This window comes from Nyctereutes procyonoides, unplaced genomic scaffold, assembly GCF_905146905.1.
Source record: "Nyctereutes procyonoides isolate TBG_1078 unplaced genomic scaffold, NYPRO_anot_genome, whole genome shotgun sequence".
NCBI classification, from domain to species: Eukaryota; Metazoa; Chordata; class Mammalia; order Carnivora; family Canidae; genus Nyctereutes; species Nyctereutes procyonoides.
In genome coordinates, this window is record NW_026575141.1 from 13365544 (window position 1) to 13509722 (window position 144179).

At 35.4% G+C, this 144179-nt stretch overlaps 1 long non-coding RNA gene across 3 annotated transcripts; it reads right to left on the bottom strand.

The window, feature by feature from the left end:
* Positions 1-34849: 34849 nt before the first annotated feature.
* Positions 34850-112899, bottom strand: LOC129498194 (uncharacterized). 3 transcript variants are annotated; one of them, XR_008662082.1, is made up of 5 exons: positions 112743-112899; positions 69892-69962; positions 47586-47790; positions 37762-37986; positions 34850-36794 (listed from the first exon to the last, which is right to left on the bottom strand). It is a non-coding gene; the product is annotated as an uncharacterized LOC129498194 (long non-coding RNA). The 3 variants fall into 3 exon arrangements; XR_008662084.1 differs by lacking the exon at positions 47586-47790 and having other exon boundaries at positions 37762-37921; XR_008662083.1 differs by lacking the exon at positions 47586-47790.
* Positions 112900-144179: the final 31280 nt, after the last annotated feature.

The following is a 144179-nucleotide window of genomic DNA, read 5'->3' on the forward strand; positions in this document are numbered from 1 at the left end:
TGTCTTACTTACCATAGCTTTGCAATGTAGTTTGAAATCAGGAAGCATGATGCCTCCAGCTTGCTCTTGGTTCTCAAGATTACATTGGCTGTTAAGGGTCTTTTGTGGTTCCAGAGAAGATTTAGGATTATTTATGTTATTTCTGTGAAAAATGCTTTTGGAATTTTGAACGGGATTGCACTAATTTTGTGAATTGCTTTGGGCAGCATGGACATTTTAACATTAATTTTTCTAATCCCTGAGCATAAGTACCTTTCCATTCATTTGTGTCTCTTTTGATCTCTTTCATAAATGCCTTAGAATTTTCAGTGTACAAGTCTTTTACCTCCTTGATTAAATTTATTTCTAGCTATTTTGTTCTTTTTTATGGTTACAAATGGGATTGTTTTCCTAATTTCTCTGATAGTTTCCTTGTTAGTGTATAGAAATAAAGCAAATTTGGAGGGGTCTCTGGGTGGTTCAGCGGTTTAGTGCCTGCCTTAGGCCCAGGCTGTGATCCTGGAGTCCTGGGATCAAGTCCCACATCGGGCTCCCTGCAGGGAGCCTGCTTCTCCCTCTGCCTGTATCTCTCTGCCTCTCTCTCACTCTCTGTGTCTCTCATGAATAAATAAATGAAATCTTTTTTAAAAAAATTTTTTGCATATTAAGTTTGTATCCTGTAACTTTACTGAATTTATTATTTCCAACAGTTTTTTGGTGGAGTCTTTAGGGTTTTTTATATATAAACTCATGTCATCTACAGATATTAACAGTTTACTACTTCTTTTCTAGTTTGAATGCCTTTTATTTCTTTTTCTTGACTAAATGCTCTGGCTAAGACTTCCAATACTGTGTTGAATAAAAATGTTAGAGTGGGCATCCTTGTCTTGTTTCTAATCTTAGAGGAAAGCTTTTAGCTTTTTACCACTGAGCATGATGTTAGCTATTAAACCTTTGATAGACTACTTATCAAACTGTTATGTGCTTTTTCATTCTACCTGACATTCCATATCTCATTGCTGCTTAAAATTTGGATACATCTATAAATATGATTTATATCATATAAATGATATAAACTGGTTATCTGGATGCTCTTTTTATGATTTCAAATCAAAAATCTACATTTTGTTTAATTATAGAAATTCCTAGATATTCATGCTGTGTGCCAACCCTGTGATGAACACTTTTTTACATGTTGATTTTAATCCTTACAAAAACTTTTAAGGAAATATTATTTTTACAAGAGAACTGACAATCACAGAAAGTTACTGTACAAGATAAATGTTGTCAGCACAAATACCTGGATTGAGAAAATGTAAAAATAACAGAAGCTGAAAAAAACTCAAACCAGACTATTATGTTCTGGTGGGCAAAAGAAAATTAAGTAAATGAGTAGCAAACAAAGGACAGACTCATTTCAGATTTTGATAGTTTGAGGAAAGAATCATCTAAAGAGGAAAGTGTTTATCCACAATGTCTACGTTTAGTTGAGCTGGATTCACCCTTGAGAAAAAGCTGAACAAATGTGTATTTTCAGCACTACTCTAAATAAAGTAGCTAAAGAGCTTTCCAAGTTTGACAGCAAATAGTCCCAGATAAGGGTGTTAGTTAAGAAATAGAATAAGTAAATAAGGAAAGATTTAGTGCTGGAAGGAAAAAAGAGGAACATTGAATGGTTCAGCTTTCACACCTTCTGGATGGCCAGACAAGACAGTTTTTTTGTTGCAAAAACACCAAGCCTAGAAATGCAGACCCTTCCAAGCCTCTATAGGCTAAAGCAGTTTGATGCCCTCTATGCCAAGCTGCTTGCAGATTACAGTTAAGGAAATGCCAAGACTCAACGTTGTTTCAGAACTACCAGAAAAATTTCACTGGAATTTTAAATAACATGCAGCACAAAATATAAGATCAGTAGTTAAATAAGGTTAAAATTTATAGAACACCTCCAGTGTGTTCAAATGTTTCTGTTCATCTAATTCTTACTCAAAGGAGGATTTATGCATGTTTTCCTAGAGAAATAAGTGTGTACTTTCATAGTGATTTTAATAAGTATAATATATAGTATTTTATATATAAATACACATTAATATATTTATCAGAGAACTAGCAATCATAATTATTGCACTTTTCTTAATAGTTGTATAAAAAGATACTTTGTCTATAATCACTCCATTTTAGAACAGGATTTTACTTTTGTGACATTTAATAGTTTAATGTTCATATCTATTTAACAAATATATTGTAACATTTTGTCATAGTCCGCATTTATCTCCTGCCTCCCACCATAATCCAGACATTCATCCCAAAATAACTAACTCAACATAAGCATATGGCTCTATGACTTAACAAAAGAGCAATGTATGTCATCTATGGCTTTCTCACTAATTTTTGAAGCTTTGGCTTATAAATGTACAATCTTCTTAACACTGTATTAAGTATAGTTATTAATATTATCTATGTAAAACTAAGCATCATTTAGACCATCAATCAAATTCATAGGAAAATTTCAACAAGCATCATGCCTAAAATGATAAAGCATTTAAGCACGTAACCATGCATGAAGCTCTCAGTGCTGAAAAAATTAATTATATAGCTCTGGGCCCCTGACCTGTAGTAGTTTTACAACCTGAAACAGACAATAAATTACAGTCGTGTCTATGTAGGTCATATGGTTGACAGAAAAGTAACCATAATCTTCAAAGAGTTAAGACATTCACATCTGATGATTTTAGGGGGAAAAAAACTTATAAGTATCCCCAATGAGACTTTCTCAGTCTCCTGTTCAGGAATGAAACAACTACATCCAGTTCATAAGAAATTTCTCTTTTCAACATTATCATGTGATAGATATCACAGAGAAAGGCAACCTGGCTTTGTTCAGTATGGAGATTTCCCTGTAACAGATGTAGCATCATAAGCAATGATGTCCAGTCTTTCACAGATTTACCACCACCACAGTCTTCCACCCACTAACCCCAGCATCTCATTCAGGGAGCTTATCACCATTGCAATTAAATCATGGAGTACTTGCTTTACTGCATGTTTAATGTCTGTTTCCCTTGCTAGACTACACACTCTATGACCCTAACTACCTACTTGCAAAGCTAGCATGTGGTAGTTGTTCTGTTAATGTTTCTGAAAACAAGAAAGTGAGAGAGGGTTGAAAGGAAAAAAGAACTCTGACCATAAAACATTAAGTATAATTCACATGAGACTTCTTAACACATTTAGCAAATGCTGACTAATAGCCAGACATAGATAAGCACTTTGAGACCCTCTGCTGGCAAATTTCTTCACCTCAAACCATAACCATTGACATTTTTACATTTACTGAGAAAGTATTTCAGACTTACTAATCCTCAGCCTGCACTTAAATCTTCAAAAGACCCAGAAATTCCTTTTCTAATCTATCATATCAAATCTGCATCCCTTCATTGGTGTGACTCTTCTCCCTGGTTATTGGGCTGTGACCTCCTCATGCCACACTTTCTGAGAAGCACTTGCTAAATTAAAATGATTGACCGTATAAAATAACCTCCACTGCAAAAACAAAAGCCACCTTGTCATCAATTGTCATTCTGGCTCCTTAGTCACTGGAGAATTTTTTTTTTAAGATTTTATTTATTTATTCATGAGAGACACAGAAAGAGAGGCAGAGACACAGGCAGAGGGAGGAGAAGCAAGCTCCATGCAAGGAGCCTGATGTGGGACTCAATCCTGGGACTCCGGGATCACACCCTGAGCCAAAGGTAAATAAATACTCAACCACTGAGCCACCAAGCGTCCCATCACTGGAGAATTTTTAATGTCTTAACCAGAGTTTCATCACATTCCATTGACTCTTCAGGGACCAGGTGTCCCTTACACCAGAGCTGCTGAAAATGGGATCCCTGAGCCAGAATCAACATCATCTCAAACTTAGAAATATAATTATTTTTTGCCCAGTGTCTTAAAACAGGATATCTGGAAATGACCAAAACTCTCTGTTTTAGCATGCTCTTCTTATGAGTCTTGTGTATGCTGAACTTTAAAAAGTATGCCCTGTAATACCTCTGTTTTACTGGCCTATGACATAGACATTGGTCCCTTATTCTTTCTTAGGTACAGTTTATTTCTGGAAAATATGAAGCAGCTAGGCCAGACATTCCAGTACCCTCCCCTCTCTCCCTGTGCTCCATGCTCATCAGTTTCCCAGTGGGAGAAGTAATTAAGAGCTTACTTTCTAGACTTGACTTGCCAGTATTTGATTCCCAACTCTACCATTTGATAGCCCTGTGACCTCAGGTAACTTATTTAACCTCTCTGTGACTTGGTTTCCTCAACTCTAAAAAAGGAGTAGTAATATCACCAGTTAGACCCTGAGATGTTACCTTTACTGCCCATCTGCTTTTCCTCACCAACTTTCATCCCACATTTTCCCTTAAACTCTTTTTTCTAGCTTCTCTCTTAACTCAGGCAAATGCAAACCAAAACTACCATCAAACAATAGTGCCTGCTCTGTCAGGAACTTCAGCACCCCCAGACCACCCAGATCAGTTTGAGCTTAAACCTTGATACATGCCTGCACACCTGGACCACGGTGTGACCTCCAGAATGACCTCCAGTGGAGAAGAAACACAATCCTGATTTTCAGAACATACAATGTACATATAGGCATGATTTTTAAGGTGCATGAGTGACCTTATGCCCACCTCTACAGAGAATGACAAGGCTTCCCTATTTAAATATTCATCTTACCCTAAATAAAAGGAATTCAACCACTCTTGGTCAGAGACTTATGGCTTTGTAAGTTATTCCCCAGTATCTCCCTGTTTGCTGCAAATAAAGTTGACTTTGTACGACTACTCCACCAGGTGTATCTGTGACTCAACAAGGAGCAAACTCATGCTGATTCAGTTACAATAATAGTATCTCTCTCATGTGGTTGTGGAAAAGACTGAGTTAATATATATTCAAGAGCTTAGAAAAATACATGGCTATAACAAGGGCTGTTTTTATTATCATTTAAGGCCAATTGAACTCAGGCTTCTTTCACTATCTAGAGAATGTGATTTTTTTTGCCTGTCATTTTTCGTCTGGGAGAAAAAAATCCATGCTGAATGTTTCATGCAAGCTAAATTCTAGTTTCCATGATGGTGACAACGGTTTAGCCTCTTTGAAAGTATTTTCCTAATTTGAAGTGTGGGAAGGCAATATAATGGCAGAATTACACCAACGTATTTACTTTTATTTGTGGGCCCCTCTCTTAGCAAATGAGTTACAAACATTCCACATCTGTCATGAAATGTTGATGCACACAGACAGGACTGACTCCCCTAGGTTCCCTCTCATGAGAGCACAATATATTAATTAAATTAGAAAGTAAATTCCAAAGAGAAAAGGTAAAGGAAACCTCTACCAGGTTCATTTATAGTCTCGACAAGATACAAATATGGGTAAGATCCCATTATAATGAACTCCACTGGACCTATAATTTACTTTTGCTTTAATTACATTTCATTGTTGTGAATATATTGCTAGAAATCCTATCCCTAGTCAGAGAAGCTAGAACGGAAACCTTAAGATGGGTAGTACTCTGGCATGAATTAACAAATGAAAAGAAGTTTTGAACCCAAGTAGGAAGGAAACAAGTATAATGAGCTCACTACCCTCTACTTTTTTCTTTTCCAATTACTAGTGCTCAAATCTTTGGTTTGGCCTTAGATGGTGTTTTACTTCCTCTGTGGATGGCTGTATAGATGTGGTTGTGTTTGTATTTGTGAGTAATCAGGACATCTACGGTGTTGAGAGGAAGGAAATTGAATACTGTTCATTTTATCAACCAAAAGAATTAGAAACCTTTAAACTCTTTTGTTTCACCTTTAAATGCAAATAATTTATTTGGAGATAGCAGGCAGACATAAAATTATCAAATAGATTCACTTTTTGTCAAGATGTATTTTAACAATAACAAGACCCTGTTAGTTTGGGCCACATGCCACCACATGAAAATCTCTCTGTTTTCTGGAATGCTAATCTATCGTGAAATATTTGTAAGACTGACTGATTCTATGATATCTAAATCTGTCTTTAATCCTCTATTTAGGCCTCTATTTCATGTATTCAAGATTTAGTATTAAACTATAAAGTCCATATTGGATATTTGTACAAATAATTGTACAAATTTTATATGTACACACATACATATATGTACACATGTATATTTAAGGTAGTTTAATTCTTAACATTGCAGTTTTTTGAATTTTAAATTTCATTGACATTATACTGTTAAAATAGATAACTAAAATGTGCTAGTTCATTCTATTAAATCCACACATTCAGCTTAAAGGAACATGTCCTAATAACTTGGAATGGATTAAACAATATACATATGCATATTTTCTCCTCAACATTATTTGTGAGTGAATAATTAATACAAAATGGATGGCAAACAAGAAATTACTTAGTGAGGGATAAACATGTGATAGAATATTTGTAATAGTTAGAAATTATGCTTATGAATACCATGAACCAACATGAAAGGCAAATTACACAATCAAGATAAAGGAAAAACTGAGATCCAAAATTGTTCATACAGTGAGACTGAAAAAAAAAGTGTATAAAAGAGATAATACAACAAGATTAATAATGGTAGAATAATGACTTTTTGTATTTGAAACTTTAACTGCGCTTTTTTTTCAAGAGTTTATTTATTACATTTATATATATATATATATATATATATATATATATATATATATATATATATGAGAGAGAGAGAGAGAGAGAGAGTGTGTGTGTGTAGGCGGTAGGGGAAGGGCAGAGAGAGAAGGGAAGCAGACTCTCTGCTGAGTGCTGGAACCCTTGGGGCTTGATCTCAGGACCCTTAGATTATTACTGAGCTGAAACTCAACTAAATCCAACACTTAACCAAGTGAGCCACCCAGGCACCCTTGAAACTTTAGCGTTTATCATCAAAAAACAATCTTTCTTAGTTCAATACAGCTCAAAAGTGAAAGCATTTTTTGTTTCAGCTAGAAACTTACATACATACCACTTGAAATGATTGAATTAAAATGGCTTAAATATTTTAGTAGAGATTTTCATTATACTAAATGAAATGTAAGAGAATTTGGCTTCTAAGATTTTTTGAATGACAAGTATACATTCCTGTAGTGTTTTTACAATGGTGTTATACTATGTGAAGTCATATAGAATATAAGAGGTTACAAATTATGAGCTATGTTATAAACTATCATGTATATTGTATCTACTTTAAGTAAATATGTAACAGGCAGATTTATTGAGTGTCACAGGGGGAAAAAAAGCAGTTGATTCATTAGTTCTGCCTGACTAGACACTTATAGTATATAAGTTAACAAAAAATATTTTCATCTGAATATTATATACTTTGATTTTTCTAAAAGAATGTGTACCATTAAAAATTACTATATTTCTTAAGATACAAATCTTTTTCAGTGAAATTCTCTTTTTAAAAGCAATTGTTTAATGAGTATAGTTAAGAGGCTTTTCTCTGGAGTTTGATTTTCCTGTGTGTTGAACTCATCAATTTCCATCTCAATGACATTAACAAATATAGGAATGCTAACAGGATTGTACAGTCTTTCTGTTTACTCTTCCCTTATGACTAGCTTTCATTTTAATATAAGCATGGTAAATATAATTAACAAAATTGGGTGATTTACTTTCATATAACTCAATTCTTGAAATATCAGCCTCTTTGATATGAGAGAACCATCATTGGACAGATCCCCATTGTAAATGCAAATCAATCCTATTTTTTTCTCCATGAGACACTGGCATAACTCTATGAAAGAAAAAGGAAGGGAGTAAGCCTGTCATCATAATGAATAAATATTAGATAAATATTAATTTCCTACAATAGAATATTTGGTATTTTTAAATAATATTTGGTATTTTTTTATTTTTAAGTAATCTCTACACCCAACACGGGGCTCAACTTTACATCCCTTAGATGAAGAGTCACATGCTCTACCAACTGAGCCAGCCAGGTGCCTCAAATACTTGGTATTTTTAATCAATTATATTTCAATTTTTTAGTATGGATTTTCATTGTAGCATTATTTTGTGACATCAATAAATTGTACATAGTTTAAATGGTCAAAATGAAATGACAATTTCAATTATGGCTGAGTATAACTATGGAATATTAAGCATGCAGTAAAAAAGAATGAATAAATATAGTCTACTAACCAAGAAAGATGTCCATAATATATTATTTTTAATAAAAGTAACCTCTATATAGTTCATTATGTTTGGTAAGATTCCATTTTAATTTTTAAAATGTATTGTAGGATATCATTAATGGTGTTTATACATTTGTTTGAGATGTAGAGAAATGTTCAATTCTTAGTTTTTAGAACTTTCAACATAATGAAATTATAGGCAATTTCTACTTTTTTGCTTTATCTTTATTTTCTTTATTTTTACCTTTATTTTCTAAAATTATAGTTTTCTAATAATGAAATTTGTATTAGTTGGAGAAAACCTTGATTATTACGAAATATTCTGAAATTACCTTTAGTTACAGAACCAAGAAATTATCAAAGTGAATACTTTGGTTCATGATCTTCTAGTATTTAATAATTTTTTCATAATTTTTATCAACAGTCTCAAACTTCCACATGCATCAAAACTATCTGGATGGATTGTTAACACACAGGTTGCTTGTCTGCATCCCCAGAGCTTCTGATACATTAAGTCAGGTAGGCCCCAAGAATTTGTATTTCTAGAAAAATCCTAGATAATGCTGATGTTGCTGGTCTAGACATTACATTTTGACAGCTACTATTTGATATTTTAGGAACATTCTGCATTGAACATCATGTATTTTGAGTATTCTATTAACCTCACATTATAAATATTCCCCATGACATTAAAATTTCTTGAAAATATTTGCATTGCTTAGTTATATTATTTCATACAAATAAACCACAATTTAACTCATAATTTTTATGTGAATATGTGTATTTTATCTATTTTTATCACCACAAATAATTCTGAAATAAGACTTCTCATAACAAATACTCTGTATTTCCTCTAGGAAATTTTGTAGAAGCAAAATACTGTAGCCTAGATTATGAACAGTTTAGGGTTCTATTTCCAGTAAGTTTGTACCAATTTGTAACAGCAGTCTATGAGACTATCCACTACCCCATACCTCCATTCGTAAATTCACAGTTTTGGCTAAAGTTTTTCCAAGTTGACCTTGTTAAATTTAACAAGGGAGATCAAAGAGAGTAATGCTAATCAATTTACAAATAATTTCTATGATACTTATCCAATCTATAAAACAATGTCAGTATTAATTGTGTCCCAGATTAAATTTATGAAAAGTTCTTTTAGGCCACTATCAGAGGGCAAAATTCATCTTCTGTCATGTTTGAATATACATCAAAAGGAAACCAAAGATGTACATTCCACAACTAAAAAACAAATCTTTTTGGCATTCTTTTAGACTTTATTCCTTCCCTACAGTTCTCTACATTTTAAAGTAAAGTTGATATATAGAAATGATCAAACATAGAAACTTTTGAAATACGAAGGAGTGGCACCATCGCATAGTAGTTTTTTCTGGAACTTTCTTCCCATCTGACTTTTGCACTGTATTTGACAGGTTTACCCTATATTCTGATTAACATTGACTTCTTCCCCTCTCTGGAGATTCCTACAACAATAAAGAAACTTTCCTATGAATTTCATGGATGGAGGAAGAAAAAATAAGATATTCATAGATCATGTGTATTTAGCCAATTTTAAAAATATCCAAGGATTCAGATCCATGACAAATCCCTTTTACTTACTATCTGGTGATTTGGGGCAAATTTACTTCTTTTTGTGCTTCAACCTCCTTATAGAAAAATGACTAATTCTTGTACATTTGGGGTCTTGCCAATATTAAACAAAATATCCTATTTAAAGCATTCTGCACATGGTAGGCACTCAATAAATGGTAATTACTATTCTCTTTCATCCATCAGCTCTTGGAATGCTGTAAGCATTCACTGAATGAAGGAGGGAATGAGAAGATGAATATAGGTATGGATGCATAACTCTACCTCTAAAGCAAAATCCAGCAAAAGCTTCCAGGCCCTTAGACCAGGAAGACATAATGTAATATATTATTATTTCCTCTGAATTTCTTACTCTACTCTCACCTGAAACATCTCTGCTCATGTCTCTTTCACAAGGCACAGCAAAATCCTCCCTCAAAAAAAGGCTGGGCAAGATGAAAAATGGGCATGAGTTTCTGGAAAGAGAAGACCTTCATCAGAAATACAACCATATTTAACCAGTCTTCTTTTTGGACTGGCAGGGTACTTTGTATTGATGCCTTTTAATGTGAATTCTTGTATTTTCCCAGTAAGTGGCATTTCAAAGCCGACAGCTCCAGCTGTCCACAGTTCCTCCCTCCACTAACTCATGCCCAACAGATGGTGCAAATAGCCTGGCATAGATTCACTGGATCAGTGTTAGGAGAAAAACCTTGCCAGACGGCTGATGGGTTCTTTGAAGTTGTTCATTCTGGCAACAATGGATGGCTAATAGCATAGCCTTGGCCAAACAAAAAGATATGAACTGAAGTTTGAGAGCAAATTTGGAAGATGGGCTTTTCTATCTTTTATGGAGCCTGCAATTATTTTCTATTAGCAATATTTTTTTTTTTTTACTAACATTGTGTTAGAGCCATGTCATTCTCTCGCTTCAGATCCCCATTGCCTGAAGTTAAACTCATTAATAGTGCTCAGATGACAGTGGAAAAAACATTGTGATGAAGATCCCTGCACCTAAATCCTACCCACATTTGCCCTTTAAATCTGCTGGGTAATCTTAGCCAAGACATTGATGTACTTTGGCCATCAGATTTTTCATATTTTAAAAAATGAAAATATTTTTCTTTATGTCAAATAGTGATTTTGAGAAACATATAGAATAAAAATGTATAGGAGTTTTGGAGAGTAACTATTATAAAATGTTATGAAGTTTTCAGTGTTAAGAACAATATAAGGACCTACCATGAGCAGGTATGAACTCTTAAATGCACAGAGGTTTACACAGATATATGTACTCTCATCCCTTTGGATGGCTACTGTGAGACAGGACAGGATCGGAGGACAGTGGGCATTATGGAATGAGAGATTCACCAGCTCGCACTTACCAGCTCAGCAGTTTACATTAGAACCATATTAATTCCACAGTCGGTTAAAATCTGTTCAAATCTTGGATTGATCTAAAAATTCTCGCATAATGTGAATAATTTTAGAATTTTGGATGGTATTATTTTTTAAAAAATAAAATATTTTTTAGTTTGTGGAACCATCAAACCAGTCATTACCATCCTAAATAATAGGACCTAAACGCAGTCTCATAAATATGTACTAGAATTCATAATTAAATTTAGATTTTTTTTTCCTCCCAGCAAACTGTAGTTTCCAGAATCAGAGATTTTGACTAATGCATTCCTGTATCCTTAACTCTGAAAGTCAGCCTAAGATGGCCTCGCTATTTAATATGGATATCCAATTCTGAAGTACAATCCTTATAGATTTTCCTACCTGAACCAATTTCTAATTGTATCTGAGTCTGAGAAACAGAATTATTGAAATCACCTTCTCTCTTCTTTTTAAATCCTGTGTCTACATTTCCCAGAAAACATCCTATAATGCTTTATGTATGTATTCACAAGCTACAACATCCAAAAATGCATTGAAATATCTCCTAATTTTTAAAAATATATATTACTCAGCCATCAAAAAGAATGAAACCTTGCCATTTGCAATGACATGGATGGAGCTGAGAGTGTGTTATGCTAAGTGAAATAAGTCAGAGAAAGACAAATACATTATCTCACTCATATGTGGAATTTAAGAAAGAAAAAAGATGAACAAAAGAAAAGGAGGAAAGAAAAAAAAGGAGAGAAGAAAAGCCACAAGAGACCCGTAATTATAGAGAACAAATAGGGTTGATGGAGAAAGGTGGGTGAGGTGGGTATTAAGGAGGGCACTTGTTATCATGAGCACTGGTTAATGTATGTAAGTGATGAATCACTGAATTCTACTCCAGAAACCAATATTGCACTATATATTAACTACCTAAAATTTAGGTTAAAAAAAAAAACTTAATAAAAAAAAATAAAAAAGAGAGAAGACTGAATCTTTTTCAGTTCAAAATTAGTTTTGCAAATTAATTGTTAGATTTGTTTTCTCTTTCTCCTTTTCACTAAGAATTAGTTTATGGGAGGGCTAAGGATATTGAAGTCAAATGCCTTATTACCCTGAAACTGATTATTTTCAATAATTCATTCAAAAGTTCACTTAGTTCTTACTATTATCAAAATAATCTATTCAAAATTGAAAGTAAGGAGTTATTGTTTTTTTTTTCTTTCAAATGAATTTGAACATAGACATCATGCTAAGGGTTAGAATGTTGGCTAATAAAAATGAATGAAAATTTTCCGGAGGCCGCTGTTACCTGAAAGACCATTGTAATAGTCGTCGATTAAAGTTTGATCCAAAAATGGAAGCCACTTTAGACATTTTGAACTCTCCCAGGAAATCCAGAGCCTGAGGGTTACAAGGAAGCTACCATCAATGATACCATCTGCCTGCCTCTTCAAAGGAGGGATTTTAAGGAAGACACTCCCAAACTGCAGGCAAAACCCACCTCAGCCATCTGCAGATATCCTTGTGCCTGACCTGGTAACAGTTTCTCCTCTTCCCCATTTTGAATCTTCACAAAAGCGTCTAACTGGCAGAAAACTGGAATCCTGCAGGCAGTGGAGTCCTAGAAGTGTGGTCTCCAGGCTGCACAGGGTGCCCACAAAACAGGAAACATCACTGGCACTTCAACTTATCTCTCCTCTCCATCTTGAGCCAAAGGAGCCAAATCAAAGAACACAAAGCAGTTCTAGTGTAAAGTTTCCTACATACTGTCTTTTCAGACACTCACAACCCTTGTAAGAGCTCTGCCTTTGCCAGGAAAGAAATCTTCACGAAGAGAATGTAAGAGCACAAAGAGTTACTCCTGCACTAAAAAAACCAGCACAATGCCTTCCCTCAAGCACATAATGCCTTGGTTAGAAATATAAGACTTTTATTTTTTAACGTGTTGAGCAACTACTTCGTGCCAGGGACTTGGCTTAGGACCTCATAAAATGTATTAAATCCTTGCAACTTGCCTGTAATGATGCTATTGTTCTATTTGTTCTATTTTACAGCTAAGAAAATTGAGATTCAGAGCAGTTAAAAGCAAATAGTTCAAGGCCCATAGCTCAATAGTGCTAGACATGCCCCAGGTGTATCTGGTTCAAATGCTTTCATTCTTTCTGCTACAAAAGGAAGGTGGTAAGATAGTCTATTTTGAGGGTAAATTAATTATTGTAAGAAAACAGATGCTAAAAACATTCAGAGGGATGAACAAAAGGAAGTTCCTATTGCCTGATCATAATCACTAATTTCATTCAGCCAGGAGCCATATTATTATTCTGTGAAAATCTGACATTTGTAACAATCACAATCATATATTTATCTCACAAAACATATGTTTGAGAGCCTAAAAACTCAGGAAAAATAAATTCTTCATCCAAAATCACAGAGTAAGTTATATTTAGATTCAGTTTAACTCTTATTTTTATCCCCAAAGACAATTTAGAATGTAGCTCTTTAAAATATTAGGTCTTTCTTGCTAGTTAACAGGGACCTGGTAACTTGGGGTGTAAAGATTCAAAATTGAGTTAAAATACTTCTCAAAGATTTTCCTTAACCAGCATCAATTTGTTACTACTAAACCTAAGCTTCAGGAAAAAAATAAATAAATAAAAATAAATAAATAAATAAAACCTAAGCTTCAGGAAAAAAATAAAAGTCTTTAGCAAAGACTGTCCATTCATTGCCTGATGCCATCTGGGAACATAATAGCTCAATCTTTTTTGCCCTCAGATTAATGAAGCAAGCTTACATGTATAAAGAGCGCTTTAATTCCCTCTGATATTTTCATTATGGATTTCTTTGTAGAAGAACTCAATTGCAATAATGCATATGTAATTTGGTAAACAGAACTGGAAATATGGCATCTTAGGGACCCCCCTTTACTAAGAGAAAGGCTGAATACATAACAAATTGAAAGATAAGACAGTCCTGTTCCTCAACTTCCTCAATTCTTTAACAGAAGCAAATGTTTCAATTTGTTACCAGACTGTAAAGAACAGATAACTCAAATAAAATTCAAGAAGAAATTTAATAAGAGGAGGAACACTAGTAAAGTTATCTTATGCTCTCTAAGTATTGTATGATGCAAAACAAGCATTGTAAAATATCCTCTCAAGAGTTTCAATCCTTTGTGACCTAAAATTAAATCAGTGTAAAAACTTGTGAAATCACTAGCACAAATATTTCTCTATTTGGAATTTTTCATATGTAAATATCATGCTCTAAGTCTTAGATTAACTGGGTATTACAGAAAGGCAACAAGGCTGAACCAGTGGGAAAGGTCTTTCTCATAGGATATATTTTTTTAAACGATCAAAGTATATAATGATATATACACAACACAGGCAAAGTCTATATCACTGTCTTTGAAGTAATAAGTCATGGTGTTTATACATTGAAATTGAATGATTTTTCTCTGTCTGATGTGGATTAAGAAAGTAAAAATGAACTTATTGTAGGTCTTGATTTTTATGTTCAATTAGTTCATGTTTTAGAAATTTTAAAAGGATTTTTGGTTTTCATTTGGATGTAATTCAACTATATTTTCATTTGAATTTATGACAGGCTAGCCTTGTTTTCCACATTTCATAGAAACATACGCTCCAAGGATTTCAGCATCCTCTTCAGGAGCTTATGGGGTCAATAAATAATACCCCTTTCTTTTCATCTTAGGTTCAGGACCAATTAAAAATAAAGCACAGAAGATAGACAGATGGAGATTTAAAAGAGGTTTATTGCTGATAAAGCAGATTAGAGAATGTGGCTTTAAACTTGCACCTAAAGAACTTCCCAACACTCCACCCCTTATGTATACAGTCACTTAGCCAGTGACAAGCAGGAATGCAGGCTTTTGCCATTCCTGGGAGTTCACTTGAGTACAGGAGAAAGAACAAAAATGTATGAAGCTACTCCTAAAAATAGAAAATGAATGGCTGAGTGAGCCTTTCCCATTCTTTCTCCTCAACCTGTAATCCGTGAGGAGGAGTGAGTGATGTGTCAGCAAAAAAATCAGTAGCACTATGCTAGCACAGACCCTCTGCATGGTAAAGTAACATGCTCTCCCTTCAAAGTTACAATGGAATACAGAATCAGTGAGGGCACGTGGCTTATAGATTAATAGTTTGCCTTAATCCTTCTTCACTTATTAAATGTATTTGTCTCTTTTCCTGCAAATAGCACATACAAATAATTTGTATTCCTTTTCTAGAAAATGTTTCCTGCTTATTTTATTTAGTCATGTATTTTGATGGTGCCATCATTTTAGGGGGGTTTATGTGAGACTGACAGCATAGACATTTGAATTTTGCATTTGTAAAGATCTAAAATAGTCATGATTAAGTATTTTGGAGACATTAAAACTAGTTTTAAGGAGCTATTATTATGATAAGAGGAGGGGCTCTATCAAACCAGTTATGGGAAATGCAAAATGAGTTATATAATCTCCTTAATTATGTAGAATATTGTAAAATATTCAAAATTAAATTTTAAATGATTATTCAGCGACATCAAATATTCATTATATAATCACTATTTAATCATTGTTCATAGTTGCTAATCCATTGTAATTCAAGTTGAAGTTAAAAGAATATGCTAGACTTGCAGGTTAGCCTATTACATTTTTCTGATCTTGTAGTCCAAAAAATGATCAAAAAAATTGGTATTATGATTTTCCTGTCTAATTCCCTTAATATTTCTAAAAAAGGTAATGTGTCATGAAGAACTGTTATCCAAATATACAAAGAAGGCTTAAAATTCATTAATGAGAAATAAACTGATTAAAAATGGGTCAAAGGTCTTAACACATCACCCAAGAAGATACACAGATGGAAAATAAGTATGTTAAAAGATGCCCCTCCCTGTCATATGTGATCAGGGAACTACAAATTACAATAGCAATGGGTTATCAGTACACACTTGACAAGGAATTAGAAAAATAGGAACTCATATTCTTTGCTGATGGGAATGCAAAATGGTGCAACTACTTCGGAAGACAGTTTGTCAATTTGTTACAACATTAAACACACTCTTAATATAAGATCAAACAATCATGCTCCTTGGTATTTACACAAAGGAGTTGAAAACTTATGTCCACACAGAAACCTGCACATGGATGTTTATAACAGCTTTATTCCTGATTGCCAAAATGTGGGAGCAACCAGGATGTCCTATAGTGGGCAAGTGAATAAACTGTTGTATGTCCAGACAATGAATTATTCAGCTCTTAAAAGGAATGAGCTATCAAGCTGTGAAAAGCCATGGAGTAAGCTTAAATGCATAATACTGAGTTAAAGAAGCCCAATCTGAGAAGACTACATACTGTGTAATGTCAGTCATATGACATTCTGGAAAAAACAAAACTATGGATCTAATAAAAAGATCAGGGGTCTTCGAGGATTGGGTTCAGGAAACAGATGAGTAACTAGAGCACAGAGGATTTTTAGCGCAGTGAAAATATTCTGTTATATACTATAATGATCAATACAGGTCATTATACATTTGTCCAATCCCATAGAATGCACAATACCAAGGGCAAACCTTAAGATAAGCTATATATATTAGTTTATAGATTACTTATTTCTATTTACATATTACTTATTTACATATTTATATATGTTATATATAATAAATGCACCACTCTTTTGGTGGATGTTAATAATGAGAGAGGCTACAAATGTATGGGGGCAGGAGGTATATGGGAAGATATCTGAACCTTCCCCTCAATTTCCTTGTAAACCTAAAACTGCTCTAAAAAAATAAAGTCTTTTAAAAAAGTGATGACTATCTTTCTCTATCTTCCTTGATGCTGATTCTCTATCAGCATCATCTATCAAGTGGAATCATAATGGGTTGTGTATTAGGTAGTTTGGGCTGCCCTAACAGAATGTCATAGGTTGGAACATCTCCCATCAGGATGTGAGCATGGATGATTTCTGATGAGAGCCCTGTTTTTCATTTGCAGATGGCCATCTTTTTTCTGCATCTTCACATGGCAGATCACAGAGCTCTCATATATCCTCTCATGAGAGCACTAATACCATCATGAGGGCTCCAGCCTCATGACCCAATGACTTCCTTACACCTTACTTCAAATACCATAACATGGGGTATCCAGCTTTCAACATAAGAATTTTGAGAGGACATAAATATGTAGTCCCTAACAAGGGATACTGGAATTCAGCATTAAGGCACTTCTTGTGACTAAAGTAACACCAGACCTGTCACAATTAACAGAGAAAACTCATTTATAATCTACCCATAGACCCATATTCATCACTGTCTTCCCCTACAAATAGGCAGGTTAGAAAGTGATGCACTACATATTTATTCCCCAAACTTCCACATCTGCCGCACAGAATCTGTCAAGAAAGCCACACTTGATGCACAAATTATAAAGACTTGCAAAGGAGTCAAGAAAAGGTAAAAGTACTATGAAAGCCCTCATTAGAGGGTGGAATAATGAAAAGAGAATAAGGAGCTAGAAGAGAAAAAACATATCATTACCAAAACCTCTTTAAAAATTATTTTCCAAAGACAATCAAGTGAGTTAGTAGGAATCAATATATTTTTAATGGAAAACAATGTAGAATTTACAGTCAGATAGACCTGGAGATTAATTTCAGTTACTACATCATTGCCTAGGACATTTCTTAATGTGCTGGTCAAATTTCTTAAGTTCTCAAACTCTGAAGTAAAAAATATAGTTACATTGTTTCATGACTGTAATGAAGATAAATTCAATTATTTATGCATAGTGCCTGTGATGTCAAAACTGTTCAATAAATATTCCCTGTTTTTTGTTGTTTTTGTCATTTAGTTTTTATCATTAAAACAAAGACAAAAAAATAAAAATAAAAAAATAAAATAAAACACAAAGACGTTAGCTCCCATTTCTTTAAATGTAGCAGTGAAATTATGACTATTCACCACTAATTCCACTACTAAGACCAATGTCAGTAGATATTGAGAATGGACTGGCATTCCAAGATGAGGGTCAGTAGAAGTAATTTTCCCCAGTGGTACGGGTATTTGATCACTAACATAATGTTAGAACTGCCTGTGCATGAAAATTTTTAAAAAGAAGAAGAAGAAGAAAGAAAAAAACTGAATTTAAGTTTCCTACAGAGCAGAAAACCTTGTCCCCCCTATAACCTATGTCCAGTAAAACCTTACAATCACCCTTTCCCCATGGATCACCGCTGCTCTTTATACAAATGAAGAGGTTGGGGACCCAGAGAATACAAGCCAAATTCACCTAGCATCATTTTTATGTCTCTTTATTTTTGTTAATTTATGTTTTCCTATTTCTTTTCAGAACACTGGCTCCCTCCTAACTTCTTTTGACTCGTGTCTAATTATGATCTTTGACTTTCTTTTAAACCTAAACTACCACTAACACACTCCATTCACCTTCAGAAGCCCTGATGAAAAAAAATAGTAACAAATTTAATACATTCACTCTGGAGGATTTTTCCTATTTCTGTTGCTGCTTCTTGTCAATATTCCTGGTCTCTGTCTTATCTTTACAGGCACTATGGACAATTCTTGTGATGTGGTAAGATGTTTGCCTAAAATACTGTGATAAGATAGAGCAGAACCATATTTATGTCATGTTATATCTCAAAACCATTCTGTTCCTAATTCTTCCAAAGAGAAAAAATATCAGGGATGGCTTTTTTTTTCCTGCTAGCTGTAGAAGGGGAATAAAAAACTCAACAATGTTGGAATTTCTGAGAGACTATTTCCTCTTCAATGTAACCTGTAATTATGCTTGTAGGAAAATCGGTTGTACAATTTTAAAAAAGTCAAGTTATATAGTTTACTGGTTGCAAGTTGCAATTTTTACTGTCAAAGATCAATATTGTCTTTTGTGCCCCATTGTTCTAAATTAATAAAATACTATTCTCATTTTGAGTTAAGGATAAAAGGAACAATCTGTCAAGGAAAGTATTTCTCTTTCATTAAAAGAATATTATGGGCTTCTGCTTCAAGATGGCTATGCAGGAAGACTGAACTCTCTTACTCCACTAAACATATCAAATTACACTTATTAATAGGATAATTCCTCCTGAAAAAGGACTGAGGGCTGACTGAACAGCTACTGAACTATTGAAGATAGAATGGCTAGGGAACAGCAAAAGAGGGGCATGTGGGTGGCTCAGTGATTGAGCGCCTGCCTTTGGCTCAGGGCCTGATCCCAGGGTCCTGGGATCAAGTCTTGCATCAGGCTCCCCACAAGGAACCTGCTTCTCCCTCTGCCTATGTATCTGCCTCTCACTGTGTCTCTCCTGAATAAATAAATAAAATCATAAAAAAAAAAGAACAGCAAGAAAGACAAAGACATGGTAACAAAGGGAATCTCCAGCCCCAACACTGCAAACAGTGAGGAGAGTTAATACTCAGAGACCAGGATCAGATTCTGCTGTCCTTGGGCACAGAAAGAAAGCCACAATTTGAAAAAACAACTAGCATAATAGAGATAACATGAGAACTCTGCCAAATGGTGGAAGAGCTGTGGGAAAGCTCACCATGGCTCATGGTCTTACCCCAACACAAAAGCCTGGATCAGAGCAGAGTCCCTGCACCATAATGGGCAAATCTGGTCCTCTCAGTGAGCTTGCAACTTCCAAAGCCCAGAATCCAGGGCCCCACAGCAGGGGGCACAGAAAAAAGAAATGGTTTAAAAGGGCTGAAGAACTGCAGAAGCATTCTCTTCCTCTCAACCTTAAAAGTCCAGATCTGGATGCTATAAGGGCTGGGTTCAGACACCATTAACTGGAGAGTCCCTACAACACACCAGGCAGGTCCAGATGCCATAACTAGTGGGTCTGGTCATTACAGGGAGCTTGTGACCTCAGCAAACCCAGGGTTCTCAAGTCCATACCAACCCCAGTTGTGCTGGGACACAGAAAACAAGTCATGGTTTGAAAGGGCTGAGGAACTGTAGGAAGGAACATTCTCTTCTCTTCCACATTAAAAGGCCAGAGTGCAGCCCAATCCAGGCTCATGGTGAGCTTGCAACCTCAGCAAACTCAGAAATGTCTCAGCACCATGTGGTGTGAGAGAAAGGGAAACAAACTCCAGTTTTGTGTTTTGTTTCTGTTTTAATTTTTATGATTTATTTATTTATTTACTTTTAAAATTTTGTCTTGTGTTATTTTTATTTGTTTCTCTTTATGGCTTTGTTCCCTTCTTGTGCTTTTTTTCCCCCTTTTTTTATCATATTCTTTTTCTTTTTTATTACTAATAAATTATTAAAATAAATTAGATTAAAATTATTAAACAATTATTCTTTCTGTAAAAAGCCATGACTTAAGAGTAACTAGCATATACAGCTACAACTCCAGCCAGTCAGCAAAAGTTACCAAGCACACACAGTGTGCATAGGGGATATCATACACACCACCACTCCAACTTTAGGAGCAGTAGCCATTTGCCTAATGCATAGAAAAAGCACCAAAGAAATGCACCAAAGAAAGAAGAAGAAATGCACCAAAGAAAAGAAAGAGAAAATCTCAGAAAAATAACTAAGTGATACAGAGATAAGTAATATGGCCTGGTAAAGCATTTAAGGCAATGGCTGTAAACATACTCACTGGGCTGGAGAAAAAGAACAAAAGAACTCAATGAGACCTTCAAGAAAGAGGTGGAAAATATTAAAAGAACAAATCAGAATTGAATAATACAGTAACTGAAATAAACATAATAGAAGGAATCAACAGTAGATTAGAGGATGAAGGAGAATATGTCAATGATCTGAAGACAGGGTAATGGAAAGCACACAAGCTGAAACTAGAAATAAATCAAAAGAAAAAACTGGAAAGAAAAACAAACAAACACATGGACACTAAGCAACTTGACACCAAACAATCAATGGGTCAATGATGTAGTCAAAGGATGAATCAGAAAAAAGAAAATACATGGAGACAAATGAAAATGAAAACACAATGGTCTAAATTCTCTGGGATACAGTAAAAGTGGTTCTAAGAGGAAAGTATATAGTACAGGCCTTCCTCAAGAAACAAAAAAACAAAAAACAAAAAACCCACAACAATCCAAATTTATACTAAAGGTACCATAAAAAGAACAAATAAAGCCTAAGGTGAGTAGAAGAAATGAAATAATGAAGATTAGAGCAGAAATAAAGGACCTAGAGACAAATATTTAAAAAAAAGAAAGAAAAAGAAAAGAAATAGAAACCAAGAGCTAATTCTTTGAAAAGATAAACAATACTGACAAACCCTTAGCCAGACTTATCAAGAAAAAATAGAAAGAATCCAAATAAATAAAATCAGATTTAAGAGGGAAGTAATCAGAGAAAATACAATGGATTATAATACTATGAAAAATTATATCAACAAATTGACATAATTGAATAACCTACAAAAAATGGATAAATTCTTAAAAACATAATCTTCAACACTAAACCAGGAAGAAACAGAAAATGTGAACAGACCAACTATAAGTAGCAAAATTGAATCAGCAAGCAAACAACTACTGAAAAATAAAAGTTTAGGACCAGAAGGATTCACAAGTGAATTCTACCAGACATTTAAAGAGTTACCTTTTCTCCACAAATTATTCCAAAAAATTGAAGATGAAGGAAGGCTTCCAAATACATTCTATGAGGACAGCATTACCCTGATGTCAAAACCAGAGTAAGACACCACAAACAAACAAACAAAAAAAGATATTACAAAATCTAAAATGCTGTTTTTGTTTTCCCTTTCTTGGCTATACTCAGATAAAAATCCTGACAACTAGTTTGAAGCCACCCAATTAAGGTTGGCCCCACGGATATTCTACAATGGATCTTAGCCCTTTCCAGAACTCCATTTCTCTTCATAATTATGCCTTAGAACAGATCCCACACCATAACTACAACACATAAAATATATGCTAAATTTTAGGATCCAAGTTTAAAAAGTCTAAAACATTTCTTCTTCAACATTATCCATTTTTTCCAAACATTTTTCTGTAAATAACTATACCCATGTGAATCTACTTGTTTCTCCTCAAAACAGTATGACAGTACGAATGATTATTTACTTCAAAGCCAAAGGCCATATATTTAATAAAATTGGGTGGGAAAATTTCTTCATGAATAAATATTTGAAAGCATGCTAAGGACCTTTAAAATGCCCATTTCCCATCCAATTCCAGAGTGTGCTAATGATTTGACTGATAAGTGGCCCTACGAGAAAAAACCAACATAATAATGCACCTTCTAAATGGAAGCTTCACCAGTGAAAGGTTTCTTTGTAATTATTAAAAGCTAAAGCTTGAAGGGATAGAAACTAAAATATTTTAGAAGCATCAGTAAAGGACAATTTAAGGTGAACATAATTATTTATTTAAGAGATTCCTAGAGATAGACACGGCAGCCACTGGCACAGAAACCACAGGATTAAGGGGAAATGGAGCAGCAGAGAGAGAGTATGTAATGCACAGCAGTGTCCCTGCCACGGCAGCAGTTTGGACTCAAACCAGGCCAACAGTGATGGAAAATCATTATCACTGGATGGCTGATTCGTGAGCTGTGTGTGGGTATGGGTATGAGAAAGGTATGTGTGTCCTGGACTTGTTAACTCATGTTTTTATCCCAAGCATCACATGGTGACTGGTTAACCCAGAACTGCCAGGACCAGCATTGCTTCTTTTTACTTCAAGTATCTTCTCACGGACAGTTAGAAGACAAACCAGAATACAATCATTTGTTTAATTTTAAACAAAAAGTTGGTGTCTATAGTAGAAAAAGATAGCATGATATGCACTAGAATTAAAAATCAGTTTAGATAATAAAAATTCTTACTATATAAGGATTTTTTTTAAGCAAGAGGAAAAGCTCTAATTCAAACTTTGAATAATCTGTTGGTTAATTCTCTTAAGAAGGAGTTCATCAAGTAAAAAGATTAATCATTCATATCCTCTATGCAATATGAGGTTATTGATTATTAGCCTTTTCCAGCTTTATTTGGGATAACCAATTGAGAAACTTTGTATGTTTATGACATTATTACCCATTAAAATTCTTCATAATATGTACTTTAAGGCATATAAATCTCCCATCAGTCAGGACATTTTCTTCCTAAAGTTAACATCTTTTCATATTCTGTAAAGACAGTAATCTAACATAAAAAAATTTTCACTTAAAGGAATTAATAAAGAATGAAATTGCTATGCATTATTCTAAAACAATTGCTTTAGAATACGAAACTTCCCTTAAATAAATATTATGAAAATACATACTGAACTTATTTTCTATTCAATCAGCAGCACTCTACAACCAGAGGCTTTCAATGTCAGATTCCAAGCACCTTATTTCTGAATTCCCTCCCCCCACACTGTGTGACCTCTGAAATAAATCATGTATAAACACCTTTATGAATATTATGTTGAGTGAAATAAGTTAATTGGAGAAAGACAATTATCATATGGTTTCACTCATACATAGAATATAGGAAATAGGGCAAGGGACCATAAGGGAAGGAGGGGGAACTAAATGGGGAAAAATCAGTGAGGAAGACAAATCATGAGACTCTTAATTCTGGAAAACAAACTGAGGACTGCTGAACAGGAGGTCAGTGGGGGGGATGCGGTAATTGGGTGACAGGCATTAAGGAGAGCATGTGATATGATGAGCACTGGGTGTTATACTATATGTTGGCAAATTGAATTTAAATTAAAAAAAAGAAACATCAACTTTTAAAAATAGTGTTTAAAAATATATAAATATTTAAAAATATGTAAAATATATTTGTTTTGGCAAATATGCATTTAGGAATACATGTATTCCAACCATAGAGTTTGTAGATTTAATCTGTTAGCTTTTCTAAGATACTTGGTTTGAAATATTTTCCAAATCAATGTACAACACTTCCATTTTACCATAGCAATACTACACAAGTGGTAGAGTTGATATATCATAGAGGTTATAACTATTGGCTTTAAAGTCATACATAGGTCAGAATTACAGGTCCATCACATAAGGCTATGTGATCTTGAGTCTCAATATTAATAGTGCTAATGAGATAAAAATACTACCTTGTATGCTTGCTGTAAAGATTACATTAAATAATGCTTTGTGTCTGCACAGAGTCAAAACAGCTATTATAATTGTAATTAATATTAAACAAGGCAGTAATATCAGCAAGATGGCAGAATAGGGAGTCCTAGCACTCTTTTCCCACAGAAACACAAATTAACTAGCATTTACAGATGAAAATACCTTTATAAGAGCTCTAGAATTCAGGTAACAGGTTACACAGCCTCAGCAGTGCATAGGAAAAAAATGCATTGCAAAGGTGAGGAAAAGTTTAACTTTATCCTCATCAAGCCTCCCCCAACCTGGCAAAGCACAGTTATAAGAGAGATCCTCTGGAAATATGAAGGATCCTCTCAGGAACAGAGAGCAACTCATCCACAGATACCATGTACAGGTGATAGTTAATACTGAAATATATACAGGAGAGCAGATCCTAAATGTGCTCACCACAAAAAGAGAAATGGCAATTATATGACCTGTTGGAACTGTTAGCTAAAGCTCTGGTGGTAATCATTTTGCTATATATAAGTGTATCAAATCAACACTTTGAACACCTTAAACTCAAACGTGTTACATGGCAATAATATTTCAAAAAAGCCAAAAGAAAAATAAATACAAATACACTTCAAAAATGGATTAAAGACTTAAAGTCAATATCTGAAACTAAATAAGGAAAAAACTTCTTGGCATTGGTCTTGGCAATGATCTTTTGGATATGCAACCAAAAGCAGACAAAAGAAGCAAAATTAAACAAGTGAGACTGCATCAAACTAAAAAGCTCTGCAAGGCAAACAAAATCAAAAGATAACCTATGGAATGTAAGAAAATATTTGTGAACCATACATTTGATAAGTGTTTAAAATCCAAAATATTTAAGGTACTAAAGGCAAAGATAAGGAAATGGGGAGAATGGGTACACAGTTTTAACTATACAAGATAAATAAGCTCAAAAGATCTAATGAACCAACATGATGACTATAATTAACAATACTATATTGTATACTTGAAATTTGCTAAAAGGGTCAATCTTAAGCATCTGCACCATATATATATATATATATATATATATATATATATATATGAGCTGATGTATATATTTATTGATATAATTGTGTTGATCATCTAAAATATACATATTTTGTAATATATTTATAATATATATTTGATATACATCAAAATATACATCAAAATTATATATATTTTAACATACATCAAAATACACATCTAAATTGTACGCATTCAATATACATAATTTTGTTAATTATACCTTAATAGAGCTGAAAAAAATTCTATGGAACCACAAAATAAAACTAAAATAGCCAAAGAAATTTGTACAAGAACAAAACTGGAAGCCTATTTCCTGATTTCAAAACAATTTACAAAACTATAGTATTCAAAATAGTAAGGTATCGGCATAAAAACAGACATATAAACCAAGAGAACAAAATACCTCAAAAACCAACCTACACCCATACAGTCAACTGATCTTCCACAAAGATTCCAAGTATACACAATGAGGAAGTGATAATCTCTTTAATAATGGTGCCAAGAAAAACATTATCTACATGCAAAACAGTAAAATTTGACCCTTATCTCACATTATACAAAACTTATACAAAATGAATTAAGATGTAAATGTAAGACCAGAGAGGTGCCTAGGTGGGTCAATCAGTGAAGCATCTGACTCATGATTTTGGCTCAGGTCATGGTCTCATGGGTCATGAGATCAAGCCCTGGGTCTGCCAAGTTTTCTGTTCAGTAGGGAGCCTGCTTGATATTCTTTTCCTAAGCACTTTCCCCCAGTTGCACTCACTCAGTCTCTCAAATAAATAGATAAATCTTTTTTAAAAAATAAAAAATAGGGGCACCTGGGTGGCTCAGTGGTTGAGCATCTGCCTTTGGCTCACATCATGATCCCAGAGTCCTGGGATTGAGTCCTGCAACAGGCTCCCTACCAGGACCCTGCTTCTCCCTCTGCCTATGTTTCTGCCTCTCTCTGTCTCTAGTGAATAAATAAATAAAATTTTTAAAAATAAAAATTAATTAATTAATTAATTTAAGATCAGAAAGAATAAAACCCCTAGAAGAAAACATGAGAAAAAGTTTCTGAACATCGATGTTGCAATGATTTCTTTGTTATGACATCAAAAGTAAAGCCAACAAAAGAAAAATAAACATGTGGGATCATATTAAACTAAAAAGCTTCTGCAAAGCAATCAACCAAATGAAAACGAAAAATACAGAGTGGGAAAACTGTGGGCGACCACAAACAAGCTGGAGTAACTGAACCAAACCAGGCCTGGACTTGCGTCCCTCATTCACTCAAAAGCCTCGAGAGCCTAAGGGTGAATAGTTGGTAGACGCTTGAGAAAGGGCTTGAGCAATGGTTCTCAGGGCTCGCTTGTACGTGATCGCCCACATAACACAATAGATACAACTTATTCTGACCTGGTCATAAATGTAAATAAGGGTCTGTGCTGTCCTTGCTGGTCTGTTTACCATACCTAATATTCCTCTGAAGTATGCACATCTGGAGCAACAAGCTTATCTATTTACCAAGGTCTTCTGGCACCCGTGAGTCTGTCTTGCATCCTGAGAAAGGGGAATTTTGGAGGGTTTCACAAACCTGCTAAAAATAAACACCTTCTTGGCTTTGTTTTGCTCATGCTATAAAATGTTGTAAAACCTTGAATAAAGCTGGCACTGCTTGGACATCATCCACTGTGTCCCTCCTGTCCCCATCTCTTTACTTTTCTTTTATTTTCCTCATCCCCTTATCCTCAGGACCCTGATCGTGTTGCCGCAGTGCGTGCAACAGAAAACATATTGAAAAACCACATATCTTATAAGTGGTTAATATCCAAACTATATAGGGACCTCCAAAAACTCAATAGCAAAAAACCAAATAACCTTTTTTAAAGACTGGCATAGGAACTGTATAGAAATGTCTCCAAGGATGGCATACAAATTGCCGACAGGTATACGAAAGGTGCTGAATATAACTAATCATCAAAGAAATGCAAACCAGAACCACAATGAACCATTATCACATACCAATTAAGATGACTATTATCAAAAAACAAAAGGTAACTAGTATTGGTAAGAATACAGAGGAGAGAGCACTTTTACACTGAAGATGGGAATGTAAATTGGTACAGTCACTTTGGAAAACAGTATAGAAGTTCCTCAAAAAATTAGAACTACAATATGACCAGGAAATCCACTTCTGGGTTGGAAGGAAATGAAATCATGACCTCAAAGATCTATCTGCACTCCCAAGTTTATTGCAGCGTTATTCACAATGGCCAAGAAATGGAAGCAACATAAGTATCAATATGTTAATTGATATTTTTTTAAAGTGGTATATTTTTACAATAGAATACTTTTCAGTTGTAAGAAGGAAATCCAATAGTTTGTGACAACATAGATAAATCCAGAGGACATTATGCTAAGTGAAATAAATGAGTCACAGGACAAATACTATGAGACATCACTCATATGTTGAATCTAACATAGTCAAAATCATGGAAGTAAAGATTAGAAAGACAGTAATCATGGACTTAGGGAAGAAGAAAACAGGGACGTATTAGTCAAGTGGTCCAAAGTTTCAGTTATACAAGAAAGGTAACTGTACTGCCTATAGTTCATAACACCATGTTGTATATTTTAAAATTTTACTGAAAGTAGGTATCACGTTAATTATTATCAAAAAATTCATAATAAACCAGGGCACTTGGATAGCTCAATTGTTTAAGTGTCTCTCTCAATCTCTCTCTCTCTCTCTCTTTTTTTTTTTTTTAGATTATATTTATTTGAAAGAGAAAGAGATCATGCGCATGCAATGGGGGAAAGAACAGAGGGAGAGAGAATATGAAGCAGACTTCACACACTGAGCAGGGAACCTGATGCAGGGTTCAATCCCATGACAAGAATATCATAACCTGAGCCAAAACCAAGAGTTAGATGCTCAACTGACTGAGCCACTCAAGCAGCCCTAAGTGTCTTACTCTTGATTTCAGTTAAGGCTGTGATCTCAGTGTTGTGGGATACAGTCTCATGTTGGGCTCTGTGTGAGGCATAGAACCTTCCTGAGAGTCTCTCTCTGCCACTCTCTGCCCCCTTCTCTCTCTAAAAAAAATTAAATAATGTAATAGTAACAATAATAATACATCAACAAAAAGAGCAGGAGGAAACTTTAGAATATTATGCATATGTTTATGGGTTAGATTGTTCCAATGATTTCACAGATGAATTCTTATCTCTAAACTCACCAAGCTGTGTATATTAAATATTTATAGCTCTTTGTATGTCAACTGTACCTCAATAAGTGGTTTTTACTTATTTATTTTTAAAGATTTTATTTATTTATTCATGAGAGACACAGAGAGAGAAAGAGAGGCACAGACAGGCAGAGGGAGAAGCAGGCCCCAGGCAGGGAGCCCGATGTGGGATTCTAGGATCACGACCTGAGCCAAAGGCAGACACTTAACCACTGAGCCACCCAGGCATCCCAATAAATGGTTTTTAAAAAGAAACAAACTAGGGATGCCTGGGTGGCTCAGTTGTTGAGAATCTGCCTTCAGGTCGGGGCATGATCCCAAAGCCCCAAATAAATAAATAAAATCTTAAAAAAAAGAAATAAACTAAAAAATAACTGTATTTTACATGTTTAAAAAACAAAAATGAAATTTGATAATTTGACCAGCATCAAGAAACTATAGGTATTGAACATGCAGATTTGAAAGGAAACCAAAAAACCCCTCCAATAAATAAATGCTATAATAACTAAAATTAAGAAGTCAATATATCAATATAGCTGCAGAGATACACTGTGAACTGAAATAGACTGCAGAAAAAAGAACAGGTAATAGAAAAATAGTTGAGCAGTTAAAAAAAGAAGAAAAAAGTCGAAAAAAAAAGGCAATCATTCACAAAGGGAAGGCAATTAGGCAGTTCCTAACTTCTCAATAGGAACAAGAAAGAAAAAAAAAAAACAGATGTCAAGATAATTATCTGTGTCAAGATGAAACAACTATCAATCTAAATGTTATACCTAGCAAAAATATCATCCAAGAATGAGGGTAGATAAAGGATATTTTCAGACCAAGAGACTTACCACAAATGACTAAAGGAAATTTTTTAAGCTACGCTTTAGAGAGACAATGATCCTAGGTAGAGAACAGAGATCAAATAATGAATGTTGGAAACCAATACTGGCTAATATGTGAGTAAATCTTAAGAAACACTGAACATAAAATAAGAATGTCCACTGTGCAGATGAGTGGGAATGGACTCAAAATAAATTAGAGCTCTACATAGTTAGGAGGAAAGTGATGAGTTTAAAGAATTTTTACATTCATGAATTTAGACTTGCCAGAATTAGCAACTAAAAATCTATTTTTATATGTTGCTTATGTAAGACTCAAATTTAACCCTACATGAACTATTCTGGAGGAAAGAATGTATAAACATTAAGAATATGCATTTTGTAATATTATAAAATCAATTAATGTAATTTACCACATTTATAGACTGAAGAAAAATGATGAAAATCTCAGTAAATAAGCAAAAATCAGTCAACAAAATTCAATAGCTACTAATGATAAACTTCAAAATGAAAACAAAATAGACATTGTTTTAATCTGACTAAAGGTATTAAAATCCTTAGTAAATGTCAGATTTAGTAGTAACATTATGAAATAATTTTCTTTATAATCAGAAATGACATATGAGTGGTTGTTACACTACTTCTATTGAACATTGTATTGTTCTGACCATTAGAATAATAGAAAAAAGAAAATTAAAAGTGATCACAATTAGAAAGTCATTCTCAGATAATATAATTATCCACTTAAAAAACAACAATCTACAGGCAATTGTTAGAGTGTAACAAATGCTGCTGAAATCAAGACAAATATTTTTGAATAAAAATACAAACACAATTGTATCTATGTGTATCAATGGAAAATAGTTTAATGATACCATTTTTATATAGCAGCAAAAATATATTAAGTACCTAGAAATAAACCTAACAAAAAAAGGATAAGTCTTACAAAGAAAATTATTAATTTTAATAAAGAAAATATAAAAGGAAAGAGAGCCCATGAATCCAGAAATATACATCCTATATATGCACACAATCACATAAACACATGCGATTCTTAGTAACAGAACACAAGCCTCTGTTTAGTGAGAAAGATGGACTCTTCATTTTTCAAGTTTTATTTAAATTCCAATTAGTTATCATACAATCATCCCTTACATACAATATCCAGTGCTCATCACAAGTGCTCTCTTTAATCCCCATCACTTATTTAACTCATTCTTTCTACCCACTCACCTCACCTTTGGTAACCATCAGTTTTTGTTCTCTATGGTTAACAGTCTGTTTCTCCACTTTCCTCTCTTATCCCCCCCATGTTCGTTTTTTCTGCTCCTTAAATTCCACAAATTAGGGAAATCATATGGTATTTGGCTTTCTCTGGCTAACGTATTTTGCTTAGCATTATCCTCTCTAGCTCCATCCATATCATTATTTTAAGCAAGATTTCATTATTTTTTATGGAAACAGGAAGAAAATGAAAACTTAGACTGATAACCATCTGAGAACTTAAATCAGTAATCAAAAATCTTCCAACACACTAAAGTCCAGGGCCAGAAGTTTTCACAGACAAATTCTATCAAACATTTAAAGAAGAGTTAGTACCTATTCTTCTCAAACTTTTCAAAAAAATAGAAATGGAAGGAAAACTTCCAAATTCATCCTTATGAGGCCAGCATTACCCTGATACCAAACCCAAATAAAGACTCTCCTAAAAAAGGCAACTATAGGCCAAAATCCCTGATGAACATGGATGCAAAAAATCTTCATTATGATGCTAGCAAATCAATTCCAACAGTACATTAAAGAATCATTCACCATAATCAAGTGGGATTTATTCCCAGGCTGCAAGGGTGGTTCAACATTCATAAATCAATCAATGTAATATACCACATTAATAAAAGAAAGGATAAGAACCAGATGATCCTTTCAATAGATGCAGAAAAAGTACTTGACAAGGTAAAACATCCAATAATTATAAAAACCATCAATAAGGCAGGTTTAGAGGGAATATATCTCAACATAATTAAGGCCATATACAAAAAAAATCCAAGCTAATATCATCCTCAAAGGGGAAAAATTGAGAGCTTTTCTTTTATGCTCAGGAACAAGACAGGGATGCCCACTCTCACCATTGTAATTTAACACAGTACTGGAAGTCCTAGTCACAGGAACCAGATAACAAAAACATCTAAAAGGCATCCAAATCAATAAGGAAGATGTCAAATTGTTACTATTTACAGATGACATGATATTCTATATAGAAAACCTGAAAGATTTCACAAAAAAAAAAAAACTTGCTAGAACTGACACATTAATTAAATTGCAGGATACAAAATCAATGTACAGAAATATTTTGCATTTCTGTACACCAATAATGAAGCAGCAGAAAGAGAAATCAAGTAATCTATCCCAATTACAATTGCACCAAAAACTATAAAGGTACCTAAGAATAAACCCAACCAGTGGTAAAAGTTCTATATTCTGAAAACTCTAAAATGCTAATGAAAAAAACTGAAGATGACTAAAAGAAATGAAAAAACATTCCATGCTCATGGATCAAAAGAACAAATATTGTTAAAATGTCTATACTACCCAAGCAATTTACACGTTTAATGCTATCCCTATTCAAATACTGTCATTTTTCACAAAGCTAAGACAAGCAATCCAAAAATTTGTAATGGAGCCATAAAAGAGCCTGAATAGCCAAAGCAGTCATGATGAAGAGGGGCAAAGCTGGAGGCAAAACAATTCTGGACTTTAAGTTATATTGCAAAGCTGTCATGATCAAGACAGTATGGTACTGGCACAAAAACAAACACATAGATCAATAGAACAGAATAGAGAACCCAGAAATGAACCCATAACTATATAGTTAATTAATCTTTGACAAAGCAAGGAAGAATATCCAGTGAGACAAAGACAATCTTTTCAACAAATGGTATTGGGAAAATTTGACAGTCATAAGCAAAAGAATGAAACTGGACCACTTCCCTACACCACAAACAAAAAATAAATTCAAAATGGATGAAAGACCTAAATGTGCAACAGGAAACCATGAAAATCCTAGAGGAGAACACAGGTAGCAACTTCTTTGACTTTGGCAATACAGCTTCTTGCTAGATATGTCTCCTGAGACAGGGAAAACAAAAGTAAAAGTGAACTACAGGAGCTTCTTCAAGAAAAAGTTTCTACATAGCAAATGAAACAATCCGCAAAACTAAAAGGCAACCTATGGACTGGGAGAAGATATTTGCAAATGCCATTATCTGCTAAAGGGTTAGTTAGTATCCAAGATCTATAAAGACCTTATCAAACTGAACACCCAAAAGACAAATATCCAGTTTAAAAATGAGCAGAAGACATGAATAAACATTTTTCCCAAGAAGACATCCAGATGGCCAACAGACACATGGAAAGATGCCCAACATCACTCATCATCAGGGAAATACAAATCTTTTTTTTTTTTTTAATTTTTTTTTTTATTTATTTACAATAGTCATACAGAGAGAGAGAGAGGCAGAGACAGAAGCAGGCTCCATGCACCGGGAGCCTGACGTGGGATTCGATCCCGGGTCTCCAGGATCGCGCCCTGGGCCAAAGGCAGGCGCTAAACCGCTGCGCCACCCAGGGATCCCGGAAATACAAATCTAAACTACAATGAGATACCACCTGACACCAGTGAGACTCACTAAAATTAACAATTCAGGAAACAAAAGGTATTGACAAGGATATGAAGAAAGGGGAACCCTCTTACACAATTGGTGATAATGAAAACTGATGCAGCTATTCTGGAAAATAGTATGGAGACTCCTCAAAAAATGAATATAGAAACTACCCTACTATCCAGCAATTGCACTACTAGGTATTTACCCAAAGGAATTAATAATACTAATTCAAAGAGATACACATACCCCATGTTTATAGAAGCATTATCAACAATAGTCAAATTATGGGAAGAGCCCAAATGTCCATCAACTGATGAATGGATAAAGAAGTGGTGTGGTGTGTGTGTGTGTGTGTGTGTGTGTGTAATCAAGTATTACTCAGCCATAAAAAAGATGGATTCTTCAATACATGGTACTAGTGCAATTGGTTTTCATATAGAAAAAAATAACAGTGGATTATCATGAACAAAAAATACAGTTTAAAGACATAACTGAGAAGAAAATTTAAAAATTAGAATGTGAAGAAAAGCATTCATGACTTTAAGGTATAAAAAGTGTGTATCTTAAAGGCGATTATAAATTTGACTACAATAAAATTAAGAACTCTAGTTCATCAAAATTAAATAAACAAGTCATAAACTAGGTAAAGATATTATCAACATAACTAAAGCACAAAAAATATAAATGCCCTATCAATCGATAAGGAAAAAAACATATTCAAATAGGGAAAAATTCACAAAAAAAAAGGACTTTTCACAGGGAACACAAAATCCCTATATAAATGTATGAAAAAATTCAGCTTCCTTAATAATCAAGAGATGAAAATGAAAATCACCATCTAATACTCATTCATACCCTCAAGATTTGTAAAACTTAAGAAGTCAAAAAATACGGGCAGCCCAGGTGGCTCAATGATTTAGCATTGCCTTCAGCCCAGGGCCTGATCCTGGAGACTCAGGATCAAGTCCCATGTCAGGCTCCCTGCATGGAGCCTGCTTCTCCCTCCACCTGTGTCTCTGCCTCTCTGTCTTTCTGTTTCTCATGAGTAAATAAATAAAATCTTAAAAAAAAAAAAAAAGAAGAAGAAGAAGAAGAAGTCAAATGATAACAAGTATTGGCAAGGCTGGCATTAATGAAAATTTTCATTCACTGCTAGAAGGAGGGAAATTGGAAGAGTTTGGGAAAGTCTGGCATTCCATAATAAAGTGGAGCATGGGCAAACCCTACTTATCCAGCAATTCCAAGTCTGTGTCAAGTATAGAAACATTCTTGAAAATGTGTTTCAAAAGCACTGCAAAAATCAAGTGACAAAGCACAGTGTCTCCAAGCACCAACTATGTAGTTCAGCTCTTGGTACTGTAATTCCATCTTTGCTGTATCTTAGTATATTAGCACTTTAATTCTCCAGTCTCCTCATCTGTAAATTTATGATAATGGTGCAGAGCTCATAGGTTTGTGCTGCTATTTAAAGGAGTTGATATACATAAAGTTCCTGCAATAGTGCATAGCACATATTACTATAACTTAAGATATTATTATTATTATTCATAAGAGTATCATCATTTATAACAAAAAAAGCCCAAAAATGCTGCAGATATTTACTACTAGTGGAATGGATAAATAACCCATTCATCATATATACATATATGAAAATCTATTTACATACAGTCACATGTATACACAGATTAACACAATCAAATACTATAGGATAGTAAAAATAGACTACCTCATTAACATAAAAATAAGAAACTTACAGAATACATACAATATGACTCCATTTATGTGTTTTTTATTTTTATTTTTTGTGATGTTTTTCAAAAAGGCAAAATGATATATTTTTCAGAGAGAAACGTTTTAAAAAGTTAGAAAAGTGAGAATTCACAATTTCAGAAACACAGAAATCATAATTTCAGAATGGTAGTGACCTCTTGGAACCTAAGAGAGGCACAGAAGCTAGGATAATTATGGGGCACGGAGTAGTCTTCTATGGTGGTAATAATTTCTTATTTCTTAGCTTCAGTGATGGGGAAATGAGAATTTATTTTACCTCCAAAATGAACATATGCCGCTCAACATTTTATCTTCTCTACTTTACAAGAGCCTTTTTTTAAATAAGAAATACTCCACAAACTTGGGGTATAAACATGACTTTCTTGCTTTCACTTTTCATTGTTTTATTATCATTTGCCTTATAAATAGGAAAATTATATCCTCTCTCAAATGCCACGTCCTTTTGAAATGTCCCAAACATAGGATTTTCTTCCATGCCTACAAAAAGAAGATATGGGAGTCTTGGATATTATCTGTCTCCCATTTCCACTGTTTTTCAGAATTACAAAGCAATGTTTTAAGCTGATTCTAAACAATATTACTGACAATACTGATGCAATCTAACTCCTACAGGTAATTCGTGTTGTACACATTTCTTCTTGCCAACAGCAATTTCTGAAATGAGGCTGGAGCAGCAGTAGAAATAAAAAAAGGACAGAGAAGAAAATGATGAATGAAATTATGAGCAATAGGAAAACATTTACCCCTTAAGGGTCAAATTGAGAATAGCAAAACCAAACCAGCCTCAAATAGCTCATATCTGTCCTTAGTAATAATAACCACTATAATAACACTTTCTGTAACAGAAAACAAACTCTGGTAACATTAAGGCTGAAGTATTTATTTTGAATTTCCTATTTTCTCCATGCAAAGTAATGTGTCTCATCGGAGGGTCAGCCACCTGCATAAGGCTGCTTAGGATCTGTTCATGATATAAATGATGAGTTACTAGACTGTGAGCTTCTAATGCAGGAAGAATAAAAGTGAGGGGAAAATGGCATTTTAAAAATGCTTATTAGATGTGACATAAAAAATGTATTCTAAGGCCTGTATTACAAAGGTTTTACTTGTAATTCCAGGGTAAAAAATGTTAGGCATGACTGCACAGAAATGATAAGGCACTGATTTATGTATATAGACCAGAGGAGACAACAATTTTTTGGTTAGACCATTCTATCACACATTATAAAATGGCTTTTCCTTTTTATTGTTTAGTTCAATAAATCTTCTTGTCTAATAATCTGTAAATTGCTGGCTCAAGCTATTTGCCATGATTTCCTCATTGCAATTAAGTCTATGGAAGAGGCCCCTGGCACAAAGCAAAACGCTCTATTGAGCACACAATTTTTCTGTCCTATGCATACCCACTACACTATTTTACTGTGTTTACTTACTAAAACACACTAGAGAAATTTCCACTACTGTTTAAAGTGGGAATAACCACCATGAGGATCCCAAAGTATTTCAAAACTTTTTATGTGTCTTGTAGACTCCAAGTTAGTCATTCTTCCAGTCAGGACAGACATAAGAAAAAAAAGTGAGTAAAAAAAACTATGTTAAAGAGAAAATGTCTAGGTAAAATAGTAATTATGATTATAGTGTCAAATTTGTAGAATTAGAAAAAATAGTCAATATTGACTAACAACAATATGTAAGGGATGAAGCAGAGATCAAAACTCAAGTGTTCTAATGCCTTAAAATTCTAAAGCCAAGGCTTCCATAGCTGGAACTCCTATAGATACACGACAGAGGACAATGAAAGAAAAATGGGGTCAGTACTTCAGAGTCAGAGAGGCAGGGATTAAGGAAGAATGGGCTGGCCTAGATGGATGGCAGCAGGAAGCAGCACAGAACCTCAGAGGCCAAGTCTTCTAGCAACACAGTTTTGCAGATATTAACTTTTAGAAGGGAAGCAGAGTCTTGACTATCTGCTCTGAAACCAAAACCTGTAAGGAGCAAAAACATTATATGTGGTAGTCTTGCAAAATTTCCAGAAGTAGAAAACATGCATAACTTTACAAAGATTGTCACACACATGTAAGAAGGTAAACCACTTTGTTTTTTAAGATTTTATTTATTTATTCATGAAAGACACAGAGAGAGAGAAAGAGAGAGAAGCAGAGACACAGGCAGAGGGAGAAGTGGGCTCTATGCAGGGAGCCTGACATGGGACTCGATCCCAGGTCTCCAGAATCATGCTGGCGGAAGGTGGCACTAAACCGCTGAGCCACCCGGGCTTCCAACAATTTTGAATTAAATCCAGCAAAAAACAAAAAATAAAAGATCAAGTAAAAATTAATACCAACAAGGCTTAAAGATTTTGAAATTGTCAATCCCGACATTTAGAGGAATCATGAATGAAATGTTTACATGAACCACCTAGACAATGGCAAAGATCAGCACAAATCAAGAAACTAACAAATGAATACACAAAATTTAAAAAATGAATTACGGGGATCCCTGGGTGGCGCAGCGATTTGGCGCCTGCCTTTGGCCCAGGGTGCGATCCTGGAGACCCGGGATCGAATCCCATATCGGGCTCCCGGTGTATGGAGCCTGCTTCTCCCTCTGCCTGTGTCTCTGCCTCTCTCTCTCTCTCACTGTGTGCCTATCATAAATAAATAAAACAAAAAAATTAAAAAAAAAAATAAAAAATAAAAAATAAAAAATGAATTACAAAAAATAAATTTGAAATAAATAATTCAATGAATGTTTAAAATAGCAGGAAAGAGAGTAGAAAGGATACTTAGTGAGCTAGAAGACACATATGAAATATTTATCTACAATGAAACCAGAGAGAGATCAAGAGATTAAAAAAATGTAAAAAGAATTTAGAAGATATGGAGGACAGAATGAGGAAACCAAATATTTGTCTGCTGTCAGAGCACCTGGATAGCTCAGTCGGTTAAGTACCTGCCTTTGGCTCAGGTCATGATCCCAGGATCCTCTGGATTCAGCTCCACATTGGGCTCCATGCTCAGTGGGAAGCCTGCTTCTCCTTCTCCCTGTGCCTGCCACTCCTCCTGCTTATGTTCTTTAGGTCCAATAAGTAAATAAAATCTTCAACTGTTTGCTGGAATTATAGAAGATAAGAATGGAGAAGGGGAAATCTTCAAAGAGCTAAAGCCAGAGTATTTTCTGAAATGGAAGAAAGATATAAATCAATATGACTGAAAAATAGTACATTCTAAGGAGAATAAAACAGAAATATACGTATTTCATTTTATTTTTTTATTCTATTTTATTTATTCATGAGAGACACAGAGAGAGAGGCAATGACATACACAGAAGGAGAAGCGGGCTCCCTCTGGGGAGCCTGGTACAAGACTTGATCCCAGGACCCTGAGATCATGCCTTGGCCCCCAGGATCACAACCACTGAGTTATCCAGGCATCTTGAAATACAAGTCTTTGTTAGCTTTTCTTCTCTAAACTCAAGTTTCTCATTTCTCCAAGATATTTTGGTTTCTAAAAACAAGGAATGGTATTTAGAGATGCTATTCTAAGTACTATGGGTGCTTATTGCTAGAGAGTCCATTACAGTTTCTAGGGCTTTCAGCAGACAAAGTAAGATAATATGCATTTCTTAAAAGAGAAAATGCAGTAAGAAGTATGAATTCATACCAGTAATTCCTATTCAAATTTAGATTATCATTTTATTTTTACCTCAGTCTGAAAATTTTGGCTTCTTTGTAGTATTAACATATCCCTTAGTCATTTTATTCTACTAAGAGAATAACAATTTCAGTATTATAACAAATAGCACAATTGGTTAAAAAAAATTCTTATCTAATTTTTTCCATAAAATATAATCCTGTGTTTGAAGTAAATTTACCAGAATTTTAAATCACTTATATTTCTTCTATATGTGATTTATATACTTATACTGGGTCAAAATTAGGTTCATTAGTTCATCTTGTTTTTATTTTATATAATGCTTTTGTGTTTGTATTATTTGTATTAATTTTCTAAGCTTATGTAAAACTAAACACATTTAAATGGATTCAAAGTCAACCCATAAAATATGTTATATTCAGGCAGTTCAGGTTCTATTTATATGCCCTCCACATATTGTTTCTTTGAAAAATGTTCTGATTTATTCATTCATCCTTTTAATATAAGGAAAAACAAATATGTACAGATGTATATTTTTATACATATTTTTCTATAATGTACACGTTTACACATTATATATTCATTTATACATGTGTATGTGCATAGATGTACATATCATATGTTGGCTTGTATGTGTACATGTATTTGCAAATCTAAATATATATATATATAAGCAATAATACATGTTTTTTTCTAACATATTGCTTTATTCTATAGCACTATTTAGATAAGTTCCTCATTCTTTTATAACTTTTATTCAAAACTTCATTGTGTGGATGTAATAGTTTTTTACACAAATATCTGAAACCCAAATATCCCATCAAAGGGGACTAGAAAGATAGACAATCCTATGCAAATATCCTTTCTGCATATTTGCCTAGGTATTTTTGAGACAGATTTCAGAGGCATTGCTGAGCCAAAAATTAACATCATCCATAATTTTACTAGATAACACAAAGTTTCTCCTCATAATAGTTTTATCATTTTGTATTCCCTCCAGCAACATATGAGAACACCCGTCTCCCCACAGGTTTGATCCAAAGGTATGTTGCCAAATTGGAATTTTTGCCAATCTAATAGAAATGGAATTTCATTGTAGTTTCAATTTGCCTTTTACTTATTGGGAGCAAAATTAAGACTCCTCCATGTTTAAGACATTTTCCTCTCCTTTTCTATAAACTGCTCATTTTTCATTTTCCTCTAAAGATATAATTTTCTGTCTCTATTTTTAGAAACTCTGGCCTATCAACTTTATTTTTGAAATAAATTTAAATTTTTTCTAATTGATTACTTATCTTTGATTTTGCTTATAATTCTTTAGTCATTCCATTTTTTAAAATGATCAAATTTACAAGCTTTTCCTTGAACTCTGATTAAATGAAGAAGCAATAAAGTCCTCTCTACTCCCAGTTTACAGAGCAATATACTCAGATTTCCTTCCAGTAGGTTTGTAGATTTTGTTCTTTAAATTTGCACTTCTGGTCCATTTGAAATTTATCTTGATATATAGTGTGAGAATGAATTGAATTTTATCTTTTCTTTATGTCTGGTTAGTTATCCCAGGATCCCTTATTAAAAAACATATTTTTTCCCCACTGATTTGATATACTGAACTTTACCAAAAAAAAAATCTCACAAGGATTAGGATCTATTCATAGATTTTCTTGTTCTCTTCTCTTTAGCTATCAATAATACATTATTTTAATCTTTATATGTTTTAGTATCTGATAGAGCTAGTTCACCCCACATATTACTCCTCTTCTTATCAGGACATTTGTGGCTGTATTTGCTTATTTGCTTTTCCAAATGCAACTACCAGTTAGCATATTTACACCCAGAGAGAGTAAACTATATGGTAATTCTGGTAACTCTATCAAAACTGCATTAAATTTATTAATTTATAGAATATTAGTATCTTTATGATGGTAAATCTTTCTTTGAAGAAATGTAGTATGTAAACACACAACACAAAACCAATTAGAGGATTTAATGAAAGAGAGAACCTCATTATAATAGAGTATGTCTGCAAGCTTAGAAATGTTCGAAGCTTTCATGAGGAAAGTCGTAATATACTCCTGAAAGGCACAAAAGCAGCTAGAACAAGAAGATACCCATATATATGCATATACAATTCAATATCACAAAGATATTAATCATTGCTTGCACAGCATGACCTCAGTTTTCAGTCCTAGTAGCATGACTAGACAATTATACTCCCTTAACTATTCAGTCACAAACAACTTTGGAAGTATTTGAGCAAGTAATATCCATCCTGCTTTTTGTTTGCAATCCTTCTGTTGACACTTTCTGAAAATAATCTGAAAAGTTCAACATCAAAACATACTGAGTGGATATCAAACTTGGAAGGAAATTGCAGAGTATACAGTAGAGCATCCTTTTAAAGAAATGCTCTATCATTGATGCTATTGATGATACAGAGTATAATTCTGTAAGAAAAAGACTGCAGGTATCACAAACCTTAACTCTAAAAGAGCTGGACTGTAAATACAAAGGAGTTTGAGAAGACCTCAACATAGAAATTCTCGAGAGTTCCCTAGACCTTTTAGGGGTATGCTAGGTAGAAAGTATTTTAATTATTTTTGTATGTTATTTGTCTTCTTTCACTACATTGATATTTGCACTGATGGTTCAAGAGCAATCATGGGTAAAATTGCTGACATTTCCACATGAATCAAGTGGCACCAAGCTTTACTAGTATTCATATTTTCCACTCCCACACACTCACAGTACCAAAAAAATAAGGGGAAAAAACCAATTCCACTTAAAAATATCCTTGAAGCAGTAGAAATTATTAATATTATTAAATCTCAACTCTTTGGTATACATCTTTTAAACACTGTTTGACAAGGGAGAATTATATATAAAGTTCTTTTCTGCATACTGAAGTATGATGGTTGCCTTTAAGAAAAGCAGTCATGCTATGGTTTGACTTGTGAGCTAAACTAGCTACTATTTACAGAACACTATTTTTACTTGAAAGAATGACAGAAAACAAATGATAGTTATTCAGATTGGGGATATTTGGTAGAACATTCTTAACAATGAACAAAGTGAGCCTGTCAACTTCAAAAAAAGAGAACTGACTAGATTTGCTGCCAATGATAAAATTGGAACTTTCAAGTGAAAGTGATAATTTTAGAAAAAATTTATCTGCCACCATGCATGTTCCCAATCTTCAAAGACATTATTGATGAGTTTTATGGTGATATTGGTAAGTGGGTTTTTTTTTACACTATATAATAAAATCTATCAATATTTGGAAGATCCTTCTAACTTGGTAAATGAGTATATTCCAAATGACTATTGTATGATGTTATAATATCATGTGTGGTAAAAGACAATACAGATAGCAAGATAAAGCTATGAATTTTAATGAAATAGAGTAGGACCAGGTTACTGGTATGTCATTAGCTGAATGGTGGCCCCCATGAAAGGTAAGTCCTATTCTTTATCCCCAGAAACTCTACCTTAGTGAAAAAAGAATGAATTACATGTCAAAGATATAATTATATTAAGGATTTTGAGGGAAGTTTATTTTGAATTATGTGAATGGGACCTAAATTCAATGAAAATAGTTATAAGAATTAGGCAAAGGCAGATGTGACCCAGAGGCAGAGGTTGATTAGGTCACCAATCAAGAAATGCCAATGCCATCAGAATATGAAAGAGGCACAGATCAGATTCTCTCCTTGAGCCTCTTAAGGAAATGCAACCTACCTAACACCTGAATTTCAGATTTCTGGCCTCCAGGGAATAGATTTCTGTTATCAATTACTCAGTTTACAGTAATTTGCTGCAGTGCAATAGGAAACTAATAGGATATAGTTTTAGATTCCATATTGAAACCAACCTTTAAGAATCTACCTTTTATAAAGTAACTTTCAGTATAGCATTAAGAAAGGAATATTCACAATTATCTAGAAGGCTATTAAAATATCCCTCTCTTAGCAGATTTTCTTTACATATTTCTACCTAAATGATATATGGCAGCAGACTGATGCAAAAGCAGGTATGAGAATACAGGTGTCTTCTATTAAGCTGGACATTAAAGCAATTTATACAATTGTAAAACAATGCTATTCTAATAACTTTTTATTCGAGAAGAACAGTTAACTTTTAAAACAGTATCCACGTTGGGGATCCCTGGGTAGCTCAGCAGTTTAGTGCCTGCCTTTGGCCCAGGGCGCGATCCTGGAGTCCCAGGATCGAGTCCCACATCGGGCTCCCGGCATGGAGCCTGCTTCTCCCTCCTCCTGTGTCTCTGCCTCTCTCTCTCTCTATGTCTATCATAAATAAATAAATAAATAAATAAATAAATAAATAAATAAATAAACCTTTAAAAAAACAGTATTCATGTTAATCAATAATAGTTTCAGTATAGCCATTTTTATTTTTTTTTTAAAGATTTTATCTATTTATTCATGGAAGACACAGAGATAAAGGCAGGGACATAGACAGAGGAAGAAGCCGACTCTCTGTGGGGAGCCTATTGTGGTACTTGATCCCAGGACCCCAGAATCATGACCTGAATCAAAAGCAGCTTCTCAACCACTGAGCCACCCAGCCATTTTTAAATATATAAATATTTTTTAATTTTATGATTTATAAGTTCTTTGGGATCCCTAATAATTTTAAGGAGTATAAAGAATCCTGAGACCACAGATAATTGTATAGTCCCCAATATATTACACCACAATTGCCTGTTTTATGTTTTCGTAATAGTAATATCTGAGAAAAAATCTTTCTATGAATTTTAAAAACTTCCTTAGAATAAAATAGAAGAAAAGGAATTCAGAGTTCTCTGTGAGGAGGGTCTCTATAAAGAAGCTAAATTTCAGGATATAAATTGTGTTTATTAAAGGTCTGGAACTTCAAAATAAGAGATAAAAATTATTTGACCTTTCCATCAATAAAAGATACAGAAAGACAGACAGACTTTAAAAAGAAAAGCAAAAAGCCACAGTCAGAACCTATCTTTGCATTTCTTCCACCATTAAAGGATTACACAGATAAGAATACTTTAAAATTTTTTTTTTTTTTATGATAGTCACAGAGAGAGAGAGAGAGAGAGAGAGGCAGAGACACATGCACCGGGAGCCCGACGTGGGATTCGATCCCGGGTCTCCAGGATCGCGCCCTGGGCCAAAGGCAGGCGCCAAACCGCTGCGCCACCCAGGGATCCCAAGAATACTTTAAATTCCTATGAACTCTCCCATCTAATTCCCTTACACATGAAATTATTTCTATTCCTTTCTATTCACCCCAAAACCCATTCCCCAGCCTTAGCACACCCTTTGATTTTAGGACTTTTCTCTACTTTCCTCTAGTATCTGCATCATAAAGTCCTCAAACCTAGTCCTGCAGCCTTTGAATGTCCTCAGAAAGCAGAAGAAGAAATGAGGCTCAATGGGCAAAGCTAGAATCTGTATTTGAAGACAAAAGTGGGAGTGAGAAAGGTTCTAATGATTTTGATCCTGTTACATGGGCATATGTTTTCTTCTCTGCAGATCATCCATCACTTTATTAGTTTTCAAATTTTTGAATCAACTGTTGCAAAGGACAGAGCATACTTATAATAACCAGAAATAATGCAATTTTGTAAATATTTTTTTTAATTTATTTTAATTGGAGTTCAATTTGCCAACATATAGCATAACACCCAGTGCTCATCCCATCAAGTGCCCCCCTCAGTGGCCGTCACCCAGTCACCCCAACCCCCTGCCCACCTCCCTTTCCACCACCCCTTGTTCGTTTCCCAGAGTTAGGAGTCTCTCATGTTCTGTCACGCTCTCTGATATTTCTCACTCATTTTCTCTGTAAATATTAGCAACATAAAAGTAATGGTACAGTTAACAAAAGTTAAAGTGAACGCAATGAAGAATAAAGAGAAGGGTAGAGTCACAAATTTCTTCATCTTATATGTCACTCAATAAATACCATCTAAAGGCATAGTTCTCAAAGTGTGGACCATGGGACAAGCAAATCAGCATCACCTGGGAACTTAATAGAAAAGCAAATTCTCAGGTTTCAGCTTAGAGCTACTGTTAAGAGTTTAGCTAAGTGGATCTATGATAGTGCTGCCTTGGCATTCATCCTGTGTGGCCAAATGGCCTGCAGGGACCTTGAACTCAAACTAGTCACTGCCTGAGTGCATGCCTTAGGTAACAGTGCCCAGAGTCATGAATAAATATGCTCCTAATAGGACTCTCTTAGCTATCATTGTGTTAAGCACTCTCCTCCACATTCCCAGGGCCTTCCCCTTGGGCACCTCTCAGGTAAATGCCCCATGAAGCTTACCAAAACATTGTTCTTTTGGTTTGAATTGACCAATTTTGCTTTAATCCAGGAATTTCAAATCACTCCACCCTCAGACCCTAATAAAGGCATGTGCCCCACATCCCACCAATCTCTCTGCCTGTACCCTGCCTTGACCCCTTCTCATGGTCCCTACACATATGCCATGAATTTCCTCCAGGAGTTATGAATATTAAGTCAATTCCTTTGTAGTATTTTGTTGACAAGTGACTCACCATTCGACAGCCTGACATCCCAGCTCAGCCCCGGGCTGTAAATAGCAATGCTAATTTAACACAATCACAACACCTGCTGAATCATTTTCTAGGGATAGGGCCCAGGAATCTGCGTTTTAACAAGCCCTTCAAGTGATTTTGATGCATGCTTAAGTCGGAGAACCATTAATCTTATTGGAAGGAGAAAAAGATGTCTAAGTACTTTAAATATAATAACTATAAGAAGAGCTTCTTTGTATTACAACACATGTAAGAAAACCAAAAGGGGAGTTTGTTGGGGAGAAAAAAGGCAGGCATTCATTTGTATTAATTGCCCTAGTTTTTACAGGAAATAGTTAACAAAAGTTACCAGGAGTTGATAAATTAACAACACTGAAGGCAGAGGGAGAAGCAGGCTCCCTGCAAGGAGTCCAGTGCAGGACTTAGGACTTAATCAGACCCCAGGATCATATCCATATCCATACTCAACTGCTGAGCCACCCAGGCGTGCCTGTGTTTTCTTTTTTTGACCAAATTATTGCTCTATCATTTTTTTTAAAAGATTTTATTTAGGGGATCCCTAGGTGGCTCAGAGGTTTGGCGCCCGCCTTCGGCCCAGGGCCCTATCCTGGAGCCCCAGGATCAGGATCGAGTGCCGCGTCAGGCTCCCAGCATGGACCCTGCTTCTCCCTCTGCCTGTGTCTCTGCCTCTCTCTCTCTCTCTCATAAATAAATAAAAATAAAATCTTTAAAACAAAAAAGATTTTATTTATTTATTCATCAGGGAGCCCGACATGGGACTTGATCCTGGGTCTCCAGGATCAGGCCCTGGGCTGAAGGTGGCGCTAAACCACTGAGCCACCCAGGCTGCCCTCACTCTATTGTTTTGAAATAATGTCCACATTCAATTTCCAGATCCCTGTAAATTTTGCCCCAATTTACAACTAAATATTTATTTGAGCATTTTATTTGGTTTTCTCTTAACATTAAAGATATAGACTTTAAAAATTCCATCTCAATTCTGTCTTCACTGATATTGGCATGCAAGGCCAGATGACAACAGGATTTCCAGGGCCAAAGCAAAACCTGTGCCAAAGTTAAGCAAAGACCACGCTACTCAGGCTATTACAAAACATGCATTCTCTCTAATGTCCCCTGTGCCTTTCTCTAGTTCACCCCATCACTTAAAAATCCTCTTGCCTTTTGTTTCAGCAGAGCTGAGTTCAGTCTTTCTCTCCTATGGTAATAGCCTGAGTGGTGTATACAATTTCAAACTTTCTAAAATGAATGCTCTAAGAAAAAGAAGTACCCTACAAATGGATTATGTTCAAACAATGTTGATAAATGTAATAAAGTGAACATATCCTCCCTGAAGATACATTTCAAAGAGCTTACTACAGAATCTGAGAATCTATACAGGATCATAAACCCAATCTATGTAATCTTATCTCTACTGCATTTTCACTCCTTTTGTTAGACTAACTGCCAAGTACACCCTTCAGAGCACTGCCATAAGTCCATTTGACCTTTGTACAGCAAAGAGGATCTACAGAGTTCATGCACATGGCTCCCTGATGCCATGGTGAATGTAGATGTGTTAAAGGCAATAATAAGCAATCCCTATGGGAAAAATATGGAGATAACCAAAAGTAAAAGTATTTGTTTCATTATGAAATATTACGTGTGTATTTAATGAATCACTTAGCAGATTCCTGTCCTTTGTGAGGAATGAAGTTAACTTCTTCACTATTTATCTTACAAAGTATACGTATCATAGAAAATATCTTCTTATGGATAAGGAAAGTACCTATTGGACTATCTAGGTAAAAATATAAACATATAGGGTAATGCACACATAGAGGATTTAGTAAAAAGAACTGATCTGAAGTGAGCAATCTCAGGCACTCCTATCTTCATCTCAGGATGGAATAGAGTTCATCTATGCTGAACCTCTCATTACTTTCATAAAATAGGTGACTTCTTTTTGAAAATCAACTTTCCCATCTTTATTTCAGTTCCCTGAATTTTCCAGTCACTCAGAGCATACTCCTACCAATTCTTTTATTCGTATTATCATCTTGAATCATTCTGATATTCATAAGCACCTTAAAACATATTCAGAGTTCTACCAGTCAAAAAGAAAAACAAAAGAGATAAATACATGCAAAATAAAATACCTAAAGAAATCTGTATTAGTTATCTAATATACATGAGAAATTATAGTTGACCCTTAAACAACATGGGTTTGAACTGCACGGGTCCACTTACACATGGATTTTTTTTCTAAATACAGTTGGGTACTACAAATGTATTCTCATGATTTTCTTCTCTATAGCTTAGTTTATTGTAAGAGTACAAAATGTAACATGTATCACATACAAAATATGTGTCACTTCACCTTTTGTGTTATTAGGAGTCTTCTGGTCAAAAGTAGACTATTAGTAGTTAAGTTTTGGAGGAGTCAAAAATTATTTGATTTTTTTACTTCCTAGGGGGTTAGTTTGGCACACCTAACTCTCATGTTGCTCAAGAGTCAACTGTACTCTAAAACAAAGTGGCTTAAAACAAACTCAGAAACTCAGGTGTGGCTTACCTGGGTGGTTTTGACTGACCGTCTCTTACGAGATTGTAGTCAGGATGTCAGTAGATATGTGAAGGCTTACTGGGACCTGGATGATTGGTTTCCAAGGCAGTTCACTAACATGGTGCTGACTGTTGGAAGGAAGCCTCAGCTCCTCTTCAAGAGCTGCTTGAGTGTCATAATGACATGAGGGCTCGCTTCATCAAGCATGAGTAATCTATGAGAAAACATGGCAGAGGCACAGTATCTTGTATGACCTTGCCTCAGAAATCATGCACCATTATTTCTATACTGTTGGTTATACAGGTCAACCCCATGCCATGGAAAGGGGAACTACACAAGTGAATAGCAGGAGGTGAAGTTCACTTGGATGTCAACTATCATAACATCCTCCTTTTATTCCTAGCTCTTCTACTTACTAATCAATATCACTCTCTGGTTTTGCTCCTAACTATTCCAATATTTGATCTACATCTTTCCTCTCTTCTTTTTCACTATTCTAATTCCTTCTTATTCCCCTTACCACCTATTTCAGTGCATACTATTCCACAGAAACTATTTCCTGAGGATTACCAATGATCTCCTCCTGCTAAATTGATGACCTTGACCTTTCCTCAGACATTTTCTTCAATATCTTATAATGTTTGGTGTTACAAACTACCCACTCATGAAATTCTTTCTTCTGTGGCATATTTAAGAGCTTCTCCCATCTTTTTAAAACAACTTTTTCTCTCCCTTCCTTACTAGGTTCCTAAATGTGGAATGTTCTTTAAGCTCATCCTTCTGGTTTTCTAAGTATAATTGAGCTGATATTAATTCACTATTTCAGCTATGTCATGTATTATCTGGCCACTAATGAATCTATACTTCCTTCCCTACTCCATCATACTATGTCCTTTCTAGCTGCCTACAGACATTTCCATTGTCTAATCTCTAAACATCATTGTTTCTCCCTTTAACACCTCTTGGAAGAACCTACCTTATTCTATCCACTCCAACTACCACTACCCTTAGTCTATGCACTCCCTATAATACAAACTTAAAAAGCAATATTTTAGCTGCTATACTTACTTGACTTGAACATTGACCTTGCTCCTCTTCTAAGCCAACCCTTGTATGTTTTGATGCTAGATCTCTTTGAGAAATGCCTTTTATCTTTTCATTTTCCAGCACAAGAGGATTCATTACCATCAATTGCTTTTAAATCTAAACTCCTTAGACTGGCTTTTAGAGCATTTAATGTTTTCCCATTTGGCTACCATATCTAATTTCGTATTCCCTTTATTTCTCTTCAGTGAGTTGATTCATCCACTGTCCCCCAAATACACCAATTCTGCATTTGCCTTTTTAATTCTATTCTCCCCCCAAGACACACACACAAAACCTTACTCATTTCTTCCACCTTCCCAATTTTTGTAGGTCCACTTCAAATTCCACAATCTTAATGAAATATTTTCTAAATACTTTAGTTCATACTACGCTATTCAATTTTTGAGTTCCTAATGCTTTATAAGGCATTCCTGTCTCTTATTCTTTGTTAGTCTTGTTTCTAGAACTCAGTTGCAAGCTTCTGAAGACTGAAGTCATATTTTGTATTTCTTATTTCTTTTAAAATTTTTTTTAATTTCTTTATGATAGTCACAGAGAGAGAGAGAGAGAGAGAGAGAGAGAGGCAGAGACACAGGCAGAGGGAGAAGCAGGCTCCATGCACTGGGAGCCCGACGTGGGATTTGATGCCGGTCTCCAGGATCGCGCCCTGGGCCAAAGGCAGGTGCCAAACTGCTGCGCCACCCAGGGATCCCTCTTATTTCTTTTAAAACACCTAAAATAGCCCATATGTAACATGCTGAACATAAAACAGGCCATGAATAAATATTTATTGGTTAACTAAATACAGAAAATAACCAGAAAACTCCCATGTCATTTGGTAGAATGACTACAGGCAAGACTCCTTCCCAAAATTTATTTTCTAAAAGTGCATTTTCTCCATGCATCAATGAAAAAAATTGTCTTCTAGCATAGCCCAACTTAGTTCTTAAAGCATGTATAAAATCCAAAGACAGAATTGTTAAAGGTACAACTAGCTAAAGAAAGCCAGATATACAGAATTATTGCTTCATTTAGCAAGTACAGAGGAAATCAGATCATGTTTCAAAAGTAATTTGACAATTTTGGCAGTTACAGAATAATTAGGAGAAAAAAAAAGGAGTAAGGCTGTTGCCTTGGATTTATTAAGGGAAAGGAAATTCTTATAAAACCAAAAAGATAACAGGAAAACCTACAGGATATGTAACAGGAAAAAAAAATAGTGAAGGTGATTGTATCACTGAAGAAGCACTATTTTTTTTTCCAATTCAAGCATATTAAAAATTAGCAGTAGTATTAAAAATTACCATGACCTGTCTTTGGAAAGAATGTATTCATATTTTCCCCAAGTCTCATGGCTTGTTGAGCCCCTCTTCAGAAGCGGTATTATATCTTGGAACAGCATGAGTTTTGCAGCTAGAGAGACCTGCATTACTAATTGAGTGACCTTAGGCAAGTTACCCAACCTTGAGGAAACCTACCAACCTCACGGGGCCGTTGTGCAAATTACATGATTACACATCTGAAAAAACCTGGCATGGTGCCCAACACATGCTGGTCAATACATCTTAGTTTTTTCCATACTGTTTAGCAGAGATAAAGAGCAAATCAGAGGCAGAACAACACTCGATCAGAAGGGATGAACCAGGAATTATGATCCTAGCTCAGGAGCTGATTAGGTATTGTGGCAGGAACAACCAACAGTCTTTCAGATTCCATTTTCTCTTCATTTTGGTAGTAGATAGCCCTGGCACACAGGCAGCCAAATGAAGCTATATGTCTCATATCTTCGCAGGGTTATTTTTTTTTTTAAGATTTATTTATTCATGATAGACATAGAGAGAGAGAGGCAGAGACAGGAGGAGGGGTAAGCAGGCCCCTGCCAGGAGCCTGACATGGGACTCAATCCCGGGACTCCAGGATCGCGCCCTGGGCCAAAGGCAGATGCAAAACCGCTGAGCCACCCAGGGATCCCCTTCGCAGGGTTTTTAATTGTTTGATTTGCAGTGCCTTTGTTTGTGTAGATCAGATACTTCACTTTACTACCTTTTACCATGCACTTCTGCCCTAACCTAGCCCAACTCCAACATTCATGACTTATTCCTGACACTATGGGCTCTTCTGTGTATGGCCACTGGACCAGATGATCCCTATATTGATTCCTACATTCAGTGGTTCTGGGGAATCAGAATAATGTTCATTCCTTTGGTAGTCAATATTCTAAGGACTTAAATTTTGGAATGAAGAAAAAAGCAGCACACTAAGAAAATCTGAAATAATCTAAGCTTTAAAATTCTCTGATCTCTTCTGCATGTTAAACCTATCATATTTTTTTATTTAGATGTAAGGTATATTAGTTTCCTGTGCTTCTATGACAAATTAATTGCCACAAACCTGGTAGGTCAAAAAACAAATTTATTTTTTCACAGCTCTGGACACCAAAAATCTAAAATCAACTCATCTGTGGGACCCTGTTCCTTGAAGGCTCCAGGGGAGCAGCATTCCTTGACTCTGTGAGCTCTGGTGATTTTAGGTCTTAACAGTTTATGGCTGCATCACTGCAATCACTGCTTCTATCTTCACATATCCTTCTCCTCTGTGTTTGTGTCTTCTTCTGTCTAAAATCTTCTTCTGCCTAACTCTGTTAAGGACACTTGTCACTTGATTTAGAGGCCACTTAGATACTCCAGGATGATCTCATCTCAAGATCCTTAACGTAGTTACATCTACAAAGACTATTTCCAAATAAGATCACATTCACAGGTTCCAGGGATGAAGGCTATGTCTTGGGAAGCCACTCCTGAACGCACTATTGACAGCTACTTAAACACTCACTCACTTATAGAATACACGTGGTCTAGACACCTCACACTGAAAAGGAAATAGTCAAATAGCAAATTTTTCAACCATTAACAAAGGTAGCATTTCAGTGCTTTAATCTATCTTGTGAACTACCAATTTAAATAGCAATCTTTTCAATCTTATCAATATTGTCTACGTCATGTAATTTTCACATTATTGTTAATGATGTTCTAATTGGAACATGTACTATTTCATTAATAGATCACAATTATTGAAAAAAACTTGCAAATTACTTTTTTCCTACTGCTTGAACAAGTAATACCTATATACAATCTTAAAATTCAAAAGCATAAAGAAAAGAATTATTCCCCTTGAATATTCCTTGTCCAGTTCCTCTCTTCTCAACTAACAGTTAACAATTCCTTTCAGAGTACTTTGTGCACACATAAAGGGTACTTACTTGCTTGCTTTATCATAAATAAAATCATGCCATACATATTACTCAGTGAGCTGCATATTTCTTTTGTCAGTGTTTTAAGGATATCTTCCTACATTAAGACCTATACCTTTACTTTCCCAATCACATAATATTTAATAGAAGGAAGGTATAATTTACTGATGAACATTTATGTTGCTTTCAAATTTTTGGTATTATATAAATGTTGCAATGGTGACATGCCTTTAAGAATGTGCAAAGAGAAAAAAAAAAGAAAAAAAAGAATGTGCAAAGATTTCTGTAGGATAGATATTAGAGGTGAAATTTGTTTGGTCAAAAGTTATACACATTTCCAATTAAGTTGAGCCTGCTAATTTGTGCTCCAAAAGGTGCTCTATGAACTGGCCAATTAATGCTAAAGAATAATTCTTACCTAGTCAAACAGCTGTGTGTGTGCACGCCCATTAAATATGTACATGTTTATGTATCCACACATCTTAAAATGCATGAGAAGTATACACACACACACACTTTTTATGCTATCCTGAGTGTATGGAAGACCACTTAGCATCAAATATATGAATTAGGAAAAATGCCACTGATGCCCCTATCCTAACCCACCAAGGGCCCTCAAAGAAGGGAAAAGAGAGCCCCTTTAGGGGATATAGTACAGCAAAAAGTTAAAAAAAAAAAAAAAAAAGGCTGCCATGCTTTCTGATCCAGTGCCATAATCATCCCAGAGTAGAATACTCTCCCAGATTAGGAATTCTCCCTCGAATAATAGCCACGAGGCTACAAATATCGCTCTTTCTTTTTTTAGTTTAAATTCAATTACCCAACATATAATAACACATCATTAGTTTCAGATGTAGTATTCAACAAATATCTAATTGATGCATCCTAAGTCAATGTAGGAGCTCAATCTAACAAAAGCTTCAGATATCATTATACTTTTTTTTCCTCAAAAGTTATAGCAAGAAAAACCTTGCTGAAAGCTATATGTAACTTGAATTCCAAGGTGATCTGATTAAAATGAGCACAGTACCACGAATTATGTACTTAGATGCTTTCCAGCAATACCAGGAGAGGGAGAATATCTTTTTATCAAGGCTCCAAGTTCAAGTGGATTGACAGTGGCATTAAAAAAAAGTACTGAGCACTCAAAAGTGGTCACTCCTGCTCAGCTCTCAGCATAATTATAGCAAGATAGTAATAAAAACTTCCCAAAGTATTTGAACAATTATGGGCTCTTAAAACAAGCTGACTACTAAGAATGCACATATTTTGAAAGCAGAACTTAAAGCTCTTTAAAATGCAGCAGGTAACTGTGTTTCTAAGTTAGAGGTGTACATAAATTTATTTATCAACCCACAATAGGACATTTACAGACTCAAAATTTATCATGTTCCATTAGATAAAGAATTTCATTCTATTGAGCTTTTCCTTATTCAGGGACTAAAATGTCTTTCATCCAAGCCCACTGAAGTTCAGTACACCCTAACTTTCTACTCCCTAAACACCTCCACATATATCCTCATCACCTCTTTGGCAAAATAGGGTGCCAAATAATGAAAACATGATGGGTTGTCTTCCAAGGAATTGCTTATTGATTAAAATCTAAGATGCGTAAAATGTTGTGTTGTTGCAGTATTTGTTTTATTTACGACAAAAAGAGCAAGAATGTTAGTCAATTTAGATATAGGAAATCAGCTTGCACTAGAGATTAGAATACAGTGAAGATTAGAGACACAGTTCAGGATGGCTGCACTTAGGCAGTGTGACATATTTCAGGACAAAAGGATTTGGTACAGAGGGAGGATTCTATTCTGCCAACAAACAAATAGAGCAAATGATTATTTGTGTTCCTTACAAAAATATGTTGTGTTCTTTACAATAATTCTGCTCATTAAGAGATTCCATTAAAAAATAAATAAATAAACTGCAAATTGGGAAACAAAATGTAGAGTATTTGACAAAGGACATATAAAGACTATATAAAGAATTTGTACCAATCAACACAAGTAACTCTACCGAAATATGTGCCATAGAGCAGATACTTCACCAAAAAGAAAGTACATTTTGAAAGTGCTCAATTTTTTTTTCTGTCCTGTATAGGACATCTTTGCCTAACCTGAGGTAATGACAAGGCTTATCTGTTTTCTTGTAGAACTTTTTGAATCTGGTTTTCCATTTGGATCTATGAACCACCTGGAATTACTTTCTGTTTATGGCATGAGATCAGAGTCAAATATATTTTCTTCCATACAGATAGATACAGAAGTTGTTCCAGCAAGATTTGTGGAAAGGTCATTCCCCAAAGAATAGCTTTGGCACTTTTGTTAAAAACCAGTTAACCAAATACGTATGAGTCTGCTTCTATATTCTATTTCATTATTCTATTTGTCTATGCTTAGGCCAGTACCACACCGACTTGATTGCTGTACATCTATAGTCAATTCTGAAATCAGGTTGTTTCAGACTCACAACTTCGTTCCTTTTCAACATAATTTTAGCTATCCTATTTTCTCTGCGTTTCTCTATGTAATTTAAAACCATCTTGTCTATTTCTTCACAACAGCCTTTGACATTTGGACAAAGATTATATTGAATGTATATATCAATTTAGGAAGTATAGACAATTCAACATTAAATTTTCTAAATGAGGACCATGTTAGATCTATGTTTTTGGTCCTATTTAATTTCTCTCGGTAATATTTTATAGTTTTCAGTATGGAGATCATTGGCAGCTTTCATTAGATTTATGTTTTCTTATCTGATTTTTTAATGCTACTGTAGATTTTTTAAGATTTTATTTATTTATTCATGAGAGATACAGATAGACAGAGGTAGAGACATAGGCAGAGGGAGAAGCAGGTTCCATGCAGGGAGCCCGATATGGGACTCAGTCCCGGGACTGCAGGATCACTCCCTGAGCCAAAGGCAGAAGCTCAACCACTGAGCCACCCAGGTGTCCAGCTACTGTACATTTTTTAAATGTTTTTTTCCAATTGGTGGTGAGTGGGGACTTGCTGTATAGCTGGGGTCCCTTGTAGTTCTAATCTATTACAAGAACTCATATAAGCTATTACACATGTGTTTACAGTTCAGGTAAACATTTCCTCAGTGATGAGAGCAGTGGTAAGTCTCTTCTATCCAATAAAAGATCTTCTAGCACTCTGATGTTTTGTTTGAGTTTCTTTATGAGCTTGGCTTTATGATTTTTTTAACTACGACTTTTATAGTTTCTCCGGCTTGTTTAATTGTAAATTTGAGACTGATAGTCTCTTGTGATGTTTTATATCCAAACTAGAAATCAATAGTCTTTGCAACTATTAAAAAAATATATCACCAATCTTCCCTTTCACTGTCTGAAACAACAAAAATAAAAGGTATCAAATAGTGCCCAGAAGTCCAAACAATCTTAATGAAAATAAATGTTTACTCTGTGCTTGCTATGTGCTAGGAGTTAGATTTACAAATATCAATTCATTCAATCCCTAGAACAACTGTATTGGGCAAGTATGATTATCATTATTTCCATTTTACAGATGAGTAACCTGAAATCCAAAGTGCTTAAGTCATTTGTCTAATAAAACACAACTGTTAAATGGTGGAACTAAGATTTGAACACAAGTAGTTTATCCTTACCTACTTCCTTACAATACCTCTATCCCAAATCTTCACATTTCTATCTCTACCCTGACTTCCCAAATGTAATAGCTATCCTGGTGTTTTGGTGGTTTTTTTTGTTTTTTTTGTGGTTTTTTGTTTTGTTTTGTTTTGTTTTTGCAAATGCTTACCTCTTCTCTGAGTTGTACCTTACCTGCACTTTTTTCACCTGAGGATACATTTTATTAAATGCTTACACTAAAAACAGTAGTTTTGCATATGTTATTTGCAAACCTCACAAATGTTATGATAGATAACATTAGCCTCATTCTACTTTGAGGGGAACTGAGATTCAAAAAAGGAGACTTTCTCAATTTACATAAAAACTAGTGAATGAAGGAGTTTAGATTCTGATCTGTCTTGAATTCAAAGCCCATGCATGATGCAACCTCTCATGATTAGTCATCTTCTCAATCTGTCTTTACAAACCCTCTTTCCTCATCATTACTTAGATATTCTAACTAGTTATTTAGCTAAACACTATTCTCTGTATAACATCATTACTTCATTTCTTCTTACTGATAATCTTAAATCATTTGCTTGAAGCTAGAGGCTCTGCTAATATCTACTACGGTCTCTTTTAGAGGCAGTTATTATAATTGAAGTTTAGAGAAGAACATCCTAAGGAAATAGTCATTAGTAGAAAAGAGGGTAAGTAGTGAAACAAGTGGGCTTCTAGATGGGCGTAGTAGATTGAGACTTGGGGCTCAGCTTGATTCTCAGCTCCTGGAATTGGGAGAAATAATATATAATCTTTCTACTAATGCTCAAAAGGTCAGAAGCAATTTATGACCCCATATCACCACTATTACCAAACCTTTCCAAACAGCCCCTCCAACTGACTGATCCACTTCAAAATATCACCTGTGTCCATTTTACTTGGATTCAACAGAAGGAAAGGAGTTTAAGAAGACCTCAAATTCCTCAAAGCTGACTTTGGGACTCCTATACCACCACCTTTATTCCCCAGAAAATTTATCCAATTCTGGCCTCATACATCAGAAATCTGATTCAAAAAAAAAATCTGATGCATAATTTCCAGTTATTTCTTGAATCTTTTAGATGGAAAAAGAAACATAGCTTCATAAGAGCTTGCAATCAGAAGGCTTGTCACTTGATCTGCTAATACGCAAATTATGATAGGCCCTATGCAAAAAAAAAAAAAAAAGAAAGAAAGAAAAAAACAAGCCTATAATCCATGATTTTTTTTTTTTGGCCTATTTCTGAAATGTAATGGCACTTAAGATTCAAAAAAGACTGAACACTTATCTTCATTCTCAGTATGGGAACTCTTCAGAGAAAAAAAATGTGCTATTCCCTTAGGACTGAATCTCATTTCAGGTACATGTTCCTTACTATAGCCCATGTATAATTATTTAAATGTCATGAAATCCTGGAAATGTGTTTGATAAAGTAATTGAAATTACTCCATGTAATTTATTTTATTTTCAATGATGGAAATGTGTGCACATAAATGTCACTGCACTGTCAATGCAGTTAATGACAGGTGAGTTTACTTTTTGAGGGAGGATTTTGCCTTACAAATACAAAATTTCTTGTGCAGCATATGTGTGAACTGAGACATTGATTAGTGTGTATTATTAATAAGAAATTCCCCCATTAGATCCTTTGATAGAGAGGAGACCAGGACTTTATTGAGACCCAAACTCCTGATCTAACATGATCTCTGTGAATCTTCCACAAATTTGGCTATTTTTTTGTAAATTATATGTATCTTTGTTTTTATTAATTTCAGAGGTAGAATTTAGTGATTCATCAGTTGCATATAACACTCAGTGCTCTTTACATCAAATGCCTTCCGTAATGCTCATCACTCAATTAGCCCTTTTCCCTAGCAGCCTCTCCTCCAGTCACCCTCAGTTTTGCATTCTAGAGTTCAGCATCTCTTATGATTTGCCTCCTTCTCAATTTTCATCCTATTTTCCTTCCCTTCCTCTATGTTCATCTGTTTTATTAAATTCCACATATGAATAAAATCTTACAGCATTTATCTTTCTCTGACTTATTTCATTTAGCATAATACCCTCCGGTGCCATTCACATCATTGCAAATGGCCAAATTTCATTCTTTTGATGGCTGAGTAATATTCCTCCGTGTGTATGTGTATATATATATATATGTGTGTGTGTGTGTGTGTATACACACACATATATATATACACATTCATACATATATACATACATATATACATGCATACACACATTGCATCTTCTTTATCCATTCATCTGTAGATGGACATCCAGGCTCTTTGCATATTTTGGCTATTGTGGACATTGCTGCTATAAATATTGGGGTCTGTGTGTCCTTTAGTGGCTCTCTAAAATCCAGGCTGCAGCACCACATGATACACTTTTTGCAACAGATTTTTGCACTGGGAACAGGACTTGCAGTCAGTTTTCACAAATGTACAGCAAAACCAGGCAGGAAAAATAATAATACTTCATCCAAAATAGCTTTTACAAGGGGTTCTATGCCTTTGGATCTCATTTCATAGAGTTTTGCTTCAGTATCTCCCTACATACAAGTACAGGTGAAACTACTACTTGCTTTTGCTTGAGAAACTTGCTCTGCCTTCTTAGCACAGCAGCAAAAAAGAGCCTTTGGCTGACCTTATACAAAGTTGATTTTGTCTTTGTCATTTGTAAAGCATAAAACAACTTGTTATTTGACAAGGGATAGGCTTTCAAATGAATGTATTAAATGTGGTTTGATAAAGCATGAGGAGTGAAGGGAGACTAAATCCTTGACTGTGTACTTGTAATAAAACTTTCAGTTTGATGTGGAATACAATAATCGACAGTTGATCTGGGTAAATATTCCTTCAGACTGATTAGGTAACAGTGGTGATAGTATATTCCATCAAAGTTTAGAGGAAAAAATGATATGGCTCCTTCCTACATTGTAATCCCATAAGGAATATTATTTCTACATCAGAATTACTGGCAATTGAAAAATCCTTTTTAGTTACTCTATTGTGTTTAGGTGTGAAGATAAATGAATCACAAATCTAATTTAATGTACAGTTATAGAATTCTTCTGGTTAATTATTCTTCTGGTTACTACAAATGTCAAATGACTTACAGATAACAGGAAATTGCTGAATTTTGTTATTTCAAGCTTTAAGTAAAGCCTATATTATACAAAACCACAGAAGTATATTTACTTTCATAACAGAAGTTTCCTTGAGTGCCATGATTTGTAATATATGTTAATATCATTCATAATTTCCTTAGTAATCCACTTTTATTTTTAAGATAACTGCATGTAGATAAACAGAGCTTCTCTTGTCTATTTGGAACACAGAAACTGAAGAAATTCAACCCTCAAAACAATGCAATCATCAAGTAAAGTAAATGAAGACTAAATTTCTGGGTTGTACCACCTAGACAAGAAGGCTCCTGTGTATGAGCCAGTGTATGAGCAGTCTGCTCTTACCCTCTTCCAGGTACATTACTCTACACAGATGAGGACCTTGTAAGGCCAAGGCACTGGGCCCTTGGGGCCCTGGAATTAGCTACCTAAATAGCTTTAGCTGGGCTTGGACAGGTGTCTGATGAGCTATATCTTCTGAAGGGTGAGCTAAGCCACCACTGCAAAGCTGAAAAGTGGCCAAAAAGACATTTGTTCAAAAAGGCAGCTATAGATGAAACAAGCTTGCCTGTGGAGACTAGAGGATGCCCACAGCATGTACACAAGGCACTAAGCACCTGTGATGTGGGACAGAGCTTAGTAGGTTGAGTAAGCCACCATAGGCCACATGTCTAGCACTTTCTGGGAAGCTCCAATTTTCCAAAGGATTTCAAATTCTAACTGATCTTGCAATTCATTAGGAATATGACTTCATCAAGATAAGAGGATAGCACATATTATAATTCAGGTAAGAGTATAGCATATATTATAATTTTGTTAGCTTGATTTATAACTTTAAAATCTTATACATATGGTATATAAATCACTATCTATAATTGTACCTCCACCCCAGAAATAGTTAGGACCAGGACCAGGCTTGTCTTTTAATGAAGATCCTAATATCCTTGAACATGACTACAATTTTTTCCACATCACTGTAGTAAGATTTGAGCATAGACTCTGATAAACAGAACTGCCTATACATACATAATACATCTCAAGAGCTATAACATGCTTAAAAAGGGTATATATGCTACATATGTATATTATCAGCTTAAGTCCAGCAAAGAACATAAATGTATTATTCATGACATGAAATGCAATGATTAATATCTCAAAAACTACATTGCTTCCTACCTCTGGACATAAAATGGTTAACTTTTTTTAAATGTTGGGGTGTGATTTCACAGTTTTACTAACTAAATTTTAGCTACTTCAACAGGAGACTTGAAGAAAAACAGCAGGCTAAAAAATTGAGCTCTCAATTGCCAAAAATACATATTTAAAAACCCATTTTTCTTCTTATTATAAATGTTACAAAGTCAAAGGCTCTGTAGAAAATTAAGAATTTATGGCTTTAACTCCACAAAGTATACTGAAAGAGGGGGTTTTTTACCATTTAAAGTCTTTGCCACTATATGCTTCTCTTTAAAATGCTTGAAAGAAATTATTTGTGACAGAAGGGATAAAATAGACAATGGTGTACTAATAAAAGAGGTAGAGTCTATTTATATTAGTGCATGGCATGTGTCAAGGACCTGACTTATAATTTAAGAATTAAATTATTTGTACCAGATTTTAAATCTCTAAGATATTTTCTGTAATTCAAAGGATCGAAAAAGATCTATTGTTGAGAATTAAACCTCCTTTTTAGCTCACACCCAGTCTTACATCCAAAAGGTCCACTAAGTAACATGAAAAGGACATTTGTAAAATAGAATACTCTAAAATGAGAAAATCATTAAAGATTGTACTGAGCCTAAACTTTGTCATGATGCTGAGTAATTTGGCTACCAACAGGGAAAAAAAAAAGCAGCATTCTGTGCATGTTCTCTGTTCCTTTTAAATCAATCATAAAATCAAAGATAATTTAACATCCATTCTTCCTCTTTAATATGAAAAACTTTTTATTCAGTCATTATGCATTTTTAACATTGTCCAGTATATACTATACACTGGTTCTTACAGGCACTTTACAATGACTCAGTCAATCACTATTAACAACCTCTGCGGTGGATACTACAACGATCTCTCTGTTACAGGTGAGAAAACAGAGGAAGAGAGGTTAAGTAACTTGGCCAAGATGACACAGCTCCAAGTGCAGAGCTAGAATTCAGACCAAGGCCAACTGCTCCAGAGTCTGAATTCTTTAACTGCTATGCTGCATTGACTTTTTGCACTACTCAGGACCTTATTAATGTAAGTGAAAGTAATAAATTAACTAATTCAAACAAAATACAGCAACAACTTTAAGAAACAAGAGATATACTGGTATATGTAACCATGAAGTCCATGGATTATTGGGTGGATTTGACACAGGTTTCAAACAATGCCACTAGAACAACTACTTTGCTTTTTTCATTCAATGAGTAGCAACAATGGCTCCAGAAATTCCATAATTAAAACTTTGTTTTTGTTTTTTGTTTTTTTCCAAAGCACCTGGCTAGCTCAGTCAATAGAACATGAGACCCTTGATCGATCTCAGGGTCCTCTGTTCGGGCACCATGTTAAGTATAGAGCTAACTTAAAAAAATTAAGCTTTTTTATACTTTCAATCTCAGATAATGAGTGTTCTTTCATAATTAAAAAAAAATGTTCTAGGAAGACCTCTCTGCTTGGGCCATGTGTCCATCTCTGAATAAATCACTATAATTAGTAAGTAGAATACCATGCTCTGGTTGGCAACCTGGGGCTTATGTCCGAGCTGTGGCTGATGGAAATCAGTGACCTTCACTTGAATCATATGTGATTCCTCCCAGGAAAGAGATTATGTTACCACAAGAATGAGAAAGGATGCTAGGCAAGAAGAAATCATGCAAGATCTAAGAGTGAAGCTTTCTTTTACTAGAAAGATTTCAGCAAATGTACCAACCATAATACAAATTATTTTAAATTATTGTGTTATTTAAAATATATAGTCTGTTACATCATATGGTAACTATAAATTTTCTGAACCCATTTCAATATTGTCAAATGTATTTTACACAAAATCTGTAGACATATTTCAGTATTTGTTGTGATTATGTAAATACAGTGAAGAGAAACTTAAATTTGCTTCTTGCTGCCATCAACAGATCCTGTTAATTCAGTATCCAGTGGTTGAAATTTCTAAAATCAGAAGCAGCAATATTCGTTAATGAACACTACAGTAGTTTTGCTCTAAATTATCTGATCTTATCTTTTTTTTTTAAGACATTTTCTTTTTTTTTTAATTTTTTTTTATTTGTTTATGATAGTTACAGAGAGAGAGAGAGAGGCAGAGACACAGGCAGAGGGAGAAGCAGGCTCCATGTACCGGGAGCCCGACGTGGGATTCGATCCTGGGTCTCCAGGATCGCGCCCTGGGCCAAAGGCAGGCACCAAACCGCTGCGCCACCCAGGGATCCCTGATCTTATCTTTTTTACATACTTTTATAAAATGCTTGGTAATGCAAGGACAGAATATCAGTGTGTAATATTCTGTAATTATGTAATTACCAACATATCCATACAGGTGCTTTTCAGGAAAAAAACAATAAAAACCAAAAAACATAAACCTAAAGGCATACTTCAAAATACATTAAAATTATGATCAATATTCAGTAATGATTTTGCAAAGTCCATATCTCTAAGAAAAGTTATCCTTTAGTTAACTTGAACTTTTCCCTGTGACAAATTTGATTACCTATATTAAGCTATTCAGAAATAAGACTCTAAAACAAAAAAGAGGGAGTATATGAAGAAATAAAATAATATCCGACTGTAACCAGTGTAGAAGAATGAAAATCTTACAGAAAGGCATTTTGTGCAGTATTCTTCTCAGATCCCTTTAAATGCACCCATTTATTGGGAAGACAGCATCTACTTGAGTCAAATGAAGCTTCCAATTCCACAGGAATATAATGGTATGGGAAAAAGTTTAAATTGCAGTAAGAGTACTTTAGTTTATACCACAAAGAAATCATTGAAAAGATAATCCTCTACACTGAAAACTTTTGAAAGGATGAATTTGGAAGGAAAAACATTTTGCTGTACATACATTTCTCACTAGCAAAACAAGATCTCTTTTCTGATTCACTATATAATTTGTTTTAATCTAATGTGAACCTATGAGTTTTTCAATCCTTTAACATTAACTAAAGCACTAAAATTATGTTAAACTAATATGTATTTTTTCCTAACACAGATATTAATTAATCATTTATAAGATAATGAACCCTTTCTCTTTAGCTCTAGATTCCTTTTTTCTTGAAATAAATTTGAAATATAAAACTAATTGCCTTCAGTATAAATACAAAATTTTTAGAAACTCAGTATGCTTTCTAAAGAAAAAATAAATGTGCCTTTTCTTTCTATATAACTCAAATATGGCAGAAAATATTTTATTCAGATTTAAACAAAACAAAACCCTCCACTGAAACAAAACAAATGCCAAGAAATATTACTTTCCATGGGATTTTCTTCCAAAAAAAATAGTTTCAATGTGGCTTACGAACTCTCAACCCCCATTGAGATATGAGGAAAAGTGGAAGGAAAACAAATGCCAATGAGTGCAAGTAATCCAAAAGTAATGATAAGGAACTTTTTAAAAGGAAAAAAAGCAAAGAATATTCTCATTGTATTAGTGAATTTTTTCCTGAGTATCTATTCTGTTCTTGTAACTAGTCTAGTTATATATCATCTAGGAATGTAAAAGAATCCAAGCAAATGCTTATGAAACATAAAATAGTTGCTGACTACCAAGTTTGTTAGCGGTTTTGTAACCAATATGAGATTCAAGTACCAAGAGAGCTATGTTTTAAAGACAATTATTCAGCAATTTTCAGGATGTAGAGAACAGAAGAGGAAATACACAATAAAAGCACCTGGGAATGCAAGGGGACTGGAACTCATATTTATGGAGTCCCACATAGCTTCATGCTTTAGTTATAGGACTTAATTTCCCTCAATAGTGACAATTCAATGGATTGTAGGTCATGATATATTAAAAAATAGATAAAGATAGAAATTTACCAGATTGAGATGACTGTACAAAAGATTTAAAGGAATTTAGTATTAAGGAAGAAGGAAGAGAACATTTAGACTAATTACTTTATGAAATGAGTGAAGGAGGAAGAGTTGGATAAAATAATGTATAGATAGGAACAAAAGTCATATTGAGGATGTCCTCTGGAAAAGATAATGCCCTAGGAATCAATGGGTCTATTCCAACACTCCAACTCAGAAACCAACTGTGATGACCAAAAATATTCCAGAATACTGAAAGCAAGGGACCATACCAAACACAAGAATGGCTGCAAGCTACAATACAGACTGAATAAAAGACAATATTGGCTACTACACAGTTCCTATTAACAAGAAATCAGAGGAGCATTGCATGAAGTAAATGAAGAATATTTTGTCAAAAAATGCTTTAATGTCTAGCACTAAAGGCTAGAGGAATTGTGCTGCCATGGGAAAGACAAGAGATGCACAACTGTGCCCTTCTTAACCCCATTCTAAGGTCATAAAGGAGGATTTGCAATGAACACTTTCAGCCAAGTTCCCCAAAGCATGAGAGATATAGCATTTCCTCACTGAGCAAGCTGAAAATTAGAAGATTGTATAGAGCTAAACTTTCTAGAACTCAAAGTGGACTGAAAAGAAAAATAAACAGAAAAATTAAGCTCTTAGTTTTGTAGTTCTGGCATTAAGAATAAACGTTATAGAAACAAAATCACTACAAAGGTGACAATGCCCACACTTCCTCAGACTAGTTAGACTAGACTCATAACATTTACTTATGAAATCTAGCATTTCAGTTAAATTTTGAAGGGCAAAATTATGAGATCTTGGTAAACAAAGAGGAGAGCCAAAGAGAATCCATCTTTACTATCTTGGAACAAATGGCAGAACTAATTAGAGTTGCCCCAGTGCATTCAGTCCTATAAAAACTCATGAAATCAATCTGCCACATAGAAATGAAACTGTAACATGCAAAGTATAGATGCAAAAGTATGCTTTTGAAGATGTATTAAAACAGCAAAAGAAAACTAAACCAAAAGTGCTTTGCTCCCTCAAAAAAAAAAAATTAAATAAATAGACTCCATAAGCGATAAGAAAAAAAAACTTATATCAAGATGAAGATGATGATGTGGATCAAGCTAAAAAATTTTTTAGTTTCTGAAGAGTTTAAAAAGGAATTAGATACTTATGCTTAGAAACTATTGAAAAGCAATGTAGAATCAATAATATCAAATATCAAATCACTGCTTTTAATGAAGGGCTTTAAGAATTACCCAGAATATGGTCTAAGGAAAAAATGAGAGACACCAAGAACAGAGAGCAGAAATCCAACATTTGGGAATAAAATTTCCTGCAGGAGAAAACACAACAGATGGGATGCAATAACCAGAAGTATACTAAAAGAACATATTCATGGTCAAGTCTACAGATAGAAAACATTTGCCCTGCACATAATGCAACTGGTCATTTGTGGGGAAAAAAAGCCTACAAGCATCCAGAGAAGATAGAAAATTCACCTACAAAGAACAGCAATTTGATTACATAGGTTTTTTTTTTTCTCCTTGACTGCATTAAATGCCATTTAGCATCTGCTAACATTTGTTAATATTAAAAGGACAGGATTTCAATTCATGAAGTTTACAAGTCTAATAAATTCCCATTCTGGAAAATAAGAAATCTAAGAGATTTTTTCAGATAAAAATATGGTGTGAAAAGTACATTGTTTATGTGCCATTGCAGGGAGAGAAAGCTATTTGAAGTTATACATGAGTAAGTTAATCAAAATAAGTAGCCAATAAGGGAGTAATTTGTTAGTGGGCATTAAATATATTTGAGTGTGTGCACATGTGCGTGCAAGTGTTCATGCACATGTATGTGTGCATGTATATATAAATATTTGTGAAGAATCGATGATTATGGAAATGTGTTACAAAATATGTTAGATAAGAGAGTGAAGAAATTGCAAGTTTGCCAACACTTCATCTAAAAGAGGAAAGTTGACAGTTATTGAAGCTGATACTTTGAGTAATACAGAATCCAGAAAGTTTTTTTTTATTTCTAAAATTGATCTCTAGCAATTGGAGGCCTTCCAAATTACAAAAAGGAAAAATATCAAAGAAACTCTAGCTATAACAGAAAACAAAGCGAAGAGATAAGGAGCATTAAAGAAAGGTTGCAGTAAGAGAAAAATTCAAATTTAAGGTGAAGGCTTCAAAGGAACAAAGAATGTTACTTTTATGTATGAAAGAGCAATGCTCAAAGGCTATAACTGTCATCAACTTTTATGCATCAAATAAAGCATAGAACAAAGCAAAAAAGGTGTGTTGAAAATAAAAGCTGACATTAACAGAAACACAGTAATGCAGTAAGAGCTCTCTTAACTGACTCTCCATATTAACAGACAATTTCTACTTCTCTGCAAAACATGCTGACATAAACATAGTAGTCCAAACACTAACCACTGATGGGTTGCTCTCACTGCACGCTTGTATCCTTCTATTCACACAAATTGAACTGTATGCTTACCAAGGGTCAGTCATATTTGTTCCCAGATATGCTTACGTCTGTTGTACTTGATATTGAACCTGCTATTGTATATTAAATGGTATGTGCTAAATATATACATAAAAAATAGAGTTTATACTAAATTAAAATATAATGACTTTGTAAAGCCTCAATCAATGTGACTCTCTAAACAGTCTTGTCAAATTAGGTGTGGAGATACAATTGTTAGGAGATCAAATATTAATTGCAAAAACCTAGACCCTCAGATCACTTTCAAAAATGCCTCTGCACGCTCCACATTAAAAATCCAAATAGAGGGGTATCTGGCTGGCTCAGTGGTTGAGTGTCTGCCTTTGGCTCAGGTTGTGATCCCACAAGTCTTGGGAGGCAGTTTGTTTATGTTTTTGTTATAAGAAATTACTCTATGCTCATGGAAAAGTTAAATGGAAAGAGAACTGATGATGCAAGAATGAGGAAGGAGAATCACTAGAAAGTTCTTAAAAGGATAAGGCCATGAGACCCTATGCACAAATAGAAGCATTTCCTTTGCTAGGAATTTAGTTCATTTACAAAAAGGAGTTAAGGGAGAACATGTGAGTTTTGATATACATGAGTAGAAATGTGAGAAGGCATAAATAAAAGCAAATTGTCTTCTGATTGCTTTTATTTTATTAGCAGCAGAGGATGAAAACAAGAGAATAGATGAGAAAGGATCTAGAAGAAAGAAAAGGTCTGAAAAGTTATCTAAGGACTGAGAGAGTATATATACAAAAGAAATGGTTGTTGATCATCATTAGGGCCCACTTGAGGGTGTCATAAATTTAAAATGGGACCAGTCAGCATGATGGCAAGTTTTTCTCTAGCCATGTTCAATTTTTCAAGCAAGCACACAGGTGCTACCAACAGTCTTATTTAATTATAGCCAGGCAGTATAATGAAACAAGAGAGATACAAGGGAGCTGTGGTTTAATAGCAAAGGAATGATTATAATAATGAAATATGGAATTGTCACAGAAGAAAGGGTGTGAAGACATGGACTAAGGACATGGAAAAGATGGTAGACGAGCTAGTTTCAAGTCCCTGAGTATAAAAGGATTGTTGGAGCTGGACCATTAAAGGGAGTCAGCTGAAGAAATAAAAAGTGATAGGCAGAGAAGGAGAAGCTAGAAATTGAAATAATTGAAGGGATAGATTAGTAATGACCAAAAAAATCTAAGCTGTAAACAGGAGTGAGTGCCAAAAATAAGATCAATATCATTGAAGGATATAAGGCCAAAGATACTGAAGGATCTTGGTGACTGTGGCATCACCAAGAATTATAACAGTTGTGGTGTTGGAGGAAGAAATGAATTTTTCACAAAAAGAAAAATGAAATACACATAGTAGATGACTTTTAAAAAAGCAGAATTAATGAGTGGTACAATGTCTAACAAGAGATTCAAAACCCGCATTTCCTTTCTTTAGCTAGGAGGGAAGGAAAATAGTCCATATCCATCAATGAGAAGCTAAGGAAAGTCCTACTTTTCTTCCACTCTCAGTAACTCTGGAGGGCTTCTCCTCACATTTGGAGAAGAGAGCAGCCTAGAGAAGCTGTTTCAGTGTGAAGTCAGAGACATCACAGATTTAGGGAGAAAGGGCCTGAGTGGAGATCTTCAGTTTGGGTATAATGTCAGGGAAGAAATCCAGAAATTCTCACATGTCCTAAGGAGGGTCATGCAAGTTAACTGATGGGATGTCTAGTAATTGATAGGATGACTAGCTGGGGTTAACATCTGTTAACACCTTACTAGTAAAGCGTGTAGGCTAGTAAGCAAAAGAGAATCACAGCCAGACTTCTGTAGCAGCCACTGTCTTGGAAAAACTGAAGTAGGGTCAAAATGGCAGACAGGACCATAGGGCCTGTCCAAGTCAAGAGAGGGAGAGATCCCATGTTCTTCAGCTTCATATTCCAGCAGAGGATGCCAGCAAATTTAGCTATGACAGGCTGATAAGTAGTGATGCAGAATCTAGCAATGATCCAAAGAGTAGCACAAGGACACACACACAACTGCAGCCCTTTCTCTGAAGCCAAGGGAGACTATGAGCTCCTTTTTTCTACACTCAAACTCCATCTTGGGGAGAAATAAGAAAAGCAAGTAGAATTCTGAAAAAAACTGAACATATACCTGAAGAGGACTGTTTTAACCTAGCTAGTAGCTTATGACAAAGATCAGATCACTTGTAAGAAATGAACAAACTGTTTCTTTATATGTCAGAAGGTAGAAACCTTTGTAACACATACATTGGGTGCTTAAACAAAAAGGAAAATATCTTTATAGAGTGTTATAGATTGCTTTATAGACAGGTGAGTCCAGATTAGCCTCACCCCAGCTATGGTATGAGTCTCAAATCCTGCATTAAAAACAGAGTTCTGACATTGTGGTCTGTTTTGAAGATTTAGGTCAGTGATAGGAAATAGATGAAACCACACTGCAGTAATGACAGTCAAAAAGGAGATGCTTACAACATAGCTGAGAAAAAATCAGAAGATCAAATAGTGGAATATCACAATGCCATAATTCTAGGTCAGTGGAAGGAGGTCACCTCTTCGTTTTGGAAATTGGATCCTGTCTGGGCCAGGAGTCCAAGCTTGTGCAGGTTCAGTGGCAAAAAAAAAAAAAAAAGTGCTAGGTCCAGGAGTGAAGAGCAAGTACGCTGTCCTCTATGCCAGTATATCAAGCCCAGGTTCCCTGACAGAGTAGGGTGTCATGTAGAGGTCGATGCAAGAGTGAATAGATAATCCTTTTCTCACCAACTGGTCTCTTACAACTTCAGAATTTAAGATGCTAACGTAGCAAAGGAAACCATGTTTGTACATGAAAAGAACAGACACAGAGCCTGAAGAAAAAAAAAAAAAAAACCCTCAAATCTTTATCAGACTTCTGCAGAAAATAAGTAATGAAGAATAATCTTGATTAAACCTTGAAGTAAATGTTCTTACCAGTTTTTATTATCATTAATATGATCAATGATAGTATTAATAACTAAAATCTATAATTGGTTAGCACTTCTTAGGCACTGGGCTACAATATTTATATATATTATATCCTTCAATTCTTAAAACAATCTTATGAAGAAGGTATTATCTTCATCTTAGAGATAAAACTGAGATTTAGTGAGGTTAGTGTATAAGCTACACAACTAAATAAGTTATGAAACAGCAATTTATAATCAAGAATCTTCATTTTAGAGCCCAAGGGCTTTACCAGTGAATAGTAATACCCACCATATTATTTATATAAAACTTTATATAAGACTAACTATATAGAAGACATTTGCATATCTAACCTTGGTATGCCTTCCAACAACCCTGTGAGGAAGGATTATTATTATTCTTATTGTTTAAGAAATGAAGCTAAGGTTAAACATATACTGAGCCCAAGCCAATCTCTAGCAAAAGGGAAATGGAGAATCAAGTTTGTGGAGAGGATTTAAGCTACCTGTTCATAGGAGACACTCTCTCATGTTTTATTAGGGATATTGTTATGCATAATTTTACAAAAATCTAAATAACTTATGTATAAATACAGTAAAAAAAAAGTCACCTTCCAAACATGACTAATTGAATGACTATGTCACTGAGTCTTTCTCTTCAAATTATTAAATATGAATATGTTGTATTTACATTACAGGTTGGTGGAGGCTTACCTCACTATACATACATCTTGTTCCCCAGCTGGCATTGCTCAACTCAAGTGGTCTTTGTTTGAAGACTATACCTGGAGAGAAAAGCACCCAATATTTTAGTTACCAAGTGACTCTGATCAAATTTAAAAGACAAAGTAAGATGTATCTTTAGATGGGAACCATACACCTTGAATGCTCAGGAGTAGCCCAGTGTATACCTGCTGTCTGCCCTGGCCTGTTTAATATCTCTCCAAGACAAAAGCACCACAATTGGTAGATCATCTATCATATGATCACCTCATTCATAAATGAGAGAAGATCCAGTTTCTCCATTTTAGGAACCCCCAGTTTTAGAAAGCTGTCAGTCCCATTTGTTATCCAAAGCTAAGACCTAGGCACCCTTGCTGCAGAGGTCCAGGTTGAGGTAAGGAAGAAGGTAAAGGAGAAGGACAGGGTAGGAGGAACAGCACTAGAGGATCAAGTTCTTATTACTGAAGTACTGCTGCACAACTCATACTCCAATCCGTCCCTATGTGCTCTCTATATTTTTAAGTTTAGTTTTGAAATTGGTTCTCAAGAGAAAACAGAACTATATAGGTGAATATTCACTTTATTGAAGAAATTTTTAGCATTCGCTGCTTTATGTGAGGAATATGTATATTTATAATTTAATACAGGAAGATTGATACTATAACTACTGAGAAAAATACAAAAACTATGGTAATATGTTCTCCAAATACCTCATTTTCCTCTGTTTAATAGTTAAGGAATAATAAATAACACATTTAGAATGGATTTTCAACTTTTTGAAATTGTTTTTATTTTCGTCATTTTATTTGTTCCCTATAACATCTGGTAGAAAATAGGAAAGATAAAATCTTGTATTACTGATGTATTTTTAAGATTGCATCTGTGCCTTGGTCTCAATAATACATATCTCAGAAACCAGAAATATTCCCTTCAGATAAAAACGTATCACAAGTTTGAACAAAATGGTGGCAGTCCTGTGTCATGTTTTTTGAATTTCCCAACCTCTTAAAAAACCAACAGCAAAAAAAAAAAAAAAAAAAAAAACCAACAGCAATGTGAGTTACCTCTAATTGGTTCTGAGTTTCTTTTTGGGGTGAAGAAAATGTTCTAAAATTGTGCAGAAGTTGCACAACTCTGTTCATACACCAAAAATCATTACACTGTGCATTTTTAATGTATGAATTAGATCTCAAAAAAAGCTGTTACTTTTAAAAGGCTAACTGGGTTATTATGGTAAGTTAAAGGAGGACACAGTTCTTAGGTACCCCTGACATCAAAAGATAGATCTATTTGCCGTGCCCTTGAGTTTATGCTGGCCTGTGACTGCTTTGAGTTAACAGTAGGCAAAAGAGACATTGTGCCATTTCCAGGCCTAGCTTTTAAGAGATCTGGATGCTTTAATCTTGATCTCCTGGAGACTGTAGCTGCTATGCAAGAACTTCAAATGCCTTGAGGCCTCTCTAGTTTGAGGAAGCCTAGTGAGCCATGTGGAGAGAAAAAGACGCTTGGCAAGCCTTCCCCCCACCCACATCACTCCAATTCTCAACCATTCCAGTCATCTCACCTGGAGTTACAGCACTGAATCAAAGATAAAACACCCATACTGTGCCACTCCTCAATCCATGACCCAAAAATATCAATAATAAATTGTTGTTCTAAGCAATATACTTTAAGCATATTTGTTAGGCAGCAATAAACAGAAGAGATTGCAAAACAAGATGATAAATTGTCCCATAAATCCCAGTAAAAGAGCAAGTGTATTTAAAATACAACAGCAAGATCCTAGGGGAAACAGCAGATATGCTGGAATAAGCAAAAAGGAATACAAAGAGAATCCCAGTGGGCTTTAAAAACCAAGAACGCTGGAAATTGCCAACCAGTATTTATTCTCAAAGAGGTCTCCACTCAAAGTGGAGGACTCAAATGGCCAAACATGGGACAGTCATAGCACTGGGAAACTTCACACGTTCCTATCTGTAGATGTGTACAAGAGGACTGAACAACTCTGAAGGTGTTAGGGCCACCTGAACAATCTGGGATTTCAAAAATAGTCAAAACCCTACAACAAATTGCCAGAGCAGGTCACCACTTGTTTAAGGTAAAGAAATATTAGGTGTAAAAGAGAAAAGAGATTTATATTCTAACCAAAGAAGAAAAGCTGCAGATGTGATCTCACAATGATATAGCTATGCAGATAAATATTTTATAAAATTTATTACAGTAAAACCAAAGAGGAAAACTGGTTTTGAAGTTGGAAAAGCAATCCTGACCTTCATTTCTGCTAAATAGGCACTTCCTCCTTAAATACAGGAAACTCCATCTTTCTTAATATAAACAATGAAAAAATGCAGTTAAACCCAATTAAAAATATTGCAAGATATAAGATGAAATCTAAATTATGTTTATGAAAACAAAATCACATCAGAAAAATATGGCTAGAGAACAAGTTGGATACTAATATTACAAAAAAAGTTATAGAAGCTGTCAAATGAAACATAAATCTGAATTTTACCTCATCATAAATATTGAGCCACTTAAGGATGGTTAAGCAACAGATGCAGAAGTATGCAGAGAAATGAAGATTAAACCAGAAGGCATACAAGAAGAAAAAGAGACCACAGAATGAACCTCTGTAAAATAAAGAGGGAAAAAATTATAATGTAAAGAAGGAATGATTTTTTAAAACTGGAAAAAGTAATAACTATACAAGACAGGCAAAAAAAAACATGCAACACAGATACATAAGTTCTTAAAAGAAAGCACAATCAGTGGAACAGAATCTGACAACTATAATGGAAAGAAACTTTCCTGAAATAGAGAATAAATTCACATATTTAAAGAGCATTTAACAGGAATCAAATATAAGTTTTTCAAAATGTGGGTGCCTGATGGCTCAGTCAGTTGAGCATCTGATGCTTGATTTTACCTTAGGTCTTCATCTCAGGGTCATGAGTTCAAGCCCTGCAATGGTCCACAATCCATTGTGGAGTCTACTTATAAAGAAATTTTTCTTTTTTTTTAGAACTGAAAAATACAATCATCAAAACTAAAAAAAAAAAAATGATGGATGGATTCTACAGCAGAATGGAGAGTAAAGAAGAACAACAGGTGAACAGAAATACAAAACAATAGATTGAATAATAAATTGAATAGTCTGAACAGAGAGGAAAAGGCTTTAAAAAGAATTATTTGTGTTGAAGTCTTTATTCCAAATTGATTTGTGTGGGTGGTGTCAAAAAAGGGCCCTATTTCATTATTCTGCATTTAAGTATCCAGTTTTCCTAACACATTTATTTATCCTTTTCCAATTAAATATTCCTGTATCTTTAGTCAAATATTAGTTGGCCATAAATGCAAGAACTTATTTCAGGGCTCTTGATTCTGTTCCATTTGTCTATGTGTCTATTTTAGGCCAGTGTCATACTGATTTGATTACTATACCCTTGTATAGTTTGAGATCAGGAAGCGTGGTACCTCTAGGCTTTGTTTTTCTTTGTTAGGATTGATTTGGTTATTTAGTTTTCATGGTTCTATACAATATTAGGATTTTTTTTGCTCCTTCTCTGAAAAATGCCTTTAGAATTTTTATAAGGATTGCACTGAATCTATAAACAACTTTTGGTAGTATTGACAATTTTACAATATTCATTCTTCAAATCCATGAACAGGAGAGACCTTTCCACTTTTTTGTGTCTTCAATTTCTTGTGGTTTTCAGTGTACAGGTCTTTTACCTCCATGGTCAAGTTTATACCTAAATATTTCATTGGTTTTGATGCTATTTGTGAATGGGATTGTTTTCTTTCTTTCAGATATTTCATTGCTAGCATGTAAGAATATAATGGATTTCTGTATATTGAGGTTGAATCATGCAACTTTACTAATTTATTGATTAGTTAACAGGTTTTTTGTTGGAATCCTTAGGATTTTTATAGAAGATCACCTGCAAAGAGACAATTTTACTTCCTTCTTTCCAATTCACATGCCTTAAAATTGGTCTTAGAAATGATTTTTTTGGATAGGACTCCACAGCAAAGGTAATAAAAGTAAAAATTTAATAAGTTGGACTATATCAAATTTAAAAGTTCTGCACAGAAAAAAATTAACTAAGTGGAAAAACCACTAAAGGAATGAGAGGATATATTTACAAACTATGTATCTGATCAAGAGTTAATATTCAGGGATCCCTGGGTGGCGCAGCGGTTTGGCGCCTGCCTTTGGCCCAGGGCGCGATCCTGGAGACCCGGGATGGAATCCCACATTGGGCTCCCGGTGCATGGAGCCTGCTTCTCCCTCTGCCTGTGTCTCTGCCTCTCTCTCTCTCTCTCTCTCTCTCTCTCTCTCTCTCTCTCTGTGTGTGTGTGACTATCATAAATAAATAAAAATTTAAAAAAAAGAGTTAATATTCATAATACATAAGGGAACTGCTACAGCTTAGAACAAGCAAAAAACATCAATAAATGAGAGGAGGAACTATATTTTTTTTCCAAAGATAACAATGGCCAACAAGCATGTGAAAAGATTCTCAACATCACTAATCATTAGTTAAATTCAAATTAAAACCACAACGATAGGAGAAATAACCTCATACCTGTTAGAATAGCTATTGAAAAGAAAAAAGATAAGTATTGGCAAGGATGTGGAGAAAAGAGAATACTTGTGCATTGTTGGTTGCACTTTAAGTTGATACAGTCACTATGGAAACAGTATGAAAGTTCCTCAAAAACTTAAAAATAGAATTACCATATGATCTAACAATCCCACTTTGGGGTATAGATCCAAAGGAAATCTTGAGAGGACCTTCAAGAGATATCTGTACTCTTTAGCTCACTGCAGCACTATTATATACGTATAATATAGCCATGATAAGGAAATAATCTAAGCATTGGTCTATGGATGAGTGGTTAGAAAGGATGTAGTATAACATGGTACAATGGTAGATTATTTAGCCATAAGAAAGAAGGAAATTTGCAATAACACCGATGGAACTTGAGGGCATGATCTTAAGTGAAATAATTCAGAAAAAAAGACAAGCAAATATTGTATGCTATTACTTATACGTTAAATCTAAAAAAGCTGAACTCAGTAGAAAGATGGTTGCCAGAGGCTAGGGTGAGATAGAGGTGAGGGAGATAGGGAGATGTTGGTCAAATAGTACAAACTCTCAGTTAAAGGATGAGTAAGTTGGTAACTTACTCATAGCAATTATAGTTAATGGTAAATCTTCAACATTTTCACCACAAAAATGAAATGATAATTATATGAGGTAATGGAGATGTTAACTGACCTTACTATGATAATCATTTCACAATATTTAAGTCTATGAAATCAACACTTCATACTTACACTTAAATTGTTATATGTCAATCATATCTCAATAAAGGTGGGGGGTGGAGGAGGGGCGAATATTCTACGTTTCTCAGACCCGCCTTGCTGCTTAGGGACTATCTGCTTGGGGGGGGGGCATCGGGGGCAGATAGATGCCTGGGTATACTAGTCCAATACACTAGCTTTGAGACTTTGGTTCACAGTAAGATATGTAGGGACATACACTAGATACAGGGCACCCATTTTGCTAGTCCAGGGGCAGCAAAGGCTGTATGGTTTCTCATGTCAGGGACAACCACAATTTCATGAATGGGACAAATCTGCAGTGAGGACCTGGAAGTGGTTCTAGAAGCTTACCCTGGAGATCCTATTTCTAAGTCCTCCCAATAATTCTGTGAGACAAAGAAGAGAAAAGAAAATTATCTTTCAGAAACTCACATAGATTCTATTGTCTGCAACTACCAACTCTGATCAATAAAGAAATTTAAAAAGTTATATTCAGGATGCTGTGGGACTATAACAAAATATTTAACATTCAAGAAGTCTAGTCCCAGAGGTGCCTGGGTGGCTCAATTTGTTAAGCGTTTGCATTTGCCTCTGTTCATGATCCCAGGGTCCTGGGATGGAACCATGCATCAGGCTCTCTGCTTAGTGGGGAGCCTGTTTCTCCCTCTCCCTCTGCCCTGCCCCACCTCCAGCTCTCTCTCACTCCTCTCTCAGGTTAATAAATAAAATCTTTTAAAGAAGAAGAAGAAGAAAAAGATGTCTAGTCCTAAAATCAGAGGAGAAAGATTAAAGCTACAAAAGTACTCTAATAATGGCTGACCAACCAATGAATCCCTGACATCTACCTCTGAAACTAATAATAGACTATTGATTGTATTTAAGTTTTTAAAAGGGGAAAAAAGAAAATATTACCATTTTTTTAAAAACTAATGGCTGAAAATTTTCTTGAGCTGGCAAAAAAAACATAAACCTATATATTCAAGAAGCTAAGTGGTCTAAAAATTGAACAGACTCAAAGAAATCCAACCAAAATGCATCATAGTGAAACTTCTACGAGAGAGAGAGAGAGAGAGAGATCTGGAAAGCTGCATGAAAGAAAGGACACCTACTTGTAAGAGAAAGACATTTACATGACGATATATCTTATGAGAAAATATGTAGTCCAGAATCATGTGGCACAACATTTTTCAAATGCTGAAAGAAATGAATCATCAGCCCAGAATCCTACATTGAATGTAAATAGCTCTCAGCAATTAAGGGGAAATCAAAATATTTTCAGATGAAGGAAAACTAAAAGAACATATTATCAGCATACATACCCTAAAAGAATTGATAGAGGAAATTGAACTTATAATTTAAAAACTTCCCCAAAGAAGCTACTATGGTCCATATGATTTTTTTCAGAATTAAAGACAAGAGAAGAGAATTAGCACCAGTTCTACATAATCTCTTCCAGAAAACTTAATCTTATGAAGTTAGCATTACTCTAAAACCAAAACCGGAGAAAGACAGTACTTAGAAAACTATAGACCAATGTAGCTCAAGAATATACATACAAAAACTTTATACATAGGATTCAGCAAAATATCAAAATTATTATATACCATGACCAAGTAGGGTTTATTCCAGGTATACAAGTCTGATTCAATATTTGGGGTAGGAGTGTAGGAGTCAACCTTTTAATCCAAATTATCTTATCACCATTTTGGGGACATAAACCTACAGAGCTGAAGGGGACACAACTACTGTTCTACCACATTTTTCCTTTTTTTTTTCCATTCAAATTCTACTATATCATACTCCAGTGGAACAAGCCAGAGACTCTGGCCCATCTTTTAATTCCAGCCCATAAATTATAGAAACCATTTTGTTTTTTATAATCTATTTCATTATTTAAGAAAATGCACTTTATCAAAATATCATAAGCTTCTAGAAAATAAAAACTATTTCTAATAAGAATCTTTTAGGGCCTAGCACAGTGCTTCATATCTAGCCACCACTGGATTAATTCATCCATTCATAGAGTATTTTTTTTTTTTATTTATGATAGGCACACAGTGAGAGAGAGAGAGAGGCAGAGACACAGGCAGAGGGAGAAGCAGGGTCCATGCACCGGGAGCCCGACGTGGGATTCGATCCGGGGTCTCCAGGATCAGGCCCTGGGCCAAAGGCAGGCGCCAAACCGCTGCGCCACCCAGGGATCCCTTAAAGATTTTATTTATTTATTCATGAAAGACATAGAGAGAGAGGCAGAGAGGGAGAAGCAGGCTCCATGCAGGGATTTCAATGTGGGACTCAACTCTGGGACTACGGAATCACACCCTGAGCTGCAGGCAAACACTCAACCACTGAGCCACCCAGGCATCCCCATCGAGTAAGCATTAATTAAACACTTATTATATACCAAATACTAAGCTATTACATCTCAATACAACAGTGATGTTCTTTCAGAACATCTATTTAGTAAGAATGAGAATTACTGTTCAGCACCTTCAGTGAAGTAGCTTTAGTGGGAAGGTGGAATAAAGTTTATGTCCTAGAGGAGGAAATTGCAACAGTGCAGTTAGGGTGAGGGTCTGGAATGGTTTTATAGCAGATACCATTTACTTATTAAATGAATAATTGGTTAAGAAAGAGAAGAATAAAAAGAGGGAGAGACTGGCATTAAAAGTTTGTTACTACATGTTTCTATGTTTTGGTTACATTAAAAAATAAACACAGAAACAGACAAACTCCTACATACCATACTATCTACTTCTATACTAACTGTAAGAAGAATAAGGTCTGACTCTAACCCGTGAATTTATAGTCTTTTATTTTCAAGAGATCCACCACAAGTCCATTACATACCTTAGTGAAAATTTAACTCAACAATATCATTACTTTCTTTACTCAGTTAAGCGTTGTTATTAAATGCATAGATTCTCCACAAATAAACAAAAAACTTCACCAAAATACAGGACGAAAAGAAAAATATGTCAATACAGAAAAGGCATTTTTCAAATTTCAACTTCTGGGACACTTGGGTGGCTCAGCGGTTGAGTGGCTGCCTTCGGCTCAGAGCGTGATGCTGGTCCAGGGATTGAGTTCTGCAAGAGGCTCCCTGCAAAGAGTCTGCTTCTCCCCTGTCTATCTCTCTGCCTCTGTCTGTGTGTCTCTCATAAATAAATAAATAAAATCTTTTAAAAATTTTCAACTTCTGTTCATGACAAAAGTGCTCTGAAGAGTACAGAGAGGAACTCCATTTTGAAAAAGAATATATACAAAATTCTATTGCTAACAGTACACTCAATAGTGATAGACTGAATATTTTCTCCCTTGTTCCCGCTGCAAACAGTGCAAGGATGTATGCTCTCACCAATCTTAACATTGTACTGGAAATTCTAGTCAGTCCAAGAAAGTCAAGAAAATGAAATAGCAAATCAGAAAGTGGGGCGGGGGACTATCCCTCCTGGCAATGGCATAATTATCTATGTAGAAAATCCCAAAAGATCAACAACAAAAACTTCTAGAACTAATGAGTGACTTCAGTAAAGTCAAATGATACAGATCAAAGTACAAAAATCAATTGTAGTTCTATAAATAATAAACACTGGGCACTGAAATAAAAATAATACAGCATTTATAATCACCCTCTTCCAAAAAAATCACCCTCTTTCCAAAAAGCACCCAGAGATGCCTGGGTGTTTCAGTTGGTTAAACATCCAACTTCATTTTGGGTCAGGTCATGATCTTGAGGCTGTGAGATTGAGCCTGGTGTAGGGCTCCATGTGGGCATGAAGACTGCTTAAGATGGTCTTTCTTCCTCTCCCTCTGCACCCCACCACCCACTCATTCTCTCTCTTGTCTCGTATGTGCTCTCTAAAGAAGATTTAGATACAATACATTTAATTATAACCAAAGATATATGGGGCTATGCTGAAAACTGCAAAACAAGAAGAGCTAAATAAAATGGAGAAGCATATGTGTTTATGGATTGGAAGATTCAACCTAGCATAGATGGGAATTCTTCCTCAAATTTATATATGCTTTAATGCAATTTGCATGAAAATCTCTGACATTTTTTGCAAATATAGCCAAGATTAGTTTTGAATTTTATATGGGAAGACAAAGAACTAGAATATCTAACACAATTTTGAGAAAAAATAAAGTGGTAGGAGTAGGTCTACCTGATTTCAAGACTTAGTATATGGTTACAGGAACCAAGATGATGTGGTATTAGCCAAAGGATAAACACTTAGACCAATAGAACAAAGAATCCAGAAATAGATGCATACAAATATCAACAACTGATTTTGAGAAAAGTGCTGAAGAGATTCAGGAGAAGAAAGCCGTTTCCACAAATGGTTCTGGAACAATTAAACATCTATAGAAAAACAAAGAATCCTTTACCTAAGTCTCACACCTTAAACAAACAAAAACTCAAAAGGGATCATAGACTTAAATCTAAATTATAAAACTATAAAAATGTTTAGAAAGAGGAGAAAATTGAGGGGATCTAGGGTTAGACAAGGGGTTCTTTGATGAGATGGTAAAAGTACAATCCATAAAAGAAAAAGCTAATAAATTAGGCTTCAAAGTTAACAGAATATTTTGCAGAATAAAAGAGGATGAAAAGAAAAGCTACAGAATGGAATAAAATATTTGTAAAATAAGAGGACCAGTATCTGCAATATACAAAGAACACTTAAAACTGAAGAGAAAAAAATCAATAATTATAAAATAGGCAAAAACCCCAAACTGGTCATTATAGAAAGAGATGGCAAGTGCTATGATCTGAAAGTTTGTGTCTCCCACCACCCACCCACCTCCAGCCCAAAAACTGGAGTCCTAATGCCCAATGTGATAGTATTTTAAAGTGAATATTTTGGGTGTGCTTAGATCATGAAAGTAGAGACCACAGGAACAGAATTAGTGTTATTATCAAAGAGACCCCACAGAGCACTCACTTCTACCATCTGAGTACACAGTGATAAGGTGCTAACTATGAACCAGGAAGAGGACGGTTATCAGGATGTGACAATGCTAGCACCTTGACCTAGGGCTTCCAGCTTCTGGAATTATGAGAAATATTTTTTTGTTGTTTATAAACTACCTAGTCTGTGGCATTTCTTACAGCAGCCCAAATAAACTAACACACCAAGTACACACATGAAAAGATATGCAACATTAATTAGCCATTCGGGAAATCAAGTTAATACCACAATGAGAGGTTACAAAATGGCTTCAACAAAAAATAGTGATAAGACCAAATGCTAATGAGAATGCTGAGAAACTGGATTACTCCTCTATTGCTGGTGGGAATACACAATGGTACAACTATCCTGGAAAACATTTTGTTTCTTTAAAAACTAAATATGCAACTACAGTTTGACCCAGAAATTGCACTCCTGATAATTTATCCTAGAGAAATGAAGATTTAGGTTCACATAAAAACCTGCACATAAATGTTGATAGAGGCTTTATTTATAATAGCCAAAACTGGAAACAACATAGATGTCCTCCAATGAGTAAATGGTTAACCAAACTACAGATACATCCATATCATGGATTACTACTTACCAATAAAAAGGAATGAATAATTGATACATTCAAGAACTAGGGTGAATCTCCAGAGAATTAAGCTGAGTGGAAAAGTGTCAATCCCAAAACTTGACATACTCTAGGATTTCACTTGGATAACATTTTTAAATGGCAAAATTATAGAAATAGAGAATAGATAAATGACTGTCAGAGGGTAAGGAGAAGTTAGGGGCAGGAAGGAAGTGAGTGTGGCTATAGAATGGCAACTCAAAGAATTTTGGAAATGATGTGAACATTCTGTACTAATGTCAGTACCCCCGTTGTCATTTTGTCCCATAGTTTTACTAGGTGCTCCAATTGGTAGAAACTAAATAAAGGATACATGAGATCTCTCTGTATGCTTTCTTACAAATTTATTTGAATCAACAATTATCTTAAAATAAAAAATGTAGTGGCATCACAATTCTGGACTTCAACCTCTATTACAAAGCTGTAATCAATACAGTACTGTACTGGCACAAAAACAGACCCACACATCTATGGAACAGAATTGAGAACCCAGAAATGGACCTTCAACTCTGTGGTCAACTAATCTTCAACAAAGCAGGAAAGAATATCCCACAGGAAAAAAAAAAAAAACAGTCTCTTCAACAAATAAGTGTTTGGAAAATTGGACAGCCACAGCAGAAGAATGAAACTGGACCATTTCCTCACATACACAAAAGTAGACTCAAAATGGATTAAAGACCTAACTGTGAGACAGGATTCCTAGAGGAGAACACATACAGCAACGTTTTTGGTCTCAGCTGCAGCAACCTCTAGCTAGACACATCTCCAAAGGCAAAGGAAGCAAAGGCAAAAATGAACTACTAGGACATTATCAAGATAAAAAGCTTTTGCATAGAAAAGGAAACAATTGACAAAACCAAAAGACAAGCAACAGAACGGGAGAAGATAGTTGCAAATATCTTATCAGATAAAGGGCTAGTATCCAAAAATCAACGAAGAGCTTAATCATCAAACCCAACATCCAAAAAGCAAAAGAACCAATCAAGAAATGGGCAGAAGACATGAATGAATAGGCATTTCTCCAAGAAGACATACAAATGGCCAAAAGACACATGAAAAAATTCTCAACTTCACTCGGCATCAGGGAAATACAAATCAAAACCACAATGAGATTCTACCTCATACCAATCAGAATCGCTAAAGTTAACAAGTCAGGAGACAACAAATATTGGTGAGGATGTGGGAAAGGGGGAACCTTTGTACACTTGGTGAGAATGCAAGCTGGTACATCCACTCTGGAGGTTCCTCAAAACTTTAATATAGAGCTAACCTACAACTCAACAATTGCATTACTAAGTATTTAACCCAAAGATACAAATATAGTGATCCAAAAGGGCACCTCCCCCCCAATGTTTATAGCAGCTATGTCCACAACAGCCAAAGTATAGAAAGAGCCCAGATATCCATTGACAGATGAATAGATAAAGAAAATGTGGTGTGTGTGTGGGTGTGTGTGTGGGTGTGTGTGTGTGTAAAACGGAATATTACTCAGCCATCAGAAAGGATGAAATCTTGTCATTTGCAATGACATGGATAGAACTGAAGAGTATTATGCTAAGCAAAATAAGTCAGTCAAAGAAAGACAATTATCATATGGTCTCACTTATATGTGGAATTTAAGAAATAAAGCATAAGGGAAGAAAGAACAAAATAAAACAAGAGACAAACCATAAGAGATGCTTAATCATAGGAAACAAACTGAAGGTTGCTGGAGGGAAGGGGAATGAAGGGAAGCAGTTGCTGGGTGCTAGGCATTAAGGAAGGCACTTCATGTAATGAGTACTGAGTGTTACACAAGATTGATCAATCACTGAACTCTACCTCTGAAACTAATAACACATTATATGTTAAGTAACTAACTTTAAATTTAAAAAGGAAAAAAGATTAAAAAGCAATTACTTTTTGAAAAATTCTATGCATGTTACTTTTGTGAAGGGGTAGACAGATTTGCCCGTATTTTCAAAATTACGACTAATAAAGAAAAAGGTAGGGGGGAGGAAAAAGGATAGAACTAGACATCATTAAATGTTCCTTCCTTTATAAATTCAAGTTTCAAACCATGAAGCTATTCTAATTTTTTAAAGGAAGTTTAGAAAAACAATGGTCATCAAAAGTGAAAAAAAATCACTTGAAAAAAATCTAGCTATGGCATTTATGTCATAACCAGAAATAGATGAATAACTGAAAATGGCTTTAAAACACAGAATTTTAGTTGAACATCCTGAAGATCAAATACACAGATGCACACACAAAGAAAGGTAAACAGAAAAAAAAAAGGTAAACAGAATTTGTTTTGTTATTAGCAGTATTATAGGCATTTTAATAAGTGAAACCACTATAAAAGATTAAAGTAGATATATAATTGCATTAATATAGTTTGGCACCACAATTTTCATCACAAGAGTTAACAAAAGTAAAATGATTAAATAAAAAAAGTGTAATATTTCATTTAAATTAGAAATATAAAATAAATAAATACATAAATAAGAAATATAAATCTGATCTCATGATTTATTTTTCCTATTTCAATTAAATACATTTCCTAGTTCTGTCCATTGAAAGGACCTGCTATCTCACTGTAGGACTCAGACTACCATCTCTAAAAATAATTTCATGCATGAGGGAAGTATGTTCAATAGGACAATTGAATGATCCCAGGTCTGGGTCAAGAAATGTACAAGAGGTTATCATGCCGTACCTAAAATCCAGGATACTTGGGCAGACTTCTGAAGACATATCAAAAGGATTCAGGAGTACTTTGAATAGCTCCCATAGTCCAAAGCTAGAGCAACCTGAGCATCATAAAGAATACTGATTGCAACTTAAGGAAACATCATGAATATGTAAAATCCCATGAGGTCAAAATCATGGTTGAAAAAATTGTACTGATCACCTTTAGACATTACTAGCATACATTCCATCATTGTAAAAATTTACAAAAGGAAAGTTGGTGCATTTATCTTTCCTCTCCTTTATGAACTATATCTTGAGGTAACTGAAAAACCAATGAAGGACAATTGTCTTTATATAGGAATCACAGCTAAGAAATGCATAGCACACAATAGAATTAGAAAAATCACCATTTTACAGCTCCTAATGAAATAATGGGTCAAGGCAATGGTCATTCATGGACTACTAAAATATTAAGCTAAAAGTTGATGAGGAACTTTTTTAAACAGACAGATGAGGTTGATACTACCCAAACTGTACTGAGAAATCTTAACATCACTAATATTGAACAATCTGACATCATGTTACTATTGATACTATGTAACAGAAGATACATACTAGGATCTATGAAATATTCTATTACAAAAATTGAACCTGAATTTAATCTATTCTCTAGATGTAATTCTACAGGAAATAGGAATAGAGGAACATGTTAAATAATATAGCAATACAGTCAGCCAAATTCAAAATGTGGGAAGTGCTCAGGGACAAATGATCTCGTTTATTTAAAAATTAAATGGTTTAAGAGGGAATGTTCTTTGACATTAAGAGTTGAGAATCACATTAACTAAATGCTCTATATAGACTTTGGAGGGAAGGATCCTAATGCAACCAAATAAATTCAAAGATATTTTGGAAACAATTGGGGAAAACTAAATACAAAATGGGTATTAGATAATAAAGGAGTTATAATCAGTTTGTTTATTGTGGTTTTGTTTAAGTCCTTACCTATTAATGGCATCTACAAATTTATGGATAAAAATATGAATGATATTTGCCTTAAGATATTCTATCAAAAAAAATAGATAAAACAAAAATGACACTATGTTGATGATTGAAGCTACATTTAGGGTGTACAATGGTTCATTGTATGAGCATCTGTACTTTTTTGTGTTTTTCAAGTTTCCTAGGATAAAAAAACATTTTTTTAAAATCATGTAGTTTATTTATTCACTCATTTGACAAATTGAGTATATGCTCTTTGCAGACTAAAATAAGCAAAATACAATCCTTTCTTTCAAGAAGCTCACAATCTAGTAGTAGGAAAAACAGAACAAAAGAAGTATGATGAAATATGGGATCTGCTCAAATAAGTACACTAGTTTCAGTGGAGGCACACTGGAAGGGAAACAATATGCCCCTGGAGACATGAGTAGAGATTTCACAGAGCAGATGATACTGCACCTGTCTTTAAGAATTTATAGGTGTTCAGCCTCAGCAAGCAGACAAAAAAGAAGTAAAAGGCATGCAAATCAGCAAGGAAGAAGTCAAACTTTCACTACTCACAGACAGCATGATACTATGTAGAAAGCCCAAAAGACTCCACCAAAATATTGTTAAAATACACAAATGCAGTTAAGTCACAGGATACAAAATTCAACACACAGAAATGTGTTGCATTTCTGTACACTGATAATGAATCAACAGAAAAAGAAATCAAAGAATTAATCCCTTTTACAATTACACCAAAACCCTAAGATATAAACCTAACCTTTTCAGTTTATAAGAATAAACCTAACCAAAGCCATAAAAGATCTGTCCTCCTAAAACTATAAAACACTTATGAAAGAAATTGAAGATGACACATAGAAATGGAAAAACATTCCATGTTTCACGGATTAGAAGAACAATCATTGTTAAAACATCTGTACTACCCAAAGCAATCTATACATATTATCCCTAAATACTGCCAGTGTTTTTCAAGAGCTAGAACAAACAATCCTAAAATTTGTATAGAATGACAAAAGACCCTGATTAACCAAAGCAATCTTGAAAAAGAAAAACAAAACCAGAGATATCACAATTCTGGACCTCAAGTTTATATATAAAGCTGTAGTGATCAAGACAGTATGGTACTGGCACCAAACAAGCACATAGATCAATGGAACAGAATAGAAAACCCAGAAATGAACCCACAACTATATGGTCAATTAGTCTTTGACAATGTAGGAAAGAATATCCAATGGGAAAAAAAGACACTCTCTTCAACAAATGGTTTTTGAGGAAACTGGACAGCAGCATGCAACAGAATGAAACTGGACCACTTTCTTATACCATACACACACACAAAAAAAAAAATTCAAAGTGGATTGAAGACCTAAACGTGAGACAGGAAACCATCAAAATTCTAGAGGAGAAGACAGGTAGTAACCTTTCTGACATTGGCCATATCAACTTCTTACTAGACAAGTCTCCCGAGGCAAGGGAAGCAAAAGCAAAAATGAACTATAGAGACTTTAAGATAAAAACCTTCTGCACAGTAAAGGAAACAACAAAACTATATGACAGCCTTCAGAATGGGAGAAGACATTCACAAATGGCATACATAATAAAGGCTTAGTACCCAAAATATATAAAGAACTTATAAAATTCAACACCCAAATAATCAAAAAAACAAATATTCGAGTCAAAAAATGGGCAGAAGATATGAATAGACACCTTTCCAAAGGACACATCCAGATGGCTAACAGACACATGAAAAGGTGCTCAATATCACTCACTGTCAGGGAAATACACATAACTACAATGAGATATCGCCTCATACTAATCAGAATGGCTAAAATTAACAAAATGAAACAACAGATGTTGGTAAGGATGTGGAAAAAGGGAAACCCTCCTACACTGTTGGGGGGGATGCAAACTGGTACAGCCACTCTGGAAAACAGTATGCAGGTTCCTCAAGAAGTTAAAAATACAACTACCCCATGATCCAGTAATTTTATTCCTACAAGTTTACTCAATGGATAAAAAATACTGATTCGAAGAGGTGCATGCACCTGATGTTTATAGAGGCATTATCCATAATAGCCAAACTACAGATAGAGCCAAAATGTCCACTGACTGATGAATGGAAAAGGAGATGTAGTTTGTATGTATGTGTGTATATATATATATATATATATATACAAGTACATATATTATATATATGTATGTATGTATACATACACATATATACAATGGAGTATTACTCAGCCATAAAAAAGAATGAAATCTTGCTATTTCCAACATTATGGATGGAGTTATAAGGCTAAGTTTTTAAATAAATTTTTAAAATAAATAAAATAAATGAGAGAAAGACAAATACCATATGTTTTCACTCATATGTGGAATTTAAGAAACAAAACAAATGAACATGGGGCAGAAAGAAGAGAAACAAACCATAAAACAAACTCTCAACTAACTTATTTGTTCTTTATAGAACAGAGGGTTGCTGGACCAGAGGTGGATGGGGGTGGATTAAATGGGTGATAGAGATGAAAGAGGGCACTTGTTGTGATGAGAATTGGGTGTAGTATTAAGTGATGAATCACTAAATAATACCTGAAACTAATATTACACTGTATATTAAATGAAATTTTAAAAGAATAAATCATGCCATATTTTATTTGTAAAGAAAAGTGAGACCAGCTGGGAAGTACTAAGATTGTAACTATGAAATGATAGATTTTTAATCACTTAAACAGAACTATTTTTGACAATAATATATCTAAATATGGCTTAATAAAGTAAAAGTATAAAGTTTGTAAAAGTAGATAATTCAAAATGAAAGGAATATCTGAAAATCATCTAAAATATATTTGAAGTAAAGAATAAAAGAAAATTAAATGATCAGATAATTTTAAAATATGTACTTAAAGTTGATTAATAGAGCCTGGAGAATTGAAAAAAAAGTTTTATTCATTCTAAGTTATCCACTTATAAATTTATTTAATCTATTCATCCTTTTATGTAATTTTATGATGTATATCTATAGAAAATCACATGTATGATGAAATCTGTCTAATTCTAGTAATAACTCCAAAAAATTTGTTAATTTTTAATTTAAAAAGACAAGAGAAATACTTTCTAAAAAAAATTAACAATGATATTTAATTATCATTTATCAAGAATTTAATATATTTTAATTTCCTCTCATTTGTTGTGTTTATGTTTGCTTCATAAACATGAACATCTGCTTATAATTTTTTATCAGTCCTTTACTCAACATTGTATTTGACATTTTTATAGATTACACTATATAAAATTAATAAAATGAACAATTTCAGAAATGAAAAAAAAAGAATTTCTAGGAGTTCGCTCAGTGGACATGGAAGAAAAAGCATTCAGAGTGACAGTAATAACTGATACAGCACTTCCTGTGTTTCCAGAACTGTTCTAGGCATCTCACATATTTAAATCATTGTCTCTCAAAACAAATCTGTGAGATGTGTATTATTCTTAGTTCACATCCTCATTTTACATAAAGCAATTGAGGCACAAAAAGGTTAAGTAATCTGACCAAAATCACATACTTACAAGTAACAAAGTCAGACATCAAACCCAAAGACTTCACTCTTAAACACCATCCAGACTTCCTCTTAAGTAGATGGAGTCATGTGTACAAAGGCAGAGGTCTAACACAATCACTACACTAGGAACCTGTAAATGTTGCCATAATATATGGTGTAAGGTGGGAAATCCAAAGGGTATGTCAGGAAATAAAAAATGGATGAGTAGTCAAAAGGCAGATCAGGAAGGCTTCACACATCAAGTAATGGAGTTTCTATCATTTCAAGTAAGCAAGTACAAACCACCAAAGGGCTTTAAACAATGGAATGGCATGTATTGATTTATATACAGCACAAAAATAACTTAGGCAGTGGTGAGCAGAATGGACAGAGGGGGAAATCAATAAAGTAGGCAGAGAATTCAGTTAAGAATCAAGTATACTGGTCCACGAGACCAATTGTGAGGGCTGGAGTTTCAGCACTATTGATAGATACAGATAAAAGAGGACAGACTCAAAGGAGATAGGAGAAAAGGAAGCCACAGAATTTGGAGGAGGATTCTATATGGGAAGAAATGGGATGGGAGAAGGGGAGATTAGGAAATCTCTTGGGTTGCTACCTTGGGGGAGATGGGGGAGGGATGCCCTTATTTTTTTTTAATAATAAATTTATTTTTTATTGGTGTTCAATTTGCCAACATACAGAATAACACCCAGTGCTCATTCCATCAAGTGCCCCCCTCAGTGCCCGCCACCCAGTCACCCCCACCCCCCGCCCTCCTCCCAGGATGCCCTTAATCATGACTGGAAACACCCGAAGAGGCATGATTTTATAATTTAAAAAATGAGTTCACATTTAACCAGGTTAGCCTATGGACACTCTAACAGCCCTATAGTGACCCTGAATCTCAGAAGATGGACGTATATTTGGGAGATTTCAATATATCAGCAGCATTTAAAGCCACTGAAACAAATGAGACTCACTCAAGAACCCTATGGAAAAGCAAAGAAAAGCAAAAAGAAAACAAAAAATCAGTGTTTTCCAAACTTCAGTTTTTAGAGAACCACCTCCAGAATTTTTCCCATGTTCAGGTATCACCTGTACTACTGTGTAATACTTTTCTTTGAATTGCCATATTTTTTTAAAGATGTATTTATTTATTCATAAGACACAGAGAGAGACAGAGACAGAAAGAGACAGAGACACAGGCAGAGGGAGAAGCAGGCTCCCCACAGAGAGCCTGATGTGGGACTCCATCCCGGATCCGGGGATCACACCCTGAGCCAAAGGCAGAGGCTCAACCACTGAACCACCCAGGTGTCCCAATTGGCATATTTAAATATTATAGCTCTACTACAAGAAACCTAGTATTATATGGCATAATAAATGGAAAATTACCATAAAGATACATTTTAATGAAGATGTGCAAAGTTCAGTAATTGTTACAAATGGACCACTCTGGTGAGGGATATTGACAGTGGGGGAGGCTGTGCATATCAGGGAGCAGGGAGCAGGAGATATTCTCTCAATTTTGCTATGCATCTAAAACTTCTCTAAAAAATTGGTTTTTAAAATAAATACTTTCAGTGTTCATATTTAATCCTGTACTATGATATTTCAACATGTGCTTCATCTCCTGAGAGCCATTCTTTATTTGAAAATATATTTTTTTCCCAAATTTGTAAAGAGAAGCTTGCCACAATCTAAAATAATACCAATTAAAAGTAACTTAAAAGGAGAGAGAAACGGACCTTCACAGTGTGATAGGTTATTACTTAGTGTCCTTTGAATTACTTAATGTCATCTCATGCCCTCCCTTGGGCCCACAATTTGGGGAAAATTTTCTTTATAGGAAAGACAAAGGAAGTGATCCAGACACCTGTTCCCCAGGTGAACTGCTATAAAGGAGAAGAACAGAATTAGTGGACACAGAATTAACAATGTCAGATTACACAGGAAAGGATCAAATAGTTTAGAAAGGGTTAGTTTCGTTTTTTGTTTTGTTTTTTTTTTAAGATTTATTTATTTATTCATGAGAGAGAGAGAGGCAGAGACACAGGGAGAGGGAGAAGCAGGCTCCATGCAGGGAGCCCAACATGGGACTCGATCCCGGGACTTCAGGATCACGCCCCGGGCTGAAGGCGGCACTAAACCGCTGCGCCACACAGGGATCCCCAGTATCCGGTTTTATTCATTCACATTTAGGATAGTCCTAAAGCATAGAACTTATCCAAGGAAGAAAAGTCGCTTGTTCCTGACTTATAGCTAAAGGAACTGAGTGAAGGTTAAAGATCTCAGAGTTGTTGCTGCCCAGCAGTGACTAATTGGAGTCTGGACCTAGCATTCCTTCTCCAACTTTATTTTTTATTATTATTATTATTTATGATAGTCACACACAGAGAGAGAGAGAGAGAGGCAGAGACACAGGCAGAGGGAGAAGCAGGCTCCATGCACCGGGAGCCCGATGTGGGATTCGATCCCGGGTCTCCAGGATGCGCCCTGGGCCAAAGGCAGGCGCCAAACCGCTGCACCACCCAGGGATCCCCTTTAAATTCTCTCTTGCCTGTCTCCCACTCCAAGCCCACCAACCTTTTGTTACGCTTAATGCTCTAGTAAAGGAATGCACCATGAGTGTATGGGGTCAGAGCCCTTACCTTCGGGGACTATTTGCAAATAACCAGATTCTCCCAATCACCCAATCACCCAAAGGCTACATGCCCAAGCCAGTTCCTACTTGTAAGAAGCCAGAAGCCAGATGGCAGGAATGTGGCAGTCAGTGTAAATACAGGGGAGAAAATAACATGCTCATACATACTTTAACTTACTATGACTCCACACAGCTCTGCTTACTTTCAGATAAAAACTGAGTGCCTTAGATTATTATGCAGACTCTGGTAGGAGTATTCATTTGCAAAAAAAAAAAAAAATTTAGTTTCCTTTACTATTCCAAAGGAGATTGATCATCTTCCACCCCATCAGTTTTCCATACCCGACCCTTCTAATAAGAGGTCAAAATGACTTTTATTCTAATACATGATCAATAAAACATTTGGCAAAAAAAAAAAATAGCGAATCTAAAGGACTTCATTTGCATTTCTTTTCTTGCTAATCCCTGACAAAATGATATTTTTCCACTTTTATTTATTTCCAAATCCATTAGACCGTATGTGTCACCTACATTAAATGTCCTAAATACACAATTTCCTTTCAAATGTACTTATAAAACTAGGAATAGACTTGTGTCGAATCTGTGAGGAGTTTTAACTTCTTAGATTAAACAGTTTCCATCCTAAACAGCCTTTAGTATTTTTAAGCCTCACTCCCACTGAAAACATACTCATGTTAATGACAGAAAATAGATGATAAACAGATGTGAACACAACCAGAATTTTGCGAAACATTACATCTTCCAAATGTCCAAATTCAATTTAAAACTTAAACACAAATTTAGGCAACTATTTTCATAAAGATTTGAACCATGTGCATCGGCAATAAGAAATAAGAATTTCTGTTCTACCAGACTACAATAAAAGTACATGAGTACAGGAAACATTTGCACTTGAAGTGGAATGCAATGCACATTCCACCATACAGCAAAATTTATAACAAGATGTAGAACATCTTTTGGTGTTTTTTTTTAATCTAAAGTAAATTAAGACCAACAAGTCCAAAGTTAGTGTATTCGTAAGTAATAAAAGAACTGTAAGAATATGGGAAGCATCACTATCCTGAACAGCTCTGAGAGAGAGAAGAAAGGGAGACAGAGTTGTCAGTGGGCAGAAGGCAGGCTTTAAGCTGGGACTTGTGGTCATCTGTGCTGGTATTCCTACACGTATATTTCTGCACTGTCTTCCCCACTTTACCACTACCTTTTGTCACAGTCCATTCTAGGTTTTGGAGGGGAGACGGGGTTATGCAATCTTTTTCCTAGACTGCAAGCTCCTCAGCAACAGAAACCCTATCATTTTTCTCACCTACAACCAGCCCAATACCTAGCATGGATAAGATTCTCTATTCATGTCTGTTGCATGATTACCGTTGCTTTTTTTTTTTTTTTGATAGGGAAAAAAAATTATTACTTTCACTATTAAAAGAGAGATCATGTTCTGATAAATAATCCTTAGGCTGCTACTGAAAAAAAAGTCCTTGAATAGAGGACAGGACATTTCCTGCTGTGTTTTTTTTTTTTTTTTTTTTTCTTCCCCTCAATGGCTACCTGAGTTGGGTTGCAGAAGCAGATTCAGATTCAGAAGCAGATCTACATGCAGGAAGGCATCTGGGGAGCATTAACTGTGAAAGAGGAAGGGCAGCAGGATTGGGGAGAGGGAGAAGAGGACTTGGCTATCCCCATACAGACTCTAAAGTGGAGAATGGTCTTTTCCATGTGCCCAGGATTGAAGCAGAGGATCCTTGTGCCCCAGCCTGACTGTTGGATGTGGATTCTTCAGGGAGAGAAGGAGAATGAAGAAATCTTGGTGGAAGCAGCTCCCTTTTAGAAAGGGACCCAGCTTCAAGCCACTAGTAGCCAAAAATTTTGCTGAGTAGATGACTCTGAAGAGGGATCTAGGTGATGTCCCATGGCACCCACTCCAACAGCCAAGATCATGAAGTTCAGACACTCAAAAGCACAGACCTGAGACCCCAGCAGTGATCTTTCCTATAGACTAAATATATAAATAGGCACTGATAGGATCCAAACCTATGTCATCAGATCTCTACATGGCAACTGCCAATCTGTCACAATTGATCACTTCAGTCACTTAAAATAAAATTACTGCAGACAGGGAAAATTGCCCTCCCATTGAACTATGGGAAATCACAATTGGTAACAATCTTTTAGTCCAAATTGTGAGACTTTTTATAATTTACACAGCCTGAAGCTGATTGGTCCACTCAGAATTAAGAAACCTAGCAGGAATGATTAAAAGGCATCCATTCAGAAAGCATTCCCGGACTCATCACCATCTGGTCAGATCTGATTATTCTACAGTCAAGAAAACGCCTGCTGGAGACACCACAGGGAGAATTCTTCTGAGGCTGTCATTTAGCATTTGTAACAGCGGTGGGGAGTAAGTGTGATGGACGATGGGCACCTTGTGCCAGGTTCCCTCACATCTGATCCACCCTAGCTATTCTCCTTCCGTCGAGTCCAGAGAGATAGGAAGGTACGCAGTGGGTTTAAAGCCTCTCCATGATAAAAAAAAAAAAAAAAAAAAGAGAGAGAGAGAGAGAGAGCTAAGATGCATATTTTTTTAAAGGAAGAACAATTTCTGTAAGTGCTGGAATGTAGAACAGCATGCTTGCTTCATTTCACACCGGTCAACAGCCTCTTCTCTCCAGCTAGGAACACCAATGCCATTTTTCAAACATCCCAGGTGCTTCCCTGCATGCAAGACTTCCTAACCAATTTTTCAAATTAAGCACAACCCTGATATTTGGCTGCTCTCTCAGTCTGCTTTGAACGAGTGTCAGCGGTTTTGATATCTGCCACATTTTATTCACTGTAGGTTCAGGATCCCCACAGAACAAAGCTACAAAAAAAAGCTGAAGAGAATTAGGAAGGAGAAAGCCTGCTTTGGCAGTGTGCAAACTCCACTAAACTCACAATGGAGGGACAGAAGACCTGCTGGGCTGAGACTCTTAGTTCGAGAAAAGAAGGATCAACAAATCTCACCAAGAAATCCCAACCGCAACTCAGAAAAGCTTTCAAAACTCGACCTTCTGTACAGATAACAAGTAGAAAACATCGATTACATTTACATTAATGAGACTAAGCATTTACATTAATGAGACTAAGCTGAGTAAATCAAAAAGTCTTTCTGGGCTTTTTCAACCTTCAGAGATTTTCTCCAAGACATTTAGCCAACTATAAACAAGATGGTGTGTGAAATAGGCTAATTTGACAATTCTTAGGCATTCATTTGTAGTCATCAGTAGTACTCAGGTAATCTCTCTACTCAGAGTTTTACAGTGGGATCCAAGGGCTAGCAGATGAGGAAATATTTGGGTATTTATTATATCCTTCTTCCAAAACTTGGGGGGCTGACTGAGAAACCTCCCAAGTGTACATTCAGCACTCTGGCTGCAATACAACCATCATCAGCAAAGCTGGCAATGCTCAGAGCTTTTCAATCAAATCCTCTTTACCTGATATGTAATTCTTTTTAACACATTTCCTTCATTATGTTATCGTGTTAAAGAGTTCTTACTCCACAGACCAAGTATACCTTGCATGTGATGGACATGATTTATACTAGTGGTTCTCAGCCAGGGGTTATTTCATCCCCCTGGGACATTTGACAAGGTCTGAAGATAATGCTGACTATCACAACTGGAATGGAGGGGACTGTGCTTATGCCACCTAGTGGGTAGAGGCCAGGAATGCCAACCATCCTACAATGCACAGGACAGCTCCCCACTACCATTACCAAACACACAACAAAATATTTACAGTGTCAAGATGGAGAAACTCAGATTTAGATCTTGCTCTGGTGGAGAATATAGAAGCACTGTAGAAGAAAATGCTGGAAAACAGCTCAGCTTTGTGCAAAATACACATATGAAGGGCAAAAGAGCTTGTCTTCACTTGAAATCCACTAACCAGATCTATTTTAGGATCCTGTATTATACAGAGCCTGCATATTCTGTAATGCAGAAATTTACAGAATTATAATGCCTTTGTTTCTACTTTCTCTGATCCATGCCCAGAGATCATGCTCTTCAAGAATGGGAACATCATTTGGTAATTTTATAGGAACTCTCATCCCCAGTCAAGTGACTGATTCACATTTGCTGCTTTGCCTTGTTTTATAGCTTTGTGCTACAAATAGAAGGGCAAAGATGACTTTAAAACTCTTCAAAAGATGCACCTCTGTGTCTAGTAAGGAGGGGCATGGTTATCTAATCCAAGACTGATAAGATCTATGATGCATGGCATTCTCCCATCCTTTCCTACTTGTGGAGCTCCCTCATCTATTCTTATGTATTTCCCTCTATCTTTCCACCTCCACAAATTTGTAACAGCAAACACATGAATTAAAAGTTGACCAAAAGCAGTGGTCTTTCATGATAGCCTACCTTCTTCCACTATTGTCTGCCAGCCAATTTGACCATTTATACCTTCTTTCCTTCACTTCTTCTATATAGTCAGTCGTCAGGTTCTGCATATTTTCGCTTTGAAACATCTCTTCCATTTCCCCTTCCACTCCATTTATAATATCACACACCATCTCTCAGACTCCCAGACCCTCTTATCTGATGTTTCTGCTGAACTGAGGCATTTTTCCCTTCCTAACACCATCCCAACTGCATTTTTATACACTACTCATTTTCATTAAACCTCATTCATTTTAACCTGTTTGTGTTCTATATGTTGAAGACTTAAGTTGGCATGGCAATGAAGTGCATTAGACAGGTTCCCCCAGAAATTCATGTCTACCTTGAACCTCAGAATAAGACCTGTTTGGAAATAGAATCTTTGCAGATGTCATTAGTTGAGGTCATACTCTATCAGAGTGAGGTGTAAATCCATTGACTTTTGTCCTTTTGGCACACAGAGACACAGGGAGAGGCAGTGTGAAAATAGGGCCAGAGATTAGAATCATGCATCTACACGCCAAAGAATGCGAAATATTGACAGTAACCATGAGAAGCTAGGAGGGAAGTATAGAAGGATTTTCCCATTGGAGACTCCGGAAGGAACCAACCTTGCCAACATCTTGCTCTTGGACTTCTAGACTCCTGAACCATGAGAGAATAAATTTTTGTACTTTTAACACACCCAGTATGTGGCAGTTTGTTATGGCAGCTCTAGAAACTAATACAGATGTCCATGAGAATATGCCTCACATTTCAACTACAGGTAACATAATTGTTCCAGTATTTCAGCTACTTCATTCTGATAGCCACGCAGCATTTGCCCCAAGGCCACGCTTCTCACAGGCTGCTCCAAGCCAGTGACCTACATGCAAAGTAGACCAATTCCTGGGAGACACACACTCTTTTGATAGGAAACTTTGTCTCAATTACTCTTCTACAGCCGTGCCACATGTCCTTAGACTAACCAGTCTGGGACACTGATACCCAATCTTCTTTCCCTCTCTCCTTCTCTTAGAATCAGTCTTGTATCCTGCTCTCGGGACTCACCAACGTTCCTCAGCTACCTTCTCAATTTTTTTTTTCATTAGACTTCTCCTAATAATATTCTCACACATTTAGTTTTATCTTGGTGTCTACCCCTTGCAAAACTCAGAGTAACCCAGAAGGGAATTACAAAATCTGATTTCTATATTACTTAATAGATACTTAGATTTCTTTGCCCCGTTTGTGGAGAATACATTCTAATTTGGCAAGATTTTAAGATGAAAGAGCATATAGGAAGCTCATACAGTGACTAAGGAAGCCAGGCTTGGGGCACCTGGGTGGTTCAATGGTTGAGCATCTTTCTTTAGCTCAGGTCATGATCCCAGGGTCCTGGGACCGAGTCCCACATCGAGCTCCCCACAGGGAGTCTGCTTCTCCCTCTACTTATGTCTCTTCTTCTCTCTGTGTCTCTCATGAATAAATAAAATCTTTAAAAAAAATTAAAAAGCCAGGTTTATGGTTTGCAGTATCCTAGCAGTAGCAGGGGATAGAGTGGTCAGATTACAGATATACTTTGGCAGCAAACTTAATGGAACTCGGTGGTAGATTTATGTGAAGATTTGGGAAAATTGGCATTGAGGTTGATTCCTTAATTTCTAGCAAGAACAAATTCAAGGATATTGGTGGAATTCACTGAGATGCAGAAGACTGGAAGAAGAGTAAATCCAAAACTAAAAAGATTACAAGTTCAATTTCAGATATGTTAAGATCAAAATTACTAGGAATTATCTAAACAAAGATGTCTCAGACAGAGTTAGGTATAAAAGTAGGAAGCTAAGACTTCTCTATGAATTCAGCAAATATCAGAATATAGTAAAGCTGAGAAAGTAGTTAGAATCATCTAGCGAAAAAATAGAGTTAGCAGTAAAAGGGCTGTCATGAGGTCTTCCAAAATTTAAAAGTCGAGGAGAAACAATGAATGCTAGAAGGAATGTTTAGAGAGGTAGGCAGAAAAGTGTCAACATGGTATCCATAATAAGCCAAAGAGCATTTGGAAGATGTGCGGAAGATCAACTGACCAGATACTGCCGGGAGTACAAGGAAGAGGATTTCAAATTGTCCGCTGGGTCTGGAGACAGAGTCTTGAGTGATCTGCTATATTGAGGGAGTGGTGAGAATTGAAGCAAAATAGGAATTGTCTGAGGAGAGAATGAGACTTCAGGCTAAGCTGACACCAGGCTGGAAAACTTTATGCCCCAAACACATAGCACTGATAGAAAAAGCATTGTTTTTTCTAATAGAAAGATATAGTCAATACCATTTCATTTAGTATTTTTGAATGTACTTTCCCAACACTGCCTTAATAGCTTTTTTAAAAAATTAGTTACAACTATGACCAAAAACATATGACCAAAGATACATTTTTGCGTAGACCAGAAGGTCAATAGAAACCTACAATAATAATGGGGCAAAATATTAATTGGCTCAGGAATCAAAAGACACAAAGGCAGAGCAGAGGCATCAACACCCTTTCTGTCAGGCATCAAGTTGTGAGCTCTCAGCATTGAAGGAAACTTACTACAAGAAAGCAAAGCAACTATTTAGTTAGCATTCACTGGAATGATCGTATCCAGTTCTGAACTACTGACATATTTCTTTACTACTTAGTAAATAGCCTCTATTCCAACCCCTCCAAAAAGCGTGAAATTAATTACAAGAATAAAGCTACTTGTACAAATTCTTAAATTCTCATCTCAGCTCTTTAAACTTCTTTCTTATTTTACTACATCCTTTAGCGCTTCCTGGTATAACTTAATTCTCTGTTTGCCTTTCAAAACTCACAGGCACAACCCCTCTAACTTCATTAGAAATGCCACTATCATCATGTTTAGGTCACTGGGATTCTTTCCCCATAACCTCAGTCTCTACTGCCGCTTCACTTTGAAACTGATGGCCCTTCCTTAAGAAAAACTGATTACAGATCCTTAGACATCAGAAATAAAGACTACCAATCTATTTTACCCTCAGGAAGTAATATTCAGATATAAAGGCAATGAAAGATATAAAGGCAGTCTTTACAAGACTGATTTCAAACTGGAAACACTCAATATAATAAAGTTACTCTTTAAAGATAAGGGACTAAAAATAAAATGTAACCAAAGTGTGTGGGGGACATTACTCTGAGTTTTTTACCGAATAATAAAAAAAAATTATCTCAAGAAAAAATATGATGCATTTTTCATCTATGTGAGATCTATAAGCACATGCCTTCAAATCATAATTTATATTAATTATATAGAAATATATATGGTCAGGGACTAGGACTAAAGGACATATTAAATGATCTTAGGGGTGCTCTCCCCAAATAAAACCTGAGTGAAGAAGCATCAAAGCAGTATCACTGTGACCTCTACTTGGACTCCCTCATATACCAATGATCCTTGGGAGGTTTGGGGAATCCATACAAAGGCACTGGTAACCTGACCCACAAAAAATAAAAAAAGAGTCCTGGGTATTTTTGTTTGCAGTAATGGAGTATTTATAAATATACTACATCTTGCAGAAATACTCCAGTGACCGAGAGAAATAGCATGCATACCAAAGAGGAGAAAAATAAAACAGAATGCCTTTCTATATAAATAACTCTGCCTTAATGGCAATACCAAGGGCCATGTAGCTTTCCAGCTAGGGCTTAAGATATCAGTGGAGGCTATCTATACCTGACAGAAAAATAAATCTTCAGAATATTCAAAAGTTACATGTCCTGTGTTAAGAATACATAGTGGGAGAGGAAAAATTATCCCCTGGACCTTCAGGTGCAGTTGGGCTGCCAGCAAGTCAGAGTAATGAGTGGCCTGACCCCACACACGCACTGCTCTCTGTTCTGGGCAGGCATTTGCCAGGTGTAAATTATTTATAGTGATCTCCAAATGCTCTGAAAAGTTACTGCATTTTCTTAACAATAAAAGGAAAAAAAAGAAATCCTGAAACAAATATTACATGAAATAGGAGCTTAGTAAAAATATATATATTCTAAGTAGTATAGGTTTCCTTGATTGGAAAACAGACACACATGCATGTGGGAGTGCAATCTTGCCAACACCAAATGAAACATCTGATTCTAATTAGTCAGTTCCGTCTTGTCACTTTAGACTAAGGACAGTGAATAGCAATGTTTAAATATAAGTGTTGAAAATAGACAATGGCTTAAGGCCTCATCATTTCAACATATCTTCACTGAGTGATAACAGACACCAAAAAAATGCATAATTAGATAATTACTTTGCACTGATTGACTCCATCTTTTAAAGACTCTCGAGAATACTAAAAACTTTAAAAGAGCAAAAATGCGGCAATTTTAACTCTTAATTGGACCCCAGTTTTAAGAGAACAGTACAGTGACACTGACATTCTGTTTTAGAGGTGGAAGGCAGGGAGAAAAGGAAACAAATTAACTGTATTAATCAATGTATCAATGGTCAGAATGTGACAAATGTGTCAGAACATTGCTTCCACAGCAAGTGACAGAATAGTTGATCATTGGAAACTTCAGGGATGGAGTTATTCCATTTCTTCATGTAATAAGAAGTTTGAAATAGCAGTTCTAGGATTGGTTCAATGGCACAAAAATGTCAGATCACTGGGTGGGAGGGAGACTAACTCGCTTATCCTTCTCACAGCCTCAGGGGCTGCCTGCCAGCTCCAAGCAGCATATCCATGGAGAGTTGAGATGAAGTAGAGGGGCTCCCTACAGGAGCACGAGCCAGGGAACATGCTTCAGTTAACAGCACCCAAAACAAGAGAGAGGCAGAAAAGCCTAGTTTACAAAACTCACTCATCTGAGAGAAAAAGCACGCTCCTTAAATCTCCCCCAGCAGATTCCCTGTGACTTCTCACTGGTTAGAAGTAAACCACATGCTCACACTTAGGCCAGTGATGGCTAGGGGAACCAGACTGCCATATTGGTTTAGGCAAACTGGCTTCCCCTGGGGCTGGTTTAGTTGCAGTCTGAGTAGAATCAGGCAGAGTGTTGGTAGCCAACAAACAAGTGTCAGGACCGTGCTTTTTAAACTGGAGGTCAAAACATTTGGCTCAACTGGACGTTTCAAGAAAAGTAATTTCTCTTTTTTTTCAAAGAGAGGCAAAGTTTCAACTTTACAATCCAGCTCCCTGCTGACCTCCACGCTGGCATAACAAAGCACCAGGAGATAGATGCTGGTGTGCTTCTGAGGTGTTTAGATCCCCTGTCGCATGAGGCTCCACAGATTCAAGTCAGCACGCTAAACTCCCCCCCCCCCCCCCACACACACACACAGTGGGATTAAGCAATTACTGCAGACTTTAGAACACAGAGTTAGAGTGGAAAATACAACTAACCAGAACAAATGCATATTACCACTTCTACTTCTGAGCAGTTTTCCAGCTTAAGTGCAACCCGTTGCCATAATCTGATCAAGAGGTATCAAAGGTGAGGCGAGCTGTGGCAAAGAATTTCCGTGCTGACAAGTTAAATACCAATTGTTCCCCAAAATGGAATGGCCAGTTTAGATTATATCAAAGAACTAATACACATCATTCCCCAGAACTCGAAACTGAATCAGAAATAACTCTGCTTGAGATTTAAACAATTTACTCTACCCTTTTTACTAATTTTTTTTTCAACTCGACTTGAATATTCTGCTACAAACCCCATTATGAGAACAAAGTGGTATTATATCCAGTCGTTCCTGCAGTTGTAAATCTGAAATTCTAAGCACAGTTCTGATGTTTCTGTACAGTGAACTAATTCATTCACAGGCATTGACCTAGGGCCAACCATTTTAGGTGCCCCAAATAAGAGACAAATGAAAAAGTTCTTCACAGCCTATTAGGGACACAGATGTGAACAATTATAAGGTGATGTGCAAGAAGGAAACAATCTGGAAAAGAGGGAGCATAACACGCAATGCTATCTACTCAAGATGGGCTTTGGAGGCAGACAGAAGGTGGTTCAGATACAGGCCGGGCCACTTATATGCTATACGACAGTGTATGCATTGCTTTCTCTCTCTAAAACTCAGCAAATTGTGATATTATCACATACCAAGGAGGTTTTAAGAATTAAATGAGATGACAAATGTGAAGTGGCTGGCATGATTCTTCAGACATTTGTCTTTTTCCCTCTTGTTCCACTCCCTATCCCAGGCAGAGAGCAGTCAGATTGTTCTGAAGGGTAGGAAGCTCCAGGTTCAGGCACAGTGGACCAAGGCTCAACTGCTTAAATTTTTTCAAGCAAATTTAAACTAAATTTCAGAAAGAAGAGGAAAGAGTTGGGAGCTATACCTTGCCTATTAGCTTCTTTCCTACTGTCACTGAATTCAAACAGGCATCACGCAGGCTGGGGTCTTGTCTACCTCAAGTCACACTCCACTAATCAGGAGTTAAAAATGTCTCTTTCTCCACTTTCTCAGGTCCCATGCTCTTGTGAAGAACATGCAATATGGAATTCATTCTCAACACAGGGTGGAAATTATTCTCCAGTTGTTTGGATTTTTTGTAAATAAACTTATTTACATAAATTAAAATATACTCATTTAAAGAACACAGAACAATAAAAATGGTTATTATATATAAGTAACTACCATATTTATCAAACTACAGACTATGGGTTGTTATCATCGCCCCCAAAAATTCCCTCATGCCCCCACCAACTGTTGAGTGATCACCCCAAGCAACCACTGACATGACTTCTATCCCTATAGATTAATTTTACCACTTTTAGACTATCATATAAAAGGAAATCATGAAGTAGGAGTTGCTGTATGTCTGACTTCTTTAATTTAGCATAATGCTTTTGTGAATCATTTGTTATCTATTATCAATATTTCATTTATTTTCATTGCTGAGTAGTTTTGCATTATATGAGTGTACTATAGATTCTTTACCAATTTACATGACATAGGACGTGGTTTGTTTTCCACTTTCGGAGTTTATTAATAAAACTGCTCTGACATTCTTATGTAAAAAAATTTTTAAAGATTTTATTTATTTATTCATGACAGACACAGAGAGTCAGGGACAAAGGCAGAGGGAGAAGCAGGCTTTCTGCAGGGAGCCTGATGTTAGACTCAATCCCAGGACCCTTGGATCATGCCCTGAATATAAGGCAAACGCTCAACCACTGAGCCACCCAAGTGTCCCTCTTATGTACAAATTCTTATATGGACATGCATTTAATTTTTCTTTCATTAATACCTAAGAGTGAAATTTCTGTATCACATGACGAGTGTTTGTTTATACTTTAAAAACTGCTTAAATGGCTTTCTAAGATGTACCACTTTATAGCCCCACCAACAATACATGAAAGTTCCAATTGCTTCACATCCTGACTAACACTTACTATCGTAATATTTTTCATTTCAGCCATTCTACCTGGTGTCTTTCAGCATTTCATTATGGTTTTAATTTGCATTTCCATGATATTTAGAGACGTTAAGCATGCACAAATTTACCATTTGTATTTTCTTTAGTTAAGTATCTGTTCACTTTGCTCATTTTATAGAAGTTGAAGAATTACCTTGTTAATTTCTGCCTGAAAGCCTGCCAAAATTTCCACTGAAATTGCATTAAATCTATAGATCAATGTGAGGAAAGTTGCCATCTTAATGAGTTTTTCAATCAAAGAATATGGTACATTTCTTCATTTATTTAGGTTTTATTTCTCCCAACAATGTGTGGAAGGTTTGTATGTAGAACTTGCATATCTGCTACTGAATGTATCCTTAATTGTGATTAAAAAATGGTTTTCTAAATTTTATTCTCCAAGTGTTTTTTGTATGATTGTAGTAGGTTGAAAAATATTCCCCAAAATCTTTGTTCACTCAGTTCAGAATATGACCTTTATTGGATATAAGATCTTTGCAGGGGATCCCTGGGTGGCGCAGCGGTTCGGCGCCTGCCTTTGGCCCAGGGCACGATCCTGGAGACCCTGGATCGGGTCCCACATCGGGCTCCCGGTGCATGGAGCCTGCTTCTCCCTCTGCCTGTGTCTCTGCCTCTCTCTCTCTCTCTCTGTGTGACTATCATAAATAAATAAAAAAATTTAAAAAAAAGATCTTTGCAGATATGATTCAGTAAGGATCTGAAGATACCCCCAGTATGACTGAGTGCTAGAGCATGCATACATGCACAGGAACAGCAACACCAAAGAACATCGTGCCAGTTCCTGTCTGTGACATAATGCCAAATTCACTGCTCCCCAATACCTAGCAAAAGCTTCAGTGCAAAACGATATTTTTTATGGAGGATTGCTTAAAGCATTCTCTCCTCTGGATTCTTTAAAATTTATCCCTGAATTAAATTAGACCATGCAAGAGGGCAGCCTACCTGTACAATATCACAGTGGCCTCTATGAATTGATGTGATTGAATTGCCATTAAAGACCTACTTTGAGGAAGGTTATAAGAAAGAGCTCAATGAAACTCATTGTTTTTATCAAGGACATTGTTCATTTTGGTGTACAGTGTCTCTTTTCTCAAAACAATATACGATTGTGTCTCTCTTGGTCAACATTTATGACACAGAAACTAAGACTGGCCCTACTGCCATATTTTTTCACTCACTGCTAGAAATTTTAAAGCTGAGTCTAGCTCAGCTTTGGTAACATTACATGCAGGATTTAAGAGGATATGTTTCATGAACTAACTTACCTATAATCACTTTACTTTCCTTCCTTTATTTTTACTATGAATCATTTTTTTACTCTTGTTAATTCAGTGCATCTTGATACTTTATATTATTGCTACTTAGCAAAAGATGAAATATAGATAAATTCAAAATTGCATACATGTCTAGGGACTAGTGATTGGTTTCCCTGTGGGCTAAATAAAAAACTTTGTGCTCCGTGTGCTCTGGCCCTGACAAAATCCAATCTGCAGGATGCAGAAACCGACAGCCACTTGAGGCCACACCTTTACTATTGCTACAATTTTGGCCAAAATCGTAGGTCTCAAAAAGTAAAAAGAAAGATTACCTTTAATGACACTTTCTTTTTATGATGGTTCAGATTATTGGTTCTTATTTTGGCTTACCTGCAGTGAAAGATACACCACAATTTTTAATCTGAGAAAATTACTTAATGATACTGTCACTGAAACAAAATCCAAGGGAACTCTAAGACTAAGAGAAAAATGGGACTTGGAAAGTAGAATACAACATCAGCTTGACCTGCTCACGCATACAAGTATATACAACACAGGAACTAATACTAATACCATTACTTTTTTTTTTCTCCTGATGGCCAATAACAAATATCACAGTATTCACTTCTTATGTTGTAAATTAAAGAAATTCAAATGCAGTTTTGTAACATGGTTGAATGTACTTCTCAGCCATATATTTGCTATTGCAAGACAGGAATTATAGTAGAAAGAAGACTTAAGTGAGTATTTACAAATTTGTTTCAGAAATTTGGATTTCAGAAATTTGGATTCCAGGTTCAGAAAACTTGGATTCTAATGCTGACTCTTCTAGGTGACCCTGAGTTGGTCACAACTCTTAGGGCCTCATAAGAATTAAACAGCAAATGATAGTTACCCTGAGTATAAATAAAGGCTCCTTACCCAAAAAAATCCATAAACCAATGAATAATTACTGAGCACCTGCCATACTTCTGGTAAGTACTGTGATTCTAATAAACACATGTCCTATCTTTGTGGATCTATTAGTGTATCACCTACCTGGCTGGTCATATGTCTATTTACGAATCGTCTCAATTTCTAGAAAATATTATGTGAGATGTCAAATTTTAAAGGGACCTATAGATAAATCTCTAAGTTCCAGTTATAGTATTATCAAAACAGAATATCTAATATAATCTATTAGTGTAACAAATACCAAAAATTGTACACTAACCCCCAATTGTATTTACTTCAGTGACTCATGCTAATACAGGACTTTCCAACTCCACAACTCTACCTTTCCTTTCTCAGCACATTTCCTGTCAGTGTCCTCCTCTGTGTTCTTCTCCCTTTCTTTAGGAAATAAGGATAGATTCCTAATGTTTACATTAATACTTCTTTCCACCCGTGAGTGATCTGCCTCTTAAAGAGAATGCAATCAACACTAGTACTATCTTTCAATCCATGTATACTTGATCTTATATTCAAGAATGTAGCAATGCGAAGATTCCCAAAGTGTGAAAACCAAGTATGTCTCTATGTGTGTCTGTGTGTAAAACAAAGAAAATTCAGGTGTAAATGGTTGTTATAATATAAATTGGTCTGTTACAGAAATTTTTTTTTTATTTATTTATTTATTTATTTATTTATTTATTTATTTATTTATTTATTTTAGAGCAGCAGCATGAGCAGTGTGGGACAAGCCAGAGGGTGAAAAAGAATCTTAAGCAGAGTCCATGCTAAGCTGAGCCTGATGTGGGGCTCAATCTCATGACCCTGAGATCACAACCTAAGCCGAAATCAAGAGTCAGATGCTTAACCGACTAAGCCACCCAGGCACCCCTCAGTTGGCCTGTTTTAAAAGAAAAAAGAAAGGCTATTTGAAACCAATATAGTTAAATGAAACTGATTCATATACTTTAAAATTGAAATGGAAAGAAAATGGAACAAGAATTTCATTTTCCTCTCATCCTTTTGGAGTTTGAAAAGATGAATAGGAAGCAAGAATTTGTCTAGAAATGTATCTAAGTTTTCAAAATCTTAGTAAGCCCAAATAGGATAAAGTCCAACATCTGCAATTTGAGAAATGATTTTTATCATTTTAATAAAGTCTATTTTTGTACATGAGCAGATACCTTTTTTATGCTTCCTGCAATGCATAACCTTATCCTGTCCTCTAAAGCTTTCATTTTCCCCAGAATGACCTGACAGCCAGCTGAAAGGACAAGATGGGCTGCCTGAGTGATTATACCCCGGGAATATTTATGTAACTTCTTGATGACAGCAAAATACTGAAAAGAGGATACAGGAGATAAAGTAATGGAAGCTGGCCTAACTTAAGCCTCATGTAATCCCTAGCATCTCCTAAATCACAAGGTAAGATTAGTCAGTGATAAAAATTCTTTAACAGTTGGCAGCTGCCTGAAAGCCTGCATTTTCCTTTTGAGAGGACTGTCAAATTTAGAGAATTTATGACCTGACCTATCAAAGATATTACTTTCAAGTCCTTGACCAATTTAATAAACATTATAGACAACTATTATTATGTGGGTTTTTTTTTAGCTTTTATTGTCTTTTAGCTGAGTTACATCCCAGCTGAGTTCACCTGGTGAATAGTTGAATGCCACACCAAATCATAGTTGCATCTCATCAGGCCAAAGCTCAAGAAATGGTTTTCCTCTTTACTTCTGACTTTTGAATGACTTCCAATCCAAACGTGAAAAGGAGACATTTTCCTTTCCTATATATATATATATATATATATATATATATATATATATATATGAAAATATATATAGCAAATATATATAATTTTTGCTATATATAATATATATTTATATATATATATAAATATATATATAGCAAAAATAAAGCATTTTCTAACCTCTTAAAAAATGTTTCAATTTTTACCTTTTAAGAAGTAAGAAATTTTTTATCCTTTTTCTGTAGTACAAGGAATAATGCAATAGAACACAAATTTTAAAAAACTTCATGTGAACAAGGATGATTCACAATGAAAATCAGAGAACATAAAACATTGAGTATTATGCAAATATATTATTATAAACTTCTTTAATATAATTTTGATCACCATTAGGATGCCTGCATTATAACATTTATTTAGTTTTTTATGTAGCCTGTTTTTTTCATTGCAATGTAATGTTGATATACTAGTCTTAAGTCGAAAGTGCATTCTGCTGTGATGAATCTACCTGGGCTTCTCTTTCCAGGACCCAAATAGTTTTATTTATTAGATTTCTTCTTAGATGAGAGATACAGTGAGGGGGAACATTACTCTCTGTTAAATTTAAGAAGCATGCAATGTAAAATATCAAATCTACAGTGGATAAAAGCATAGAGAAATTCTCTCCATTTCTTTTTCTAAGGTGTCCATGACCTAGCAAAAATACTATGCTCCGGGCACAATGCAATGCACATGCTTAGGAGCACTACTAATATTTAAATATGTTATAACAATTTAGGCACAAAAAGCCACCACAACAAAACTGATACTTTCTCCTCGTGATCCTGTAATATTGGACTCTTAATGTCAACCTTCAAAAAATACAGGCACAGGAGTAATAGGTTCACCCCAAAGTCAACAATATAACTAAAAAAGAAAATCACAACCTACATTTGGTTCCAGAGAATGAGAATTAAATAGAAAAATCCTGTTTGTATTTTGAATTTTGCTTAGAATGGTAGTTTTGGTTCAGCAGGTAAGGGATGAAAAAACAGTAAAAATCCAATTTGAGCCTTATAGTAACAAATGTTAAACGTTTTCTTAAAGCCAACAATATTTTATTAAAAGCTTAATAATAATACTCAAAATATCAATTTTTATAGTTTAATTTCAGATCTAAAAAATTAAACTATAACAATATTGGCATTACAGTAAATGTTAGTATCAATGATTAGGATGACTGCTGTATTAGGGTTCCAGCAATCTGCGTCTTGCAAATTAAGGGATTTATTACAGATCTTACACTTTACTCAGTGGTGGGAGAAGATATAAAGTGTAAGTCCAGAAGGCAAGGGTTGGAGGATCAGCTCCATTGGATGGGAAAGGGACCTCATGAAGAAGTCTATGGATGACCGTTGACTCTGCATTTGCTGGTGAACTCAAAGTCGCTATAGGTCAGCAGGGCCTACAGTAAGGAAGAAAAGCTGGATACAAAAAAGGAGTAGAACAAGAGAGACCAATTCTGCAAAGATGAAGCTAAATCAATGAAACCACTGGAATGTGTGTCTGTCTCTCAACACTTACTACCTCCACCACACTGGCAACCTACACATGACACCAATACTTGTCATCACAGAGCTACACACGCTCCTGGCCTACATCTCAGAGAAGCTAAAAGGGTGATCTGGAGAAGCTGCAAGCACAGATGATGCCCCCTCCATCCAACAAGATGAGCCCGCAGACTAGTATCGAACTCTCTGTTTGCTGTTCTGTAGTAGAGATTAGCCACTAAGAGTACATCCTATGTTAGATAGTACAGGAATAGAAGAGGAGGGAATGGAAAGGAACTGATTTATATATGTGAGTGCGTATATACATATATATAAAATAAACTGAGTGGCACAGTCAGTTAAGTGTCTGACTCTTGGATTAGGCTCGGGTTGTGATCTCAGGGTCATGAGATTGAGCCCACTGTTGGTCTCCACACGCAGTGGGGAGTCTTCTTGAGATTCTCTCTCTTCCTCTGCCTCTGCCCATCCCTCCACCCATGCTCATGCACTCTCTCTGTCTAAAATAAATTAATCTTAAATATATATTACAATTGCTAATATATATGCAAATTCATATCAAAATACATAAGAAATCAGCATAACTATTACAGTTCCTATTTCTGATTGTTCATATAGTTGCATTTGTTATGTGTACCTTCCTTCTTCCACTACTTATCACACATTCTCTTTGCCTCAGAAGCAATTTGGCAACTTAAGCTTCCTCACCTGGTGAGGTGACTCAACTCTTCGCTCTTAAAGTATTTGGGCCATTTTACTAGATTATTGTGGGTTTTTTTTTTTATTAACTCCTATCACAGTGACAAAAGTTTCTAAGAGGCACCCCCAGGACATCTGTATTCCAAACTCTTCCCAGCCCCACACACCATAGTAGCAACACAATTAAGGGATAATTGAGATAAACAACCCAGTCGCCATGGCACCTCTTTATGTACCTGCTGATTCACTAGCGTGAGAAATCCTAAGTATCAGTCTCAATTTCCAAATTAAGGGAACCAGTGCTGTGTCCCTAGTGGAAGTATTACTCCCTTGGGAACTCGGACTTCTAAATCAGCAGAGTCTAAAGTCACTGGGACAAGGAGCCAATATTTTGCTAGTGGATTGCTAGAGGAACAAAGAAAGAATCCACTCTCATCTTCACTCCTTGATTCCAGGACCTATGAATCCTAGATTTGGGGAAAACAAGACCATATATTGGACACTGACATAAAGCATATACTACCACTGGGGCACCTGAATCGTGCAGTCGATTAAGTGCCTGACTCTTGGTTTCAGCTCAAGAAATGATTTCAGGGTCATGAAATCAAGCCCCTCATCAGCTCCATGCTCAACAAAGAGTCTGTTTAAGACTTTCTCTTCCTCTCTGCCTTCACCCCTCACTTGCTTGCCCACTCTCTCTCTCTCTCTCTCTGTAAAATGAACAAATCTTTAAAGCATATACCACCATACCCTGAAGAATGCTGTCCCAGCACTGCTGTGTGCTGTCATATAGCTGGTGCTATAATAACATCTTCAAAAGATCATTTCACCACTCTATCTGGTCTCTACTAGCTATTATAGAGGGTTAAAAAAATCATTTTCCAGGTAAATAGCTACATACCAAGTTATGAGAGTATGTAAGTTTCCTCCAAAAGTCACATCTGGAACAGCAGCTAGAATTGGAGTTAACATCCAATTAAGTGTATGCTAATCCACTGACATTCTCCAAGATCCATCTGTCTGCTGTACAAGCCAATATGCAACTTGTGTGAAGATACGAGTCACCATTTTGCAAGAGCCCAATGGTTGCCATATTCTCTACAATTGCTTCAAATGTGTACTCTTGCCTTTGAATTACTCTTTTGGTAGACAGAAAAAGTTCTATGAGCTACCACATGGCCTTTCTTATTAAAATCGCCACCATTCCACTGGTTGGGGAACTAATGTAGGGACTCTGCCAGTTGGCAAGGATGCCTATTTTACGCATTCTCAAACTGGGGAAATAACCATAGGATGGATTCAAGGACCTACTGGTCCTCTTATATCCAAATCAAAATTCCATTGATTACCTTGCACCCATAAGCCCCTTCTCTGACTATGGACCACAATGCACCTGGAGTTTCTAGAAATAAGTATCAGTCATGAGACCAGTATCCAGGAATTGCCAAAAATACTTGTTATTTCCCCTTCTTCGATTTTCTATCCTGGTAAGTAACAATAGATCCTTTAAGGAACATTGACATTTCCAGTATAGGATGTTGGCTATGTCAAAGGATCACTCCTCAAGGGAACCTTGCTTCCCCTTCACTCAAGGACCTCTGGATATGGAAACTGGCTCATGTCTCGGAATTAATCAAAAAGATATGGCTCTATTGTTGTTATTCAAGTCAGATTTTTGTTCCAAACAGAATTTAGAATGGTAGAATTCTAAATGGTGGTAGAATTTTCCACTTAAACAATTCCAGTAAGACTTTAAGAAGCTATAAGAATATTTCCATTTGACAGACAACACCATGATTATAAAAGATCTATCTCTTTCTCTCTGCAGATCAAATTCTGATTACTGAATTTGATTCAGCTCTGCTGTTTAATATGATAACCATGCCCACCTTTTTTTTGACAATTAAGGACCACATTTTAGTCCCTGACATCCAGGATCTCATCATTTTCTTTGAATTCTAACAGCCCATTTTGATGACAGCATACCTACTGTCAGCCTGACCTATAAAGAATAGCTACTACAGAGGTCTTCAAGGATACCGGGCTACTTTACAAATTACTTCTTATACTTTAAATGCACAGAGTAGGGGCACCCGGGTGGCTCAGCATCCAGCTCTTGACTTCAGGTCATGATCTCAGGATTGTGATACTGAGTCCCATATTGAGGTCCATGCTTAGTGGGGAGTCTGCTTTAGATTCTTTCTCTCCCTCTGCCCTTACCCACCCTCTGCTCTCTCCCTCTCTCCCTCAAAACAATAAATAAACCTTAAAAAAAATAAATGCAGAGAGTGTTCTGTGGAACCTCCTATTAAAGTAGTTCAGGGTTGGTTGCATAGGTCTTACATAACATACCACCTCTTACATTACAATTTCCTAAGCCTTTCCTGGGCCTGCAGTACATCAAGAAACTCCTGAAATTTCAACTTCAATTAGCGTAGGTCATCTTTGGGCCTATGTTTCAATAAACTAGCCAAGTACTCTTAGAGTCATACTAGCTGCATAAGCTAAAACATGAAACCCAGAATCTCTGCTTAGTTCATCCATATTGAAAAATTCAGCCCATTCCATGATTCTATTCTCTCACACTCTTCTTTAATATACTTTTTTTATTTATTTATTTATTTATTTATTTATTTATTTATTTATTTACTAGAGACACAAAGAGAGAGAGGGAGACAGGGAGAGATAGACAGGCAGAGAGAGAAGCAGGCTCCATGCAGAAAGCCTGACACAGGACTTGATCCCGGGTCTCCAGGATCATGACCCTGGCCGAAGGCGAGGCTAAACTGCTAAGCCACTGGGGCTGCCCTCTCATACTCTTCTACCTTAGGATTCATTCCCATATGTATGCCCCAGGATTCTGTCAACAAAAATTGGTAAAATCAGGGTGCCTGGGTAGCTCATTTGGTTGAGCATCTGATTCTTGATCTCAGCTCAAGTCATGATCTCAGGGTCATGGGATCCAGCCCCATGTCCAACTCTGCACTCAGCTTGAGATTCTCTCCCTCTGCCTCTCCCCTTGTTCTCTCTCTCTCTTTCTCTCTCTCTCTCTCTCTCTCTCTCTCTCATAAATAAATCTTTTTTAAAATAAATGGTAAAATCTTGCCATTATCTTCTAGTGCATGGCAAGATTTCATATGTCACATTTTGTATCTAACCCTCAGGCTGGCCCCAGTATCTTAGTCTGGTTATAGATCTAGAAGATATTGAATGTAAGTCGGTCTTGAGAAGGATTAGTGGTGCTTTGCAAGGCTTTTATCTTGAAGGAGACTTCTTGTCCTTCAGAGAAGTGGAAACCAACCTTCACACATAATGGATGAAAAGCCTCTTCTTTTGGCAAAGAGGTTCAACAGAATTAAGAAATCTAATGTCTTCAGTTTTATCAGGATCTCTATGTATGTTCTCATCTCAATTTTTTAGTTTCCACTTCTTCCAAATCCATGTAACCAACATAAAAAACTTGGCAAGGTGGTGAATTTAATTTGCATTGAAATTCAGACAACTTCAGGCCTAGACTTTAGGTTTAGTCTTCAGAACTCTCAGCCCTCTGTCTATGTTAAATGAAAGTTTACTTAGGTCAGTCAGATGCATTCTAAGCATCTGGAGACTTGAGACTACCATTTTCTTTCTTTTTTTTAAGATTTTATTTATTTATTCATGATAGTCACGCACACAGAGAGAGAGAGAGAGAGAGAGAGAGGCAGAGACATAGGCAGAGGGAGAAGCAGGCTCCATGCAGGGAGCCCGAAATGGGACTCAATCCCGGGTCTCCAGGATCACACCCTGGACTGAAGGTGGTGCTAAACCGCTGAGCCACGGGGGGTTGCCCCACCATTTTCTTTTTTAAAGTTCTGTACACTTAGAAACAGCCAAGTATCTAGCAAGACACTGTGCACAGTCACCAGTTCCAGTGAAGGACTCTAAATACTCCTGCCCATTGCAACTTGGTAACAGAATCACCAGGGGAAACACAATGCAATCAAGCACTGGAAGGAACAATGATTTACTCACATAGAGAAGAGAGAGAGCAAGATCAGCCTCGGTAGTAGGTGGTCCTTCATGGGTCATTCTTGGCAGCCAACACAGGGCAATTTGTTCACATATGTCCCTCTTGTACTTCAGTGGAAGGATCTCACCCCCTCTCTCAGAGGACAAATATACAGTGAGGTTGGCCAGGGTCCATATGATGCTGACTCTTAAGCCGAACAGAAGAGAATACTTTGGGCTTACAATGAGATAGAGATCTCCCATGAGATCATAAGCCTGGCACAAGCTGTGTGAGCTCATTATCTCCTGGTAAGGAACTGTCCAAGGCCCAAAGCCCATTCTTGTGAGACTAAATGAGGGGTTGAAAGATGTGCCAACTTGTCTTTCCTAGCACGGAACATCAACATTTTGCCATAGCATGTCACGGACTACAGTATCCCCTCTCTTGTTGACAACAGTGCCATTAGTGCTGCTAACCTTTATCAGATCAGAAAAATACTTCCAGATAACCCAGAATTAATAGAGACACTATTCTCAAGGTTCTGTTCCTATGGCAGCTCAAAAAACACAGGCCACACTTGGCACCATTCTGTGAGAAGTAAAGGGGAAAAGCCTGCTTCTATTTTGAATTTTGTTCAGAATGATCTATTTTACTCAGCAGGTGAAGGTTACAAAAAGAAAACATTAAATTTCAAAGTTATAGATACTGAACATATTCTTAAAACCCATGAAATTTAATTAAGCAAAAATATAAAGAATATTCAGAATCTCCGATGTTTTCATTATTGTATGTTTCAAGTCTAGAAAAGATTTTTTGAGAAAAATAAAGAAAAGAAATGACAATGTTTTCAATATATTGTTAGTATTAATGACTAGCATTGAATGCCTAGAAAATAAATGAAAGATGGCTACACCACCACGCTTACTAGGAAAAGCGATTTTCAAAAAGGCAATGCATTTGATTAAGCAGAGCATATGGTATAGATGGCAATTAATACAGACCCTGTGGTGCAATATTTGCCTGTATATATGTAGCAAAACATCCTTTTTCACATCATCCTCTTACAATAAAATGCATTTGCAGCAGAAGTTAAGTGAACCGTCAGTTCAGCAAAAGCCAATGATTGGTATATTTGCATCTCTTTTGGTATAGAAAAGATCTCATCTCTCCTTTCTCAGGAGCTTTCAAAGGCAGAGTTTTTTAAAAAATAAAAAAAGGCATAAAAATCCTCTTTGAGACTGCTTTTAAGTTGATTAGCTGATATGTAAGGATTATCAGATATTGCCCGGTAAAGTCATTAGACCTTATATCCCTTTCAGGTCCTGAGAAACTCTACCTTCAAAACCAACTCAAACTACTTGAATAGAGAACAGAATTGAATGTGGTTATCCTAATGATGCATTCCTTAATATCATACAAAGCACTAGCATCCAACTTGTCCTTTCAAGTGCCCTACTCACAGTGCCAAGCAAATGCGGGCAGGTCCTTCTAAGCTTACTCTTTCTAGGTATAGATTCATGAAATTGTGCCAATGTATTCACTGTGATTGGCTCCTTGCAAATGCTCTCTTTAAATGCGTTGTATTTGCCGATAAATGCATGTCCCAGTGAATTATGTCTGGTAGGTCAATTCCTTCCTATGAGATAAGAATCTTTTTATTCTATTCACTTTTGTTTATAAATGCAAACTTTGCTTAAGTCTATTTAAAAAAAAAACACCTTAGTGCATTTCAGAATATGATCCAATTATACTAGTTTGTCTTTGGGTCCATTCAACCTTTTCAAATATTAACTTTTGCTGAACTCCCTCGAAGTAGAGTCATATTTTAAGACAGCAGGATTGGTAAAGTGCAAGGTCACATTGCAAAGTCAGTATTAAAGAGAGCAAAGATTCTCAAATTAACTGATTTCTCTGCTCTTTGGTGAAATTAGACATTCCCCTTCTACTCCCCCCTACCAAGTCAAAGATCTATCTCACTTCCACAAGGGCCTCAATCCCACCAGGTCTGATACTAACGAAGAGGAAGAGCTTCATCTAGATAACCTCATCACAACAGAACAGACACCTTACAAGTTCATTATTATGGCAAAGGTCAACAAAGGCCTCTATAGAGAACTGGCACATGTGAAAGATGTAGCTCATCAGGGGGTTAGAAGGCAAGGATGTTCAATTGTTCATAATCACCTTACCATCCTGCAGCTATCAATAAGAGAGAGGTATTATCAATACATTTTCAAGTCTTTTTTTGTTCTAAAATAGGCTCTTCCACCTTGTTATGTAGAAGAATAAAATATATACAACAAAGTGCTGAAATCATGAATGTATGACTTGATGAATTCTCCCAAGCTGAATACATCAGTGATCATTATGTAGATCAACAAACAGAACACTACCAGCACCTCCAGTGTTAGTTTCCCCTTATTCTGAACCATTATAGTAAAGCTGGCTACAAAGGAGTCAGTGCCAGGATACTTCACATACTTGAGCTATATAAGCTATTTATTTCAGACTAGCATATAGAACTTTTAGAAGATGTAACATACCTCAAAATATATCCAAAATGCTACCACTTCTTGCCATCACACATCACTACCATCTCTCACTTAGAATTTTACAAAGATCTCCCAACTAATAATCCCTGCTCTTTTATCGCCCTTCAGAATATTAAAGTACCAGCTAAAGCGAATATTTGTAAATAGACATCTCATCAGTTCATTCAGATTGTAGCATTCTACTATTAATAATGATGTTTCTCAATCTTGGCTGCACACTGTGGGATTTAAAACTATCATTGCCTAGGTTTACCACCAAAGATTTTAATTTCATTGGTCCAGGGAGTGTCCTGAGCTTCCCACATGATTCTACTATCCAGACCTTACTCTGATCTCAAAGCCCAATCATGAGGCCCACATTCCCTCTCTAATTTTATCTCTTACTATAGTTCCTCATTCACATGATCCCATACAATACGCAAGCTCCTACCTCAGGGCATTACACTTGCCCCTCCATCTTCTTCAGTCGCTCTTCCAGAGATAACTAGCTCCTTCACTTGTTTTAGGTCTTTACATAAAATTCTACTTTTCTGTGACCCTTTCACTGGCTGCCCCTAATATCTTATACCTCCTTTCCACAATTTATATTCTCATCAGTGATCACTGTCCAACCCACAATATACTTTCTTTCTTTCTCTTGCTCTGAAAGAACAGAGCTATCTGCCTGCTTGTTCTGTGCAATGTCCTAATTCATAGGACAGTGAGTACCTCGTACACAGATACAGCTCAAGAAATGTTTATTAAATAAATGAATGATGTTTTTAAGTAATGGAAACCCTGTTAGAGAGCTTTGAATCAGCATTTAACAGCCAATAATGGGACACTAGTTGTGATCATAAGCATTAAGTACATTCTAAACCAAAACTGGTTAAATGAAAACAACCCAGTTAAGAAGGTGTAATTTGCCACAAAGTAATGATATGCTCTCTGCACTTCATTCTTCAGACAAAAGAAACCTCTAGAGAAAGATCATACCTTCTCCTACAGAGCTTTTGGGACTGCCAGACATGTAAAAGCTTCCAGAAATATATATATATATATCAGAAGTGGGAATGGATTAGAATTAATCTTTCTCTTGCATATATATTTTTTATATTTTCCTTGTAATTCACTCATCTTGGATATTAGAAACTGCTTAACATATTATTATAGAAGTGCACTCGTTTGTAATGATTGCTTTAAAGTACATTGCATGGTATCCACTCCACCCACCAACTCTCCGCTGCCTCAAGAGGACTTTCCTAGAGAAATTTATCCCTGATTACATTTATTTTTTTCCCCAAGAGATAGATCTTGAAATAAGAGCTCCTGAGCTTTCTACTCTGCCTAAAATATTAGGCTAAAATGTTTTCCAAAATATCAAACTGATGAGAAAAGAAAGAGATGGGGAGAGAAACTCATCAACTCATCAGTTCAGCAAAAGAACAGATCAGCAAAAACAGGGTTGTTTCCAGTTGTACCTGTAAACACTACTGACAAGAACTAAGTCACAATTCCACTGAGCCCTGCTTTCCTCTTGCTCAAAGGAGCTAATCCATTGTTCATTTCCACCTGCCTCAGAGACAGTGAATTGCTAAAGCTTATATTTGAAAAAATTATTACAGTCTCTTGATATTTTGGTATTTTTATTGTTATCACTGTTAATCACACAAAATAAACTGTGATGCTTTATAGTTCTGATACCCACACTGATCTTCAATCTTTCTGAACACTCAGTAAAATTCCTGGTTGTCTCAATAAATATTTGATAAAATAATAAAGCTATCAAAGTTCTGAATTCTTTTCTACTTCCTGCACATTCAACTTCATGTAGGAATTTCTGATTATAGAAATTGCATAAAAGGAAGCCTCTAAAATTTGGGTTCCTTCTTATATTCTGTTTTAAGGATGAAATCCCATTCTGCTAAATTATAAACCAAACAATTCATTTTTCTTCATTTTTCTCTTCTCATGCTCCAAAGAAAATCCTATTTTGTAGTATTCTATCAGTTAGAATATCTTAATGAATAAATACTTTAAAGGATAAAAAATAACCAAAAGTTCATCATTTAAATTTCATCGTTAGAGATAACAAATGCTACAGAGGGTATGGAGAAAGGGGAACCCTCTTGCACTGTTGATGGGAATGCAAACTGGTGTAGCCACTACGGAAGACAGTATAGAGGTCCTCAAGAAATTAAAAATAGAACTATCATGTGATCCAAACATCCCACTGCTGGGTATACATTCAAAGGAAATGAAACCAATTATCTTAAAGAGATATTTGTAATCCCATGTCAATAGCCGCATTATTCACACAATAGCCAATGTGGGAAACAAATTAAACGTCCATCAACAGATGAATGGATAAAGGAAATGGGAGATAGATAGATGATTGATAGATAGATAGATAGATAGATGATAGATAGATAGATTGATTGATTGATTGATAGATGATAGATGATAGATGATATCAACGTGGATGAACCCACAGGGCACAAGTGAAATAAGCCAAAGAAAGACAAATACCACATGATTTCTCCACTTAGGAGGAATCTTAAAAAAAAAAAATTATATAGGTCTAGGGACGAAAGAAAGGTTGAAAAAGGGTACAAATTTGCTGTTATAAGACAAATAAGATCTGAGGATCTAATGCATAACAGGTGACTATAATTGATAACACTGTATTGTATAATTGAAATTTGCTAAGAGATTAGAACTTAAGTGTTTCCACTAGGAAAAAAAGGAAATATGCATATGTGAGGTGATGGATGTGTTAACTGATTAGAGGGAATCCTCACAATGCATACATATACCAAATTATCACATTGTACACATTAAATATCTTACAATTTTATTGTTAGTTATGCCTGGTAAAGCAAGAAAAAAAAGCTCATAATTCAGCTTAGTTTTTTCAAATTGGTAGAATAAACAACTAGATGATTCTCTCCATTCAAAAAGTATTATTATGCTCACATTATGGGCTAAGAGCTGGGTTAAAAAAAATGTGAATAAAATATATATAACCAATGTTGTCATAGTCTAATGAAGAAGACAAACATTTAAAAAAAAGCCACTAATAGTGACAAATTCCATGAAAGAAACTAACAAGTTTCTATAAGAAAGAACAACAAATTTTTGCAGCCTGAGAATATGGGAAGGCTGATGCAAAGGCTCTGATCATATTTAACTGATTTAATACATTTCTTAAGAATATGGAATTTTATCAGAATCACCAAAGATCGTATTTTATCAGCGTTGTATGTTTAATAAATCAATATACTGCTTTGCAAAACATCTTGTGTGGATTTTATTTTAAATGATTTCATAATCCAATGTGTGCAACACTCCAACTTACACAAAATTATTTTCCTTCTGCAGAGTTTCCCAAACCCTTAGTTAATTGTAAATATTCATATGGAGAAAGAAAAGTCACAATTTAACAAGCATTATAATAATATGGAACTCCTTTTGCAGAGTATCTCAGCAGACTATTATGTACACAGAACATACATTGAGATAGTGCATTAATGCATTTATTCAAAAAATATTTATTTAGGACCTAGCACATTACAATCCATGTTCTGAATTCCAGGGATATAAGCAATAATGAGTAGAGTAGCTGCTCTAGAGAAACAAAGTAACTAATAGAAGACAGTGATACCCATAAATTGTACTACTACGTGATAAGACTGTCATTCTAGACATATGGGCAAGTTGACATGGAAAGGCAAAAATGGGAATATCAAGCATTTATCTATTAGATTTGAAGGAGCATAAATTTTGAGTTGAGACTAATTTTTTGAAAATGGTAATCAATGTAAAGTATGTTCCAAGGCAACTTATTTTTTACCATGGGGAATTATAAAATTTAAAAATTTAGTCAATCTCAAGTTTCTCATTTATCCATGAGAAGAAACGGGCTCAGGTAAGGCACGTTATTTACACAAGTTAGTGATGGTTCAAGACAAAAACCTCTTGACTTCTACTCCAGTGCTGAGGGTATTTTATTAATTCTATTGCATCATAGAACCAACATTCATGACATCAGATCATTTTCTCTGCATGGGTTCAAGACACTGAGAGACATTTTTTTTATTTCTTAGCAAAAATTTCCCACATTCTTTGGGCTACATTTCCAATCAACCAGCCCCAGGCAGCCCTGGTTTGAGGCACTTGAGGCCATCATTGTTCTCTTCTTTGATCCCAAATTCAAATTAACAACATGCCTTAGATGAATAGTTTCTGGTCAGAGGCTGAAATTTTCCTTTTGCCTTGAAGGTTGTAGTAAATTTAGGACTCTAATCTTTCTGTACATATAACTAAATATTAAATAAATGTCAACACTGGCATTTTCCAGTTCACAGAATAAAAAGGAAACTGTCAGTAATGATTATTGATATTATATCATTTAAATTGTACTGCAAGGCACTAAAAAGGAAACTGAATGATCCATTTGTGATATATTCACATCTTTTAATAAAAAAAATTGTAGGACACCTGGATGAAAGAGCGTGTGTAAGTTCAAGCCCCACACTGGATGCAGAAATTACTTTAAAATAATAAAAAAAACTTTTAAAAATCATAAACATATAGCATGGGTGTTTTTAAAAATTTCTTTACCTGTGAATGATCAAGGATTTAATCATGATTTTTTTTTATGTCAGTAGAGGCACAGTACTCTAAATAGCATAAAGATCCTGCCACACTATTTTGTTGTTAAAACTGTTGTGGTAGACAAAATAGTAGTAGACACCCAAAGATGTCCATACCATAATTTTCTGGAACCTATGAAAATATGTTACCAAATATGGCAAAAGAAACTGTGCAAGAATAATTAAGTTTGAGGATCTTGAGGTGAAGAGATTGTCCTGGATTATCTAAGAAGGCCCAATCTCCTCACATGGAGAGCAAAGAACCTTTCCACACTGTAATTAGGAAGAGTTGTGGCTAGGGAAAAGAAGTTAGTGAGATGCAATGTAGTCATCTTTGAAGATGGAGAAAGGTACCACCATCCAAGGAGTATAGGTAGCCTCTAGACAGTAAAAAAAAAAAAAAAAAAAAAAAGGAAAGAATTGGATTCTAACCCAAGGCCCTCCAAAGAAATAAGCCCCACACCACGTTCCTTTTAGCCCACTGAGACCTGTGTCAGACTTCTGACCTAGAAAACTATAAAATAATAAATCTGTATTGGTAAAGCCACCAAATTTCTAGTAATTTGTTATAATAGCAATAGAGAACTACATTATACAACTGCTTTTTAATACAATATTACAATATACATTAGAGTACTCAGAAGAAAGATGACATGACATATTTGCAATAGAAAAAATGCTATTACCAAGTCAAACATTAATTGCTTGCTTTTTTTTCAGGTGGGAGTTGTGGGAGTTTTAATGTTCTATAGACCCTAGCTCAAAACCTACCTAATTTAAGGAGAAGTTGACAGTGCTGATAAAATATCCAAGAAGAGAGAAATGAATAGAAGCGAATGAAAAGAAGAGATAACTGGTTGACCAACTGTCAAACATAGACCATCACTGGCCTGGTACTAAAGACCAATACCCTCTTCTATCCAAACAAGTCATTGTCTCAGGGGCTCCAAAGCTTTGAGTATCTTTCTTTAAATTTTCTAAGTTCTCTTTCAGTATCAGGGGGTGTCTTGGCTAGGGAATGCCTTCAAAGCAAGATGCCTAAGCTGAACAGGATGGGGATCTGTGGAGGCCCCAACTCTGCTTCTGTCTTCTTGAGACTCTGACCCCCTCTACAGCATGGAGCCAACCAGAAGCACAGAAGATGTTTGGGGTGATATCATGTCCCCATAGAGAGCTCAGTTCCAGGATCCTTTCCACTGACTGTTGTTGTACACAATTTGGGATGGCTCACTCAGGTCTTACCATGGATAAATCTGGGGATGTAGGCTACTTGCAATCCATACAACCTTTGGGGCTGAGCCATACATACTGCCAAAGCATTGTTCCTGCTGGTTGGTATTCCAACAACACTACTTTAGTCTATAACACCCAAGGATAGTGGGAGCAGTAGTAGGCATTATTTACCCTGTACCCACACATACCTGCCATAGGGGCAGGATGTAAACCTCACCTCTCCTTGGCCTGATCACAGATAGCTATGCCCCTCTCCAATGAAAGAATGAAAGCTTTTTGAGATGTGTTTGCTAACACCAACAAGGTGCTTCCATTAGTGTCCTTTCTTGCCTCCCATCACAGGGACAGCTATCCTCCCATGGATGGTAATGTAGGGAGACAGGAGTGCCCAGAAGTCAGGGGTGAGGTCACCATCAAAAGAAGTCACTTTCTAGGCATGCAGTCATTGCAGCCTAAAGAGTTCAGGTGAGGACCTGGTTGGAAGATGTGTTGTTCTATGTTTATTTTAAAGCTTTTGAAAGATAAATTTAGTATTTCCAGAAAATGAATTAGGTACACTTCACATCTTCCTGCACACTCTGGGTATGTCTTGCATTTGTAGTCATTAGCAAAGAAACAAAGTAACAACTTTTGGAAGATTTACAGGACACCAGTGTTCATAGATGGCACAATGAATGATGCTGCATCATGAATAACAATGTAACCAGCATTAAATAAATGGCATTGGGAAACTGCAGAAGCAAGATCTATATAATTTTAATACAAACAAAACCTTGACATCATGAATAACCACAGTTTTGCTACGTTCTTCTCTTTGTAAAATATGAAATTAACCAGGAACATTCCACCTGAAAAGATGGTTCACAAAAAAATATTTGCCTAGCGTATTGATTTGCTGGGGCTGCCATAACAAAATACCATCGACTGGTGGCTTAAACAACAGAAATTTATTTTTTTCACAGTTCTGGAGACTATTAAGTCCAAGACCAAGGTCCCAGCAGGGTTAATTTCTGGTGAGGCCTCTTTCCCTAGCTTGCAGATGGCCACATTCTTAATGTGTCTCCACATGGCCTTTTCTCAGTGAGTGTATACTCCTAAAGTCTCTTTCTCTTCTCAGAGTACACCAAATTGGAATACGGTCCCACCATTATGATTTCATTTAAACTTAATTACCTCCTTAAAAGCCCTATCTCCAAATACAGCCACACCAGTGGTTAGGGGTCAACATATGAATTTGGGGGAACACAATTCAGTCCAAAACACCTAGGGCTCTGCACAGTCTAGCAACAGTCTTTCTAAAAATCCTCCTTTTATATCAAATCAAAAAATCTTACTGCCACCTAATAATTATATTTTGGCAGCCATAGAAATATTTTCAGAGTGTTTCTGGGAATTAAAAAAAATATATGTATTGTCTAATTTAAAAGGGCATCAGAACAGCAAGCCCTTCCTGATTTAGAAAGCTAAAATCAGTCTCCACCAGCAATTCAGCAACTAGCATCACAAAGTTTGAGCCCACTCACACATACATGCTAAAGTAAAACTTTAGGATCTAATGTAAAACTCAATGCTCATGGTTGGAGCTGAAATTTAAAAAAAGTACAGTTACAGAAAAAAGCAACAGAACAAATGTGAAATCTTTGTGAATTTGTTTAAAATTCTTTGAACATATATTTTCTGCATACTTATACCATTTTTTTAAAACAAATAACAAATGAATATATCTTTCCGCAGGGCCAAAAATAAAAAGAAAATAAAATTAAAATTCTCAAAAGTACCAGATTCCCTTTAAATTTGTGGTAGGGATATCATTAGCTAATTTACCTCTTTAGTATACTAGTAAATTCTGATAGAATTCATACAACTTGAAACTTGCAAAGTAGTTCAAGAACAAGAAGATTTTAACTAGTTGAAAGATTGATACCACTATAGTCTGAAAAAGACATATATTTAGGATAGACCCTTAGATCTCTGATCTTATTATCAGGTCTCCCATCTGTCAGACTATTTATTTACTAAATAAATATCTTTACTTCCCAATAAAAAAGTTATATTGTAAGGCCTTTATTGAAAGTATTGAGAATAATATCAGATCATAAAAGATAAAAAAAACAAAACTTTTAAGGAAGACATTATAGCCTCATGAACATTTGATCCAAAAAGAAATGAAGAACTTTAATCTGAATATTGAATTTCATGTTTGTCATGATCCTAAAAAGAAACATAAGTATTTGATAGATTAGAAAAAAATAAAATGTGCTTCTTATCAGAATAATTTTCTTAACATTTACCTGAAGCAGTCATTTGTAAGGAAGCACACTGAATAGATCAGTAGGATGGTAAATCTTTAGAACATAAAAGATAGTTATCTTTACATCCTCAAATGAACAAGTCAAAGTTCAAATTTAAAATGTATTTATTATATAGTCCCATTTAATGTTGACTACTCAAGGCATCTGCTGAGAACTGATTCTGTAAAACATAAAATAGCATCTATGTTCAGGCTCTCTTTCCATAGATACTTGACTTCCCCTGATCTCCATTACAAAAAATGAAAACATCAAATTTTAGAAGAGTGTCTTATCTCCATTTGATATTTATCTTAGTCAGGATTGTCCAGAGAAATGAAATAAATATATTTACACAGGGAGGGATTTATTATAAGGAATTGGCTTCCATAATAGTGAGGCTGAGAAGTCCCAACATCTGTAGTCAGCAAGCTGGAGAGCCAGGAGAACCAATGGTGTAGTTTTAGTTCAAGTCCAGAGACCTGGGAATCCAGACAGCCAATGGTGTGAGTTCTAGTCTTAACGTCAGCAGGTTGCAGATCCAAGTCAATTTTTCAGTTCAAGCTTGCAAGCAGGAAAAAAAAAAAAAAAAAAACCAATATCTCTGCTCCATAATCAGGCAGGAGGAACACCCCCTTATTCAAAGAGGGGTCAGCCTTTTTGTTCAATGCAGGCCTTCAAATGGTAGGATGAGATTCTCCCACAATAGAGTGGGCAACCTGCATTACTCTGCCTACCAATTCAAGGGTTAGTCTCCTCATAAAACACCCTCACAGACATACCCAGAATAGGGTTTGACCAAATGTCTGGGCACCCCTGTGGCCTAGTCAAGTCGACCCATAAAATTAACCATCATAACATCTTTTCAAATAAATATATGTGACTTTTAAATTTTATGTATAAATTAATGTTTCCCTTGTGGAAAGTTATGAACAAGATTTTTCAGGTGTTAGAAAGGCAGAGAAAATGGTTAAATTTGGAATTCAGAGAGAAGAGAAACATATGTTTCTAAGAAAACAAGTCAGAAGAACAGAAGTAGAATCTTTAAATCTTATTAAATTTCTTTTTATAGTAAAGTTCTTGATGGAAGAGATATCTTGAAGGAACAAAACAAACAACTCTCTTGCAGTTCTTTGTCCAGGAGGAAACAAGGCCAGGAGGAGCTAAGCAGTCTCTGACCTTTCAAACATAGAATAGTAATGAGCACTGGGTGATGTATGGAAGTGCTAAATCACTATATCGTACACCTGAAACTAATATGACACTATAAGTTAACTAACAGGAATTAAAATAAAAACTTAAAAAAATAGAACAGTAAATACCCTAGCTAAAAGCACAAAATCACTTTTGGAACAATATATCAAAAGCTAATAGAAGAAGCAAGTCCTTTGATATAAGCCCCATAATGATCTGTTTAAAAGTCATGAAATTACAATATATAGACTATAATAATATTTAAGCAAAATGTCATACCTTAAAATTTTTCACTAGATTTTAGCAGACCTCCCCTCATATCTTGTTGCAAATCAATGTAATTTCTGTATATCTTAAGTTTACTATATATCCTATTGACAAAGGAAGAGCAAGGGGAATATAGTCTTAAAACGCCAAATTGCTCTTTATTCAAATTTTTACTAAGCACCTATCTCATACAGTTCTTGCTTAGGAAAATTTGTACTATTGTTTCCAGATTGTTCTAATTTATAAGCAGAGCGGGAAATACATTTTATGTACATGTATACAAAAATTCACAAATATAAATGACAGCAAATTAATCACATTTTTAAAATGTGAGCCAAATAAAACAAATTTATGGTCCAAATCTGACCCCAGACTGCCACTTTCCCCACTTTGGATTATCATCTCTCTCTCCAATTCTGTGCATCTTTTAACTGCCTGGTAACTCGTCTACAATAAAACTTTAGGGTTCAGATCACAGTCTTTCTATATATCCCAATCATTGTCATCAGTCTCAGTGGCTTCCACAAGAAAAGAATTCTGATGCATCACATTAATCCCATCTGTTTTTACCATCCTCAGTTCCAGTGACATCCACTTCATCCTCACTCCAACAGCCATATACTGGACCTCCGTCTTGGTCCAGGTTTACTTACGAGGCACTGATCCACCCCAAACCTCCAAAGCTCAAATATTAACTTGACCACAACCTTCTTTCCTCCAAGATCTCTCACATCGTTTACTTCCACAGCATCTGTTCTTTTGACTTATTGAGACCACTGGTCCTTGATCCTTTCAATGGAGGCCTCATCTTCAGCCTTTACTTCCTTCTCTATTAGCCTTGGATGTCACATTCTATCATGTGAATAACTCTCTTACCATCATCTGTCCTGCTTGTTTTCTGTTTTCCTTCCAGCAGTCTTTCTGAACTAAATGCCAATACATGATCAAGCCAAATTCTCATCTTCTCTGTGCCTATACACACATTGGTAGGATCTTCAACCAAATTACACAAACAGACACGCTGGTCTCATGACACACTGGAGGTCTCCAAGTGGACAAAGTGCTACTTGCTGCCAAGAGTCTTCATGCTTTCTTCTTTAGCTTTTTCATTCACTCTGCAAAGTGCATATTTCAAATATTTCTGTTACCCATGAACTCTGCCAAATCCCTCATCATTCAGTAAATGGCCTTCTTTCCTCCTCTATAGAGAACGACAGAAGCAAGCTGAGGGAAACTACTTCAATTCTCTGCAACTGTGCCTGCTCTTCTTCCAATTCCTTCTCATAAAGAGGTATCAACTTCCTAGGACTCCCTCCCACAGAGATCTGGATCCAGCCACAGCTATCGCTTTGGGGGCTTCTTTATGTTTATCCTCTCTCTTTTTCCTATTATATTTTTTCTCTTGTCCTGTCATTTAATCAAAGAAAATTTAAACATGCTAGTATTTCTGCTATCTTACATGAAACTCCATCATTTCTTGATGGAAGCTGTGCTACGTTTGCCAGATGATCTTAGGTACTTTTTCTCAGATGGGATGCACAACAGATGGACCTTTTCTGTTCATCTATTAAATGTTGATAGTCTTGGACCTTATCCTCTTTTGGTCTACAAGCCCTCTTTCTAAACAATCTCATTTAGTCTTACGGCCACAACTATCACCAGTAGTTCAGTGTCCCTCCTAAGTTTCAGAATTGCAATCACATGTATCCACTTCAATGTCCCAATCTCTGCTTTTTCAAAAAATAAACCAATAACTTCTCCACAAATGTGTTCCTCATTCTGTGTTTCCTAGCCTCATGCAAAGCAGAAAAATCCTGCTAATGAAAACTGTCCTGTGTTTCCTACCACATGAAAAGCTATAAAATTCCCACTAGCTTAATCAAGCCAAAAACCGTATGTTTTTTATAACTCTTCTTCTTCCTATCTGCTTGATTCCATTTCCTTAAAACTTTGCAAAGCTGGCACTTCCATTGGTCTTTGCTAGCAAATCCAGAATGTTATGATCTACTTGTGTGACCCGTCAAACAGCCTCCTACATGATCTCTTCACTCTGTCTGCTACCACTTCAACTACCACCCACATCTTTCTCAGGCTGCAGCCTGACCTTTCAAAAGCACAGGTCTAATTACCTCACTCTCTTGTTTAAAATCTCTCAACAGCTAATTATCTTTCCCCAGTCTAATGCAGTAGAAAAGCTTAGACTAAAAAAAAAAAAAAAAAAGAAAGAAAAGCTTAGAAGAACTGAAGAATTTACACAGATGAATGCTTTCCCTATTGCAAACTTCCAAGTGATTTTTAGGAGATATTTAAAGATATAAAACTCCAAATCCTATAACATGTCCCAATAATAATAATGCTTACCACTATATCGCACTCCTATTTATAAAGCACTTCCATATATATTATTTCATTTGTTATTTTCAAAAGTGTTTGAGGTAACGATTTTTTCTCCATTTTATGAATAAGGAAATGGAGAATCCTGAGTTAAGTGGCTTACTCAAGGTCAATTATCTATAAGTGACACTCTTGAGACTAAAACTCAAACTAAATTACTTTATAAAAGAGACTGATTTAACGCATCCTTTTGGTGTTTCAGTAAACAAAGTGTTTAGAATAAGATTGAAACCAGAATTATCTTAGGTTAAACCGAGATAGAGGATAAATAAATGATAGATAGATAGATAGATAGATATGATAGATAAAGTTTATGAAGAGATATCAGTGTAGAATTAAATAAATGCTTTAAAACAGAAATTGGATCAATATTACTTTGAAAGAATTGTAAACCCTTGCCAAGTGGGATTTACCTCTGGGATGAAAGGATGATTCAACACATATATGCAAATCAATGTCACACACATTAACAGAATGAGTTACAGAGACTACACCAGGTGGAGTCATCACACAAAGGAAATTGTATTTGCAACAAATCATGGGGAATAATTTCCAAACCCTTGACTCCTGGAGTCCAGCGGGGGGGGGGGGGGGGGGGAGGTCCTTTTATTAGGGTTAGGATGAATATTCAGAAAGGGGAGTTTTGTCATCCAATGTAAGGGCAGATATAAGGTTATACAAAATACATAGAAAATATGCCCATACAGGCATCCTATGTTATGTTAATGAAGCTTGTGCTCCTCCTTGGGCAGAGATTTTAACAGTTCTAATGAGTCAGAGGTAACTGTTAGACAAGAGTAAGGGGCTAAAGACAGGCACTGAGAGCCAGCTAGTGTAAACTGGATGGGGTCTTGGGCTCCTTATCTCAGGCAAATGTTGCTTACTTTCGAAATAGCATTGGAAATTTTACCACTGATGTATTGCTAGGCTACTCCCTGGTCTTAGAGACTGTTAGCTTTTGCATTCCCTTTGTTCCCTTAAAATCCTTAACTATTGAAGTTTTTGTATTTCTTTGTAATTCTGACACCTCCTAGGAAGTTCCACAAGAAGTACAGTTAGGAAGTAAGAGACAGTAATGCACAGATCACAGAAAACAGGAAACAGCTAGGGGCCTAAAGGGACTTCTTTCTTTTTCTGGGGACTCCTAAGAAAGCATCTAACACCCATTCATGAAAAAAAAAAAAAAAAAAAAACAATACCTTTCAACAAAAAAGGTATAGAAGAAGCTTATCTCAACACAATAAAAGCCATATATGAAAAATCTACAGCTAACATCATAATCAATATGGAAAACTGAAAGCTTTTCCTCTGTGATCTGGTACAAGTACCCACTCTCACTCTCACCATTTCTATTCAACTAAAGTATTGGAAATCCTCCTCAGAGCATTTAGAGAAGAAAAAGAAATAAAAGCCATTCAAGTCAGAAAAGAAAAGTAAAATTATTTCTGTTCACAGATGACATGATTATCTATGTAGAAAACCCAAAAGATTACACAATAACAATTAAAAAAAAAAAAGAAACTGTTTGAACTAATAAACTCATTCAGTAAAGTTACAGATATAAAATCAACAAACAAAAATCAGTGGTCTTTCAATAAACTATCCAAAATAGAATTTTTAAAAATCCCATTTATAATAGCAACAACAAGAACAAAGTATTTAGGAAATAACCAAAGAGGTAAAAGATGTTCATAATGAAAATTATAAAACACTGATGAAGGAAATTAAGGAAGACACAGATAAAGGGATAAACATCCTATATTTGTGAACAGAAAAATTAATATTGCTAAAATATGCGTACTATCCAAAATGATCTACAGATATAGAGCAATCTCGACCAAAATCCCAATAGCATCCTTTACAGAAAAAAAAAAGCAACACTAAAATCCATATGAAAACACAAAAGACTCCTTATAGCTAAAGCAATCTTGAGCAAGAAAAAAGCTGAAGGTATCACATTTCCTAGTTTCAAAATACATCACAAACCTATAGAAATCAAACAGTAGGATACTGGCATAAAGAAAGACTTATAGACCAACAGAACAAAGTAGAGAGCTCAGAAATCAATCTACACAATTAAGGCCAACTTATCTTTGGGACTCTGGGGTGGCTCAGTGATTGAACATCTGCCTTTGGCTCAGGGCAATCCCGGAGTCCCCGGAAGGAGTTCCACATCTGGCTCTTGCATGAAGCCTGCTTCTCCCTCTGCCTGTGTCTCTGCCTCTGTCTCTGTGTCTCTCATGAATAAATAAAATCTTTAAAAAAACAAAAAAGGTCAACTTATTTTTGACTAGGATGCCAAGAAAACACAATAGGGAAAGTTTAGTATCCACATGCAAACCAAACGAAATGGGACTCTTGCATCACACCATATTTTAGAAATCAACTTAAAATGGATTATGTACTTAAACATAAGGCCTGAAACTGTAAAACTTCTAGAAGAAAATATAGAGAAAAAACTTCTTAACATTTGTCTTGTCAATGATTTCTTAGATATAACACCAAAAGCACAAGCAACAACAAAAATAATAAAGTGGAATTGTACTTAATTTAACTAAATAACTTCTGCACAGTAAAGAAAACAATCAATAAAGTCAAAAGCCAATCTATGGAATGGGAGGAAATATTGGCAAACCATATAGCTAATAGGGGGTAATATCCAAAATATACAAGGAAATAATATAACTCAATAGCAATACATATATAAAATGGACAAAAGACCTGAATTGACATCTCTCCCAAGAAGACATACTAATAGCCAACAGGTATATGAAAAGGTACTTAATATTTAATCATCAGAAAGTCAAAACCACAATAACACTTCACACATGTTAGAATGGCTATTATTAAAAAGACAAAAGTTAACAAGAGTTGATCAGGATATGGAAAAAAGGAAAACCCTGTGTATTGTTGGTGGGAATGTAAATTGGCATAACAATTATGGAAAATAGCATGGAGGATTCTGAAAAATTAAAAATAGAACTGCTATACAATCCAGCAATTTCACTTCTGGGTACATATCTTTAAAAAAAAAAATGAAACCAAGATCTCTAAGAAATATCTGCACTCTCATTTGCAGCATTATTCACAATAGCCAAGATATAGAAACAAACTGAATATTCATTAGTGTATAAATGCATTTTAAAATGTGATATACACCTACATGCACACAGTGGAATATCATTCAGTCACAAAAAGAGGGAAATTCTGACATTTGGAACAACATGGGTGAACCTGGAGTAAATCAAGTGAAATAAGCCAGACACAAAAAGACAGACACTGCATGATCTCACTTATATGTAGAATCTAAAATGGTCTAACTCATAAAAGCAGAGAGTAGAATAAATTGCCAGGGACAGAAAGAAGGAGAAATAAATGTTGGTCAAGGGTAAAAAATTTTAGTTATCCAGGGTGAAAAAGTCCTGGAGATGGGGGCTATAGTTAATGACACTGTATTATATACCTGAAATTTGCTAAGGAAAGAAAGAAAGAAAGAAAAAAAGAAAGAGAAAGAAAGAAGAGGAAAGAAAGAAAGAAAGAAAGAAAGAAAGAAAGAAAGAAAGAAAGAAAGAAAGAAAGAAGAGAAAGAAGAAAGAAAGAAGAGAAAGAAGAGGAAAGAAAGAAAGAAGAAAAAGAAAGAAAGAAAGAAAGAAAGAAAGAAAGAAAGAAAGAAAGAAGGAAGGAAGAAAAAGAAAAAAGAAAGAAAGAGAAAAAGAGAGAAAGAAGAAATGTTAATTCTTTGGGAGATGAAGGACATGTTAATTAGCTTGATTCTAGTGACCCTCTCACAATGTATACATATATCAAAACATCAAGTTGTACACTTTTAAGTATATACAATTCTTATTTGTTAATTATGCATCACTAAAACTGGAGGGGAAAAACAGATATCTGGTATTTAGAAGAAATATTATCCTTTGGATAGAATAAAGTTATTTTCTAGCTTCATTTTATTTTGTCAAAGACTAAGTCTAGCAGTAAATTCGATGTACGCAAAAGACATCAGAAAATATGGAAATTTAGCCAGTGGAGGCTTTTATCTATTTCAATGCTAGAGCTGACTTTCAAAATTACATTTTGAAAAGGCAGTTCCTGCTATAAAGTGACCCAGTTACTACTAAATAAAAGATTGGATTGCAATGAAGTTTGGATGAAAGGTAGCTGATGAGATACAGGAGGAGATCTGGCATTGTCATCACAAGGCAGGAGCACGTACCACAACTCCACATGGGAAACTGCCAAGAATGAAATGAATGCCCACCGCCAGGACCACCTGACTGAGAGAGTCACAAGAGCATCTATAAAATAAAAGACAGAGAATACAGCCAATTCAGGTCAACCAGGCCTAATGAAAAACCAGATGAGAGAAGAGATAGAAACTAGCCAAGTGGAAATGCCTGTGTAGATAACAGAAAATGAAAGAACCCACTAAAATTAAATATGGACAAAAGGTTGTCCTCACAGACTAACGCTCCAAATGATTGAAATGCAAATGCTTTACATGAAAGAAGTCCTCCCCAAGTAGACATAAAATCCAAAATGAAACTTTTCATAATATCACCATTTTTAGAGATAAAAGGAATCCTGAAACTCATTTTGGCTTAAGGAGAAATTGCTTAATACTTTGCTGGTTCCCTGGATTTAGTGAAAATCCTTGAAAAGAAAAAAGTCCCAATTGTAGTTGCTGATCTTTTTCCAACAATTAAACAACAATAAACAAATAGAAACAAAAAATAATAATAATAAAAACAAGAAAAACCTACCTGAGATGAGGAACCATATTATGACCAAAAAACCATCCAGAACCAGATTCCTCCATGGAAGCAGGTGTGGATAACAGAGCATTTCAAAGACCATACAATTTTAAAGGAAAAATTTTATGCCTAGTTTGAAATAATAAAATGGAGCTGTGAAGTAAAATAAATTTTCGTAAATCTCTTTATTTTGTAGCTGTTGGTGTAAAGATCATTATAATTTTGCTAAAACTTTTATTAAGAAAAGACCGGAGGGGCAGCCTGGGTGGCTCAGTGGTTTAGCACCGCCTTTAGCTCAGGTCATGATCCTGGAGTCCTGGGATCTAGTCCCATGTCGGGCTCCCTGCAGGGAGCCTGCTTCTCCCTTTGCCTGTGTCTCTGCCTCTCTCTCTCTGTCTCTCATGAATAAATAAATAAAATAAAATCTTTTTAAAAAAAAGGACTGGAAAATATATCAAGCATTAATATCTACCATAACCAACTTCATTTGCGGCAAAAGTTTAAGAGTAATAATAGAGGGACAAATATGAATTGGCTAGAAATTCATTGATGATCAAAAATGAATTGGCTAGTCTCTCTCGATGTTCCCAAGAAAACAAGCAGCCTACAGCGTCAGACTGCCTGCTTCAGGTTGGTATGCATCTACTGGTTTTGAATAACCAAGAGACACTCTTTAGTTCAGCTTTCAAATCCTCTACAGTTATATGAAGGGAAGACTATTGCTTGACTTTCTATTAATTTACTTTGCAAATATTTCACCAAGAAGTATACACTTGTCCAAACATCTTAGTTTACCATACTATGCCAGAAACTAAAAGTCTAGTAAAAGCCAGTTCTGAGAGAAGTATGGGAAGAGTCCCTCTGGCGTATGACCGCTAAAACTGTAAACTACCTATAACCTTTTAGAGTGGAATTGGGCAAAATCACTAAAATTTAAAATGCAGCTGCCCCGGGGCACCTGGGTGGCTCAGAGGCTGAGCATCTGCCTTTAGCTCAGGTTGTGATCCCGGGGTCCTGGGCTCTCCTCACGGACACCCTGCTTCTCCCTCTGCCTATGTCTCTGCCTCTCTCTCTGTATCTCTCATGAATAAATAAATAAAATCTTTAAACAATAAAATAAAATACAGCTGCCCTTTAACCCAGCAATTCAACTTCTGAGAATTTATTCTGTGTAATACTCACTGAAAGATCTATGCATGAGTATCAAGCAGCATTATTTGCCCTGGCAAAAAAAAAAAAAAAAAAAAATCTGAGTATTCATTAATAAGTGAGTGGTTGAATATATTATTATATATTATTGTCCATCCACACCATGGAATTAATACATTCACTGAAAAGACTGAAGTAGAGCTATATTCATTGCTAAGAAAAGCTCTCCAGGATGAACTAAATTTAAAAAGTCAGGTTTATCACACTGTGATAGCATCCTTCCTTTCAAGAACATTTTTTAAAAGATTTTATTTATTTATTTATTTATTTATTTATTTATTTATTTATTTATTTGACAGAGAGAGAGAGCACAAGCAAAGGGAGTGGCAGGCAGAAGGAGAGGGAAAGGGAGAGGGAGAAGCAGGCTCCCAGCAGAGGACCCTGGGATCATGACCTGAGGCGAAGACAGACTTAACCGACTGAGCCACTCAGGTGCCCCCACAAACAATTTCTAAAGCACATTTTCCTATTGATATATAAGAATGTATTCATATATACCTGTATTCAGGCACACAATGTTTTTGTGGAAGCATACACGAACACCGTTTCAAGAGTGACAAACTTTAAGTTCTGGATGGGAATGCGAATGGGAGGGTAAGTTTTCTGTTTAATTTTACACTTACTATACCATCTAAATTTGCTGCCTATGTGCATTTATGATATTTTGTAAAATGTCTGTGGAATTTATCCTAAAAGCTGTGGTTTGGGAACACTTTGAATTTCATTTTGCTATCCTGACAAAATTTAGGGTTTTTTTTTAATGCAACAAGAACTGTCAAGTATGGAAGAAAAGGAAAAAGTTAGCCATGGTAGACTTTCTTTGTGCAAATGAAGCATAAACAAATACTCATACCTAACCCATATCACACCCACAGTACTGGCTCGTATGATCACACTCTCGTCCTCACTCCAGAGTAAGCATGTTCAGTGAGGCACAAGTGTTTAATTAAGCACAATTTTCAAAAGCTGGATCAGGCCCCACTAGACATATAAAGGCAATATACTTAGCACTATAAAGTTTGCTAATAATACACATCCATAAGGTAAAAGCCCTTTTATAGCAGAGTATCAGGTTAGCTGGAATCCAATTTATGAAAAAACTCATGTATATTCTCATTGGTAAGCAATAATGCATTTCAATTCCATCCTGATACAAAATCTCTCAGGTTCCTTTATGTTCTTTTAAATAAGTATCATAAAACATTAATAGAGTGCTCTCCTAGGTCTCTATTCAAATGTTCTTGATTTGTAGATTTCATTAACAAAATCAAGAAAATTTTCTTTTGCCAGGATTACAGAATAGGACAAAGCTGCTAACACTGGCTTTGTGAAAACTTGCATAATGGCATTTAAAAACAACTTTATTTAGGAGCTTTGTCAAAATCAGAAATGCTTTCTTCTCAGGACTAAGCCTATTTTGATTATTTTTAATAAGCAATAAGATGGATGTTTCAGCACACCAGGAGACAAAAACCAGTCAAAGGAACACTCTATTTTTCCCTTTACTTCTTCCCCTGAAGCAATGCTTCAAAAAAAAATCAATTATGATATATTTCACATTGCATGTCAGCTTTTTGCTGAAAAAGGAAAAGCCTGAGCAATCTAGGGTCTTCTCCAGTCTCAATTCTGAGCTAGCATGGCCCCTTGGTCTTGGAGGCAGACACAGAGGAGACTGCCTATGACCTACAACTTCACTTGGGGGTAACAGGGACTTCAAAGGCAAGAAATATTCTGATCATTTTACTATATACACTGGAGCAGAATTAGGAACAGGAGTGATAACCAATTTTAACTTGCTTCCTCACTGGGGCAAGTTCAGGGAACATGTGTTCCTTTTTTCCAATGACAATATCAAACAGCATCCAGCCCTAATTTCTCAAAGAACGTTTCTCAGATGAATTTTACAAGCATTACATCTTCTAATTGTGGTAATATATGTTGTTTTCTGGGAAAAGTATGCACAGATAATAGCCTGATTGTAAGACTTGCTTATAAATAATAAATATTTATTGCCAAGATACTGTTTATTTCCAGTTTGGAGAGTTTGGGAAGATTTTAGGCCAACAAAGGGTAATCTGAGCATATGCCTCTCCAAATAATGCAATATAAAATCACTGAAGAGAAATTTTACATTTCTTTGAGAACAAAAATTTGGGTTTTCACCCATATATTGACACTCAATTCACCCTCACCACGCTGAAATAACAGCATGCTAAAGAAAAATTTGAGCTATAGAACTACATAGGAAAAAGAAAAAAACAAACACCTTTTTATTTTGAAGTCTCAAGGAACTGATGACTAAAAATGTTATACACCAAGAGAACTTCGTATTTTAATAATATGTAATAATATTTCTAATTAACATATGTATCACTTGTCAGCATTGCCTACTTACAAAGTATTTAGACACATGAAGTATCTACACACAAAGTATTTTATATGTGTTTAAAAACACTTTTGTGGCCTTACTCCTATACTATATGAACTCTATACAGTTTGTACTGCTTATTCATAAACATTTTATCTCATGTGACTGCTCTCAGAATAAAGTATATATCATAGTATTTCCATTGTGTAAATAGTAGAAATAGAGCCTGAAAAAGAATGAGTTCTTGGGTCACAGAATAGGTTCAAAACTTGAATTGGATATTTTTGCCTCCAAATCCTATACCTTTCTATTGTTACCTTATTTACATGTAATTAAATGAGATATTATATTAGAAATATTTTGTAAGATTTATGCTTTATATACATTTCAGATATAGGATACAACTCCTATCTTCAAATGGCATACCTATGTGTTGTAGTCAATGAGCTAACAAATATTTACTGAGTGCCTACTGCATGCCAATCACTTTTTTAGTGCCATAACAGTGAATATGAAGAATCCCTCCTCTTAGCTGACACTCTAGGAAAAAAGGAGCATAAAACAAACACAATACAATAATTTCAGGTACTGATCATTGCTAAGACAAAGATGTGTTAGTGTAATATAATAGAAAGTGGACTGATATGGAAGGCTGTTTCAGATGGTAGTCAGGGAAGGCCTCTGAAAAAAATGATATTTGAGCTAATAGTTTCATTGAAGAGAGGGAAATAGTCATATTTTGATCTGAAGGGGAGATAAATCCAACCAAAAAGATAGCAAATGCAAAGACTCTGACTTGTCTGCATCCATGGGTAAGAAAGAAATCCAGAGAAGCTGGTGCCTCATGAGAAAGGAGAGAGAGTTGAGACCAAAAAAAAAAAAAAGTGAGATTGAAGACATAAACAGATGCCAAATTAGGTAGGGTCTGACACTGTGGCTTCATAAAGTAAAGCTTTATTTCTTACACATGTCACATTCTAATAAGAGTTGCCCAGGGTAAATGGAGGTGGAAAAAGCCATCTTCCTTTTATATTGTGGGAATACCATCTTTAACACGGGGCCTCCAACTTGGCCACACAATAGGAAAAGAAACTTGAGGAACCCACATGAGATATTTGGGCAGGGGGGCAAGCCTCAGAGTGACAATCACTTCTGCCTACATTCCACTACCCAAACACAGCTTGCCTCCACAAGGGAGATGGAAATGTAGTTTAGCTCTATGCCCAAGAAGAAAAGAAGAAACCAGGATGCCAGGGAGTGCCAGCAGTCTTTGGCACTGTGTACACTGTGTACCTACTTTGTATACATAGTTTTAAAAATGAATTTTCATGTACAATGTGAAACCTTCGGAAGTTCTTAAACCAGAGAGTAACAGGAAGCTATTATAGAAATCAGGAAAAGACATTAGGGTTGTTTGGAATAGTTTTGGCAAGGTAAATAAAGAGAAGTAGTCAGATTTGAAATACAGTTATTTTAGAAGAGGGGGTGGAACTCATTGACATGCTGCATGCAAGAATAAAAGAAAAAGTCAAGAATGACTTCTTGATTTCTTTTTCTTCTTTTGATTGCACAATTGGTATAATTGAGGTATAATGGCTTGGAGAAAATTAGATTTGGAATTGAGATAGAGAAACTAGAGAATCTGTATCTCTACTCGGAAACATTAAGTTTGAAATACCTATTAGATCTCCAAATGAAGATATCAAATAAGAAGCTGGATATGTGAATGTGGAGCTTCGGAAAGTAACTCAGTTTGGTGATAGAAATTTGAGATCATCAGTGAATAAATGGAATACAAAATTCAGAAATGTCATTTTTCTGATGCTTGGCAAGGAACTAGAAACATAATATTTAAACACATATGGCTTTTTCAAAAAGATTTTTATTTATTTATTTGAGAGCTAGAGTGGGGGTTGGTCAAAGGGAGAAGGAGAGAGAATCTAAAGACACCTTGCACTGAGCACAGAGCCTGAGATGGGATTCTAGCTCATGACCCTGAGATCATGACTCAATCCAGAATCATGAGTCAGATACTTACCTGACTAAACCAACCAGGTGCCCCTACACACATACATCATTTAGTGAATATTTACAAAACACACAAAAATTTAGATACAAATTCTTTATTTTTAAAGAAAACCATGTTTTGGAAAGTGGCAAATTAATAGAGTCATATTATGAATTCACATTAGGATAGGGATATAATTTCTTGTTTGCAAATAATGCAATAATAAGACATAACAGCTTCTATAACTCTTCTTTAAAATGGATAGATGTCAGCATATAAATATATGATGTATTTTCTGATTTTAGCCCTTAGCAAAACTAAAACCATGGCTCAAAATTTTAAGTAATATATAGAAAATCAAATCTCTTCATATTGTCTACAGAAATCTAAAAATATTAGGCACTGAAGCCACCTAGGTGGCACAGTTGATTGAACGTCAGACTCAGTTTGGGCTCAGGTCATGATCTAAGGATCTTGGGTTGGAGCCCCACATTAGGCTCCTATCTCAGGGCAGAGACTGCTCAAGATTCTCTCTCCTTCTCCCTCTGTCCCTCCCACTCATGCTCTCTCTCTCCCTCTCTCTGTCTCAAATAAATAAGTGATCTTTTAAAAAAAATTTTTTAAATAAATAAAAAGATTAAATACAGATAGAACTAAACCCAATTACAGTCAAAAAGATTATTTGATCTTCAAAGAGTTTATTCCAACTTGGAAACTTGATTATAAAAGTGTGCCACCAAATAAAATGTTTCGGATTTTATTTTTAGTTCAAAATGGCCTACATGTGTATTTTTAAATTTTTTATTCAATAAATGAATAAAAGTTAAAAAGCCTCAATATCTGACTTTTTCTTTAAAAAACTGCATTGAAATATTTTCAAAGTGTCTTTCTAGCTTGAACTCAACACAGCACAAAAATATTTACCATCATGTGGTCTGGTTTTTGCAATCCCAGTTTAGTTCTTTCCCAGGGTCCCTGGCTTATACGTTATCTTATTACTAGTTTTCAGGTGAATTCTTTGAGAAATGGGTAGATTTCACTTCTGTTTCTTTGCTAGGAATTGATTAATACTGAAAGTCTTACTGGAAGATAAGGCAAAGGCAAAACAAAGTGTGTCCACTAAAATGGAGAAAAGAAAAAGAGGGCTTAATTATATTCTATACATTGTAGATTGTTTTCTATAATGGACTAACAGACTTATTTTAAGTGTGCTAACTGCTCAGCCAAGCAGTCAGTCAAGTAGCTGGTTTTATTTTATTTTATTTATTTTATTTTATTTTATTATTTTTTAAGTAGCTGGTTTTAATGATTTGTCTTAAAGAGCCAAAATTTTTAAAGTAAGTAGCTGGTCATTAACCACTATTTGGAAAAAGAAAAGAGCCTTACCAAAGCTTAAGATAAAAAAAGAAACTGGAAATGGTGTAAACATCACCATATTGAGGACGAGTTATTGAGAAATATAAAATTCTTCTATGAAGTTAAATTGTGTTATTAATGATTTCTAATAACCTTCTTCTTGAGCATAAATACATTATCTTTAATTAAAATCCCAGTGAGGGGTCTTTATAGCACTCCTGATCTCTTCTCCAGTGACTATTTTAAAGAATTTGTATCTGGAGTGGAAACAAGAGCATTGAATACACAAATATCGAGAAATCTCCAAATTCCCCCTGCATAAGCATATAAACAAAAGACTGTCTGGAACATTGTAATCAAGAGCAATTTCACCAATATTAGCCTCTTATTCAAAATACTTAAATGCTAGTCCTACCTTTTCTTCAACCAAAGAAGAAAATTAGTTCATTATAATGTTATATCTAATTCCATCCCTCACAACTAAACCAAGTCCCCCATTCATGGAAACAGTTTTAAGGACAGTCCTCAGCATGGAAATCACAACCTTCCATGATATAATACCTCAAATCTCCACTTATCCACCACAACTCCCCTAGGTGTACTTTGAATGAGTCTTAACTGCATAATTCTTTGTTTCTCCAACCAAGGCTTTATCTGTCATCTTATCCCATCTCATACACATACCAATGCCTATTTATTAGGATATATCTTCCTTATAAATGTCAATGACCTTCTTATATGTTTTGCTTTGGCAAGCACTTAGACACACAAACCCATGTGCATACACGCACATATACACCACACCATGCCCTTTGAATTTCCACTGCACTGCCACACCTCTACAGAGCACTTATCATCACATTCTAGTTATGTAGTTACTCTATGTTCATTCTATCCATTTTGAATAAGCAAAGGGCTTCTTGAAGTCTAGCACAATGCATTGCTCAGGGGGTGAAGTAGTAGATGAGGATACACCGGAATAGGGCTCAAAAGACTTCAGTGTGAAGCCCACTTACCAGCAGTTTAGCTTCTTTCTCTCTTTAACCTTCACTTTATTCATCTATAGAATCAACGTATCAAAACTATGTCTTACGATTATAAGATTTAAGTTGGTAATGTATGAGGAATCTACACATATAAAGCAGATACAAACAGAAACCATTATCATTTTTCATCATCATTTTTCAGAATGAACCAATTTTATGGTGAATGTTCAAAAGACATGTTTATGTTTTTATCACACTGAAAATAGAAAGACATGAAATATTATTTTTAAAAATAGCAAATTTATAATCATCTCAGTTGCAACTGGAGACCAGGCAAGCAAGACAGACCTCAAAGATAAACAAGTTTGTTAATGGAAATAAATAAATGCTTCTACAACCACATGCCCATTCTATTTGGTTGTCAGAATGACATAAAGGGACACCCCAGGGTTGGAAAAGGTAAGAAATTTTTCTCCTTATGTGGAGAAAGGGCTCAGATGAATTGGCTCAAGCCCCTAGAATTTAAGATGATGTGCTGTCTTGACCACTCTGAAGTACCCTTGCCACCAATAAGAAGGGTCTGTTCCATCCAAAAGGATTAGAATAGATATATGGGAAAATATAGTTTTATTATAAAGGCAAAAATATGGGTCAGGGAAAAGAAGATGACACCTGAAAGTCTATTATCAAGAAAAGAAACTGAAGAAAATGTGAATTTAGAAGAAGGTTTACATAGAGTAAATAGCCCTATATACCTTGGTGTATACTATATTATAGCATAGTGTAATAACTGACATTAATAATAATGATCGTGAATCACCAATAACTTTAAGTATGCTCTATATTTCTTTATGTAATTAGGCAGAGATGTTTGTAATACTTCGCAGAAATATTTCATAGAAAACTATACAGAAATGAAGACATTTCAGTGCTTTCATCATCTGGAAAACTCAGTCTTGTGAAAATCATCATTTGCAACTATAATAGCTAAATGAAATGTTGCATTAATTAAATAAAACATTTTGTGTAATTCAATGTGAAAGTACTAGGAATTTAAATAAAGAGTTCAAAAAGTGCTGGAGTTGTCAGGGAAGATTTCAAGAAGTTGGTAGTTATTAGTTGGAAACAAGCAGGAGAGGAGACAGCATTCCAGAACAAAGGAACATCACTACTAAAGATGTGAAAGAATTAATAAATAGGGCATGCTTATGAAACCATACAGAGACCAGTCTGGAGAAAATAAATTTGAGAGCTACCAATGTAGTCAGAAAGTAAAAAGAGACTTAAAAGCCACATAGAGAAATTTGGTTCCAACAGAACATGAAATAGAGTCATTCACTAAGTGTATCTGATAAAAGTAGTATTTAAGCAAGCCTGTTTTTGTTTGTTTGTCATCATTTGTTTTTTTCTAAGATACTGAATTAATAACACTGGAAACAAGGAAACTAGTCGTAAGTTTCTTGGTGTCACCCAACCATCAAGTTCTTGGGACATGACTGGAAAATAATCTTTCCTTCCTTCCTTTAAAAGTGTATCAATACATGAAGTGATCCTGTGAAAAGAGTTTTATTATCTAAACAGCACTGAAGCTTAAATGAAGAACTAGAAGTTAATTATTAAGAAAGCAAATAGAGTTTGAATGATTACTAGCATGAGTAGAATCATTGTTTTTCAGGGTATTCAAGGAAAAAAACTTGAGTTTTCATGAAGTTAGTTTTTGGTTGTAGTTTTTTCTTTATCATAATACTACTCTGAGATTAAATTTTAGGGCCTTTTGAGTATTACACAATAGTATTGAAATACCAACTTCCAGAATAAAAATGAACATATCACATGAAACTTTGATGAGCCTCCCAGAAATGATCCTGACATAAAATCATTTTCTAAAGAAAGGGAAATATCCTTCTCTGAGATATATTGACAGAGAAGTCTTTATATTAATTTTTTCTGAAAATCAAGAAAAATTTAATAATTAGTATTGATGTTGTAACCATATAGAGAAAAAATAAACATACTGACAACTCCCTTTGTCTGTGGCCAGCAAAATAGCTGGTGAGAGTGACTCATTTAAAAAACAGCCCACACCAACATCCCTGTTTAATGATGTACAGTATGTGACATACATCTATTTCACAAAGATACTGTAAATTCTTAGAAAAAAAGGAAGTGTTTTATTTTAATTTATGTATTTATTTTGAGAGACTGAGCATGTGAATTGGGGAATGGGGAGAAATGGAGAGGGAGAGAGAGAATTTTAAACAGGCTCCATGCCCCGAGCACAGAGCCCAACATGGGGCCCTGTCTCATGACCCTGAGATCATGACCTGAGCAGAAATCAAGAATCAGACACTTAACCGGACTTAGCCACCCAAGTGCCACAAGAAGTTTTTTCAATTCCAAAAGCCTAAGGCTGCCTATGATAAATTATTTTCCTAACAAAGTGGGTTTTATACTTGAGTTTTGTTAACAGTTTCAAAAGAGAGAGTAAAGAAAACCCTCTTAACATAATTGTTTCCTTTTTCTCCCCACATGGCTATTTATTTTCATGAACAGATCAAACACCAAAAGATCCCAACCTAGGCCTAATTGCCAGAGAAAAAGTGACTAAAGCAAGAAATTACTAACAATTGATTGTTTTCTCCAAGCATTTTATATAACGATCCCAACCTACAAAGTTTCCAACCTCTGAACATCTCACATCCATTGCTTCTCAAACAGTGCCAATTTGCTAGAATGGACTTTTTGTACACCAATGGATGAAGAAAAATAGGAGGTGCTGTTAAGAAGAGGTACTCAAGTATCTAAATACTCATTAAAATCCTCATTTGTAAACTGTAACTCTCTCAACAGAAATCACTGACCATCTGTTGGGTTTAATGAACTGCCAATAAAAACTATTTTGATCTTAATTGGACCTCAACGTGAATCTTTCTTAAGAAGAAACAAATTACAAGTTTCTGTAAATGCCAATTTTCCCCATTGTTGCCTTTTCAGTGACTTTTCATTAAACCCCAGCAACAGATTCACCAAATCAGTAATATATAATAGGCTTCTTAATTTCTCTAATTCACTAATTTCTCCTTTCTCCCATAATTTTGATTACTGGCAAATTCAGGAATTATCTGAACCTGCTGGATAGACTCAGTTAAATCCTTGAAACTGTTCCCCACCCCACTGAAAAGAAAATAAATGCTTGTCTCTTCCTTCACAATAAAGAAAATGTAAAAGAGGAAAGACATTTTATCTTGTCTTCTAAGGGTGGGATCTTAGAAGATAAACCAGAGTAGAGGTTGCCTATTATGCTAATAACGTTATCATGACAATTTCTCCTAATTTGAGAAAAACCAAAAGGCTCATCTGTCCATTCAATTTAATTTGTCAAATATTCATCAAGTGCCTCTACAGGAAATATATTCTGTTAGACATTGTATGAGAGGTTTGGAAAATAGTGACATACCCCCTGTCATAATTGTAGAAATAAGACATGTTAACAAAAAATATATATATATATATTTCCAGGCTGATAGTGTCAAGGGGAGGCATTAGGAAAGCCACATTAATGGTTCAAAAGGTAAAAGGAATCACCTTCATTTGAAGAGAAGCAGAAAATAACACACCCTGTCACTATGGTTCTGTGATAACACAAGTGATTCCAGATCAGTTTCTTTAACCATAGAACATTCACAATAAAAAAAAATAATAATAAAAATAGAGACACCTGATGGCTCAGTGGTTGAGCATCTGCCCTTGGTTCAGAGTGTGATCCAAGGTAATAGGATCAAGTTCCTCATTAGGCTCCCCGCAGGGAGTCTGCCTCTTCCTCTGCCTATATCTCTGCCTCTCTCTGTATCTCTCATGAATAAATAAATAAAATCTTTTTTAAAAAAATATACTACTACAGGGGCACCTGGGTGGTGCAGTCAGTTAGCATCCAACTTGTGATTCCAGCTCAGGTCAGGATCTCATGGGTTATGGGTTGTGTGACTGAGTCTTTCACCAGGCTATGTGCTCAGTGGGGAGTCTGCTTGAGATTCTCTCCATCTGCCCCACCCACATTCGCACTTTCTCTCTCTCTCAAATAAATAAATTAATAATAATAAAAGTGAATATCAATAATCAATTTACTAGTTGATAACAAGGTCTAGAGTACTCAGATCAAGGGGCAAGCAAGTTTTGTTAAAGCTCTAAAGTAAAGAGGAAAGGTTTGGCCAATTGCA